Below are 143,495 nucleotides of genomic sequence, written 5' to 3'. Positions count from 1 at the left end.
TAAGAACACAAGAATAGCCTGCAGGATAAGGCCAGTGGCCTATCTAGTCCAGTATCCCATTCTCAAAGTGGTAAACCAGATGCCTGTGGGAAACCCACAAGGAGGACATGAGCACAAGAGCTTACTCCCCTCCTGCAGTTTCTAGCAACTTTTCTTTCCAATTGGCATGGCTTTCTTTTTTAAAAAATGCAAAGCACTAACTTAGACTATTTGCATTAATACAGACCAGTTGAACTAAGTTTAAATCATATTTACACCTTGACTTGAATCACTGATGGATCTTCAACTGTGATTTTCTGAAGTAATTTCAAGTTCTGGTATGTTACTGGAATATTAAACTTTTCCAAGCTAAAACATAAGGTTTTAAACTAAAACACTGGAGCCAGTGTAGTGTACTGGTTAGAGTGTTGGATTAGGACCTGGGAGACCAGAGTTCAAATCCCCACTTGGCCATGAAGCTCACTGGATGACTTTGGTTCTGTCACTGCCTTTCAGCCTAACCTACCTAATAGGGCTGTTGTGGGGACTGAATGAGGGAGGGGAGTGTAGTGAAATGTGTCTTTAAGTTAGATGCACAGCAAAGAAAGAGTTAACTTTCTCTACAGGGTATTACACACCCTAGGGGAAGCTAGACTGATTTAGTTACTGGCCTGAGTTAGTCAGTGTTGTGGTCCTGGGTGAGGCCTAGCCCACAACAAGCTCAGATGTTTTACTGTTTAAGAATTATTAAATAAAGAAGCTCTTACTTTATCCTCGGTCTCATCCTGATCAATATAACAGGGAGAACCATGTATGCCACTCGGAACTACTTGGAGAAAAGGTGGGATATAAATGCAATGAACAAAAACAACAACAACAATAATAATGGTGATAGTGGAGTGTGTATAGCTTTTCATCATAACATTATAAATTATGTTATGCTCTTAACCTACAGAGTATTTTTTATTCAGGAGATTTAGGATTGTATCCAATTAAGTCAAGCTCAGAGAAGACCCATTCAAATAGACTTGACTAACTTAAGACTGTTGATTTCAAGGGGTCTACTCTCAGCATCACTTCGGCTGCACATACGCCATACATTTAAAGCACATTTCTCCCCAAAGAATCATGGGAACTGTTGTTTGTTAAGGAGGCTGGAAATTGTAGTTCCGTGAAGGGTAAGCTACAGTTCCCATGATCCTTTTTTGGGAGAGAGGAAAGTGCTTTAAATGTATAGCATGTACACAGCCCTGGTTGGAAAGCACCCTTGCATTCTAACCTTTTTGAAAACAATTTCAAGGCAGGGTTGGTGTTTCCTTACAATGAAGGTCACTGGTGACTTTGTCGTAGATTGTTTTTATTTACCCTTATACACAGGCTGAACTTAAGATGGAGGGGCTCACTGCATTAATGCAGCAACAGGTTTCTAGAAGGATTGGCAGAGAGCAAAATAAGGCCTCTGTAGATCAGAAGGACATTCATCCTCAGCCAGGAGAGGAGGGGAGGAAGTTGATTCCCAAATAGGTGTCTCACTCTAGAATCATCCATCCATTGAGAGACATCTCCTTAACAAAGGAGGGTCATTGACTGTCTCAGGACTATCAAGGTTATCTCTAAGGAGTTCAATTAGCCATCTCCTGAACAAACCTCAGTCTCAGTGTCACAACCAAACCAAGCATCTGCCATTGTTAAAGGAATTGGAGTTCTGCCTGGAGAGGGGTGAGGAAGAGAAAGGTGGCAATTCTTCTTCTCCCAACATTTAACTCATGTCCTCCAACCTTGTCAGCCTGACATTCTCATCCAGCACATTAGGAATTATTTCCCTCCACCCCATAACTTTGCATTAAAAACCAACCTTCCCTGCCCTGCATACCTGAGCTGACAATTTGGGCATAAGTATAAGCATGGACATAAGTGAAGCAAAGCAACAGCAGAAAAACAAATCATACAGAACAGGATGCAGGGAAACAAAAAACACCACTCACTCAGAACTGAGGGGAATGGGAATGGGGAACACACACATCCCAAACACACACACAATAAAGGAGAGGAGGAATAGAGAGATAGAGATACTAAAAACAAGCAATATGGAGAAATAAAGCTCAGAAGGAAGATTCACTGGAGAACACAAAGATCCTGGGGTTTGGTAGGCAGGGCAACTCCTGGGGTTGAAGACCTCTGGTTTTAAGGCATCTGGTAAGGATAGAGGATCTGCTGCCTTGTAGATGTGTCTGCTGTTTGCTTCCACAAAGTTCTTATTGTATATATTTGTAAACAATCCACTACTAAAAATATTGCAGGAAATCTCCACTGCTCTCTCCTTCAGAGGAAACCAAACCTGAGTAACATTTGTCTTGGAACTTCTCATCACTTAGGGAAGAGCGTGCAACACTTTGAATACTTTGGTAGTCAGTGTATTTTTAGGATAGAAATGGTGCTAGCCTTGGCCTCTTGCAGGACCTAAGCGGCAGTATGAAGAGTAAGAAACTATTGCCACCTCATGGCAGGAGCTAGTTTTCACAGAGCAAACATGCTGTTTGCTTTTAAAGGTACTGTTTGCTTTTAAAGGTTGGGCCCTACCAAGCGCCAGCTCTCAGTACACCCAAAACTGTGAAAAATGTTAAGTTGTGCACAGCTATCAGTTGAGTGCTTTTAAATCCAGAATTCTCTTTCAGTTTTCAACTATTTTGTACTTAATTTTTGTTGTTTATATTCCACGGGGAGAGCTAGTGTGGTGTAGTGCTTAAGGTGCTGGATTACGACCTGGGAGACCAGGGATCAAATCCCCACACAGCCAAGAAGCTCACTGGGTGACCTTGGGCCAATCACTGCCTCTCAGCCTCAGAGGAAGGCAATGATAAACCACCTCTGAATACTGCTTACCATGAAAACCCTATTCATAGGGTTGCCATAAGTTGGAATTGACTTGAAGGCAGTCCATTTCCATTTCATATTCCATACCTTATATTTAAAGCACATCCAACTCATATTTAAAGCATGTGACCTCCCAAAGAATCAAGGGAACTGTAATTTGTTACGGGTGCTGAAAATTTGTAGCTCTGTGAGGATAAGACTGCAGTTCCCATGATTCTTTGGGAGAAGTCACGTGCTTTAAATGTGCATTGGATGTGCATTAAATGGAGTATTTGGGTATATATGTTCTATATGTTCTTAACAATTGTTAAGTTTTAAAATTTGTGTGATTATTAAAACAGGGTGTTGTTATTTTAAAACCCTGCCCATTAGTACAAACAACTTCCAAAGTGGCTTACAGTTAACAAAAATTAAAAACATAAGGTGTAACAAAGGCACTAACTAAACAATAGCAACAATACTAGAAGAAACCAGAAGGCACTGTACAGTTTACTGATCAGCTCTATGTAATGCTTCAGTGCAAGTAAAGAATATATCCTAATCAGAGAGCACTCAAAAACAATTTTGCCAGATACCTAGTTTTCTTTCAGGAGGTGTTGATCTTTATCTTCCCTATTTTGTTACAGAATTACATTTTATTGCCTGATAAGAAAGTTTGAAAGCATTGGGCTATTACACAGAAGCTGGACAATGTAAAAGGTAATTTATACCAGTGGCTTCAGATTTATTTCTTTAAAAAACATCCACACAAAAAGGCACCAAAATATATTGCGGAAGCCATCTACCAAGATGAACTAGAGCACACCAAGGATCTAGCTAAATAAGCATGCTGTAGCTAGGGTTATGTGCGGATACTCAAGTCACTGATATTTTGTCATTCTGTGACTTTTATTGCATAAAGTGAATGATAAATGAAATAAATAATTCATATCAAATAATTGTCAGTGGGGGCAATAGACTCCTGATCAGCTCTATCACTGAATGCACATAGCCTGGATCAGTGTGTATATACCCTTATCTAGTGTATGATGCAGCTCAGCAGCCTGTGCTTATTACTCCAACAAGATGCAGGTCTATCATCTGCTTCAGTAAGTCTGTCTTCTGCTTCAGTATGTTATCTTAGTCATGAAATTTATGTAATAATCGTATTTGAAGAATAAACTCAATCTTTATTGACCCAAAGAGTGCTTAGAATTTTATATTAATTATCTTTACTGAACATCCTCATAGGTCAGCAAGCTCCTTCTTCCTTGAGACTTAATCACTGTTGACATAAAAGCCTTATGCGGTTTATTTATTTATTTATTTATTTATTGCACTTGTATACCGCCCCATAGCTGAAGCTCTCTGGGCGGTTTACAGCAATCAAAAACATTAAAACAAATATACAATTTAAAACATATTTTAAAAACAATTTAAAACACAATTTTAAAATTTAAAACAATATAAAAACAATTTAAAACACATGCTAAAATGCCTGGGAGAAGAGGAAAGTCTTGACCTGGCGCCGAAAAAGATAACAGTGTTGGTGCCAGGCACACCTTGTCAGAAAGATCATTCCATAATATGGGGGCCACCACTGAGAAGGCCCTCTCCCTTGTTGCCACCCTCCGAGCTTTCCTTGGAGTAGGCACCCAGAGGAGGGCCTTTGATCTTGAACGTAGTGTACTGGTGGGTTCGTATTGGGAGAGGCGGTCCCAAGCCATGTAAGGCTTTATAGGTTAAAACCAGCACTTTGAATCGAGCTCGGAAACATACAGGCAGCCAATGCAAGCGGGCCAGAATCGGTTTTATATGTTCAGACCGTCTGGTCCCTGTTACCAATCTGGCTGCTGCATTTTGCACAAGCTGCAGTTTCCGAACCGTCTTCAAAGGCAGCCCCATGTAGAGTGCATTGCAGTAATCTAATTTAGAGGTTACCAGAGCATGGACAACTGAAGCCAGGTTATCCCTGTCCAGATAGGGACGTAGTTGGGCCACCAACCAAAGTTGGTAGAAGGCACTCCGTGCCACCGAGGCTACTTGAGCCTCAAGTGACAGAGATGGTTCTAGGAGAACCCCCAAGCTACAAACCTGCTCCTTCAGGGGGAGTGCAACCCCATCCAGTACAGGTTGGACATCCACCATCTGGTCAGAAGAACCACCCACTAGCAGCATCTCAGTCTTGTCTGGATTGAGCCTCAGTTTATTAGCCCTCATCCAGTCCATTGTCGCAGCCAGGCACCGGTTCAGCACATTGACATCCTCACCTGAAGAGGATGAAAAGGAGCAATAGAGCTGCGTGTCATCAGCATACTGATGGCAACGCACTCCAAAGCTCCGGATGACAGCACCCAACGATTTCATGTAGATGTTGAAGACCATGGGGGACAGAACTGACCGCTGCGGAACCCCATACTGGAGAGTCCAGGGTGCCAAGTAATGTTCCCCAAGCACCACCTTCTGGAGGTGACCTGCCAAGTAGGAGTGGAACCACCGCAATGCAGTACCTCCTACTCCCAACTCAGCCAGTCTCCCCAGAAGGATACCATGGTCGATGGTATCAAAAGCCGCTGAGACATCAAGGAGAATCAACAAAGTCCCACTCCACCTGTCTCTCTCCTGACAAAGGTCATCATACAGGGTGACCAAGGCTGTTTCTGTGCCAAAACCAGGCCTGAAACCCGACTGAAATGGATCCAGATAATCGGTCTCATCCAAGAGTGTCTAGAGTTTGGTCTCCGCACTTCAAGAAGGATGCAGACGAACTGGAACAGGTTCAGAGGAGGGCAACAAGGATGATCAGGGGACTGAAAACCAAGCCCTATGAGGAGAGACTGAAAGAACTGGGCATATTTAGCCTGGAGAAGAGAAGACTGAGGGGAGATATGATAGCACTATTCAAGTACATGAAAGATTGCCACACAGAGGAGGGCCAGCATCTCTTCTCAATCGTCCCAAAGTGCAGGACACGGAATAATGGGCTCAAGTTACAGGAAGCCAGATTTCAACTGGACATCAGGAAAGACGTCCTAACTGTTAGAGCCATATGACAATGGAACCAATTACCTAGAGAGGTAGTGGGCTGTCTGACACTGGAGACATTCAAGACGCAGCTGGACAGCCATCTGTCGGGAATTCTTTGATTTGGATTCCTGCATTGAGCAGGGGGTTGGACTTGATGGCCTTATAGGCCCCTTCCAACTCTACTATTCTATGATTCTATGAACAGGATGCTGGACTCGATGGGCCATTGGCCTGATCCAGTGGGTTCTTTTTATGTTCTTACGTTTTTATGCTTCAGGTGCCAAAGTGATTTGGGCAAGCTTATATCAGCAGCCAGTCCAATGCAATTAACAGAATGGCCAGGCATTCCACAGAACAAGAGCTTTAGGAATGTAGATATAAGGGAGTCTGTGGTATCAGGGTCAGAAAAGCAGAGCATACTATTCAGCACAGGCAGTGCTTTATTTCTAGAAAGAGGTCCAGGGAATCAGGCTGAATTAGAAGCCACACCCCACTATGTGAAATCTTCACTCCCTAATGAGGGATAATTCTCCCTAATCTCAGAGGTGTTGGTTACATCAGTGATGGCAGGCCAGCATCGGGGCACACACTCAATTCATTCCCACATTCTAGGCTTGAGTCCTGGCAAGCCCTGGCCATAGACTTGCACATGCCCTTTAATTCAACAGTGTCATACTGCCAGAATGCAACCCAGAGGTCTTGCATTTGCACGTCCTTTTAAATGTTCCAGGCCAGCAGCAGAAGAGTGTGCAGTCAATGGACCTCTCATCCTGTTACTCTACTTGATCCCTCTGCCCATCTTCTCTCCTAATTACTGTAAAGCATGGCTGGGGAACTTCCAGCCCAGGAGCTGAATATGGCCCTCGAGGCCTCTCTATGTAGTCCTTGGAACTCTTCCCGTGCCACATGCCCTCTTCCCATGCCATACCCCGCAATGGCCCTGCTGCACTCTGTCGACCTTTCACAATGCCTCTTCCTTGTCCAGATGGAGGATAGAGAGGGGTGCATGAATGTGTGTAGAAACTTAGCCTCCTGTACAAAGGTAAAATTGGCATTTGTTGCTCTGCCCACTTTAGTTTCTGACTCCACCCACCACTGGCATGTGGCGTCCAGAAGGAAGTGGCCCTTTGGGTAAACAAGGTTCTCCATCCCTGCTGTAAAGTATAATTTGAGTCCTGCTTTTCTTTAGCAAGACAGGGAAGCAGGGTGGATGAAAGAATCGGAGGTAGATCTTCTGCTCCGGAATATTTAAATCAGGTGTGGAAAACCTTTGGCCCTCTAGATGTTGCCAAACTCCCATCAGCCCCAGCAAGCATGGCCAATGGTCAGGGATGATGGAGTTGTAGTCCAGCAACATTTGGAAGGCCAAAAGTTCCCCACACCTGATCTAAAGGAAGAGGCAAGGATCTGGGCTGCAACCAGTAGTGTAGTAGCAAATTCAGAAGTGCAGGATCCCTTCTTGATAGTCACAGCCACACGCCCTCCCATCCTCTTTCTTTCTTTCTTTCTTTCTTTCTTTCTTTCTTTCTTTCTTTCTTTCTTTCTTTCTTTCTTTCTTTCTTTCTTTCTTTCTTTCTTCCTTCCTTCCTTCCTTCCTTCCTTCCTTCCTTCCTTCCTTCCTTCCTTCCTTCCTTCCTTCCTTCCTTCCTTCCTTCCTTTCTTTCTTTCTTTCTTTCTTTCTTTCTTTCTTTCTTTCTTTCTTTCTTTCTTTCTTTCTTTCTTTCTTGCTGCTGCTGCTGGGTTGGCAATGACATCCTTGTTAATGCCTTCTCCCACAACATCATATGTCCCTGGGTGCCAATAAGCATGAAAGGAGAGAGTGTTAGCTACTGAGAAGAGTCTTCTCAGTGACCGACTCATCTCCTTTCATGCTGATTGGCTGGATACCTAGGAACCCTGATGGTATCTTGCTCCTAAAAAAGTAAGACCCTCCAAGACCCCGAACAACGACACCCCTGGTTGCAACCTAGCAACAAGCACAGTGGTCTAGGCTCCACTTTTGAAATGGAGGAAGAATTATAGCACAGCAACAATTTAGCCCTATTGCATCAAAAGCATAATGAAACAGTGATTGAATGCACTTTCAGTGTATTGCTTTTGTTTTTAAGCCAGGATTTCAAAACTATCTGCAGAGGGACTTCATCTACTCTTTCCTGCTTCTTCTTAGCACTAGAAGCAGAAATAAAACCAACAGTACTCCTATTGGCAGGGGCAGCATTGCTAGAGAATCCCCCACTGAAGCAGGCATTGCCCTGCCTAGACAGATCCCAGGACTATCTTTGTCTGCAGTGCAGATGAATGAGGGGCCAGAATAAGTAGAAGATAGGCACAGGAACTGCAGGAGTCTGATGTGAGTCAGAGCACGTCTGACACAGATGATTCTAACCCGTGAAATAAGGTCTGTGCCATGTACACCTTATATAAACACCTAAATCAGCCTTGTGCTGGCTCGGGCCGATGGGAGTTGTAGTCCAAAACATCTGGAGGGCATCAGGTTGGTGAAGGCTGACCAAAATAGTAAACACACAACTCGGGAGCAACAGAGAAGAGCCCACAACATTCCGATTTCTCACATTACTTGTTGGGCCCCATGGAGCTAGACAGAGCACAAAAAGGCATCCCGTGTCCCCTTCTGTCGTCTTTCTGCTTCTCTCATAATACTAGAACCTGGGGGATGGGCAAAAGGGGGTAGTGCATAGTTGAACTATAGAACTTGCTACCACAAGGTGTTGTGATGGCTACCAATTTTGATGGCTTTCAAAGGGTATCAGGCAGATTCATGGAGGATAAGGCTATCAATGGCCACTAACCTGTGGCCGTTGGACAATAAATGTTGTCCAGTTTACCATGTTTAAAAATAAGGTTGATGTTTTTTAACTTTATCTTTATTAATTTTTTTATTGAGGCCTAGGGGATATTTTGTTCAGCCTATTGTGTCTGCTATTATTTTTCTTGTATTTTTCGTAGTTCATTTTTATATGCAATGTTTATACTGTACTAAATGTTGATAGTAAAGAGAATGTTCTGTTCAGTTATCAACTGTATTTTATAGATTGTGTAGTTTGTTGTTGTATTTGCTGTATAAGATGTTTAACTTATATTGTACACCGCTTAGTTTCATTTAAATATGGAAAATGGAAATGGACTGCCTTCAAGTCGATTCCAACTTATGGCGACCCTATGAATAGGGTTTTCATGGTAAGCAGTATTCAGAGGTGGTTTACCATTGCCTTCCTCTGACGCTGAGAGGCAGTGACTGGCCCAAGGTCACCCAGTGAGCTTTGTGGCTGTGTGAGGATTTGAACCCTAGTCTCCCAGGTTGTAGTCCAACACCTTGACCAGGATAAGTCTCTAGATTACCTCTGGACTTCTTGTACTCAAAACAATACTGACTGCTTTATTGCAAGCTGGTCTGCCCCCTTTTCCCTTTGGCTTATAGTTGTATGACATATATAGAATCATAGAATCGTAGAGTTCGAAGGGCCTATAAGGTCATCGGGTCCAACCTCCTGCTCAATGCAGGAATCCAAATTAATGCATACCTGACAGGTGGCTGTCCAGCTGCCTCCTGAATGCCTCCAGTGTTGGAGAGTCCACCATCTCCCAAGGTCATTGGTACCATTGTTGTACCGCTCTAACAGTTAGGACGTTTTCCCTGATGTTCAATTGAAATCTTACTTCCTGCAACTTGAGCCCATTATTCCGTGTTGTGCACTCTGGGACGATTGAGAAGAGATCTTGGCCCTCCTCTGTGAGGCAACCTTTCAAGTACTTGAAGAGTGCTATCATATCTCCCCTCAGTCTTGTCTTCTCCAGGCTAAACATGCCCAGTTCTTTCAGTCTCTCCTCATAGGGCTTTGCTTCTAGTCCTCTAATCATCCTTGTTGCCCTCCCCTGCACCTGTTCCAGTTTGCCTGCATCCTTCTTAAAGTGTGGTGTCCAGAACTGGATGTAGTACTCAAGTTGAGGCCTAACCATAGCTGAAAAGAGGGGAATTAATACCTCACACTATTTGGAAACTATACTTCTGTTAATGCAGCCTAAAATACAATTTGCCTTTTTTGCAGCCATATCACACTGTTTGCTCATATTCAGCTTGTGATCAACAACAATCCCAAGTTCCTTCTCGCATGTAGTATTGGTGAGCCAATATTTCTCATCTTATAACTGTGCATTTGGTTTATTTTTCCTAGGTGTAAAACTTTGCACTTATTCCTGTTAAATTTCATTCTGTTGTTTTCAGTCCAATGTTCCAACCTATCAAGATCACTTTGAATTTTGTTTCTGTCTTCCAGGGTATTAGATATCCCTGCCAATTTTGTATCATCGGCTAATTTGATAAGCATTTCCTACACCTCCTCATCCAAGTTGTCATGCCAGCTTGATCCCCTTAATTATTTTCCTGGGTCACTTGTAGCAAACAGTTAAACTTTTTGTATATTTTCCCATCTCGGTGACCTGGTGATTTTACAGCCCAGCTGTATCAGCTTGCAGCAATCTGGCACCTCTCTATCAGTAAGAGGGGCCTGGTTCCACCAAGGCTGTAAAACTCCTTCGGCTTGTTATGAGAAACCAAGAGGAACGGCGCCAGGTGCTGTGGGAACATCATTTCATCATTCCTTTGATGAAAATGTTAATTAGGTGATTGTCTTCGGCTGAGGCAGGGATTTTCTCCATAAGAGGAGGCCTCGGACTCTGGGCTGTGTTCCACTTGTGGGCACCACCTTGCTTATGGTGATGCTCTGTGGTGGCTCCATTATCCAACCTGACTGGCAGACCCTGAGGGGAAGAACGCTAACTTCAGAAAGATCGGAAGCTTTGTAAGTATAGCTGAGGCAGTTAGCTTTGTTATTTTTATTTTGTGCCCAGAACCTTTTGTAGACTGTTTTGTTATATACCTTGCCCCTTTGGGTGTATGGTCCTAGGATTTGATTTGCTGCTCAAAAATCATTTGTATGTACCTTTTTATCTTTTGTACCCTTTGTTAGGTCCAAACCCAACACGCAAGTCGTCCTGTCAACCCCAACTCGCTTATTACACCCGGGAAGAGTGCGGAGTTGAGTGCAAATGAACCCACTATCAGAGATCAAGTAACACGAGACAAAAATCTTTGCAAAGGGGACCCAATACTTACAAGCCGAAGCAGGCCAGCATGGGAACCTCGTTTATTGGTGTTCAAGGGTTTATATAGGTTTACCCCGAAGTTTACAATATTGGGTTCACGTCATAAAATACAAAGAAAACAATTGCCAACTATCATAGCTTTGGGGCATGTGTAAGGAGGTAAAGGGGTACAGGGGGAAGGACAAAGTGGAAACATTAAGACTATCTCTTAGACTCTATGTCTGCATATTTCGCATGTCCGTGAGATAAGCACTATGCAAGAGCAGACAAAGGCAACTATTGAGGGGAGGCCCAGCTGCAACCGGGCGCCCCCTAAACCAGAGACAGACATGACATTACTTTGCTCACATATCAAAAGGAGTAGTATAAGTCAAGGATATGAGGGGCATTGGGATAGCAATTGACATTTCTATGCAATGCATGTTTGTAACAATAAGCAAGGCCATAAACACAAATGTAATACAGAAAATGCATAGTAGGGAAGTTTCTAGCTTAAACCGGCTTTTATTATGCGAGCCACTGGAATGTAGGTAAGGGTCAGGTCACCAGGAAATAAACCGACATTTTATATCAAAAGTCAAATAAAGGCCACTTTGGTTCTATTTCCCATAAAGCCCAAGCTGGTTTGGATAGGGCAAGTGAACTATAGTTGTACAAGCACTGGGGATTTTAATTAATCCTTAACAATCCCCCCTTTCAGCCCTGAGAGACTGTACAGTCTCTCAGGTAGCTGTATTACTTTGTTTGGGTTGCCAAATCGGTCTCAACGCCATTTCCATGTAAGTTGGTTGTGGCTTTCGAGAAAAGGACAACGTGAGCTTGCTGAAACAAACCGAAGCCAACTGCATCAAATTGGGAATACATTGCAAACAACAACAAACAGAAATCAACAAAGCACATACCATAACAATGTAAAATATAATTTTGTGCCAGTCAGGCCATGCAGAAAACCAGTCAGAAAACCCAGAGAACAAAGAGAAGTTCCCAATGCGCTCTACCTCATGATAGATGTTTCCGATATCATTAATATGTTTAATGACATCAGCTTTACTGTCCGTAATATGGGTACAACATTCACTCCCTATTAACGAACAGACCCCCCCGTGAGAGCTTAATAAAAAGTCCAAGGCGAGCCTGTTTTGCAAAACTACAGTTCTAATTTGTCCTTGTTCATTCGTAAGATCTGAAAAGGAAATAGCCGAATTGTTCATAAAACGTTCAAAGGCTTGAGACAGTTCTATGAGTTCCTGATATGTTTTGGCTGCGCCATACATTGGAAAAAATCCTCTCAGTACTGCCTCCCCTGTGCCTCTCTTGTTACGGCGGCGCAAGGTGGGAAGGGTGGGGGAAACCCGAAGCCCTGGCACTACCCTTCCCAGAGTGCAGGTCCAAGAGCCTGATACCGGTAGTTTCCTTACCGCTGAGTGCCCACAAAGCCACCAGAGTCCAGCTGGGGTTTGATGGTCCACTAAGTCCGTGAGGAAAGGCACCAGATGATGGTCTGCAAAAGTTAGCCGCAACAAATGCTGCCAGATGGATAACCAAGTCAAGCTCTCTGCTTTGTGTGTTCCATTTAAAAATGTCCAATTACCCGGGTGTGTAGAGTAAATCAAGCCATCACACATCATCCCACCCGTTGGCTGGCTTCCGCTGCCTACACAGACTGATCTGGCGATGGGCCCGCTCAGAACCAGCCCCCCTTCTAGTTCCTGTGAGCTGGAATGTGAGGCAAAGGAAAGATATTCTTTCAACGGCAAAGGGGCCCCTGTCAAGGGGACTCCAGCCTGTCCATGTGGTGGTGTGTGTGCGCAGACATAACAAGTGCCCTTTTTAGGGGCTGTTTCTTCCATTAAGGCAACAAACGTATTCCCATCCCACCCATCGCCTATTTTAGTATTTCTGTGTTTAAACCCGCCTAATGTCTTTACGTTGTATGTAGCCTGTGTTACCTGCTTCTGTACGGGTTTCTGAGCGCTCAGTTTATCATTCAGCCATGCATAGCAGGATGGTATACCGATACCCACACAAAACTTCGGTCTTTCTGTCATTCTGGGCTGAATTCTATTATCTTGTATCTGAAAAGTAAGCATGTTATACTCTGATCTTATGGATTTTATATCCACATTAGGGGGGCAACCATAGTTAGGCATAGGGCGGTATTGTCTGCACCGGAGTGCAAGTCTGATGGACCATTCAATTTCCACTCGGATACAATGTGCTATCCAGCTGCCTGTATAGTTATGTTGCAATATAACAGCTGCTTTATGACACAAACGTCCTGCAATGTCAGCCTTCACCATTCCTTCCTTTATCTGGTCCACATCATACAGGAAGGGATCTGGACAGTCCTGTGTTTTCGGAATTGTTCGTCCAAAATCTTTCAGATAGTAATAGTCATCGTCACTGCATATTTTTACATTTGGGGGGCAACATAGGGGCCAGACATGACGAAACAAAGCACCCACAAGCCACAAGTAAGCAGACATCCTCCATCCCTGCCGGGGCATTTCTGCGTCGTTGTTCACTCGATGTCTGCGTCCTGGAAAGGGAGTTGGGCCGCCTGCCACTGGCCTGTTTCTTCGTTTCTCTGTAAACGTATTTTGGGGACCTGGGGGGGTGGAGGTGCCGCTACCACAGCAGGCTTTACGTGGGAATGATGTATCCACAACTTCCGTCCTTCCAAGAAGACAGCTGCTTGTGTGGTTAAAAGGACTTGATGTGGTCCTGTGTATCTTGGCTGCAAAGAATCGCCCCTCACGAATTTCCTTGCCCAGACAAAGTCCCCAGGACAATATGGATGCACCTGGTCCTCAAGGGGCACCGTCTTGGTGGATCCGGCAGCTTTCCACAGTTCACGGAGTCTATTCTGCAGAGAAAGATACTGGGATACAGTTATGTGATCCCCCCCCAATAGTGAAACATCCACATTTGGCAAGCTCCCCCCTTTAGTAGGAGGCCTGCCGTACATTAATTCAAAAGGAGAGAGCCCTAAAGCTTGAGTAGGGCGGGTGCACAAATGAAAAAGAACGAGAGGGAGTACCTGAGGCCACCTTAAACCCGTTTCCTGAGTATACTTAGCCAATGCCGTCTTAATTTCCGGGTTCTGTCTTTCAGTCGCCCCGGACGATTGTGGATGGTAAACAGTGTGAAATAGATGTTTGATTCCCAGACCTTCTTCGATCTTTGCCAAAACCTGTCCCGTAAAGTGCGTTCCTCGGTCTGAGTCTATTACCTCTGGAACTCCGAACCGCGGTATTATTTCTTTTAGCAACAGTTTGGCCACCGTTGTGGCGGTGGCATTTGTGGTTGGGAATGCCTCCACCCATGCAGTTAAAGGACACACCATGACCAAAAGATGTTTCTTTCCTTCTGCTTTTGGGAGATCAACAAAGTCAATTTGAATGTGTAAAAATGGTGCAGCCGGTACGGGTCTACCCCCTTGCGGGGCCCTGTTTAGTAAAGCCGGGCCGTTTGCTTGGCAAATGTGACATGCTTTCACTATTGCACCACATACTGGTTGAATTCCAGGAGCATACCAGAAGCGCGTGATCGAGTCCACCAGCGCGTGTGTACCATAATGGCCTCCATGGTCGTGGAACCATTTCGCTGCTGTGTGGTACAAAGCTCTGGGAAGGCATGCTCGACCGTCAGGCATAGTCCATAACTGTTGTTTCAGGGTCGCTCCTAGCTCCGTCCATCGCTTCAGTTCCTGTGGGGGTATTGAAACAGATACAGGCGGGACAAAAGCAGTGGTTGCCAGCGCCAAAGTCGGCATACTTATAGGAAGCAGTGCCGCTTGGCGCGCAGTATGATCTGCCAAGGCATTTCCTAGCGTCACAGGATCCTGCTCCTTGGTGTGTGCTTTGCAATGGACCACCGCGAGCTATAAAGGTTCAAGAATGGTTTGTAACAATTTTTGCACGAGTTCCAGATGTTGAATCGGTTTTCCCCCTGCAGTTGTAAACCCTCTATATTTCCACAAATGAATGTGACAATGTATAACCCCAAAAGCATACCTGCTATCTGTGAAGATAGTCACCTTTTTTCCTGATGACAACTGACATGCTCTGGCCAACGCGTAGATTTCTGCTGCTTGCGCTCCCCACCGTCCTGGGAGGGCTGCCGCCTCTACCACATCCCATTGTGTTGTTATTGCAAAACCTGTGTATCTTACCCCATTCTGGTAGTAGGAACTGCCGTCCGTGAAGAGAATGACATCTGATTCCGGTAGCGGTTCGTCAGACAGATCGGGCCTGATCTGCAAGGTGGATTGCAAAACTTCTACGCAGTCATGGTCTGGGAAGGGCGGAGGCAACTCGGGCAGGAGGGTAGCTGGGTTTAACGGTCCGCAACCCTCAAACCGCACATTAGGATCCTCTAACAGCTCTGCTTCCAGCTGTTGCTGCCTCTGCGCTGAAAACACTTGTGTAGTACCTTTTCGCAACAAAGCCGAAAGTGCATGCGAAGTCCAGACAGTAGTGGAATGACCGAGGGTCAATCCTTTCACCTTGGTTAAAAGCAAAGCCGCTGCCGTCAGCGTGCGTGTGCATGTGGGAGTCCCGCGAGCCACATTGTCAATTTGCTGTGAATAAAACGCCACTGGAAAGTGACTGGGACCATACAGCTGTGTTAGAACTCCGCTCGCTACCCCCGATCTTTCATGAACAAACAAATGAAAGGGTTTACCGTAATTCGGCGGTTTCAAAGACATTGACGTGGCTACGCTTTGTTTTAGTAAATCAAACGCCTTTTCATTGTCCCGGCTCCATTGTATCATGTCAGGAGCTTTACTTGCAGTAAGCGCGTGTAGTGGTTTGCTCAATTCTCCACAAGATGGCAGCCACTGTCTGCAAAAGCCAATTAGTCCCAGGAACCCTCTTAACTGTCTTTTTGTCTTTGGGAGCGGGCAATTCTGTATGGTGGAAACACGCCCGGGATCCATTTGCCGCCCCTCTGGCGTTAGAATGAACCACAAGTATTTAACTTTCTCTGATAGCCATTGAATTTTCTTCCGGTCGATTTTATGACCCCTTGAGTGTAAGTATAGCAGAAAAGCCTTACCGTCTTCCCGCAGCGCCCCCTGGTGTCCATTCGCCATTAAGATGTCATCAACGTACAAGACAAGAACTGAACCCCTTTTTGGGGTGAACCCCTCGAGATCGTCCCGTAGACACTGGCTAAACACCCCGGGACTATCGCAGTATCCCTGAGGAATTCGGGTCCACACGAAAGGGCGCTGGTCCCATTCGAACCCGAACAAATGCTGCGAGTCTGGGTGGAGAGGGATGCTAAAAAAGGCATTTTTTTAAATCGATGACGGTAAACCACTTCGCGTCCCATGGGATCTGGCTGATGATTGTCACTGGATCTGGAACAACAGTGTGTAAAGGGATCACATACCTGTTTACTGCTCTCAAGTCTTGGCAAAATCTCCACCGGACTGGATCTCCGGGTTTCTTTGGGGGTTTCTTTATCGGTAAAATAGGCGTGTTACAGGGGGTTCGCTGCGGCCGGATGACTCCTTTTGCAATAAAACCTTCGATGATGGGACGTATGCCTTCTCTTGCCTCTAATGACAGAGGATACTGGGCGACATTTGGCGGCGGAAGGAATGGCTTTACCTGAATTCTGACAGGGCTTACCGATCGCAGCAATCCCACATCCGTATCCTCTGTGCCCCATAAATCAGGTGGCAGGTCAGCGAGATCTTCCGGTACGCTGGGACCTATATGTTTGTGTTTAAGCATGTTCCCCACAGGCACCCCCAATACACTCATCAATAAGCCCACCCCGTCAGGGGTGCAGGTTAAGGTAGTCTCCAGTTTACATAACATATCACGGCCCATTAAAGAAATTGGGCATGAAGCAGAATAAAGAAAAACATGATTAAACATTTTGTCATTGTATTTTACTTGCAATGGTAACGTTATACACATGGGTGTGGGGTTTCCGTCTACCCCCATTGTCATTTTGACTTCTTTACTCAACCAATTATCAGGTGCAACATTTATCAGGGAATATGTGGCTCCCGTATCGACTAGAAAAGTCACCGGTTGTCCCTGCACGTTTAGGGACATTCTGGGTTCTTGGATTGGGAGAGAAAGAAAGAAACCTGCTAAAGACATAAGATGCATTAGCCCCGCTCCCAACCCCTCCCTATCCACGTTTAGTCATTGTTGGTTCACTGGGCGTCCGCCATACTGGTCCCATGAAGCCGGTGTCTGTTGCGCGACAGGCGGAGGTGGGGGTGAAAAATCTGCATTTGTACCTGTAAAATCTGGGTAAGAAGGGTTGTTAGGGGTGTACTGCGCATCCCCTGTCCTCCACGGACAGTCTTTCTTGAAATGAGTATATTCTCCACACTGGAAACAAGCCCTATCTCCTTGCCATGAATGTCTCATCTGTCCCCTTCCTCTCTGGTTTCCGGCTCTCAGCCCCTTGGAAAACCTCTACCCCTGCCTCGAAATCCTCTGTTTGGTGGCTGGCCTCTTATTGCAAGAGCCAGCATCTCAAAATCCTCCTTCTTCTCCTTCTTTCTACTTTTCTCCTTATCCTTGTCCCACACAAAATCTGCTACTTCTAAGATCACAGTCACAGCCTCCCCCCCCCATCCGGGTCTGAAATTCAGAAAGTAATCCGTCACCGCTGGCTGCGCTTGATGAACGAAATTGGCTATGAGGGTCGGATGGTCCAGCACGTTTTCTGGGTTCAAATTAGTATAACTACGTGCTCCCTCTAACAAGCGCGACCAGAATTTTCTGGGAGGTTCGCCGGCTTCTTGTTTGATCGCCATAAATTTAGCTTGGTTGGGGGGTTTCTGTGACATTCGCTCCAAGTGTGTCAAAATCCTATCCCTATCGGTCTGCAGCTGTGCGCGGCGAGGCTGCGTCCAGTCTCCCGCTACCCAAGCTGCAGCCGTTTGCGCTCGGTCCGACCAAGCTCTATTTGTTGCCGCTTCCGCAGCCCAAGCGGTCTCCAATGTCCACAACCTGCTACGTTCCTCACCTGTCAGTACTCTTCTCAACAAATGCTCCACATCCGAGTACGTCGGATTGTGGCTTTCAAACAACCTACCTAACAGTTCTCTAATTCTCCTTGGCTGTTCCCCAAAAGTTCCAGCCATTTTACTCCACTCTTTTAGATCCCACTCCAGCCAACTCTTTAGTTCGACCACCTCAGTACGCTGGATACCCCCGTGGCCATCCACATACGGCTGATCATGTACAAGCAAAGGCATCTCCAACGCTTCTGCCTCTTTTCTTTTCTTTTCCTTTTTTCGTTTGCGCGTGTCCATGCCCCCTGAGGCCCCCTTCTCTTTTCCCTTTTCGTCTGTCTCATCATCTGATACAAATGAAAAGGCCCCTTCCTCCGGATTGGGATCCCCGCTCCCGGGAGCTGGCAGCGGGTCTGGAGCAGAGGGTATTATGGAACGATTCAAGACCGCTCTTTTACTTGACGTATCGTCATTGAAATAATGAGGAGGGGGTTCCTCAATGGACAAAGTTCTCACTGCCATCAAAGTCAGACTATCCCATTTTTGCGACCCTATTTTCCATAGGAGCCAAAATTCCAATTGATCCGGGTGGGTATCCCCAATCCGTCTCCGCACTCCCAGTAGCGGAGCGGTTTCAAAGGATCCACCCCTCGGCCACCGTTCACCCGGTACCGACACTGCAGTCATCCGCGGCCACTCCTCCTCACAGAGCTCTATCATCTTTCTCTTTTTCAGGCCTCTCCTTCTCACTGGCAACTCCTCCTCTTGCCACAACATGCACATGATTCCCAAAGGGCTGTCCTTTACCGGCACACTCCCTTTATTCCCCATGACGTCTGATAACGGGTTTTTCCTCAACTGTGCTTTATCCCCAAAGTGTCAAAGCCGCCCGCTTTTATTGATAACCGAGAAAATGTTCTCGTGGCGCCTGTTATCAAGTTAAGGGGTGCAATGGCAAAAAGGGGGTCCGCACAAGGGATCCCGGACGAGCCCCCAATTGTTAGGTCCAAACCCAACACACAAGTCGTCCTGTCAACCCCAACTCGCTTATTACACCCGGGAAGAGTGCGGAGCTGAGTGCAAATGAAACCCACTATCAGAGATCAAGTAACACGAGACAAAAACCTTTGCAAAGGGGACCCAATACTTACAAGCCGAAGCAGGCCAGCATGGGAACCTCGTTTATTGGTGTTCAAGGGTTTATATAGGTTTACCCCGAAGTTTACAATATTGGGTTCACGTCATAAAATACAAAGAAAACAATTGCCAACTATCATAGCTTTGGGGCATGTGTAAGGAGGTAAAGGGGTACAGGGGGAAGGACAAAGTGGAAACATTAAGACTATCTCTTAGACTCTATGTCTGCATATTTCGCATGTCCTTGAGATAAGCACTATGCAAGAGCAGACAAAGGCAACTATTGAGGGGAGGCCCAGCTGCAACCGGGCGCCCCCTAAACCAGAGACAGACATGACATTACTTTGCTCACATATCAAAAGGAGTAGTATAAGTCAAGGATATGAGGGGCATTGGGATAGCAATTGACATTTCTATGCAATGCATGTTTGTAACAATAAGCAAGGCCATAAGCACAAATGTAATACAGAAAATGCATAGTAGGGAAGTTTCCAGCTTAAACCGGCTTTTATTATGCGAGCCACTGGAATGTAGGTAAGGGTCAGGTCACCAGGAAATAAACCGACATTTTATATCAAAAGTCAAATAAAGGCCACTTTGGTTCTATTTCCCATAAAGCCCAAGCTGGTTTGGATAGGGCAAGTGAACTATAGTTGTACAAGCACTGGGGATTTTAATTAATCCTTAACACCTTTTATCCCTTTTCTTATTTTTTTTCTTTTAATAAACTTTACTTATTTTAAAGCAACGTGTGTTTATTCCAGAGAAGGGGCTCAGTTCCTAATTTCAGTCCTGGCTACTTGACCAAACTACCGTGTACTAGAGGAACGTTTTCACCTAAGACTTCTGAAGGGGCCAGGAGGGTATCTAGCCTCTGGTCCTGAGAGGCTCAGGTGTTCAGTGGGCTCTGGGGGTCCCTTCACCCCAGAGTAGTTAACCAATAGAAGGGTGGTGGCAGTACTACCGTGCAGGGTTGGTGTAAGCATACACAACCTTAGCATACCAGGATTGCTAGGATCAATTGCCCGAGGCTGGGGATTGATTCCTGGGACAGTAAAAGTAGGAGGAGTGGAACTCCCTGCTTTCACTACATGGTGGTAGCGGTGGGATCGAAAAAGGACTGAACCTATCTCTGGTTAAACATATTTTTGAAAAAAGGTACAATTCGGAAGAATTAAAATTGTTTAAGGTTCTGGCACAAAGGTTTGTTGTTTTGGAAAGTCAGGATGGCTACAAGATCTAAACAAAAGAAGGCATTAGATCAGGTTGCTGCTGAAAGTAGTGATGAGGAACAAACAGATATGTTACCTCAAGGCAATTTTGAAGCAGCAGGAGGCAGCACAGAGGGGCCGCCAGTTCAAAGCTTTACTCCGGAGGGAGAACAAGCACCATCGCCTGTACAGGGTCGATGGAGTATGGATAGTCAAGCCAGCCAGAGTGGGGGTGTGCCACCCATGGATATGTGGGTAGAAATGCACAACTTCTTCTCGAAACAGATGGCTCTTATGACTACCCTTGTACAACAAAAACAAGCTTTTGCCCCACCAAGCCAAGGACTGAGGTCTGGCAGAGTGTGTTTGGGAGGAGCAGATCCAGCAGATTTTCCGTTTTATCAAGCGGGAGAGGATATTTCTGAGTTTTTCTTAATCTTTGAGCAAGCGTGTGTGGACCAGTCATTAGATAAAAAATACTGGATGAAAATTCTACGCACTCAAGGAAAGGGAGAGTTAAGAAGTCTAATGTGTAAACTCCCGAGAGAGCTAGCTGATGATTATGAAAATTTTGTAAAATTGGCAACAGCACAGTTTGCGCTATCCACTAGGGCGTGTTACCAAAAGTTTGAGACTTTGACGAAAAAATCAAAAGAGACGTTTTCAGCATTAAGCGCTCGTACTGCTCAAGCTATGGACTTGTGGATTGCAGCTGCAAAAGCTAATACTTTTCAGCAGTTAAGGACAGTGTATACTCTGGAGAAATTTTACAAAATGCTGCCAAAAGAGCTTGCCGCGGCTGTGCGAGGCAAAAAGCCAAAAAGCTTGCAGGAAGCAGGTCATTATGCTGATGAACTGGATTCCTTTCAGGACAAAGAGGAATTGCCTAAGGTATATGTTAAAAAGCCAGGCAATTTCAAAGGAAACCAACAAGCGGGAGTAGGAAGTGAATGGAAGAAAAAGACGTGGCCACCTATAGCCAAGCCTGAGGACAGAGGGGAGGGTTCTGTTCCTGCTGCTGTTCCTGTGCGCCCGCCCGTCTACCAACAGAGTAAAGCAGTTTTGGAGAATTTATGCTTTTTATGTAAGCAACCGGGGCACAGAAAGGACCAGTGTTCCCAATTGATTAAAAAGCAGAATATGGGCATCAACAAAGGAACTAAAGTAGCTGTGGTGAAGAGAGCCCATGATTATGAAGAACCAGGAGGGCGGTTATCTCCAGAAATTTCCCGTTGGTCGTCTTCTGCTTCTAATTCAGAAAATGACTGGGAATTTTTGGCTCCTAGCGCTGAGAATAGCCCTGTCACCCAAAGGAGAGGAGGCGAAAAGACTCCTGCGGTGAGTGTTATTCAACCGGGAGAAAAGAAGGGGGTGGAAAGAGGAAGCCAACCCAGGAACTACTCCAGAATGGGAAGGGAGAGAATGGACGACTCCCTGCAGACAACGCTAACTATTCCTGTTTGCCTGGCCAAGTTGCTTGGTCCAACAAAATGTTTAAAGAGACTATTTTTGTGAATTATGTTAACTGCATTCCGGGATTCGAGAAGTGAGGCTTCTAGCCTATCTCGCCATTTAATTCCGCCTGAGTTAATTTTACCAGGGGTTAAAGCATCAGTACATGTCTATGGGATGTCTAATAAACTTTGTGATGTGGCTGATGTCTGGATTTCATACAAAAACTGGTCGGGAAAACATAGAGTGTTAATTCATGATTATTCTGACCAATTTTTTGATTTCCTGTTGGGAAATGATATTGCCTACGCACATTACTTACATAATCAGAAGACTGGGGATGTGAATGTGAATGTTTTAACTCGAAGTGCAGTTAAGAAATTAGAACAAGAACCTGATATTGAAATTTTGCCACTAGATGGTGCTGTGACACAAGAAGTCTGTGATCTAAACCAGCCACTGTCAAACAGAGCTGGGAATAGGGCTGATATTGCATCTCCTGAGGAAAGTCTGGAAGAGTTGAAATTAGATTCTGTTCGTTCTAAGGCGTTCAGGGAAGCTCTCTTACAAGATGAGAGTTTGCAAAAATGTAGGGAGGCAGCAGTAAATGCTCCCTTGGAACTGTCTAAATCTGTGACAGTAAGATTCTATTGGAAAAATGGGTTGTTATACAGAGAGCATGTGCCGCAGGGTGCTTCTGTGGATTGGAAGCCTGTTAAACAACAGGTAGTACCATCAGCGCATAGGCTGGAAGTGTTGCAATTGGCTCATGATGCTATTAGTGGGGGCCATTTAGGAATAAAAAGGACTTTAGCACGAGTAACTCGTTGCTTTTATTGGCCCCAGATTGCAAAAGGGGTGCAAGATTTTTGTAAAAGCTGTTTGACATGTCAGTTAGTAGGACATGCTCGTGATCACCCCAAAATGCCTATGCAAGTTTCTGAGATCATAGCAGAACCATTTGCCAGAGTCGCAGTGGATATTCTTGGTCCACTGAATGTGACTTCCAGTGGGAAGAAATTTATTTTGACTTACATAGATTATGCAACACGATTTGCTGAAGCAGTAGCTTTAAGTAGCATTACTGCCACGGCTATTTCAAAGGCTCTATTAGATATTTTTTCTCGGTGGGGATGCCCGAAAGTTATTTTGTCGGATCAAGGCCCAGGTTTTGTAGCTAAACTAACTAAAAAGTTATGGGAGATTGCTGGGATAGAACATGAGACGTCTGTGCCTGGACATCATGAATCCAATGGGCTTTGTGAACGTCTGAATTTATGCTTGGGGAAAATGCTAAAGGCTCATGCTTTAAAACATTCAGGCAACTGGGATGTGGCATTGCCGTTTCTCATGTTTGCCTATAGAGATACTCCCCAAGCCAGTTTAAAATACTCTCCAAATCAGTTGGTATTTGGGAGAGATATTGCAGGTCCCCTGTCTTTATTAAAGGCAGATTGGGAGGGGAAGATGGAATTTTCTTCTGTACCAGTAACCACGTATTTGCAAAACCTGCATGAGACCCTAAAAAATGCATTAGAGACTGCTCATGAGAATTTAGCAGAAGCCCAGCAACAGCAAAAGGCTTATTATGATTCTCATACTAAGGCACGTCGTTTTGCAGTTGGCTCTAAGGTTCTGGTGTTAAAACCTCAACCAGGGTCTAAATTGTCAGTGGCCTGGACTGGGCCTATGCTTGTTAAGGCACAATTAAGTGATACCAATTACTTATTGGCATATCCTAATTCAAATAAGAAACCACGGGTTTACCATATTAACACCCTTAAGCAATTTTGGTCTAGGGCAAAGCTGGTCTTGGCCTGCACTAAGGTGAAAGAGCAGGAAGAAGGATTTGTGGACCTAGTGGCAGAAAGTCAACAAGAAGGGGGCATTGATGAGGCTTTTCTGCCTGACAACTTGGCGTACGAACAACGTATACAACTACGCCAGGTTTTGGTAGATTTTCAATCTCTGTTTTCTAGTAAGCCAGGAAAAACACATTTGGCAAAACATTCCATTCTGACAGGCGATCATCCACCAATGCAGTCCTACCCTTATAGGGTAACTGGACCACATGCCAAAGTGGTGGAAAAAGAAATTCAAACCATGTTAGACTTAGGGATTATTGAACCTTCTGTTAGCCCCTGGTCTTCCCCCATTGTGCTGGTAGCCAAGAAAGATGTTAATGAAATTCGTTTTTGTGTGGATTACCGGAAATTAAATTCAATAACCCAAGTGGATCCATACCCTTTACCCAGGATGGACCATCTGATTGAAAGGTTGGGGGCTGCTAAGTTCATCACCACCTTGGACTTAACTAAGGGTTACTGGCAAGTACCCTTAGATGAAGATGCTGTCTTGAAGTCTGCTTTTGTCACTCATATGGGCTTGTATCAATTTAAAATGATGTGTTTTGGACTTAGGAATGCTCCTGGTACGTTCATGAGATTAATAAATTCTGTCCTAAATGGTTTAGGAGATTATGCCTGTGCATATCTTGATGATATCGCAGTGTATAGTGTGGACTGGGAATCACATGTGAGTCATTTAAGAACTGTATTTCAAAGGCTGCAGGATGCAGGACTTACTATTAAAGCCCAGAAGTGCCAATTCGGGTTGGGAGAGGTTTCCTATTTAGGCCATAGGGTGGGTAGTGGCTGTTTGAAACCTTTGGATGCCAAAATTGAAGCAATCTCTAATTGGCCAATACCCCAGACCAAGAAACAAGTCCAGTCATTCCTGGGGCTTGCTGGTTACTATCGGCGGTTTACTCCTCACTTTAGTAGCCTTGCAACTCCTTTGACTAATTTGTGTAAGAAATGCAAACCAGCACGAGTGGTGTGGTCGTCGGATTGCCAACGGGCCTTTGAGGCTTTGAAAACCGCATTAATAAATTATCCTGTTTTAAAAGCCCCAGATTTTGCCGAACCTTTTGTGGTACAGACTGATGCTAGTAATTTTGGTCTGGGTGCTGTACTCTTACAGAAGGATACGGATGGAGAACTCCACCCTGTAGCCTAGCTGAGTAAAAAGCTAATAGAGCAAGAGCGCCATCTAGCGATGATTGAGAAGGAGTGTCTTGCCATAGTTTGGGCCCTGGAGAAATTAAGGCCGTACCTTTGGGGACGTCACTTCCATTTGCAAACGGATCACTCTCCCCTGTGCTGGTTGTCCAGAATGAAGAATTCGAACCAAAAACTATTGAGGTGGGCTTTGTTATTACAAGATTTTGATTATTTCATAGATTATGTAGCTGGGAAAAATAACAAAGCAGCTGATGCTCTATCTCGCATGTACCATTTAGATGACTGATGATGGTCCTGTTGACTTGTAACTGATCTTGATATGTTCATGCCTGAAATTTTTATAATAATTGTGTAACTTGGTTTTATGATTATATTGTGGTAGTTTTCTTTCTTGATGTCTTCTAGAAGCGATGATATCAAAGGTGTTCAACCTTTGATGTTATCTTCCTCGAAAAGGGGCGTGTCATGCCAGCTTGATCCCCTTAATTATTTTCCTGGGTCACTTGTAGCAAACAGTTAAACTTTTTGTATATTTTCCCATCTCAGTGACCTGGTGATTTTACAGCCCAGCTGTATCAGCTTGCAGCAATCTGGCACCTCTCTATCAGTAAGAGGGGCCTGGTTCCGCCAAGGCCGTAAAACTCCTTCGGCTTGTTATGAGAAACCAAGAGGAACGGCGCCAGGTGCTGTGGGAACATCATTTCATCATTCCTTTGATGAAAATGTTAATTAGGTGATTGTCTTCGGCTGAGGCAGGAATTTTCTCCATAAGAGGAGGCCTCGGACTCTGGGCTGTGTTCCACTTGTGGGCACCACCTTGCTTATGGTGATGCTCTGTGGTGGCTCCATTATCCAACCTGACTGGCAGACCCTGAGGGGAAGAACGCTAACTTCAGAAAGATCGGAAGCTTTGTAAGTATAGCTGAGGCAGTTAGCTTTGTTATTTTTATTTTGTGCCCAGAACCTTTTGTAGACTGTTTTGTTATATACCTTGTCCCTTTGGGTGTATGGTCCTAGGATTTGATTTGCTGCTCAAAAATCATTTGTATGTACCTTTTTATCTTTTGTACCCTTTTACCCCTTTTCTTATTTTTTTTCTTTTAATAAACTTTACTTATTTTAAAGCAACATGTGTTTATTCCAGAGAAGGGGCTCAGTTCCTAATTTCATTCCTGGCTACTTGACCAAATTACTGTGTACTAGAGGAACGTTTTCACCTAAGACTTCTGAAGTGGCCAGGAGGGTATCTAGCCTCTGGTCCTGAGAGGCTCAGGTGTTCAGTGGGCTCTGGGGGTCCCTTCACCCCAGAGTAGTTAACCAATAGAAGGGTGGTGGCAGTACTACCATGCAGGGTTGGTGTAAGCATACACAACCTTAGCATACCAGGATTGCTAGGATCAATTGCCCGAGGCTGGGGATTGATTCCTGGGACAGTAAAAGTAGGAGGAGTGGAACTCCCTGCTTTCACTACACAAGTCATTAATAAAAATGTTGAAGAGCACTGGGCCCAGGACCGAGCCCTGCGGTACCCCTCTCGTTACCTCCCTCCAGTTTGAGAAGGAACCATGTCAAAAGCTTTGCTGAAGTCAAGATATATTTTGTCCACAGCATTTCCACAATCTACCAGGGAGGTTACGATCAAAAAATGAGACAAGATTAGTCTGGAAGGATTTGTTCTTGATAATCTGTGTTGGCTTATTGTAATCACTGCATTGTTTTCAAAGTGCTTACAGACTGCCTGCTTTAAAATCTGCTCCAGAATTTTCCCAGGGATTGGTGTCAGGCTAACTGGTCTGTAGTTCCCAGGTTCCTCCTTTCTGAAGACAGAGACAACATTAGCCCTCCTCCAGTCATCCAGCACTTCACCCATCCTCCAAGATTTCACAAAGATAATAAACATTGGTTCTGCGTTCTTCAGCCAGTGTCTTCAATACTCTAGAATGCAGTTTGTCGGGCCCTGCAGATTTGTACTCATTCAAAGTAATTAGGTATTCCTTGACCATTTGTTGTATCAATTTCAAGCTGCAATCCTGCCCCTTCAACTTCATGTTGCCCAGGAGGGTCACAGACCCTCTTTTGAGAAAAGACTGAGCCAAAGTAGGAATTGAGCACTTCTGCTTTTTCTTTGTCATCTGTTATCATTTTGCCATACTTATTGAGTAGCTGAACCACCAATTCTTTTCTCTGTCTTTTACTATGGATGTACCTGGAGAGCTTTTTTGTTGCTTTTGGCATCTCTCGCTAACCTCAGCTCATTCTCAGCTTCAGCCTTCCTGACACCATTCCTGCAATTCTGTACTACCTGTCTGTAATCTTCTCTTGTGGTCTGGCCTTCCTTTCACTTACTGTATGTGTCCTTTTTTTGTTTTCAGGTCATCTCTACGCTGAGACGACGCGAGAAGCAGAACAGTCAGAAGGTGGTACTTCGGAGGAGTCAGAGATTACAAGCGAAGACCTTTCCTATTAAAGGCGGCACCCCCCTGATTGGGGTGCTGAGTCAACTTATTCCACACGCTGCACAGCATGCCTAGGTAGCTCAGGTAGAGACATTAGTGAGTTAGCATAGACAGGTCTATGAAGTGCACTGCTTTTGATGTAACTGTTACTCTAATAAAGCAAGAATTAATTCCAGCCACACCTCCTTCCCGTGATTTGCACTTTGGGCAGGACACTTGCACTTGTTGCACGTATACACCATGTTGTTCTCAGGCAAGAAACACCTTTCAGGTCACCACCACTGGAATGTCCTTCCCATTTATACTCTTTACTGCCTTTTGTTTCTTTATTTCTACATGTACTGGAATGACCTGTGCTTTGTCCTGTCAGCAGCTATCAGGCCATGCCCCTTCCAATCAAGCTGCTATGGAGCCCTTCAGAGCACACTTCAGAGCCCTCTTTGTCTCTTCCTCCCTACACCTCCTCTGCCAAACTCCTGTTAGCTTGCCCTGTTCGGTTGCTCTCTGAGAGCTGGCTCACTTGTATATCCTCTGGACCAGCTGACACAGCTCCCTCTGCTTTACTCAGTTAGGAGTCAGGAAACAGAATGGGGAAGCACCATAGCTCAGTGCCAAAGCACCTTCCTTGCATGTAGAAGGTCCCAGGTTCAATCCTCGGCCTCTCCCGGTAGGGCTAGGACTGAAATCCTAGAGAGCCACTGCCCATCAATATAGACAATACTGAGCTAGATGGACCACTGGACTGACTTGATATAAGGCAGCTTCCTATGTTCATAAGATACTCTTTGTCTTCCTCTGTACCCGAAGAATTGACCAAGCCTCTACAAAATTTGACATGGCAAAATAGTTCATTGGCCACAATTTGTGACTTACATGGCAATCCCACAGGGTTTGTTGTCTCAGACTGAATTAGAATACCCTGATCCAGGAGCAAAAACAGGTTTATTGAACGACAACGGTAGTGTCCTTTAGGCATTATATTTTGACAGAGTATGCCCCACATGGTGGTTGTGAGGATGCATGTGAGACTTGTTAATATTACTGTTAAAATGGAGTATAAATAAAAATTGCTTCCATTTTTGGTTTTTTTCCAGATCTACTTGTCCCAAAGCAAAACAGTGAGTTAAGCCCTGGAATTTTCCAGAAAAAATCCAAGGCAGTTAACAAGGGAAGAGTACCAATCAGGGTTAGATCTTTCATGTAACAAAGAGTTGAGGTGTTTCTATTCACACTATGGTGAACACCCAGCTATTGCCTGGTGAAGAACAGACAAAGTTGCCTTAAACTGAGCCAAGTGGTCTGTTTAGTCTAGGCCATTATTCTGTACTACTCTCCTAGTAGGCAGTGGTGGCTTCTTAACATAGGTGCTCTGTTTCTCTCCCAGACATAAACAAGTTTTATACTGACAATTCTTCTGTCTGGAGATTGGACGTCTGATTACATTTGACACCATTTTTTTCTCATTTGAAGGTTGTAGGCGACAGCTGCTTATAGAAACCAAGATTTTACGATAGTTATGATTTTGCAATAGCATGTGGTCTTATTGTGTTGTGAGAAATGCATTTTTGGTTTTAAAAACATTTCAAAACATTTCCACAGTCTTCCATCAGAGGGAGAGATGGGACTGCAGGGTGGCTCTACTGGCTCTGCTGAGAGATCAACAACTTTTGGCGCCTCTTCTCCAGAATGATCTGTTTCACATGATCAATACAAGAACAAGCAACGGGGCTTGCTTTTTTCCTCTCCCCTCCCAACTTTTCCTTTGTGCCACATCTTTTAGATTGTAAGTCTGAGGGCAAGGGCTATCTTATCACTGATATTTGTAACCCATGGTGCAAAGCAAGCCTTTTTTAGCTAGAGTGGGGTAAAAATGCTTTAAATGAATGAATACATTTTAAAATAGCCCTGCAAATGCTTCCTGAACTAGGAAACAAGATAAACTGTCAATTAATTTCCCCCTTATTGCTGATGGGGTGAGGAAGGCTGAAAGATATTATACCCATAATGTGGATTGGGCATAGTCCAGAGTTATTATTCCAAGATGAAAAATGGAAATGGAATGACTTCAAGTTGATACCGACTTACGGCGACCCTATGAATAGGGTTTTCATGGTAAGCGGTATTCAGAAGGGGTTTACCATTGCCTCCCTCTGAAGCTGAGAGGCAGTGACTGGCCCAAGGTCACCCAGTGAGCTTCGTGGCTATGTGGGGATTCAAATCCTGATCTCCCAGGTTGTAGTCCAGCACCTTAACCACTACACCACACTGGCTCTCATTTATTCCCAGATGAAGAAGGGGAATTGAGACTGAAAAAGAGGTGTACCTCTGCTATGCAGTCCAGAGTCCAGAGTTAACCCACATTGTAATAGTACCCAGCATGCCATTATCAAGGCACAGAAAATTACATGTAATCAGAGTTTAAGTGCTGTCTTCATTAATGTCTGATATTATCTGGCCTATATATTTTTTTAAAAAATTCCGAGTTCATAATTTTAAATGCATTGTTAAACGATGTAAACCACTTTGTGAGGGGCCAGCTGTGCCTTAAAACAGCCTAAAATTCTGTTTATAAACAAACAAACAAATCATTTCATTATCAATGTCTATTTGTTTGCTGTCCTATGCAGGAGGCCCTTTTTAAAATAGTGGGGTTTACTGACAAGTGGGGATACATAGGATTCCACACAGCCACGCTGAAACCAATGCGGCAAAAGATTTCCCCAGACACATTTCAGATTGCTGCAGAAACCTGACGTCAGCTCTCAAAGGAATGTAGCCGTGGTTGTGTCCCATTCACTTGTATGTCAATTAACATAAGAAATGTGTTAGGCTTTAGAGTGCTACAAGTCTTTGGTTTTCCTGCAACAGACTAATACGGTCACCCCTCACCACTGTGCAATGCATTCCCATACACACCTACTCAGAACTAAACTTCAGTGGGGCATACTCCCAGGTGAATATTATGGGAGTACATCCTCAACAGCGTGTAGTAGATACGCTTTAATGATCCTTGGAAAATGTCTCCTTCATCTGATGTAACCAGAAGCAATCCATAATCCCACCCAAAGTCAGTTTTCCTCCGATTTGTTGTAGAGCCTGGGGAGGCGGGGATTTTTGATGGGACTTCTCATTGGTCACAAGAACAACGACAACCTCTGGTTGGCTTATCATCCCCTTCAGCCCCACACTGATTGGATTGACCGGGTAGAGCCCTACGGCGGGCGGAAGTAGAGGCGACTGCAAGCAGCATGGCGGCTGAGGAACAAGACCCGGTGGAGCTTTTCGTTCGTATCGGTCTGAGCGAGAGCAAGGCTCGCGAGACCCTTCGGAACCAGGCGCTCACTGCGTTGCTCCGCGAGGCAGTCATACAGGTCACATCGGTTACCTTTTCCTATCGCGTAACAATTATTCATTTGTAACTCATTGGTTGCTGTTCTCAAGCTGCCACTTTTTCTCCTCCTACCCCCCCCGGAAGTGCTTCTATTTCTTTAAGTAGGAGCGACCTAACAGGCTGAAAACCCAACAGATTTAGCTTTCCGTGTCGTATCACTACCTTTCCAGATCGAAAAAAAAGCTGCAGGTGTTGAATTTCTGCTTGTCATGCTGCTGTTTTATGAAAAGTGGTAACCCTCCTTCACTCGCATTCATTCCTGTGTTAGTGGAATTTTTCTGAATTGTTATCTCTCTTATGCAAAGAATACTTCAGTGGGTCTTGCATAAACCAATAACGTATTGCAAAATCAAATGAGAGCCAGTGTGGTGTAGTGGTTAAGAGTGTTGGACTGGGGCGTGGGTGACCGGGGTTCAAATCCCTGCTCGGCCATGAAGCTCACTAGGTGACGTTGGGCTAGTCGCTGTCTTTCAGCCTAACCTACCTCACAGGGTTGTTGTAGAGATAAGATTGGGAGGGGGAGAACCATGTTTGTACACCACCTTGAGTTCCTTGGAGGAAAGGTGGGATATAAATGTAATGGATAAATAATAAATATAAACTGTAAAAAGATATTAGAAGTCATAATCTTTTTCAAATGTCATAGGGCAGAGGACATGACCATAAGAAAGCAAATTCAGTCTCTGTCCTATGATATTTGACAAAGATTGATAAGATCTTTTAATTTTAAAAGGTTTTGTCAAATTTGAACTTGCTACATATCTTTATCTCTCACAGTCTGTTCCTAGCTACTCTAAAGTGCAGACCTAAACACACTTACTGTGAAGTAAAACCCAATGAGCTGAATTGTACTCACTTCTCAGTAAAGATGCTTACAGCACAATCCTAACCATGTCTTACTCAGAAGTAAGTCTTATTGAATTCAATGTGCCTTCCAGGTAAGCAGGAATAGGATTACACTGCGTAGCTGCAATTCTATGCATACTTACGTGTGAGTAAGGCCAGCTGAATACAGTAAAACCTGAGTAAACATGCACAGGATCATGCTGTAAGTTTTAAAACTGAACTTGGAAGAGCATCCTGACAGTGATTCCTAGCGCAGGAAAAAGACTCACTAGCCTGTAGTAAATGATCTGATTTGGTTGCTATTATAGGGTGGACTCAAATTTTACTTGTGGCTCTGCTTCTGTCCCATTTCAGGAACTGTCTTACTTTTATTTGACGTACGTAAGCCACTTTTTTGTCTGGCGACTGGGGAGCTGAGTAAAAATGCTTCAGATAAACAAATTTCAGGGGTTCTTTTGCCAGCTGTTATGAGAGGGATACATTGATTTGCTTGTAGCATATCTATAATTTGTGATAATGTATGGGAAGGAGTGGCAAGGGGAACAAATGCAGCTATGGATACTTGGGCTTAGTTCAGACTGGGGATGAGGAGCAAGTGTGTGTTGAGATGTTAGCTAGTGTTAAGATCAGTATGCTTCCAAGTTCCAGCACTGTTGTGATAAAAGTAAGGCCAGTCAGTGGAAATGCTTCCAACTTATTGAAAAGCTTATCATGGTGCAAACAGTTACTTTTCAAACAATATCAGCCCTGTTATTCTGCACTGGAATTTCCTTCCTTAAAAGACTGTGAGAATCTGAAAGTGAAAGTACTGCTGGAGCTGAGAGAGGCTCCTTGAGAACCCGCAGAGAGTGAGAAGGCAGCTAATTTTTCTACTTGTTTCCTGTTTTGCTTGAGCTGTTTAAATTATTGTTCCCAAAATGCATATAATTAGACCACGTTACGGCAGAGAGATGTAAAAGCTTCATTGAAACGTCATGGGGCTTAAACAGTTGCACCCTCATCCATTGGGGCTGTTGTAGTGCTATGGTACACAGGTAATTGCATGTTGTGGTAAAAAGAATGGGAAGTATGGGGTGTGTGTGGAGATGGCTGGTTAGACAACCCAGTGCTCAGACATTTAGCCACATAAGTGCCCTTAGAAGCCAGTTAAATGGTCGCTCTGTCAGGTTCCAAAGGACCAGTACATAATTCAATGGAACAGTAACATCTGTAAATCTGAGAGAGGTATCCAAAACCATATTTATGCGGCTGGTGACTTCTGACCAAAAGACTGTGACTTTATGACAGGACCAAATCATGTGACAGAGCATAGCATATGGAGCATTACAACACGAACACCTGTCAATGCTAGATAATTTTTTATTAAAAAGGTGTTGGGGAGTCCAGTAAACTCTGAAAATAATGGTTTGTTTCAGACACAATCTAATATGTGTGGAAATCAGCCTGACAGAGGCCAAACATTTTTTCTATTGCTGAATGTGAACCGGATGATTAAGCTCACCACTCCATTCTGCTCCGAGTCCCTCCAAGGCTAGCTTAAACTTGTCCCATAGGGTTTTCTTGTCACTTCTTGACATCTTCAGACTACATTGTAACATCAGCTGTTATTTCAAACCAGGCTTTAACTCTCCTGTTGACCCCTCTCTACTTTTAGGCTCAAGGGATCCTTGGCTCAGCTGCTGACAAGACAATTGGCACTCTTTTATATAATGTTGCCTCCCGGCTTAAGGACCCAAAGCATCTTGGCTTCCTTGTGCAGTATATTGCCACCAAGAAGATTGTTACGGATCTACAGCTCAACGGTACATGCTTGGGATTTAGGCTGGCTGCAGCAAAGATGCTCCCTGCACTCCTCTATCATCCTTTTATTCACACAATTCTGTCTTAAGTCATCAAACCACACGCTGAATGCACAACCAGGCATTAGAGCAAGGGTAGCCGGTGTGGTGCCTTCCAGATGTTGCAGACTGCAGCTCCCATAATCCCTGACCGTTGACAATGCTGACTGGGGCTGATGGAATTGTATTCCAAAACGTAGGGAGGGCATCATGTTGGCTACTTGTGCATTACTGTTTGTGTCTCCTTTGAGTTTTGTGAGCAGTGTGGTTTTCTGGATGCATAATCCATAGTCCGTTTGTGCTTTCTTTTTATCTTCTTGTTGTAACTGCCTTACCAAGCTTGGCTTTTGGTCATGTGAGGAGGCAGCCACATGCAGGTCTGCAAGTGATGTGTGGCATACCTTCAAGTTTAGGCCTGGCTATTATGAACTCTCCTGTGATATGTGGAACCCATCCATTTAAAATGTCATCTCACCCCTTTCATATACCCAACCAATTACTGCACTGTACAGGAGGGTCTCCTGTGGATGCCATCTTATCGGGAGGTCTTTTCTGTATCATGTAGGAGTCAGGCCTTTAGTGTGGTAGCACCTGCCCTTTGGCATTCCCTCCCATTACACACAGGCACCATCTCTATTGTCTTTTTGGCACCTTTTGAAGATCTTCTGTTTCTAGCACCTCTTTTAAGTGAAGGTTTTTTTTATCCCACTCTGCATCTGTACTCGACTGGAAAATTATTTTTTGTTGTTGATGTTTTGTTGTTAAACCAGATTGGGATGTTTTATGGGAATGAATGAAAGATGAAAGGAGAAAAATTAATAGGCCAAGGAAATGACACGATAGCGGAAGGTCCTTTGTTGAGCAATCAAGCTCCCATCTGTGGCTTGCAGGAAGTGGAAAGGGACTGTTCTTACAGGGACTGTTCTTACAAGGACTGTAGAATGAAGTGAGGGGAGAATAGTGGTGACTGCAGAGACATTGGGGGGGGCATTTAAGGCAGTGAGATGAATGAGAAAGGGACCTGTCCTTGTGGGTTTGGCTGGAAAATGGTGTCAACATGATAATTGGCCCAGCACATCTAAGGAGTTCCATCCTGGAGGATCTAGGAACATGACATGCTATGGATTTGCTAGATAATGTATCTTCCACGAGCTGCTACAACTGCTGGGAAGTACTCCCAGGTCATCTTTTCACCTTTCCCCACCGTAGCCCATGGTATGGATTCTAATATTGTTGCTTAATTTGGCATGTATGTCAGCAGGACTGAAGTAATAATATATCAGATGAACAAAGCTGATTGGAAGAGAAGAAAATGAAAAGCCAATCAAATTCAGGCTGTCACTGAGACCTAGCTTGCTCAATAGCCTCTTGAAATAGTTAACATTGCCTTTTCCAGGGTGTTCTAGAGTGGCCTCAAACCTTACTTTGCACCCATCTTTTTTAAGATGAAGGGAGAAGGAAAGGGAGTGGTGGTGTATTTGTTTGCATAACGCTAAGGTGCAAGTTTGATGTACGGATCTAGGGAGCCAGATTCGAGAGAGATGTCTGAAGCAGCCCTGAACTCTATTGAGAAAGTCTGTTGTTTGATTGACTTATAGAAGCTAGCGGTAAGAAAGCTTGAGAACTTATTTCCCTGACCTCCGGTGGGATCCTCTATACATAAACTTGCATGACGTACCACACACTTAACCCTCTTGCAGGTTAATCCAAGGATAGTCAACATGGTACCCTCCAAATGTTTTGGATTACAGCTCCCATCAGCCCCAGTCAACATCTCCAATCATCAGGGATGATGGAAAGGAGTCTAAATCATTTGGAGGGCATGACATTGACTACCTCAGTGTTAACCCAACAACCTCTTATCCTAGTGAGCTGCAAGCCAAGTTCCCGCCTCAACCCCCCCCCCCAATCCTGGAGGCTACTGAAAGTGGCTTAGTAAAAAAATCTAGATGGCTCAAGCAAGTAAGCAAAGCTGTGTGCCATAGGGGAAGGCAAGAACCTGCCAAGGTTGCTAGCCAGTCTCACCTGTGGAAAAATCCTTCCTTGAGCCCAAGTTGTGTAATTGAATCCTGTGCATAAAGCAAAGCTTGGCCACCAATCTTGCCTACGGAGGCTTGCCTTATAGGCCTAGGCATGCTGCTTTCCCCTCCAATGTCCTTTATTTCCTTATATTTTACTTACTTATTAATTTATTTTGCTGTAATCTCACCCTCCAAGGAGCTGGGGATGGTGTAGTTTGGCAGTTTCTCCTGCCGCCCCTCCTGCTCATTTTATCCTCATAACAACCCTGTGAAGTAGATTAGGCTGAGAGATAGTAACCGGCCCAGGATCACCCACTGACTTTATAGCTGAGAGGTGATTTGAACCCAGGCCTCTCCAGTCTATTTTTAACTGGAGAAGGGCCGTAGCTCAGTGGTAAAGCACGTGCTTTACATGCAAAAGGTCCCGAGTTCAATCCCTGACATCTCCAGATAGGGCTAGGAATGTCCCCTGCCTGAAACCCTGCCATTCAGTGTAAACAGTACTGAGCTAGATGGACTGGACCAATGGTATGACTGAGTATAAGGCAGCTTCGAGGTTTTAACCACCCTACCACACTGGCTTTTCCTTCTCTAATTTGCCTATGTACTTTGTGCCTGCAGCTGCTCTGGACTACGTTAAAAGCCACCCTGTGGACCCCATTGATGCAGCAGACTTTGACAGAGAATGTGGCGTTGGTGTGACGGTGACACCAGAGCAGATCGAAGAGGCGGTGAGTGTGAGCTTTCTCCTTGCCGGAGAATGGACCATCCTCTCTGAACGTGTTAAGTTGTATTTTGAAACTGGATCATCCTACTGGCTCCCATGATTCTCGAATTCAGCACTGCAAAATGAAACTCTTGTTTTGTGAGAAGCATTCCCTTTTCGTTTGCATTATACTGTTTGCATTCTTATATGCTGCTGTCACCTTTATCAAAGATTCCTTAGTCACATACAGTACAACCTTTATACATGTAGCATACTTTCTGTGTACCTTTTAACTGTACGTTGTGGTCAGGACCTGTGTCATATTTAATTCTTATACAGTACCTAGCAATTCTAGCTGCTTTATTTAAAATAAAGATAAGGGATAGGGTTCTCCCTTGTTGATTTCCTAAACAGCCTTCATTGTGCTGCATTGCAAACCGTGTTTTCAACTGAGGGAAATTTATGCTTGCTATGCAGCAGGTGAGATTTGGCAGGGAGAAGTCCCTGTTCTTCAGCAAAAGAAGAAAAACAAAAGCTATATATGTAGATCTCCCTGCCCCTTCTTGTCATCTTGTATTTAGCCTTGTCCGGAAGCCAGTTGAAACTCCTCTACTTTCTCTCTCGGTTTCTCTTTTCTTTTTAAATCAGAATTTTTCTCCGCCTCTCTCTGTCTTTAGGTAGAAGCTGCCGTTAGCAAACACAGAGCCCAGCTCCTTTCAGAGCGTTACCGCTTTAACATGGGGCTTCTGATGGGTAAGTTACAGGCTGAGCAGGGGAGTGTACAAGTGTGTTCCCATTGTGGGATGTCTTATTGTTTGTGTGCTGCTGTACTTGTTCTGCAGTGTGGTCTTGGGCACTTTTTCAGACTCCAGATGATTCTTCCTGTGCCCCGCTCCCTTGCGAACTTCGCTAACTCATTTAGCGTAGGACTACATGTGAGCACCGGAACATATGGGAAGGGCTATAGCTCAGTGGTGAAGCATGGGCCTTGCTTGCAGAAGATCCCTGACATCTTCCAGTTGGGCTGGGAATGTTGCCCTGCCTGAAACCCTGGAGAGCTGCAGCCAGTCAGTCTAGACAATACTCAGCTAGATGGACCAATGGCCTGACTTGGTATAAGGCAGCTTCCTGTGCTCTAACATATGAAGAGCCCTGCTGGAGCAGGCCAAAGGCCCATCTAGTCCAGCATCCTGTTCTTGCAGTGAGCAACCAGGTAACTGGAAAGCCTGCAAGCAGGACCTCGGTGGCTATTTTCTGCCTTCACTGCTGTAGGCAGTATTCCTCGGAATACCAGTTGCTGGGAATCACAAGTGGGGAGAGTGCTATTGCATCCATAGACATCTGGTTGGCCACTGTGAGAACAGGATGCTGGACTAGATGGACCTTTGGCCTGATCCAGCAGGGCTCTTATGTTCCTGTGTTTTAGACCCTGGTCCTAATGAGCCCCCCTTTTTAGATAGTAATACGTTTTACTTCATTTACTTCAACATGTCTTACACCAGCCCTGCCGTGTTTGTGGGCTGAGTTGGCCCTGGACTCCTGCTTCAAAGGCCTGCCCTGACAGTACCGGTGCGTTGGTGATTGCCACTGTATTTTTTCTTTTCTCTTTTTTTTGCAGGGGAGGCACGGAGCAAGTTGAAATGGGCAGATGGCAAAATCATTAAGAACGAGGTAGATCTGCAGGTATGTTAAGGGGGGCCTGCAGATCTGGACAGAGAGCTTGTAGAAGGCTGATGGGGCTTGGCTGGATCATTGTGACAGAATTAACAGGGCCTGCCCCTTAAAGGTCATCTGTGTTTGGTGCCCCGTAGAGCTAATGTGATGAAGAGACTAAGACTGGGATTGGGGAGACCCAGGCTGAAATCCCTGTTTGGCTGTGAAGCTCCCTGGGCCAGTTACTCTCTCTTAGCATACCCTACATCACAGGGTGGTTGTGCGGATGAGATGTGGAGTGGAGAGAACTGTGTATGCCACTAAGCTCCTTGGAGGAAGAGCAGGATTAAAAAAGTAATTTAAATAAAATCTTTTTACATTACAGTTTCCTACCCTTAATGTAAGAGGAGCCCCAAGGAGGTGAGGTTGAGTGTAGGAACTGTGGCCAATTTGGATAAAGGAGTCATTTTAGACAGCTAGGTCAAACCCAGTGTGCCCGTTTTGTTGTTGTTGCTTTAATTTATTACCCACCCTTCACCCTGAGGTCCAAGGGCAAGTTGCAACAGTTTAAAATACACCATTTAAAAGAATTAAAAGCAACTTAAAATCGCAAACATCACAAAAAATATGAGGTGTGAGATGATCTTTCCGGTATCCTGGTCCCAAGCTGCATGTGGATTTATACACCATATCCAGAACCTTGAACTTGGCTGGGTATCTACTGGGTGGGTCCATAAGATAGATAGACAGATAGATAGATAGATACCTACCTACCCACCTACATACATACAAAATAGGGTGGGTCCTAACATATACATCTCAGCCGTCAAAGGCATTCGCTGAAAATTGTATAGTGAAGTTGCTAGATCCATCTCTGTGGGGAAGGAGTTTCTGTTAGGGGCTACAACAGAAATATGCCTTCTCCCAGGCCCCTACCCCTGAGCTTCTGAGGGCAGCAGAACTGCTAAGAAGGCCCCTTCTTCTGATCTCAGCACCTGAGAAGGTCTGTAGGGAAGGAGATGGTCTTTCAGATATTTGGGACCTACGTCATTCAGTTCCTTCCATCTGTGCTCATGCAATCTTCCTTCGTCTCCTGCAGGTGCTCCACTTGCTGGGCCCAAAGACAGAAGCTGATCTGGAAAAGAAGCCAAAGGTAGCCTATAGTTTTTCTGTCTTCTCAGCCTTCTTCTTTTTCTTGGAGCACATTGCTGGGCCTAGTTTACATTCCAGGTGTACAGAAGGATTTATCTGAAATCCACAATCCTTAGACCAGGGATGGGGAACCTTCAGCCCTCTTGGATGTTTTTGGACTACAGCTCCCATCATCTCTGACCATTGGCCATGCTGGTTGAGGCTGATGGGAATTGGAGCCCAGGAACACCACAACTTCCCCATCGCTGCCTTATATACTCATTTCTAAGGAGGCAGTAGCCATTAATGGGGGGAGGTGTGAGCCTTTCTCTGAACCCTCCACAGCCTTGGGGTGTGTGAGTCCATGTGCTTAGAACAGGAAATGGGGTTAACAATGCCCTTGTGAAGAACATAAGCAGAGCCCTCCTGGATCAGGCCTGTGGCCCATTAGTCCAGCAGCCTATTCTCACAGTGGCCAACCAGATGCCTGTGCTTGTTGTTATAGCATTGGCTGATAGTTCTGAGGGGCCAGTGAGACAACTCTGCAACTCACCCCCAGCCCCAGTCTTTTAGAGCACGTTTTATTGCTTCTTGTTAATCTGCCTGTGCCTGGATCTAAGAATGTGGCCGCATTGCAAGCTGTGATTTCTGTTGTATGCGTTAAGCCTGAGAGGCAAAGAATTGTAACTTGTAAGGAATTGTAACTTGATTTAGTTGACTTGGTTCTCTAGGACAAAGGTGGCTGAGAATCTATACTTTAAATCACTTTGGCCTGCTGGTCTTTTTTCTTCTTCTTTCCAATTTTCTACTCTTTTGTTTGTTTTATATATTTTTACAATTATTATGTATGTTGCAATATTCTTCCTAATTAAAAAATGAATAATTCTGATGTGCATAACAGCAGTGGCAAACCCTCCCCAGGCAGGAAAGAGACTGCTTCTCAATATTAAAAAATAAAATTTCCAAAATGACGTTCTGATTAAACTGTACATTCTGATCCAGTAAAAAGAACTTTTGGATTTCATTATAAGTCTTAATTGGTGTTTGCTTTGCTTTCCTGAAACCATCCCTTGTATTTCTGATGTTCAGGCTGTGAGTGCCGCTGTATTTGTAGCCAAAATAGCACCACCCATGTGCAAGAAGGAGGTACCAGTAGGGGAAGGGGAAACCCACGGTCTGCAGGAGTACAAAAAAGTTAGAAAATACCCTAAGAGGGTGGGTGAAAACCCCAAAACAGCCCAATGAACACTGAGTGTGCTCAGTAACCACAGAAGGCTGACTGTGTATTGGAGGGCAAATGAGAAAGCTGGAGGTGGGGAAGGAAGAGGATCATAAAGGAAGGGCATGGCTTATTGACACGAAGAGTGAACAGGAGCATGCCACACTGCAACAGTCTGTTGCAGGTCCTGGTAGTTTACACGAAATAGTCACCTTTCTGCTCTGCTGTTTTCTTTTGCAGTCCATTTCTGCTTAACATAGGCTGACCAGAAGGGGATCAGTTAAGGGAGGCCAAAGACTCAGAGCAGCAGAATAATTTCTGGAAAAGCAGGAAGGTTTTAAAATGGCAGAGAATCTGTCACCCTTCCTCTGTGTGTGTGTGTGTTCACTTGGTGAATGCTGGGTAGCAGCCTGTGCTGGGACAGGTCTGTATTAGAGTGCTGTGGCCATGTGGGCTGGAAAGTGCTCCCAAAGGAATCACTCCCCAGAGCATCCCATACTTGAGGCTGCTGAGAGAAAACCACCATGATGTTACCTCTATTTGTAGAAGGTGTGGGGAATCTTTGGCCCTCTAGATGTTGCTGAACTACAAGGCCCGTCATCCCTGGCCATTGGGCGTGCTTACTAGGGTTGCTGGGAGTTGTAGTTTGGATTGACTCCTCTTCACCATTGAGGCCTGAAGCCAGATCCAGTTAAACTCAGTGGCTCTTCATGTTGCTTTGTCAGGCCCCGAAGGCCCATGCCCCTGAGCTGAATAAGAAGGGAAAGGCAGCTGCGGTGGAAAATGGTAAGACCTTTCTTGTGTTTGCTCCCATGTGCATGCGTGTATGTGTGTTTTAAGTGCAGGAAACTCCATAACTGTTCTGGATGTGTGTCTGGCCCTAGCACCCTTCTCTCTTAGGCAAGGATACACAGAGCTGCTAGGGTAGAATGTTGTCAGCAATCCATTCTCACAGTCTTTGCTATGTCACTTTTTTTTTTAATTTGTTGCCCTGGAAAATTCCTCTCATCTGCTGGAACCTTCATGTAATGAGCTTTGACTGAGGTTGATGGTGCCCTCTTCTGTTCTTATGAACAGTAGTTATTGTGGAATCATAGAACAGTAGAGTTGGAAGGGGCCTATAAACCCATTGAGTCCAAGCACCTGCTCCATGCAGGAGTCCAACTGAAAGCATACCCGACAGGTGGTTGTCCAGCTGCCTCTTGAAGGCCTCCAGTACTGGAGTAGTTAATCATGGTAACAGTCCCAGGCTGGGTGTACTTGTGGATAGCAATATGTTTCGGGATTTTCCCCTTGTCTTTTATTGCCTGCTTTTCTGTGAAGCTAAAGGTGGCATATGCTGAGTCAGACTATTGGTCCATCTAACTTAGTATGGTCTACATGGACAGCTTTCCAGGTTTTCAGGCAAGAGGTTCTCCTAGCCTCACATCACGATGCCAGAAACTGAACCTGGGACTTTCTGCATGCAAAGCAGATGCTCTACCAGTGAGCTATGGCCCTTCCCCCTTAGACCAAGGTAAAAAGATAGCAAGGGAAGGAGGTAAACCATGTTGTTGCCACAAAAGGGGATGCTCTGGCAGGTCTGCATCTTGAGCCTCTGACTTCTGTGTTGGTAGAACCCTGACCTGCGCTGCTTCCCTCCAGGTGATACGTGCCAAGAAACAAAATCCCTCATGGAGCAGCTGAGAGGCGAAGCACTTAAATTCCATAAGCCAGGTAAGCTGCCTTGAAGGTCCTGGCTCTTGCCAGTGGCTGGGTGTCGGCTGGGTACTCTGCCACTCATTTCTCTGGCTTCACTGATGAGCTCCCTAAAATTCCAGGACCCACAAAAAGTGCAGGTACTGACTTTTGCAGACGAAGGGGTTGAGGTGTGCTAGGAGGGGAAATAGCCAATCATTCTGTGCTGAGCAGTGGGTTGTACAAAATGGCAACACGCTACTGTAGGAGCTTTCAGCACCTCTCGAAAGTTTGGACTAAAACCTGGAGCAGATTCACTGCCCCACTGAGATCGGGGCCACTGCTCTCCACTGTGTTTTGGGCTTGGAAGCGCATCATAACACTGTGCATTTGGGCTAAATCGCTGGGGGCATGGCGTTCAGCTAAATTGCTTGTTTTGCGTTTTGGAGCCCTCCAATTCATTCTACTGAGTGAGGTCCTTCACTTCTGTCCCCAAGTCCTGCCCTGATGCTTGCATTTATCCCTTGATGACCTTTTTCTCTTACTGTTGAGCACTTTACTGTAGGTGGAGTTTGCTCTTGTTGCCACCAAGTGGCACCCAGCAGCACATGACTCTGCCAAAAAGAAGGTTGGGGGGGGGGAGAGAAGCCACAGTTTCACTTTAAACCCACAAACTTGGGCCAATGATCAAGAAAGAATTACAATGTATTAAACATGAAGCAATTTTAATGTAAAATTCTCCCAGTTCTGTGCTCATTCACCTTCCACTTGTTCTGGGCACAGTAATTTGATTTTAATGCAGAAATATTCTACAGTCACTACCTGTACTTCACTAATTCTGATACTGTGTGCTGACATGTTCCTTACCTTTCCAGGTGAGAACTTCAAAACAGAAGGCTACATTGTTACACCCAACACTATGAGCTTACTGAAGCAGCATCTGGAGATCACAGGTGGACAGGTGCTCAGAGGATGGAGATCTTCCAATCTTCTTCATTTGGGAGGCTGGGTTTAGAGAGTAGTTGCCCTATAAAGCTTATATTTCTCTAGCCCTGCGTAACTTTATACACCTCTGGGACAGCAAAGTTGTTCTTCTGACAGGACTGTTGGCAAAACTGAGATCTGGTAAAGTAGTGAGACGCCACACATGCACATGGCACTAGCGAGCATTGGGACTGAAGAGTATCTGTGTGTGGAAGCACATACATAAAATTTTCCAGCTGCCAGATTTAATCTCTTCTGTCCAGCAATACCTTTCTACCAGCAGAAAAAATCTGATGCCAGTCATTTGAAGATTGAAAGGGTTAGCCTGTACAAAGATTTCTGGGAAATTTGAGTCTAGAGAGAAGCCATAGTCTTCCCCAATTAGGGATGAAAGGATCTGTCAATTTCGATTCTCTCAGTTTCACATTTTTCCAATCTTAAATTCACTCTTCCACATTTCTGTAGTAATTTGCGATTTAAAAAAAATGCTCATTAAAATTCTTAAGCATTTTAGTGCGAATTTCTCCTAATGAAGACATTTTTGTATGCAGTTTCATTAATGTACACATTTTTGCTAGCAATGTCTCCTAATGTAGTGCATTTTTATATGTTATTTTCACGAATATATTCATTTTTAGGCATGCCTTTCCCTAATATATGCATTTTTGCAAACATTCTTTGGTTGGAGAACTGCATTGCAAAATTTGGATGTGTGAATTCTGAGAGAAGGCTGTGTTTCAGTTCTCATATTGTTTCAGATGGATTTGGCTTTAAATGTGAACTGAATCAACTTTTTCCCTTATCCCCAGCCCAGCCTTTGTAGTGATCAGGGATTTTGAACTCTGGTTTTCCATGCCCAAAATTCCTCAGGGTGCACAATGTGTAATTTCTTCAGTGAGAGGTATGAGAAGCACATCCCTGTAGTGCTTTGCAAGTGAGGCCAGAAGTTGCTTCAGACTCTTGCGGCACAGCAGTAACCTCCTGCTGTCATAGTGTAGGATTAAGTCTAATGCGGTGAAGAGCTGACACTAGCATGTAGGTGGGCTTGGCATGCCTTTGAGTTATTGGGGTAGGTTGCCTCCAAGCAGATCTCGGTTAACATTGTGGAAAATGTTTTCTGTCCTAGGTGCGCACACGATTCCCTCCTGAGCCCAATGGCATCCTGCACATTGGTCATGCCAAAGCCATCAATTTCAACTTTGGCTACGCCAAGGTGAGAGATTGGGCGTCTTTCCATTCTGCCCTGAGGTGTACTCAGATTCTTGTTGAATTGCAGGAGGTGGGGTAGAAGGGAATAGCTGGAGGAAGGGCCATAGCTTAGTGGAAGAGCCCCCTCTTTGCAGGCAGAAGGTCCCAGGTTCAATACTGACATCTCAGGTAGTGCTGGGAGAAACCCTAGTCTGAAACCCTGGAGAGATGCTGCCAGTCAGTGTAGACAATACTGAGTGAGATGGCCTGACTCAGTATAAGGCAGCTTCCTGTGTTCCTATGGTAAAGACAATTCCCTCTTCATCATCTGTTTATATGTGTGCCACTTTCCCACAAGAAAAAAGTGGCTCATGGTGTATCAGATGAACAAAAGTAACGATTTGAAAACATGAAAAATTACAAATAATCAGTGTCAATGATTCATAATTAAAAAGGAAACCAGTCCATTTAACACTGTAAAAATAAATAAAAAACTAACCTAATGTGGCAGCTTAAAAAAACACCCTAACCTAATCAGGAGAGAGAAGAAAACTTAACAAAGAAACAAAATAGTAGTGCCTAGTATACAAGGCCCCAAACTATCTCCATTTTGCAAAGATTTTATTCTGCAATAAAAAACTACAAGGAATGGTGTTGCTAACAAACCAGCTCTCCAGAGTTCCCTTGACAAGCATGGGTGGACCCTTAGCTCAGCAGGTAGGGTCTATGCTATGCTTATGTATGGTCTTGGAGTCAATCTCTGGCATCTCCAGTTAAAAGACAAATGGGGAACCTCTGGCCCATGGACCCAATTTGGCCCATGAAGCTATTTTTTCTCAAGTCCTGTTCACCTGCCACATACCTGACATAATATGTTAATAGTCATGGAGCAGATACAGTCACAGCTGCAGAGGAACAATTAATAATGCTGCAGTGTGCTCCTGATGATTCCTGTGCAAGCAGGATTTGGCAGATATCACCTTTTAAACTGGCAGCAAATTCAATCCCCACTGAGATTGGTTCCACCTGAGAACTCCCGAGTGCAGTTGATCCTTGCCACAGCAGTAGGCTTTATTTGACACCTATAACACAATCTCAGATATTTGTATTCCAAGACTATTTAAATCTTGTATTAATCTGCTTTTTATGACTGATTTATCTGCCTGACTTTGCCATTATTTTAACTTTTTTTTAAATAGTGATATTCTTTTAATTCTATAATACAACCTTTGATAACAGTGAAACAGTCAGTACTGTGGAATTGTGAGCCACTTTTATTATGTTTTATAGGAAAGTGGGGTAGAAATAAATAAAAAATTTCTAAAATGACAGACTCTTGGCTAAAACTGATTTATTCTTTTATTGTGTTACAAAAAAAGCATGGTAGGGGTCCCTGGACTGTGGACCACCAATGGTCCATGAGCTTATTCAAGTGGTCTGCGGTGTGTCTGTAAAAATACAATTAAAATCATTACAGCATCTAGCACGGCACATTACACTTGTTACATCAGGCATTAAGTGGTCCACCAAAACCCTCAGTGATTTTCAAGTGGTCTGTGGAGAAAGACGTTTGGGAACCACTGATGTATGGTAATGCACCATTGCTGTTAGATGAAGAGCTCAAAACACATAATAGTTGGAATTGATGTCCCTCCTCTGAAAGCAGGCATTTATTAATTTGTAATTCCCTCCCCTTAAATATTAGACAGGTGCCATCTCTGTTATCTTTTTGGCACTTACCGAAGACCTTCCTCTTTCAACAAGCTTTTAAAGTAGAGACCTTATCCCAGTCTGTGTCTGTGTTGGAATTGCTTTCTAATATATTTAACCTTTTAAAAAAATGTTTTTAAAGATGTTTTGTTTTAATATGATGTTAATGGTTGTTTTAATGTATTTTAAAGTCTGTTTTTCTGATGTTTTAAAGTGTTTTTAATTCTTTTGTTTGCAGCCCTGGGCTCCTGCTGGGAGGAAGGGCGGGATATATATCGGATAAATAAATAAATAAATTTGCTTCAGCATTTTGTATTTGTTTTGCCATCTAGATTTTATGTATGCTAATATGCTGTGTACTCCCTGCACATTAAACGTTTTAATTGACATATGTCAGGCAACTTATGTGGTCACTAAATAATTATTTTTGGGTACTTGGTTGATGTCTTGCTGAACTCGTGGGTGGCTTAACTATGTTGCTTAATTTCTCTCCCCCCGCCAGGCAAATGGTGGAATTTGTTTCCTGCGCTATGATGACACGAATCCAGAAAAAGAGGAGGAGAAATACTTTACAGCCATCCGGGACATAGTGGAATGGTTAGGTATGCTTACATAGTGTGCTAGGAAGGTGGAGATGATGGGTGGGCAAAAGAGGGCTTTGTTTCTGGATGGGGGTGGAGGGGAAGGCTGCTGGCTTTCTGGACACCATGCCAGGTTAGTGCAATTCACATCATGGCCTGAAGTTTCGAGCGCAAAGACAAGGGACTACTGTACAGGCTGATGGCTTGTTCACATGAACCATTTGGGAGTGATGAGAGCTTGTTTATGGGAGCTTGGGGGGTAGGTATGAGGGAGTCACTACCCTGAGATAGGTGGACTTTGGGAAACTGGTGGAGCCTGACCCAAGTATCGCATGAAAGGGGCACCCTTTTTTATGATCTGGCCTTGTTTCCTTCCTCCCCAGGGTACACCCCCCATGCGGTGACGCACGCCTCTGACTACTTCGATCAGCTGTACACCTGGGCAGTGGATCTCATCCGGAGGTGAGGAGGGTGTGGTTTGCATCAGGGATGCCGGAAAGACCCTTGTCCTATTTCTCTTTTTGCGCTTTCCCAGAGGATCAATCAGCTCCAGTGCACATGCGCTTTTTAGGGGAGGGGATTGCAACAGCAGTTGACCACCAGCACATCTGCATTCCTTTCTGCTTAGGAAGCAGGCCTCTTCTGCTTGTGGCTGATTGTCTTTTTTCCCTCCCCCAGGGGCTATGCTTACGTTTGTCACCAGAAGGTGGAAGAAATCAAAGGACATAACCCGCCTCCTTCTCCTTGGCGGGACCGACCGGTTGAGGAGTCGCTTCTGCTTTTTGAGGTACTGCCATTTCGTGTGAGCAATCTAGTGTGGCTCCTCCTGCAGAAAGAAGCTGGAACTGGAACATCTGGGGGTTCTTCCCAAAATGTGCCCATGCATTGCTCACTGTAGTTACGGCTTTGTAATTACGGCCCTGTGTGCATAAAATTCAGCATTCTCATCCTTGTGTGTTTGCTTTTAAAAACCAAGTTTCTAGCCCTCATGGCTATATCTGTAATCATTAATGACAGCTCAGAAATTATAAGGGCGTGTTTTCATCAGTCAAGGTCATTATTTTATACACCTTTCTCCCACCAGATTCCCACCCCCTGCCTTTCATGGCTATTGTCCCTTATGCTAATTTGGGGGTAGCCAACATGGTGCCAACCAGATGTTGTTGGACTACAGCTTCCACAGCAAAAGGTGGCAAGCATCCAAAAGCAAAAAGATAGAAAAAAGGGGGGGGGAACCCAAAATGCTTGAAAAAATATATTTATTATGACAAAAACCCAACGTGTTTCGGCCAGTCTGTGGTTTGGCCTTCATCAGGGGCAGTAAACAAAATCACGGGAACACACCATATTATTGTATAGGAATTTCATACAGCATAAAACAATATATCTGTGGGGGAAAAAATTTTTTACTTACATAAATGGGTCTAAAATATTCTCCAGCAAAACTACTCACACTGATAATGACCACGAAGAACCATTCACTGAGCGTGCTCATATATATATGCACAAACCCAGGTGCCTGATTGCAGGTATAACAGAGAATTACATACAACTGGGGCAAAGGAGTACAAAAGAGATCATCAGTATTTGGTGAGATTCACAAGAGAGGAAGAAACTCTCTAACCCCTAATTGAGACCACTAGGGGTCAGCGTTTTCAGTTCGAAAATCCAAGCTATTTCTCTCCTTAATAAAACTTGGCTTTTGTTCACACTTATTTTTTCTAACATCATAAATTTAACGTCAATAAAGGAATGATGACATCTTGTAAAATGCTCCACCGAGGTCCGCTTCCTATATTGTGTGAAGCGGACATCCTGATAAGATGGTATCTGCAGGAGGGCCTCACTTGCAGAGTGCAGTGATCAACTGGATATATAAGGGGTAAGACGAGCTTTCAGGTATCCTGGTCCCAAGCTGTGTAGGGATTTGTACACCAGAACTAGAACCTGGAGGGTGCCAGGTTGCAGGAGGCTGCTCCTACAGGTTCTTGCTGGGGAAGGAACTGAGGCAGCCCCACAACAAGCTTTCCCACCTGGCTGGTTCAAAGTTCCAGCGTGTGCTCTCTCTCCGCAGGACATGCGCAAAGGCAAGTTTGGGGAAGGGGAGGCCACACTGCGCATGAAGCTAGTGATGGAGGATGGAAAGATGGACCCTGTTGCTTATCGCATCAAATACACGCCCCATCACCGCACTGGGGATAAATGGTATGTAGGATGGGATGTCTGGTGCAGTTCCTAGAATGTCAGGTGGGATTGGGAGGGGACATAAGAACATAAGAAGAGCCTGCTGGATCAGGCCAGTGGCCCATCTAGTCCAGCATCCTGTTCTCACAGTGGCCAACCAGGTGCCTGGGGGACACCATGGATGGGATGGGATTGATGGCCATGGGGGCTTGGAAAAAAAAGATGAGCTGTCATGAGGTGGCAGCTGCTTATATATTGAGGATGTTGATGGTTCTAGAGATCTGAGCTCTCAGCTGTCTCTGTCTTGTCTTGTAGGTGTATCTACCCCACCTATGACTACACGCACTGTCTCTGTGACTCCATAGAGAATATCACTCACTCGCTCTGCACCAAGGAATTCCAGGCCAGGTAAGACAAAGAACTCTTGCTCAATTGGCAAATGCCCAAGTCTTTCCTGTTGGGGAGAGAAAGGAGATAAAACTCCTGATCTGTATGGACAAATCCCTTATCCCAAGGGCTCCCAGATTTAGGAGGTTTGGACTTTATGGATGTAGATGCTTCATCTGTGCTGGTGCGGGATCTGCTATCTCAGTATCTTGAGAATTCTGCCCTTCGCCTCTAATGAAAGGCAGGTTTCTAGCCCTCATGGTTAGAGTAAACACAGTAGACAAGATCTAATGGGCTTAATTTAAAGCAGGGAAGACTTTAATTAGGCAATAGGAAAAACTTCCAGATGATAAGAGGAGTTTGACAATGGAACTAATTACTATTCCTTTGCTGGAGACTTCAGGCAGAGTCTGGGTAGCCATCGGTCAGGTGTACGCTAGATCTGGATTTCCTGCATTGAACAGGACTAGATGACCTATAAGGTCCCCTGTGACTCTGTGGTTCTATACAAAGTCTCTGCCCTTTCCTCATTAATTTCTGCAGTCCTGATCCTGGCCATAAAATATTTTGCTGAAAAACAAGAGTCCTGAAAGTGAAACAAATTCTACAGAGCTAAAGAGGGGCAAACACATAGCCGATATCAACCCGTGCCAGGAAACAATTGTGCTGTGATGCGGAGGGGGGGGGGAATTGTAGATCGGGGAGGGCAAATGTGGCCCTCAGGACTGTCTCCAGGCCACCCCCCTCCTGGCCCTGCTCTGCATCTCCCTCAAGTGTTTTTGCCTAGCTGGAATGTGTCCTTGAGCCTCTTGGTTGCCTGGATGGAGGATAAAGGGGGGGGTCAGGAGAAGGGCCTTGGCACAATGGAAGAGCATCTGCCTTGCATGCAGAAGTTCCCAGGTTCAGTCCCTGGCATCTCCAGGCAGGGCTGGGAGAGATTCCCTGCCTGACAACCTTGAGAGCCGCTGCCAGTCAGTGTAGATGATACTGGACTAGATGGACTCATGGTCTGACTCGGTATAAAGCAGATTCCTGTGTTCCCATGTTCTCTTGACTGCTTTTGCCTCTGGCCACCCCACCACTGACTTGTGGCACCCAGATTGAAAAACATTTTCCACCAATGCTGACAGATGCTGTTCTTCTCTCTCTTGGCAGACGCTCCTCCTATTTCTGGCTGTGCAATGCGCTGGACGCCTACTGCCCTGTGCAGTGGGAGTATGGGCGCCTCAATCTCCTCTACACGGTGGTCTCCAAACGCAAGATCATCCGCTTGGTAGATGCAGGGGCTGTCAGGTGAGCGGACAGAGTGATGGATTATTTATTTATTTAAAATACTTGTATGTTCCCATTCAGGCCAAAGCACTCTCAAAGTAGAGTAAAAAAGATCATTGGCTTCAAATGCATAGTGGAGCTATTAGACTTCCAAATAATTTCACAGAACAATCTACTTGCAATGCTTCTGGTCCAGGCTCTCAAAGATCTTCTTGCGCATCTGGTGATCCATCGCTGCTGTGCCTCTCCTCCAAAGTTGCTCTCAGCCCTTAATATCTTTCCCCACCAGGCTCCACCCCCCTTCTTTGATGGCCTGTTACCTTGGTCTGTGAAACTTTGTTGGCAAGATTTTTGTTTGAACAGGGGCTCCCTTTCAGGCATGGTTTAGACTGACTTGACTTTCTGAACTTGGCGTCTGCATAACAACAGGCGGTAATTTGGTGTGATGTAAATATGCTGGAGGGCACTTGATTCTCCCTCTGAGGGTAGCTGGAGGGAGCAGGGGGCTCTCAGCTGGAGCTGTATCCCAGGGGCAATGGAGGGGTGCCTCACTGCTCCTTACTCACCCTCTGGTGGCGTCAGCAATTTTAGAAGATTTATATCCCGCTATTTGATTGAATGATCCCCAAAGTGGCTTACAACAGATACAACACATACTGTACTCCAAACCTACACAATGCTAGTGGCCCTTATTAGTTCTCTGGCTAATCAATGAGGCCATCAGCTCTGCAATCACAAGTTTGGGGTGGTGTGCACATTCATGCATGCTGGAAGGGGACTGGGCAGGAATGTTTTGGAGCAAGGCTCTACACCTGGCTACTCACTGCCAGCATTACCATTCCAGGGACTGGGATGACCCACGACTCTTTACGCTGACGGCTCTGCGGCGCCGAGGTTTTCCGTCAGAGGCAATCAACAATTTCTGTGCTAGGGTAAGGATGCCTCTTTTGAGTTTGGCATGACTCTCTGCCAAATGCAGTGGGTAGCGATGCCTAAATGCGGTGGGGTAGGAGGCTGGATACAGTGTTTAGGCCCTATTCCAGATGTTGTTGTGAGTCATGGAGCTTCCATGCTACTTTTTCCTTTGGGTATGGTGTGAGCAGCAAGACATGCCACAGGTGTCCCTGCTGTGGGGCTGCTGCTCTGCACAAGTGTACATGACTGGGGAGCCTATTGGACAAGTGTACATGACTGGGGAGCCTATTGGACAACAGCTAGGCAGTTGCAGGGTGCATTCTCTCTTTCTGCTCCTCCAGAAACTGTGGGCCAAGTTGCCACTCTGGGGCCACATTGGTAGGGATTGTGGCCCCTGAAAAATCTACTGGGTGACTGCCTCAATTGACCAGGGGATGGCAAAGGAACATGAGAAGCTTCCTTATTCTGAATCTGACCGTTGGTCCCCGACTAGCTCAGTATTGTCTACATCAGTGTTCTTCAACCTTGGGTCCCCAGATGTTGTCACACTACAACTCCCATCAGCCCCAGCCAGCTTAGCCAATGGCCAAGGATGATGGGAACTGTAATCCAACAAATATGGGGACCAAAGGTGGTCTACACTGATTGGCTGTGGCTCTCCAGGGTTCCAGGCAAGGGATTCTTTCCCAGCCCTTCCGGGGAGATGCTGGGGATTGAACCTGGGACCTTCTGCCTGCAAAGGAGATGCTCTGCCACTGGACTATAGGAAAGGCATCTTCCCCTTAGAGCAGGGATGGGGAACCTGTGTCCCATGAGCCTAATCCAGTTTGTCAGACCTCTTAGTCCAGCTCCCAGCACACTCCCTGAGCCACACCTCCTACCCTCTCACCTGTCCCATTCCTCAGCAAGCTGGCCATGCAGGAAGAGCTTTATTCCTTTGTTTTCTCACTGTGTTGAGAACCTGTCTGTGTACAGCATGGAAGCCAGGCAGAGAAAAGTTTTGTAAGTGAATGGTATGTGTATATTTTTTTGGCCCGTCCCACTACAGGTGTGTAGCAGCCCCAGACCACTTTCCTTAAAGTAAGTTCAGTTCCCAGGGAGAGATAAATGTTCCCTGTCTCTTGCTTAGAGAGCTAGTAGGCTAACTCTGTCCTATTTATTGGCTGACTTCACAGGTGGGCGTGACAGTTGCCCAGTGCACAATGGAGCCTCACATGCTGGAGGCTTGCGTGCGGGAGGTGCTGAATGAACAGGCGCCTCGTGCCATGGCTATCCTGGAGCCACTGCGGGTGACCATCACCAATTTCCCTGCACCACACAAAGTAAGCCTGTGATCTTTTTTTGGGGGGGGGTGATTGTGGAAGACATGGGCTTGCTATCATGCTCACCACTTAGAATCTAAACCTCTCCTAGCACAACTGTAGATCAGGATGCATCAATGCTGCTTCCTTCTTTCCAGACCTTAGAAGTCGCTGTACCCAATTTCCCTGCTGATGAGACCAAAGGTTTCCACAAAGTCCCCTTCCAGCCGACTGTCTATATTGAGCGGAGCGACTTCCGGGAGGTGAGCCTAGCGGTGTGGAACTAGGAGTGGGGGGACTCTTGCAAAACTGTGGGCACCTGAGTGGATTGTCAACTGGACGTGCCTCATCTAGGTGCAGGACATGGAAGCAGATGAGACATCACCTCTTTCCTTGCTAGAAAGTGCAGTTTGTAACATGGGCTCCAGTGTAGACAAAGACCCTCTTTTATTTAAAATGTACTTTGTTGTACTACTAATCCCTGTATGGGAGGTTGTTTCAAGGTACAGGTCCTCAGTTTGCCCATAGTTCTTGGTGATCTTGATGGTCCTCAGTGTAGTTTGTAGTCCCATCTTTACTTCCTCTCCTTTTTTTTTTTTGGCCATTGTATATAGATTTTGCATTTTCTGGACAATGGTCATCCCTGCATTGCACTGCAGATTAATTCACTCCCCTTTGAAGTGCTAGCTCCTGTGACTTGGAATATATATTTTCAATCTGGCATTGCCTCTTTCCAGAGTCAGAAGTGCACCCTGTGGCCACATCTATTGACTTGTGCCAGTTCTGCAATATATATGAATGAATTTAATGAGAACTGTACATACAAGAAAAAGTCTTGTGGTGCTCAAAGGAGCCTTGCCCATATAGGCTTCCTTTTGGTTTTCCTGCCAAAACCAAGCCTGGCTGTAAATGAGGTAAATCCCAGATCCATGTGCTATGTTCCATACTTAAGACAAATCAACAAACTGTTGCCTGTTTTCATAGAATAGCAGAGTTGGAAGGGGCCTGTAAGGCCATCAAGTCCAACTCCCTGCTCAATGCAGGAATCCAAACCAAAGCACATGTTTTGGCACATCCCTTAGTTGTGAAGTGTGAATGATGATCCTCATTCGTCCAATAATACTACATGTGAGATACAAAAATGTCACTGTTCTGCCCAATATAAATGTTGTGTGTGTGGAAATATATACACATATAAGATTTTTTTTTGTTATCCTGACACACTGTAAAGAGGTTTACCTCTTCCCCCCCCCTTAAAGGTTTTACCTTAAGGGACACCTTTTCCCACTCCTCTTTTCTGTCTACGTCACAAGCAAATTGTATGCCTGTATCATTTGGGAATATTCACATCGTACTGGGGGCTGTTCACGCCAGGCTATATTCTTCAGGCATTATAACCAGGCCATCATCTTGTCCAAATTTTAGTAGGAGCCTTTCTTGTGATGGGTGAATCCCAAGCTGGGGCAGGATTGATTGCTTCAGAGTGCTGGACCTTATTCCTTGCGTAGATGAAGCGTTCAGGCAATCAGCCGACAGCTGTGCTGTTCTGGCTGACCTAGCAGTGCACTGTGGGGATGTCCTCCTGGCCCAGGGGTCTTTGAGAATATCTACAGAGAGGTACCTTTCAGATCCCTGTTGTGTGGAGGTGTCTGATCCTATTAAGAGCTAGCTGGTGATTTAATATATAATGTTTTTACGTCCTTGTGCTTGCGGATTAAATAATTTGATTTCCCCTGTTTGGCCTCCACTGACGTGAGCATCTCTTCTGTGTCAGGTACCAGATAAAAGTTACAAGCGCCTGGCACCTGGCCAGCCAGTGGGTTTGAGGCATACAGGCTACATCATTGCTGTCCAAAACATCAATAAGGTGAGTCTCTGCAGCATCTTCTTACAGCTCTGTTCACTCTGGTGCTGTCCCTGTAGACCAGGGCCTAAGACCTGTCCGTCAAAGAAAGCATCAACTACAATGCTTGACTTGGATGAACCTCATGGACTTTTCCAGCAGCTGAGCTTGCAGCTGTCTGGGAACACTGCCTGAGCCAGCCGTGGCTCCTTTAGGTCTTTCTCCTAATTCTCAACCTACTTAGTGGTTTTTGTCTGTCTGGACAAGCAAGCAATGAAATCTAATTTGTTGTAAAATCTTTTTTTATCTGCCTTTCAATCAACTCATCCTTGAGATTGCATGAAATAGAAAACAAAATAAGGCACATGGCACAGTCATTAACCAAAATGGAGACAATAGTCAAGTAATCAGAAGGCTAGGACTGGGGAGGGCAGCTATGAGAGAACTAGAAAAGGTCCTCAAATGCAAAGATGTATCACTGAACACCAAAGTCAGGATCATTCAGACCATGGTATTTCCAATTTCTATGTATGGATGTGAAAGTTAGACAGTGAAAAAAGCAGATAAGAGAAAAATCAACTCATTTGAAATGTGGTGTTGGAGGAGAGCTTTGCACATACCATGGATTGCAAAAAAGACAAATAAATTGGTGTTAGAACAAATTAAACCAGAACTATCACTAGAAGCTAAAATGATGAAACTGAGGTTATCATACTTTGGACACATAATGAGGAGACCTGATACACTAGAAAAGGTAATAATGCTGGGAAAAACAGGAGGGAGTAGAAAAAGAGGAAGGCCAAACAAGAGATAAGAACATAAGAAGAGCCTGCTGGATCAGGCCAGTGGCCCATCTAGTCCAGCATCCTGTTCTCACAGTGGCCAACCAGGTGCCTGGGGGAAGCCCGCAAGCAGGACCCGAGTGCAAGAACACTCTCCCCTCCTGAGGCTTCCGGCAACTGGTTTTCAGAAGCATGCTGCCTCTGACTAGGGTGGCAGAGCACAGCCATCATGGCTAGTAGCCATTGATAGCCCTGTCCTCCATGAATTTGTCTAATCTTCTTTTAAAGCCGTCCAAGCTGGTGGCCATTACTGCATCTTGTGGGAGCAAATTCCATAGTTTAACTATGCGCTGAGTAAAGAAGTCCTTCCTTTTGTCTGTCCTGAATCTTCCAACATTCAGCTTCTTTGAATGTCCACGAGTTCTAGTATTATGAGAGATGGAGAAGAACTTTTCTCTATCCACTTTCTCAATGCCATGCATAATTTTATACACTTCTATCATGTCTCCTCTGACCCGCCTTTTCTCTAAACTAAAAAGCCCCAAATGCTGCAACCTTTCCTCGTAAGGGAGTCGCTCCATCCCCTTGATCATTCTGGTTGCCCTCTTCTGAACCTTTTCCAACTCTATAATATCCTTTTTGAGATGAGGCGACCAGAACTGTACACAGTATTCCAAATGCGGCCGCACCATAGATTTATACAACGGCATTATGATATCGGCTGTTTTATTTTCAATACCTTTCCTAATTATCGCTAGCATGGAATTTGCCTTTTTCACAGCTGCCGCACACTGGGTCGACATTTTCATCGTGCTGTCCACTACAACCCCGAGGTCTCTCTCCTGGTCGGTCACCGCCAGTTCAGACCCCATGAGCGTATATGTGAAATTCAGATTTTTTGCTCCAATATGCATAATTTTACACTTGTTTATATTGAATTGCATTTGCCATTTTTCTGCCCATTCACTCAGTTTGGAGAGGTCTTTTTGGAGCTCTTCGCAATCCCTTTTTGTTTTAACAACCCTGAACAATTTAGTGTCATCAGCAAACTTGGCCACTTCACTGCTCACTCCTAATTCTAGGTCATTAATGAACAAGTTGAAAAGTACAGGTCCCAATACCGATCCTTGAGGGACTCCACTTTCTACAGCCCTCCATTGGGAGAACTGTCCGTTTATTCCTACTCTCTGCTTTCTGCTTCTTAACCAATTTCTTATCCACAAGAGGACCTCTCCTCTTATTCCATGACTGCTAAGCTTCCTCAGAAGCCTTTGGTGAGGTACCTTGTCAAACGCTTTTTGAAAGTCTAAGTACACTATGTCCACTGGATCACCTCTATCTATATGCTTGTTGACACTCTCAAAGAATTCTAATAGGTTACTGAGACAGGACTTTCCCTTGCAGAAGCCATGCTGGCTCTGCTTCAGCAAGGCTTGTTCTTCTATGTGCTTAGTTAATCTAGCTTTAATAATACTTTCTACCAGTTTTCCAGGGACAGAAGTTAAGCTAACTGGCCTGTAATTTCCGGGATCCCCTCTGGATCCCTTTTTGAAGATTGGCGTTACATTTGCCACTTTCCAGTCCTCAGGCACGGAGGAGGACCCAAGGGACAAGTTACATATTTTAGTTAGCAGATCAGCAATTTCACCTTTGAGTTCTTTGAGAACTCTCGGGTGGATGCCATCCGGGCCCGGTGATTTGTCAGTTTTTATATTGTCCATTAAGCTTAGAACTTCCTCTCTCGTTACCACTATTTGTCTCAGTTCCTCAGAATCCCTTCCTGCAAATGTTAGTTCAGGTTCAGGGATCTGCCCTATATCTTCCACTGTGAAGACAGATGCAAAGAATTCATTTAGCTTCTCTGCAATCTCCTTATCGTTCTTTAGTACACCTTTGACTCCCTTATCATCCAAGGGTCCAATTGTCTCCCTAGATGGTCTCCTGCTTTGAATGTATTTATAGAATTTTTTGTTGTTGGTTTTTATGTTCTTAGCAATGTGCTCCTCAAATTCTTTTTTAGCATCCCTTATTGTCTTCTTGCATTTCTTTTGCCAGAGTTTGTGTTTTTTTTTATTTTCTTCATTTGGACAAGACTTCCATTTTTTGAAGGAAGACTTTTTGCCTCTAAGAGCTTCCTTGACTTTGCTCGTTAACCATGCTGGCATCTTCTTGGCCCTGGCGGTACCTTTTCTGGTCTGCGGTATGCACTCCAGTTGAGCTTCTAATATAGTGTTTTTAAACAACTTCCAAGCATTTTCGAGTGATGTGACCCTCTGGACTTTGTTTTTCAGCTTTCTTTTTACCAATCCCCTCATTTTTGTGAAGTTTCCTCTTTTGAAGTCAAATGTGACCGTGTTGGAGTTTCTTGGCAATTGGCCAGTTACATGTATGTTTAATTTAATAGCACTGTGGTCACTGCTCCCAATCGGTTCAACAATACTTACATCTCGCACCAGGTCCCGGTCCCCACTGAGGATTAAGTCCAGGGTTGCCGTCCCTCTGGTCGGTTCCATGACCAACTGGTCTAGGGAATAGTCATTTAGAATATCTAGAAACTTTGCTTCTTTGTCATGACTGGAACACATATGCAGCCAGTCTATGTCCGGGTAGTTGAAGTCACCCATTACTACCACATTTCCTAGTTTGGATGCTTCCTCAATTTCATATCTCATGTCGAGGTCTCCCTGAGCATTTTGATCAGGGGGACGATAGATCGTTCCCAGTATTAAGTCCCTCCTGGGGCATGGTATCACCACCCCCAACGATTCTGTGGAGGAGTCTGCCTCTTTTGGGGTTTCGAGCTTGCTGGATTCAATGCCTTCTTTCACGTATAGAGCGACTCCGCCACCAATACGTCCTTCCCTGTCCTTCCGATATAGTTTATATCCAGGGATAACCGTATCCCACTGGTTTTCTCCATTCCACCAGGTCTCCGTTATGCTCACTATATCAATGCTCTCCTCTAAGACCAAGCACTCCAGTTCTCCCATCTTGGTTCGCAGGCTCCTAGCATTAGCGTACAGGCACTTGTAAGCAGTGTCTCTCTTCAAGTGTCTTTGGCACTTGTGGTTAGGCCTGTGGTAATTTTGCTCTTCTGAATTTATATCCTGTGCCCCTGCTCTCACAATGCCTACTTCTAGGCCTACCCCTTTTAAAATTTCATCATTTCTTTGGTTTTTATCCCAGGGGGGAGGTTTATTCCGAACCGGACCTTTCTCAGCTCCTGTCGGGTTTCCCCCCTCAGTCAGTTTAAAAGCTGCTCTGCCACCTTTTTAATTTTAAGTGCCAGCAGTCTGGTTCCATTCTGGATCAAGTGGAGCCCGTCCCTTTTGTACAGGCCCGGCTTGTCCCAAAAAGTTCCCCAGTGCCTAACAAATCCAAACCCTTCCACCCGACACCATCGTCTCATCCACGCATTGAGACTGCGAAGCTGGGCCTGTCTGGCTGGTCCTGTGTGTGGAAGATGGATTGATTCCATAAAGGAAGCCACAGAGCTGAACTTACAAGATTTGAACAGGGTGGTTCATGACAGATGCTCTTGGAGGTCGCTGATTCATATGGTCGCCATAAGTCGTAATTGACTTGAAGGCACATAACAACAACAACAAACGCACACACCAGTTCTCTAGCTCTCCTCCACAGATTTCTGAAGCTAAGTTTATTTTTCTTGCAAAGGTCAGAACTCAGTAAAGAGGACACTTGCACCAGGCACTGTGTGATTAAGCCGTTTGACATCTTCCCCAATATCCTGTTCCACTGTTACATTCTCCAGTTGAATATCTTATTCCTGAGATTAAGATAAAAAAGGGGAAAGGATTTCGCTGCTGCCTTTGCAGTTGCATAAACAGATACTATTGCTATAACACATTGCCTCTAAGAGTACAGCAGGACTTTGCAGTGGTGGCCTCTACATTTTTCTGAATGAAATTCAGCTGAACTCAAGTCTATAATTTATTGCAGCCCCCCCCTTTCTATTACAGGAAAGCATTGTAAAATGTTGCTCTAACATTTTCTGGTGTTTGGTATGTTTGTGGCCTGCTTATTGTGCTTTTTGCTCCAATTGGATTGTGATGTTCACATCGCAAGATAATCTTGAAGTGTTTCATGTTTGAAATTTACTAGTTTATTCTGTGTTGCAAGGTGTCCTGCTGCTTGAGCTGAACACAAATGAAATAATAGCTTTCATGCATGCCAGATCAGCTCAGAAGTTGTTTGAGTGTCACCTTGCATTAAGTCACCATAGAGTCCTTTTTTTATTCCTTGATCCAAAGAACAACCAACATTTCTAGATTTTGTGAAGGAGCATACAACAGGAAGGTAATTTTGACTTCTCTGGAACTGGCAAATAAGCTTGCCAGTAAATTAAATGCAACTGCAAGGAACTTGTAGGGAGATACAGGTATCAATTTGAGGTCTGTGCATATGGCCTCCGAGCAAGAGCGAGTGAGCTGAGTGTGAGAACTTCATTCTGGAGAACAAGTGCTCATCTTCTCCTCCTTTGCTTTGAGCAGAAGAAATAAAGAAGGGACCGTTGCAAGGGGATTGTATTGAAATGGGATGGCGAAGAGGTTTGGTGTCCCTATGGAGCTGACCTTCACTTCTATGCCTAGGACACCAATGGACGTGTACGAGAGTTAGAGGTGACCTGCACAAAGTCGGAGGCAGCAGAGAAACCGAAAGCCTTTATCCATTGGGTCTCGAATCCTCTTGTGTGCGAAGTTCGACAGTATGAGCGACTGTGAGTATCGGGATAGCAATTGCTCCATTCTCTTTGCAAATTTGTGGTTTGAGAAGTCTTCCCATGTGTTCTTTGCCCTTGAGTCTTATTCCTAATAAGAGGAATGGGCAACAAGGGGCACAACCAATTCCTTCTCTTTCTCTGCCTCCCTCCTCTCCTCAACCCTGGCTTAGCCCACAAATGTTATGTATTTTGGTATTGCATAGTGGTGATATGTATTCAAAGAGGGTTGGACAGAGCTAGGTTCCCACGCCTTTTGAGTTTACACAGAAGCTAGACTTACAACTATATCGGGGGGGCGGGGCAGCTGGGAAAATGGATTATACCTTCTCTATTTATTTATTTAGGGAATTTGTATGCTGCTCTTAGAGCATTCTCTCAGAGCAGCTCGAACTGTGAAATCATCCTAAATCACATAAAAACAGGAACTGCAGAGAAGCAGGCCATGTTCAGATGATCAACTCTCAGCTTTCTAAATCAAGATACACACAAGCTTCAGGCCCCTGTACACAGCTGCTTTGCACTTCCGTTTTGTAGGAGTGGCAAAATAACTCAGGAAGCCATGGTTAACCTTAATTTTCTGTTATTTCCAAACTGAGAAACTATGGTTAAAGACTTCTGAACAAAGCCAGGAACTGGAAGCCAAATTTGAACCTCGGCTTCGAATTCTGTTTTATTTGGAAGCCAGTTTCACAGCTCGAACATAATAGAAAGCTACAGTACTTGTGAAAGTGTTTTTTTTTAATTAATGGAATTTGTATATGCCTAATTGTAAAATTGTCTAAGCAGTAGCGAAGTAGACTTACTAAGCCAAGATGTCACCATCTGTACGTGGCCTAAGAACCCTCCTTGGAAGGAGTGTTTCAGATGCTGTGGCTGAAAAGGGCCTGTCACTAGACTGTGCCTGTCTCACTTTCACAGGATGGGGGACCCTGTGTAGGTCCTCCAGAGATGACTGTAATGTTTTCTCCTTGCTGTTCAGACAGATTCATGTGGAAGCATAGACGTTGTTGAGGTAGCTGCTGTCCCAAACCATTTAGTGTTTTAAAGGTTAACACCAGTACCTGGTAATGGACTGGAAGCCAAGCGCAGCTCTTCAAAGACTGGCAACGTGTGTTTCTGGCACCAATCTTGGCAGAACAAACCAGAGTAATGAGATTAAACAATTAACAGTGATATTAAACAGTGTAATACATTAAAGTCAAACTATAAATAATAAATATGCTACACAGACAAGACTTCTGATGGCTATAATGGCGATGAATGCATTTGCAATATTTATGACAAACAATACATAAGAAAAAAGTTGAACCTGTTTAATTTTGGTGATGTAGACCTCATGCACAGGGAACTGCTGTACAAGAACACATGCCACTGAGGAAGACTTACCAAGCCAGAATGCATCTGGCATTCCTGGTGTTCATAGAACTTCCACTGAAATATATTAAGAACATTTACTGTGCTAAGTTTTTCCATCTTAGTAATTACTGCATGTTTCTTATACATGCAGTGGATGTATTATCATGTTCTTCTCTATCTTTTTGTTTTTGCTTTTCACATTCATGACAACATCCAACAAGTCTTGGCAGAGCAGAGCCAACACGTGTCACATGCAGAGGTAGTTGCTTCCCAGTCTAAAGTGAGGTGTTTTCACTCCATCCCTATAGCACCTAACTGGGAAATATGCATTAACTGCATCAGATGCTCCACTGCAAAAGAGAATCTTTTCCCTGAGATGATAATTGTTGTTGGTTTTGTTGCTTCCTGCCAAGCCAGTGTTGAAAAGAGCTCATTGAACATGTACAGGACCCTTTGTGAGGCTGAGATCTGTGTTGTCTGCCCAGCTTGCTCCATTCAGTGAAATGACTCAGGCCTGATGTGTCTGTGTGATGCCATGGTAGAAGGAACATCATGCCTTGGCCATTCCCCAGGGGGCTAGGAAAGGCCTCTGGAAAACCCAAACGTAGGATAAAGGCATGCCATAAGCCAGTCTGTCCAACAGAACCCTCTCATCTTCTGTTCCAGCAGCCCAATCCTAAATGTGTCCAAAAACCTTTTGGCTTGCAGGTTCCTGCACAAGAATCCTGAAGACCCCACAGAGGTGCCAGGGGGCTTCCTGACTGATGTCAATCCTGTGAGTCCTGGGCCCAGAAGAGGTTTTATGGCTTGGACTGGGGAGGACAGAACAGGGGGAGGGGGGTGTTGTGAGGATGGGTGTAACGTGTGAGAATTGAGGAAGGGCACTCAAACTTTTTTTTTATTGGAAAAGGAGAAAATTCAAGAACACAAAGACAAATAATTCCATTATACCATATGACAAGATTAAAGTGGAGGAATGAGAGGACAAAACATACTAAGAATTAATAGATATTAAAAACAAGATTAATAATGCACAAGGAAATTGCCAAGGAAGCATCTCATGGTGCTATCAAAGTACACCTAAGCAAAACCTTTTGTTAGGTGCCTCCTCTATGCTAGTGTGCGCGTGTGCGTGTACAATTTGGTAGGAAGTAGGAGTGAACTAGAGTGTGTGGATTGGGGTATGCATAATCAACTAATGTCTGGGCCAACTTAAAAGTGCATCTCTTCCGACAAGCCATACAAATACTGGTGAAGGCAGGTTACTGCAAGAGTGTGTGTGCTTCAGGAGTTCACGAGGAGGAAAACTGCAGTTGCGTATTTTAATCAGTGGGGATGAAGAGCCTTTGACATGCCTTTCTGAGAGATGTTCCATTGCCTTGTTTTAGTCTTCTCTCTCTCTCATTCTCTCTCTCTCTCCCTCTCTCTCCCTCTCTCCCCTCCCCCTGCAGAATTCCCTCTCTGTGATTGAGGAGGCTCTGGTGGACAGATCCGTGTGGGAGGCCAAGCCATTTACCAAATTTCAGTTTGAGCGGCTTGGTTATTTCTCAGTAGATCCTGACAGCACAGATGCAAAGGTCAGTCCCAAAAAGATGAGAAAACCTAGAAGGGATTTGTTGAATTCAACTGTAAGTAAGGGCATTTCACCTGCATATTAGGAAGAACTACTACCTTGGAAAGTGCTGGACTCTCCTATTAGAGGTTTTCCTGTAGAGACTGGATAGCCTTCTGTCAAGGATGCTGTGGTAGTAGATGACCTGCCATAGGCATGGGGTTGGACTAGATGACCTTTGATGTTCCTTCCAACTCTTATGATTCCTGTAAGGCCTTGAGGTCAGGTGGGGGGATAGGTCGCTCCCCAAAAAGGGAGATGATGGGGAGGAAGAAATGGGTGGCAAAGGAGTCAATCTCTTGTAATTTGCTTCTTCTGCAGCTTGTATTCAACCAGACGGTGACTCTGAAGGAGGATCCTGGGAAGGTGTGATGAAGCTTCCATGGCGGTTTCTCATCTTGTGCAAGGTGGCTCAGGAATCACATTTCCTGCCCCCCCTTCCCCTGCTTGGCTGGGAGTGATGGTGGCATGCAGCACCAGCACAGTTGCCTGTCCTAATGCCACAGTTGCCTTAACATGCATCCTGGATAGAGATCCACCACATCAATAAAAGGGAGCCGCTTCAAGTTTGGCTGTGGTGTTGGCAATGGTGTGCAAGTGTGTATATGTGTGAGAGTGTGTGGCAGTGGGGAAACTACTTTAGCTGTAGGCCCCTCTTTTGAGGGTGGGTATCAAAAGTTACTATGTACAAAGGTCTGTTGATAAAAGTTAAATGGGCAGCCTACATATTTTTTTTAAATTGTAACCTGCAGATTCAAAGAATATTTATTGCCCTTCTGAAATGCAACTGGGAACTAGAATTAGGATTCTCTCCCCCCCCCCACTTTTCATTTCTTGGTGTTTGTAATGTACCTGCCTGTTGCTGTGGAACTGCTTGGGCTGGGGAACCGAAACCCCTAATACGCACAAAGGAGAGAACATATTGGTTCCTTCTGTTGAAGGTTAAAGGATGTATCTTACTTAATACAAAACTACGAATCCCAATTGCAGCAATATATCTTGATATATTACATCAGGAACAGAGGTGTTGCAGAGATGTCCACAGAGAAACCTAACACCAGCTGTAACCTCCAAACCAAACTTAAAGCCCATTTAGAGCTCATTGCAGTAGTGCACTGGTATTGTAGGCCCAGTTTTGCGGAACTCCCTCCTAGCTGAACATCGGGCACTTGACAAAGATTTTCCTATCTCAGCAGGCATTTTAAGGCAGTCTTCTGTTTCTAGGATGAATTTTAATTGTTCTCATTCTTTGTATGGTCTTTTAATTTTATGTGCACCACTTAGAAATTTGGACTATTAAGTGGTATATAAATACTTGAATTTTCCAATCCCAGATATCTCTAGGTGGGACTGGGGAAGACTTTTGTCTGAAATCCTGCAGAGCTGTTGCCAGTCAGCGAAGGCAATAAACTTCCACTCTTGGCTTCATTCTCTCTCTCTTTACCTAGTCTCCTCTGTCTCTTTAAGAACTTATGTTTAAAAATTACCTTTATTGCATTTTTCTCTTTTGCTTCTTTCCTACTTCTGTGTAACCAATTGTATTCTTTAACACTTTCCCCTCCTTTTTACTTTCTCCCAACTAGTGCAAAGTAACCCCACTAAATGCAATGGGACTTACGCCCACGTACCTACAGCATTCCAGCCTTTGTATGAACCTATGGCATACATTTAAAGCACATAACTTCCCCCAAAGAATCCTGGGCACTGTATGTAGTTTGTCAAGGGTGCTGGGAATTGTAACTTTGTGAGGGGTGAACTACAGTTAGGGTGCTTTTTTTGGGGGGGGGGGACTGTTAGCAAGACTCCTCTGTAAACACGTTTCACATTCACCCATTCTACAAGTCTTGGTAATTAGGATCTTTTGACACCGGCAATAGTGCTTCTTGGCAGATTTACCCAGTAACAGATCTTAAACATGGGGATATTTATTGAGCATAGACACAAAGAATCAAAATATATACACTTAACACTTCAATGGGGAGTAGCTCAGTAACAGTACATATCTATTGACATCAATGAGGCTAGGTCAGTAATATGCATGAGGGGATTAGACAAATAAACCTAATCATAATTAAACCCACATACATGCTCAATATATATATACACACACAGACACACATGAAGGAGCAAGCACATAAGGCAGAAGAGAAGGGAGGGAAGTTGAGTTCATCACAACTGAGGAAGGCACACTAGCCTGCCCTTTCTCTCTCTCTGGGCTCACTTTGCAGACTATGCCTCAGTAATGTGCAGCTGGGCAGGGAGGACCAGAGCATGGCTTCTGAAAACACGCATGAGTCAAAGACAGGTAGAGAGGACAGATGTGGAGGCTACAATTTGTAGGAAAAGGACCTCCAGAAGACAGGATAAAGAGCAAGATACACCTTTCCCAGCCCTGATGGGCAATCTAGAAATCAAACTGGGGTGCGTTGAGACTCCTGGGTCATGCAGGGAAACAGCAGATGCAGCAGGCCGGGGTCCGGAAATGCCTTCTTAGATCTCTGCTTTGCCTAGCAAAGGTCCAGAGCAAAACAGGAAAAGTAGTGGATCCCTGAAAAGAGCTTTTGAAGCAGCTTCAGCAAGCAGGGACCTGTTTCAGCAGACAGGGGTCCAGAGACAGTGAAGGAAGAGCAGGAGAGTCAGATCTCTGGGTTCTGGCTGGCTAAGTGATTCAGCAGGCAATTTCAGGTATAGTGATATTCAGCAGTGTGGGTGACCAAGACTCAGAGACCAGAACAGTGATTCAGCAGGTGATTTCATAGTGGAACTGGGCAACCAGAACCCCCAAAATGGCTCTAGGAGCCCAGTTTTTATACCTTTTTGGACAAAAGCATCAAAGGGAAATACAGAATTGATTGGGTCAGGCAGGTATCCTTCCTTAATTTCCATACCTATTATGATTTGTATGGTCAGGGTGATGGGCTTTTCTTTTGTGAAGACAGATGGTGGAATTCACCTTTTAGCTAGCTTGATGAGATTTCAACAATGGGCTCCTCTCTTGAGGGCCAAACTTGTACAATTACTTTCAGGATTGCATTGATTGGATTGCCAAAGGTCATGTCCTGTGCATATGACTGGCATCCTCTCAGTTGAAATGACAAACTTACCTCTTTCAGCTGCTTTTTTTCTTTCAGGTCTCAAGCAGCATCTTTTTGCAAAATGAACCAAACTGAAGCCATTTAAAAAATCATAGAGGCCATGTTGGGGTAGAGTGTCTCTGAGGTTTATAGGCTCGTAGCCAGCCTGCCAACAGGACTTTTTGAAATAATAAATGTTCATGATGTCATTGTAAAATAGCATCCACCATCTGATGTAGTTGCCTCTGCACTGTGAAAGTTTGTGCCAGAGCAAGTCTGTTTAATCTTCTAGGTGTCACAAAATCTCTTTCAGCTTTGCAGTATAAACTGATGCATCCAGCTGTTCCTATCAAATTTGACCATAAGAATACATCAGGAAAAGAGGCAGATGTTGGGAAGCAATGCAGATGTTTGCACTGCTAAAAACTGTTGAGTTTCAACCTCTTCATCTGTTACATCTTTTATACTGTGATAATATCCCATGTGGGTGAAACATAGCGGCTGTGATGTAGCCCTGAAGGGTAAAGAAATGTTCATGAAACTCCTGGGATAAATCCTGGGGCTGCCAACATGATGGCTATAGAAGCACCCTTGAGGACTTTCTTTGGTGCATGTGAAGTCTCTGCACTTCCCCCTGATCCATGAGCCTGCAAGGATGGTTACATTGCCACTCACCCCCTTTGAAAAGTTTCATACAGCTGAAGGTGGAAGTTGGACGAATAATGCACTTTTCAACTCATGTGTTTTTCAAGGCTCAGATTGTCACCTGGGCAGCTGAACAGAAAGTGGAATGATCAAAGGTATAGGAGGGTAAAGGGAGCAATCTGGAGACTGAGGGGGAGGTACTGAGAGTGAAGTGGGGAGAAAATATGCCATAGGAGTTAGGAGGGAAAGACTCAGTAAAATGCATCCTCTTGAATGGATCTTCATACTTCCTCCCCCCTTGAAAAAACACCCCACCATTACATCACAAGTGCAACTGTCTCCACTGATTAAACTGTTAAACCCCCCCCCACACACACACAGATGATACTTTCCAGGGCTGCCATGGTGCAGAAACATGGATTTAAGGCAAAGGCTCCCAAAACGATGGTCTGTGGACTTCATTCAGGTCATCCATAGTCTGCAAAAATACACTTAAATCACATATTATCTAGCACAGTGCATTGCAATTGTTACAACAGGCAGAAAAATCATTAAGTGGTCTGCCAAGACCCTCTTATTTTCAAGTGGTCTGGGGGGGAGTTTGGGAACCACTGATCTAAGGCATGGATCTTTATGGATCCTCATAATTTTTTTGCAAGGGATTCAAAACCACTATATATGTTCTGTGAGTTGGAGATGGTTTTGCTGTTATCCTATGCTTGATCTCATGAACTTCCGTGCCTTGGATCAGGTTTTTTTTTTTTTTTTTTTTGGTGCTGGGAAGTACCTGATCTGTGATTTTTACAGTGGGGTCTGCTAATATAAACTTCAGTGTAACAGTTTTAGGCAGTAGGGGGGAAATGGATATAGAGCTTTGCACAAAGAGGGCCAGAGTGTTGGACTAGGACCTGAGAAACCAGGGTACAGATCCTCACTCAGCCATGAATCTCACTGGGTGACCTTGGGCCAGTCACTGCCTCTCATTCTAACTCACAGGGTTGTTGGGGTTAAATAAGGAGTGGGAGAACCATATATGCCATCTTGAGCTCATCGGGAAAAAAGGTAGCTTATAAATGCAACAAATAATGTCAGCTCTGGTATTTCATAGTTTTATGTATTTATTACCCCATCCTTCCTTCAGTTAGGGTACAACACTCTTTTCCCATTTTCCTTGTATTCTCGCAACAACTCTGAGGTAAATTAGGCTACGAGACAGCCTTATGTGCCCAGTGAAGATTTGAACACAGGGTTGTGGATTACACCCCTCTTCCGTCCCTGCCAAGCACTGATAGGATCGCACAGCGCAATTTCCGTTAAAGGCAAAAACCAGTCCTCATGTGTAGGTACCAAAGCAGGCGATGGGCTTTGTCTGAACTGTGACGATTTTAAAAACGTGTGGATGTTCCATTATGTTAAACCAGGATCCCCAGCCCTACTCTCAAGGACAAAGGAAGAGTGCTCCCCCCTTTCAGATTCTGCAAAAGCCAATCAATACATGCCCAGCTAGAATAAGGCGTGCAGGCGTGTCCTATTTGTACGGACCCTTTCAGCTGCAGAATTCTGGATTCCCCCAGCCCCACTCCCGTCCCATCCTCCTACATCCAGGCCTGGCCGGCAATAGTATCTAGTACGCTGCTCGCGTCTGGGAAATGCTAACTGATTTCCCCTCTGTTCGGAGCAAGCAGAGAGGCGGGTGGTTGGAGCAGCCAAAACGCAACTCGTCATCAGTCTCTCGCCGCTCCGCCTGCCTGCGTGAGTCGAGCGGCTGCTGCACAAGCCTGGATCGCCGGTCACATGGATGCCTGTTTTTCCTCCCTTCGCTAACCTTTGCCCTTTAGAAGCGGCCTGATCCGGGCCTAGCGCCTGATTCCGATCCTCGCTCGCCCCCTTACCCCTCTTCTTCAAGGAAGGCTGAATTCGGGGTCACTGCACCTTTAAAGTCCTGCACATTTTCTGCTGTGTACAAACACCAAGGTCTAGTCTCAAAGTTAGTAACTTTAGGTCCCTTTTAAGGTGGACTGGAGAAGGGTTGCTAGAAAGCAGCGTGGGTAGCTCTGTGCCCGCTTGTCTATCGGGTGCTGGCTGAGCAAGATCACCAATACAAAGCTAGAAAAAACCCAAACCCCTCCGTGAGGCGAAGCCAAAGAAACTGGTTTGAGAAAGAGGAGCAGCGGCGTTTTGCTTGCTTGAACGATGGCAGATGAAGTTGTCACCTGCAGATGGTGGGCCGCGCGCCACCTTAAGAACCGGTTGTTGGTGCTGTAGGGTGGGAGGTTGTCAGCAAGCACATGGGGATATTAAAGCAGCCAGCGCCTTTCTTTTACAAGTTGGAATAGCTAGCCTTGTCCCTTGTGGTGTAGGAGATGGAGGTAGGCTGGGTCCTCTCCTTCGACACTGCTCCTGAGTGAAACACCTACTGGAAGGCCCATTGCTCATCCCTGGGCACGTGCAACAGCCATTTGGGCCCAAGGTGTGTGTGTGGGCAGTGCAAAGAAGTCTCCTGCAGCCTTTGTATTATAGCAGCCAGGTAGGTTAGGATGGTCAAGCCAAGAGGACCTCTGCCGGAAATGTATGAACCCTGCTGGTTTCTTGTTATGAACTATATCAGCAGTGGTATTAATGGCACAATTTTAACATGTTCTCACAACAGTCCTATGAGGCAGGCTACAATTATTCCCCCTTTATAGATGGAGAACAGTAACTGAGGGATAAAGGCCATTAGTAATAGAAATATGTCCTCAGGCATATGTATGTCTTCTAGGCTAGATCATCATACAGCTGCTGCCGAAGCTAGTATTACTCCTCTTCTAGCTGGTAGAAGATGGCTGTGACAAAGCACCTGGAAAGAGGTGCCAACTGTTTCCATTTGCCATAAATATGGCTCAGCTGCCGTGAATGCTCTGTTTCAGAGGGCTTGGAGGAAGGAGCTCTTAATTCCAGCCAAGCAGTGTAAAGAGTTAAGTTATTCTGCTGCTAAATCATTTCCCTTTTTAAACCAAAAAAGCCAAGACTTGGTCATGTTTATTAATCCATCTCAAGTGACTTGTGGTCTCCTGTCTGTGGTCAATGAGCCAGATGGGTTTGGTTTCTGAATTGTGTGATACTCTTCAGAAGAGAAAGCTGTGATGCAGGTTTTGGGGAGAACTTTGTTGCTTTCCTGTGGTTGATTGCTAGAATCCTTCTACAGTTTTCACTGATTTGATGTTTCTGTAGAGCATCAGTGAAATTAAAACTGCTTAGAGGACTTTAAATTCAAGCTGTATATAAATTTTGTTAAATAAAATAATAAAATCTCCAGCCCTTGGCAGAACTGGTTCTGTTGCAAGTTCAAATGAGTTCAGATTGGTGTGCTGAGCTCACAATAGCTTCTAAAGTCCTTTCAGATAAGAGAAACTGTTTCAGTCGGGCACTTGCAGAAAGAAACAATATCACTTAACAGCAGGAAAACAGTCATTATGCCCTTTTGAGCGATACCTTTTGGTGAATTTGCGTTATTATCTAGGAACAATAAAGAATTGCTTTCTCTGCAAGAAAGAAAGGAGAGGAAATGCCCTTCTTATAAAAGAATGTACTTTCTAATTTCCCCAAAGCTGTGGGATTTTGTTGATCAATTCTTATTTATTAGCTTGCAGGCCTTCCCTCCACTTCTCTTTGCACTGAATAAGACTATTGGGAACAAAAGGAAATAAAGGCTGCAGTCCTGTATCCAAGTGGCTGTCCCATTGAAGGCAACCAGACTTCTGCACAGAGGTTTTACAATTTACATTATTTAATATAAATTATCTTTGTGCATATGAATGTCACTGGCATACTTCTTAAATGAGCAAACTATTATTAATTATTTCATTGAAAATTGTCTGTATTGCTAACAAGTAATGGGGAAGGTCAGAGTTCTACATCAACCAAACTGAGGATATTACCTACCTCTGAATTTCTTAATAGAAAAATTGCTAAAGCCTAGGAAAATGTTATGAGATATTGGGTGGTACAGACTACTTGAGATGGAGTTCAAGATTTCATAACTGTGGGCTTACTTGAGAGAAGCAGAGTAGTAGGTTGACCATTCCCTAAATTCTTTATTTCCAGAACAGACTATCTATCTGCAAAAGTGTTTTATTTTATTTTGTTCAGCACTGCTGCATGGAGCAGGAATTATCTCCTTTATTACCTGGTCTGATCTCTCATCATCTGTAAAATAGTTTGTCATTCTGAAAGCCGTTCCACTAAGAGGGGATCTTCAGTTGTTCCATCAAGGGTGTTCTTCTGAGATTTGTCTTAGCTGAAAATTAGGGGCTTGTTCTTCCCCAAATGAAAGTCATGTTTCTGCAGTTTCAGATTGTGCCTTTTCCTTCCATGACTGTAGCTAGGTAGCTCTTAATCTGTGCTAGCAGGATTTTCCCTCTTTTAATTCCTGTGGAACATATTTTCGCCTTTCATTGCTACCACAAGCCTTTACCAATAGCTATAAAGTCTCAAAAGGGGTGCAGCTCTATGCAAGCTGCTGATTGGATATTAATTTGTTCAGGCTTATAGCTGCTTGGTTTTTCCTTCACTCCAAACTGGAGTTCATATTACCTGAAGCAGGAGACCAGTCTGCTCTGTAAGATTTGCAATGCAATTGTTATAATGTGCATATAGCCTGCTGCAAATGGAGACAGTGTGTGGATGTTGGAGACTTTCTCTGATCCAGCATGTTATGGTAAATCTAGGTTCTCTTATGATATGATACATAATGAGAGATTTATTAAGCGAGGGTGTTTCCCACAAGGTCAGTTTACTCTGTTCTTCCTGAATAAAAATATTGGAAATAATTCTTCCTGGCCTTATTAATGTGATTGTTTCTCTTATTAATATGTTCTAATGAGGGAAACTGCTGTTTGGCTAGCAGCTCTGCTAGCCTTGGTTAGAAATGTGTGGCCTGCTTACCAAAATATACTGTAGAAATATGTTGGAAGGGGAAATATGTTGGAAGGGGGTGGGTGGAGAGAATACTTTTTTACAAGAAAAAAAGGTAATACATAATTATATCATGCATTGTACAGTCACAGAAGGGTGGGGAGATCTTATTCTTGCTAAGATACCTGCTTGAGTAAATTCATTAGTACAAGACTATTCTTATTATGAATAGCTATATGACAATGGAACACTGGTGGTGGTGGGCTCTCCAACACTGGAGCCATTCCAGAGGCAGCTGGACAGCCACCTCTCAGGTATGCTTTAACTTGGATTCCTGCACTGAGCAGGGGGCTGGGCTCGATGGCCTTATACGCCCCTTCAAACTCTACAATTCTATGAAATTGCATATTGTCCTCAGAATACATAAGGGCTGGGTCATTATTCCTCTAACACCCTAGTCCTATGAGAGGGGTGATAAACCTAAGTGTTGCTATAAGGCAGGGCTAGGGAACCTTGGAGCTTCCAGAAGTTGGACTCCAACTCTTACAGTCCCTGAAAACTGGCAGTACTGATTTGGGATGATGGGAAGTGGTCCAACCACATCTCCCCTAGGTGTAAGTGTCATACGATTAAGACCCACGAGTCCTCCTAGGCGTGTCATACGATTAAGACTCACGAGTCCTCCTAGGGTCCTTTAAATTTTATGGTGCCATCAGCTTGCTTGGACTAAAGTAATAGGGAGCAATAGGGGAAGAGGGTCGAAGCGGAGTTAATGGAAACACACGGGGGGGCATAGTACGGCAGGTTAGGGAACCTGTGGCTCCCCAACTGTTCCTGGTCAACAACTCCTTTTATCCCAGACCGTTGGCCATGAGGGTGATAAGAGTCCAACAACATTTGGAGGGCGCCAGGTTGATAAAATCTGTGGCATAGGATGAATGTTTGCGAGGCTTGAGGCGGAGAGGGCAAAAGGGGCCCATGTATAAGCACCGCTTTGCTAATGATGGACTGCGGAGAGGGACAGCATGTGCCTAAAGGTAAGACGAACTGGAGTATCTGCCTCATCCTTTTCCTCCGCCGCTCCGCTCCTTTTCCCTTCTGGTCCCTCCCTCCTTTTCTCCTTCCACCGAAGGCGCTCGTTCACTTTAAGGCAAGGGGCGTCGCTCGACGTGTAGCTCTCGCGCGGTTTAGACCCGGAGCTGTCGCGAGCTTGAGCCTGGGCACCGATTGGTTGCGGCGGGTTGAATGTAAGATGGCGCCGAGGGACCTGTGAGGGGAAAAAAGACGCGGGGCCTGAGGTGGCGACGGCGCGAGAGAGGCCGGGGTGAGGAAGCGCTGGGCTAGGACGCCGAGAGTCAAGCGGCGCTTACCGGGGGGGGGATGAGTCCCAATCAGACCTGGTGGGGGAAAAGAGGTGGTGGTGGAGGAGGAGGCGGCGGTGGGGGGGAGGGGGAGGGGTAGCGGGGCCCAAAGCGCGCTCCCGCGAGCCCGGCCCCGGCTGTTGTGTCGCGCTGCCGCCGCTGGGAGTGCGTGCGCGCGGGGAGTTGACGATTAGTAAGGGCGGGATCGGGCCGCTGCTCGCTGATTTGAGGCCTGCACCGTTCCACTTGTGCCCGACCCCGCCTTGCGTTCCCAACTCTTTCTCCGCGGCCCTGCTCACTGGTTCTAGGAACGGGAGGGAGGAGGGTGCGCGTTCCCGGCCTGCGTGTGTATCGCGCGATAAAAAGAAACCAGGACCCTGGAATTAGGCGCGCGCCTTGTGTACTACAGACGCGTGCGCGCACCCGCGCTATTTCTCTGAAAGGCGCCGACTCGGGTGCAGCAGCAGCAACGACAGGCGAAGTTCCAGGATGAGGCCGGCGGGCCCTAGTACTGCAGAGTCCCTGGGGAGGCGGGGTGAGCCGGCTGCGGCTCTTTTTTGCGCTTCTAGCCGTTTGCGCTAGCTTTGTACGAACAGGATGCTCATCCCCACCTTTAGCCAAAAGGCTATAATAAATGAAGGTGAGGCACATCAAGGTGGGGCCCATGGTACGCGGGCCTTGTCTTAAGAACCTATAATACTTATATGTAAAGCGCTTGATGTTGTATATAGTGAATAATGAAATGAACCGGTTGTATTGTGGAATTCCTCGGACAGGCCAGTTAGGTTGACTGAGTGATTTCCCCCCAACCTGAGTAACTTTCCCCCTTCAGCTGATTGCAGTTGTATAGTAGTTGTTTCTGGATTTATTTTTTCTAAAACAAGCCTCTATAAATACTTTTTAAACATTAATGTTTCCACATAATACCTAATGTTGGAATTTTTCATCCTGTTAATTATTCTTACTGATAAGAGATGGATGAAATAATCTACTGAGGTCCCTTTCCTGGCTTTCAGTTCTGTGAGCCTGCCATGTGAACTATACCTTTAGCAATCCTCAAAGAGTTTTGTGGTACCTTAAAGACCAATAGAATTATTAGACCTCATTTCGTTCCTGTACATTTTCTTAGGGCCCTTTCAGGTTTTCAGACCCTTGGCTGGAGCTCATGCAAAGCACAGCACGCTATTAGTATGGAAAAGTACCAGTCCACTTGTGAGCCTTGCATGTATTTAGTGTTACAAAAGTGTGTTGATCAGTGGGATGGGCAAGACATTTGCACAGATGGAGCTGAGGCTTGGGTGGCTAACTTCAGTACCTGTAGTAGTACTAGTAGTAGACAACAGCAGTAGATAGGATGCATGTGTACAAAGTGTCCCAGGTTCAACTCCCAGCATCTCTAGATAGAGCTGGATATGTCCTTAGTCTGAAACCCTGTAGAGCCACTGCTCATCAGTGTAGACCAGGGGTGGAGAATCTGTGGTTTTTCAGATGTTGCTGAACTACAACTCCCTTCATCCTAGACCATTGGCCATGCTACCTGGGTTTGATAGGAGTTGACAGCCTAACATCATCCACAGGACCAGAGGTTCCCCTTGCCTCTTACAGAAAATACAGACTGTTGGTCTGACTATGTATAAGGTAGCTTCCTATGTTCAAATGTTTCTATAGCAATACCTATATGCTGTCAGTTGCAGCTTCATTCAAAGTACCTGAAACCATATCCAGCTTGCAAACTCTTTTATGCTAACACATTTTTTAGTTCATTTATACCTTGCCTTTCATCTATCATGAAAGCATGGAGGGATTCTCAAGTAGTTTCCCATTTGGGTACTGATGTGTCCTACTTAACTTCAGTATGTCCTCTCAGATCATGCCCAGCTTATATATAGTTCATTTCCAGCATAATCCTGCACTGGATGCTATATAGTGCTTGTTCAGAAAAATTTGAGGGTTTTTTTAAAACAACAACAACATAGGAATTAGAAAAGCTCCAAAACTGCCTTTTTAAAATAACGTAGCAGCTAGAAATGTGAAGACTTGGAGGAAACGGTGGGAGGAGGACAGGACTTCTTTGTGTTCTGTTTTTTCCCCACCTAGGCCTTCACATTTCTACCAGCTTTGTGTCATATAACATTGTCTTCTGTGTGTATATTTCTTAAATACTATTTAAATGGGGATGGAAAGGGTTTCTTTGTTCTGTCTTCTCCAGAATGTCACGAGTCTAAGCGTTCAGGACACGAATATCAGAAATACATACAACATGGTGCCTGGTGAGTTTAGATTGTCCACATACTGCAAATGTGTGTGCCTTCAATAATGTTTAAGTTCTCTGAACTAACTGCTTGCTAATCAATCAACTTGACCTGACCTTCCATACTTAAAATTTTCATGAAAATGCAGATAAGGAAAGATTTATTTTCTTAGCCAGGGGACGTTGTTTTGGATACCATTTATTTCAATTTTTTGATGAAAGATGAGGCAAAGCACATTATGCCAAGGTCATATAAGAATGAAAGCTCAGTAAATAATCAACTGATCTTTGATTCATATATAATTTCGCAGCAGTGGTATCAACATCAAAAATATATTTCTATATGAGTGGATGTTGGCTAAAGCAATAACCTACAAGACGATAGGTGCATTACTTTTTTCTGGATGGTATCTTGACACTGTGGTACTAGATTCAAGAATATCTCCTCCTGCAGTTCACTGGTGGTGATGGTGGTGGTAACCAATAAAATAGAAGGTGATTTCTTCAAGGCTGGAAGATTCCAAGGAGGTAAAATAGCTTATGATGGATCATCTTGGGGTAGGCAAGCTTCTGAAGAACAGTCATTGTGGAATTTTTGTCAGCTTTTGTTCCACACCAACCTAACCTTCCCTCAGTATTTATGTTGCTACCACTGTAAAGTATTTGGTAAAGGGAAGGTACAAATGTTTAACTTTTAATCTGCCACAGCTGAGGTGCAGCAATGGTAATTGCAATGGCATACACGAAAAGGAACTTTGTTTCCTCCCAGCAGGTTACATGAGGTTACTGAGGTGTGAGTGAGAGGGAAACTAAAGGTGAATTTCATCTGTCAGCCAGTATTTACTTGGAAAAAAGGATCTTGGAAGCAATGGCAAAGTATTCCGTGATGTGGTCTAATATTCTGAGGGGGAGGGTTGCTGACGGATGATCATAGCATTAAGTTTTAGGTAACTTCTGTCAACTAGACAACTAGTATAGCACAGTGGGGAGGAGAGCCTGGCTGGGAGTCCAGTCTGTGAGTTCAGTTCCCCGCTTGTGTCTCCTGGGTGTAAAGGGCCAGCTAAAGATCACCCCCATAGTGAGTGGCTCAGAGGTTACGTGCCCTGTCATCTGTGCAGCCGTGGGGCTAGCTGCATAGTCCCAAGGAGCCCAGTTGCCCCCCAGCTGGCAGTTGCAGACAAGGAAGGGGCTGGCTTGTGCAGCTGTGGCGAGCTGAGCAGGCCCTGGCGAGCTGAGCAGGCCCTAGCGAGCTGGGGAGGACTAGCCTCAGAGGCAGGCAATGGTAAACCCCCTCTGAATACCACTTACCATGAAAACCCTATTCATAGCGTCGCCATAAGTCGGGATCGACTTGAAGGCAGTCCATTTCCATTTTTCTGTCAACTAATTTAAACTTGCAGTTGGTCCTTTTAAAGTGGTGGCAGAAAATGGCAACAGGATGTTCAGATTTTTATTTAAATCCAGTTATCTGCCCTTGGTTCTCAAAAGTTTGAGATGTGCTTCCCCTGGGCCCTGGTTGTGGGAAGAGCTTTAGTTGGGTGTGTATCCAGCTATCATGAGACTTTTCAGAATCGGCCTGAATAGGTGGTCATGAAGCCCTAATTATATTGATTTTCCGGGGAGGGGGGGAATAGGGTAGCCCAGTCCTGTACTTCCCTGTACTATTTTCCCCCAATGTTTACCCTTTGTCTTCCCTCATTCTTATTTGTATATTGTTGCGTCCGGGGAAGAAATGAGGGGTTGAAATACTGAGAAAGTTTTCAGACTATTATAAAGAGCCTGCCTGTATCAATGATGCTAAGGTATATCCCCCCCTTTTTTACATTTTGTACGTGTGTTAGGCATTTCTTTCATGTATACAATACTCTCACATTTCCCTTTTGAAAGGGAAGGTGCTTAGTATGCCAACTTACCGTAACTTTTGAATGTTACTTGTCCAGTGTTATCTGGCCATTGGTAGTCTTTGCAATTACTCCTACTTCCCCAAAATTTGTTTAATCTAATTAATTACTTTTCACTTTAATTAATTAATTAAAATTATTTACTGATTTTATTACATTTATATCCCACGTTTCCTTCACATAGCTCAAGGTGGCATACACAGCTCCCCCACTTCCCATTTTATTCTTATAATATCCCTGTTAGGTCAGGTTGAGAGGCAGTGACTCATCCTTGGTCACCCAGTGAGCTTCATGGTCCTAGTCTGAAGTCTAACCATTACCCCACACTGGTAAGAATGTGTTCTTCACTCTTTTAAGCTACTGGTATTGATGATACTGAACACTGATGGATCCAAGGACAGACCATTCACCTCTACCTCCTTCTCAGTTCAACAATGCATGGGTTATTCCCACTACCTGGGTGTAATATTGTAAGCTGCCTTGAAAAATTGTTTATGTATAGGGTAGAAATCCCCATATTAAATCTAAATAAGTTTATTTTCCTCCTTATAAGTAGTACCTTGTAATCTGTTACTCTAAACTATTGTTAAGACTGATGCATGGAAAATGTCTGGAAACTCACTGAATTTTAAGTATAAAAGTAAATTAAAGTTCTTCTCTTTTCCAGATCTGATATTCTGTCAGATAAGATGAGATTGATTTTCTGTTTAATGATTTTGGCACTTGCTAATTCTAGGAAGTTAGTAGAAGAAGTTGCGGAAGTAGAAATTAGACTCTCAATTCTTAATTGTATGTGAAGGTACTTAAAAAGGCAGAAGACTCTTGAATATTTTGTGACATCCTTTAGCTAGTATATCTGTAGAAATCTACATACTTATCCCTTGACAACTGCACTGTGCTCATGACCACTTTCCATCATAATAGCAGTACTTTACAAAGTAACTACACAAATTGTAATTCAGATTTATCTGTGTACATAAGATTGAAGAAAACCAAAGGAATCTGCATTTCCAAAAAGCACTGATTTGAAAACAATTAAGGCTCTACCATCATCTTCAGACAGCCACAATATTCCAAAATCCGTAGTAAGGCATAATATCACAAAATGATGTGCAAGCTTTTTAGTTCTCCAGAACTCTTCCTCGTGCTAAATAGTAAAGGAGGTGGTGGAAAGAGGAAAATTGACTAGGAAAGCAATAATGTCTACATCTGGACAGTGTGTTGAATGTGGGAAGAGGTAGCAGCCATTCCAATGAATGTCTTTTAAGTGCTGTGCAGGTTTCAGATTGCACTTAGGGCTGCTGGGAAAAAAGGGACATACAATGGTTGATTCCTCATATTTGAAAATATCAAATCTGTCTGTTACCCAGGTCTCTCTCCATAGTTAGCCACTCCCAAAAATTGTAGCAAAATGTGAAGACCAAAAATTTATTAAACTTGAGATACTTAAGACATATCCATGATTTATGGAAACATGGTAAAATTGGGGGGGAGGGAAATAAACTCTTCTTGTAACTATTCCAGAATCAGGCTATATCCATAGCAACTTGATTAGATATAAATCATAGACTTGGAAGGGGCCAATAAGGCCATCGAGTCTAACCCCCTGTTCAATGCAGGAATCCAAATTAAAGCATACCCAACAGTGGTTGTCAAGCTGCCTCTTGAATGCCTCCAGTGTGAGAGACCCCACCACCTCTTTAAGTAATTGGTTACATTGTTGTAGTGCTCTACAGTTAGGAAGTTTTTCCTGATATTCAGTTGAAATCTGGTTTCTTGCACTCTGGGACAACCGAGAAGAGATCCTAGCCCTTCTCTGTGTGGCAACCTTTAACGTACTTGAAGAGTGCTATTTTATCTCCCCTCAGTTTTGTCTTCTCAGGGCTAAACATGCCCAGTTCTTTCAGTCTGTCCTCATAGGGCTTTGTTTCCAATCCCGTGATCATCCTTGCTGCCCTCCTCTGAACCCGTTCCAGTTTGCTCCACCCTTCTTAAGTGTGGTGTCCAGAACCAGATGCAGGACTCAAGATTAGGCCTAACCAGTGCTGGATAGAGGGGAACTAGTACTTTATGAGATTTGGAAACTATATTTCAGTTAATGCAGCCTAAACTAGCATTTGCCTTTTTTGCAGTCACATCATGCTGTTCGCTCATATTCAGCTTGTGATCAACAACAATCCCAAGATCCTTCCTGCAAGTAATATTGCTGAGCCAAGTATCTCTCATCTTATAACTGTGCATTTGGTTTATTTTTCCTAGGTGTAGAACTTTGCACGTATCCATGTTAAATTTCATTCTGTTGTTTTCAGCCCAGTGCTCCAACCTATCAAGATCACTTTGAATTTTGTTTCTGTCTTCCAGGATATTAGCTATCCCTCCCAATTTTTTATCATCTGCTAATTTGATAAGCATTCCCTGCATCTCCTCATCCAAGTTATTAATAAAAATGTTGAAGAGCACTGGGCCCAAGACTGAGGCCTGCAGTACCCCGCTTGTTACCTCCCCCCAGTTTCAGAAAGAACCATTGATAAGCACTCTTTGAGTATGATTCTATAGCTAACTGTGGATCCCACCTCATCAGGGGCACTTTGTCAAAAGCTTTGCTGAAGTCAAGATATGTTATGTCCACAGCATTCCCGCAGTCTGCCAGGGAGTTACCCGATCAGAAAATGAGATAAGATTAGCCTGGCAGGATTTGTTCTTGATAAATCCATGTTGGCTCCTAGTAATCACTGAATTGTTTTCAAGGTGCTTACAGACTGACTATAATTTGCTCCAGTATTTTCCCAGGGGTTGATGTCAGGCTGACTGGTCTGTAGTTCCCAGGTTCCTCCCTTTTGCCTTTTTTGAAGATAGGGACAACATTAGCCCTCCTCCAGTCATCTGGCACTTCACCCATCCTCCATGATTTCACAAAGATAATAGACAGTTGTTCTGAGAGTTCTTCAGCCAGTGCCTTCAGTACTCTAGGATGTAGTTCATCAGGTCATGGAGATTTGAACTCGTTCAAAGTGATTATTCCTTGATCATTTGCCTATCCATTTCAAGCTGCAATCCTGCCCCTTCAACGTAACATTTGCCAAGATAGTCATAGACCCCCTTTTGGGAGGAGACTCGGCCAAAGTAGGAATTGAGCACATCTGCCTTTTCTTTGTCATCTGTTGTCATTTTGCCATCCTCATTGAGTAGCTGTGCCACCATTTCTTTTCTCTGTCTTTTACTATGGATGTACCTGAAGAAAGCCTTTTTGTTGCTTTTGGCATCTCTCGCTAACCTCAGCTCATTCTCAGCTTCAGCCTTCCTGACGCCATCCCTGCAATTCTGTGCTACCTGTCTGTACTCTTATTTTGTGGCCTGACCTTCCACTTCCTGTATGTGTCCTTTTTGTTTTCAGGTCATCTTTAAACTTTTTGTGAAGCCACACTGGCTTCTTCTGCTGTCTTCCCCCTTTTTTCCTTGATGGGATTTGCTTTTCAAAAGTTTCATCCTTGTCTACTCCTTGGTTGGGTGGTTGGTAGTAGACTCCAACTACCGAGTTTCTTTTATTCCTTGCCACGTGTATTTTAATCCAGATACTCTGTGGAGCTACCAAGCTCCAACCTCCATTGAATAAGTGGGTCTTAGTAGTATGTTTGGAATTGGAGGGTAATTTTATTCCAGTGAGGTCTGACACTCATCTGAGAATTATTATCCCACTCTGTGACAGAAGTAAATTTGAAAAGGATATCTCTTTAATAAGAATTGGCTGATTGTAGTCAAGGTTGCCAAATTCTTTGCTTTTACTTCTGATGGAAAAAGCAGCATGTCAAAGATGTTGGATTTAATCTCCCTTGTTCTTTGGGAATTGTGTTTACTGGGTCAGCAGCAAAGGGAATAACATCATTAGTTCTGCCTTGCGGAGCCACCACATTTTTGCCAACTGGAACCTTGATTGGAAAGGTGAGGATCTCTTTTTATTTAAGCATTTTAATTTGAAAACTAAGTGGCTACAAATATGAAGCAATGTTTCTAGAAAAAAAGAGATTTACTAGCTAGATACAACATAGACTTCCCTTGATAATGTGTAGATTCTATCTCTCCAAACTTTAACTCCCAAATAATCCTAATTTGATAAATGATCAATGGCTGTACTAGTCAAGTTGTGTCTCTCTTTAAAACATAAATAAATGTTTGGTTTGGGTACCTTACGTTTTAGAGCCATATACATCTGATGATATCTCTGGCATGGCATGTGTGCAACAATTCCTGTAGCAATTTGGCCTCATGCACATTAATTATAATTGTATGATTCTTTTGGAGTTGTTTGGCGTGATATTGAGGCCCAGTGATGTGTGGTAGAAAAGTTTCCAATTTTCATTTCATAAGTTCATTAGTAACAATAAATGGATGCCAATTACAAACACAATATTAGACAAGCTTGGCAATTCCATTTTTTTAATTTTTAAAACTAAATGCAAGTAAAATAAGCATGCTAAGATAGATCTCACTCTAATTTGCATAGGAAAACTTTCCCAGTCAAAAGTTTCCACAATATCCACATTACTGGTGAGCCCCCATTTATACATGGTGTAGTGCTTGGTTAGAATGAACCTTCCAGTTAATACCATGATGGCAATTCTTAACCCAATTTAGATAGGCATTACTAGCATGGTGTGTGATCCATCCTCATAATGTGGATGTAAGTTGCAGATGATACCTGGAGTAGAGTTTTTAGAGTTTTGTTTGCCGCCCTGGGCTCCTTCTGGAAGGAAGGGTGGGATATAAATTTAATTAATACATAAAATAGTGCAGGAGCAACATGAGGCAACATCAGTCATATTGCTGCAGATAATGTGTAGCCTGTGCTGGAGACATCTGCTTGACTTTTCAAAAACAAGAAATCAGTTAGAGGGCCAAGTTAATATATTGTCTTACTTGTAAGCAGCATTAGAGATGACACATGACTGCATGTTAAATTGCCTGTGAACAAATAAATGCCTCGATGCTGGTTGGCTTCACTGCATTGTCTATCAACGTGATGACTTCTCTCACCTCAGGCTTTCTCACTGTGTAATACATGTGGTGGTATCTCTTGAGGTTTTGTTCTTCTTTAACCATGCATGTTCTCTGGTGGTAGCAGCTACAATGCTTTGTGAGTGAGAAACTGTAGTTTCTATGTTGCTACTGCATATAACTATAACACTCTTAAGTGTTTAGAATTATTGGTGATCCTTCTCTTACTACAAAAAAAACTGCTTCTCAGGGTTTGAGGATATTGACCAGGATTGTGTGTGTTCTGTGAATAGCTTTCACATTTTGCATGCAGAAAGACAAATTCTGTTGTCAAAATATTGTTTATATTAGCCAACCTAACGTGCATATAAGAATCTGGAAGTTCTTAACTGACTTGCACATACCTGGGGGTCACTTGGAGGCTTGACAACAAATATAGCAACATTTGCCAAAACAATTAATTTTGCTTATTGAAATCTTTATTATTAATATATTCGGCATGCCCATCAATAAAATTCTCTAGGTGGCTTAAGAAAATAGGAACAAATACCATATTAAAAATATAATAATTAAAACAACAAAAATCAATAAAATAACAGAGGTCTACTTGGCACAGTGAATCTATTAATTTGCAGAATATACATAGCCTGATTTTAGCAAACCAGTATTCTTTAATCAAAAGATTAGATTTTGCATGTGAATAGAATTACCAACTTCTTAACTGCTCCTGTGCCTTTCAACCATCTGACATGCAGAAATTTAGCAGATGAAGTTTTTCTTTACTTGGAGACAAGCAATTGAAACTTGTCTCACAATTTGTATGTATTGGGCTGCTGTTTAAAGGTACAGGAGCGGAGCCAATATAATGAAAAAAAATTAGATGTGAATCCAGATGCCCATCCAAAATCGATACAGTGTACTACATTAATCTCAACTTAAAAAAGGAAGCTAGAACTTCAAAAGCAGAAATGCTGAGATAATATACTGTTCTTAGCTAATTTTGCTAGTGGCTTTGTTCTGTTTTGTGAATCCGTGCTGTATTTGTAAATTGGGGTGCTTTAGATTTTCCACTTTTTCATGTCCACTCCTGTATACTAACATTAGTAGATATTGATCTCTTGGACTCTTATTACCTTAGGTTGAATAAGCAAGGAAATCTTCCTTTAATTATAGCCTCCCATTTTGTCTGAATCAGGAAACTATGGTTAACGTCTTCAGAAGAAGCCAACTCTAAAACATGAGTTATTATCTTGGATTGTTCTGAAGAAGTTAACCATAGTTTCCTGATTCTGCCAAAATGGGAAACTATACTTAATGCAAGGTTTCCTGGCTCATTTGTTTGCTTATCCAAAGGGAAGAATGAAGAAACTGTGGGTGCAGCTAAAAAGCTCTTTTATTTTGCAGTACATTAAGACTAGATATGATCATCTGAATGTGGCCATTTTGTTAAGAGACAACTGTAAAAATTCAAATCTATCAGGATTTTGCCTTGGTAGGTAGAGGCCTTGCAGCTTGCAGTTTTAGTGAATCTGTGCAAAACTGGGTGGCTATTCTCCACACTAAAGAATATTCTGCAGTCTCTGGGGGCTATGCAGGTTGATTAATTTGCTTTGCATAATTCTTCTCATAATTGGGAGGAGCAAGAAGCAGAGCAATGAGGTCCTACTCATCTCTCTCTGCTTCTGAAACTTCACTGGGTGCTACTCCTTTTGCACTTTCAATAGCAACGGTGTGCATGTTTCATGGAAGCTGAGATCATTAGGAATTCCTCACTTGCGCAAGATTCCCATGGCCTTGGTGTATCCTTTCTACTGTGGTTAATGTTGGAGCAAAGATACAACTCTCTAGAACTTCCACAAAAAAGAGAAAATCCTTTTATATGGAGCAATGATCCACTTGTTCTTTGAATCAGTATTACCCATGCAGAACTTGAATGTTTCCTTTCTGAAATTAGGAGTAATTGAATTAATGGGAGAAATCTGGAAACTCCTAGTCTGCAGGAATCATGATTCCCTCATCTTTCCTCTCCCTGCTTCCCTTTTCAGACTTTTCTGTTGTCTTCCCTCCACCCCTTCCTTTCATACTTTTCCTTCCCTTTCACCATTGAGTCCTGGCTTGGGGTGCTGAAGTGTGTTACATTATAATGCTAAGAATCATTACCTTTTTTGCATGTATAGGGAGATGTGCATTTCATTTCATAGAGTAGTATTGCCTAATGGGGTTGTGGAAACTTTTTTGTAATACTTTTGATCTCATGTCTAGCAGAAACTCCAGCTATTACAGAGGGTGCCATATATTAGTTGGGACTTTTAATAATTTGATTCGGCTTACTTGAGCTTGACTCTGCCTTCGATAGAGGTTCCTATTGAAAGACAGTGGGTTTGTAGTTCAGGGAAGCTTAATAGATAGCTGCATGTGTCTGTTATGCATGATGTTTCAATGAGTTAACGTGATGAGTAGCTGTGTAGGATCACCTGAAGAATTGTTCCACTTGATTTATAAAGACATCAGAAATGTAAAGCCAGTGGCTTAGAGTGTAACTGCTCAGTTAATAAAGGCTTACTTTGTCTCTTTTAAGGAATCCTGAGGACCTTGCAATATGAATAATTCCTTGGAGAACACCATTTCCTTTGAAGAATACATCCGTGTGAAAGCACGAACAATTCCACAACATAGGATGAAGGAATTTCTGGACTCCCTTGCCTCCAAGGGTCCTGAAGCCTTGCAGGAGTTTCAACAGACAGCTGCTACCACCACCATGGTATACCAGCAAGGTGGCAACTGTATTTATACAGATAGCACAGAAGTGGCTGGATCTTTGCTTGAGCTTGCGTGTCCTGTTACAACAAGTGTCCAGCAGCAAACCCAGCAAGAGCAGCAAATACAAGTGCAGCAACCCCAGCAAGTTCAGGTAATCTTTAAAGCATGCAGAAATTTGAGCTCTGGGTAGCTGAATTTTAAGTCATATTCTTCTGCAGAAGTGACACTGAGAGTGAGTGCATTTGCACAGAACTTCTTGGTTGCTTTTAGCGCTTTATTTAAACCAACCCCCCCATCATTCTGATGAATACACACACTTAGGGGTAAACAGATAGTTTACTGTAACTTCTAGAATATGTGATTTAGTGTTCTTTCTTGAGTTGTGTGTTCCTTAAGTACTCTAAACCCACCTGTTGTGTTAATGCGTAAAACAGACAAGTATGTGGAAGAGAAAAGGGTGTGTGAACCTGAATTTAGAATTCCCCTAGGTTTCCTGGGTGTATGAAAAAAATGGTTTCTAGGCATATTTCAGTTCACATTTTGTTGTTGCTGTGTATGAGCGCGACTGATCTCTCTCTCTCTCTCTCTCTCTCTCTCTCTCTCTCTCTCTCACGTCTGCCATCAGGGTGCCAGGGTTTTCCATCATTCCCAGTGGAACAATCTTCCCTCTCCTCCCCCCATGCCCTGTTCTGGACCATTGTGGCCATATTGTTGCCATTTAAGTTGAAGTATAGGACAGTAGCAAACAAGTAGGAAAAAGTAACTCAGCGAATTGCTGAGATGCCAGTTCCACTTCTTGATGTTGCACACATTAGTAGGCTAATCCTGTACTTCTCTGTATTGTGAAACAGAATTTGATTCAAAAATATGTGGCTCTTTGCTGGTGTCTAAACAGTTATTGGCTAGTGTTTTCATTTGACTTGCTTCAAAGAGTTTTATTTACATTAGAAAAACAAAACCTGACCAGCAAACCTAGGTGCCCTTGACATTTATTTAAGCACAGCAATACCTAGACATGAACTCTTACTTGTAGGCCTCCTCTGGGGACTTTGGTTCCAACTGTGCTGCCTTGTCTGGATGCTACTTTCACTTCTGACTAGTGTAATAGTGAACTTAGTATATGACATATGTGGCACTGATATATAGATATAATCAGTTGTGCTACACTGAGAAGATCTTTGCGCAAATCCCGCAATAACAAATTAGAGATGAGCTTGCAGTATCCCCTAATTTGGATGAAGTCAGTAAAGCCATTAATCAAATGAAGAATAACAAAGCTAGTGGACCTGATGGGATTCCTGCTGAAGTCTTTAAACAAGGTGGGCCTGAACTTACACAACAACTTCATAAGCTCATCGAAAAAATCTGGATGAGGGAGGAGATCCCAGAAGAATTTAGGGATGCTATAATTATCACTCTTTTCAAGAAGGGTGATAGAACAGATTGTGGGAACTACCAAGGCATTTTTCTCCTAGCTACCGCAGGTAAAATCCTTGCAAGGATCCTCGCAAATCACCTCCTACCTATCTTAGAAGACATCCTCCCTGAATCCCAAAATGGTTTCTACCCTTCCAGGGGGACAGTGGACATGATCTTCACTGCACGGCAGCTTCAAGAAAAATGCCAGGAGCAAAACCGGCCTCTGTATATGGAGTTTATTGATCTGACTAAGGCCTTTGATACTGCAAATCGAATTGCTCTCTGGACCATCCTTCTGAAAATTGGATGCCCTGATAAATTTGTGAATATTTTGTGACTCCTCCATGACAACATGACGGCAACAATTTTGAATAACAATGGCTCTCAAAGTGATCCATTCAAAGTGGGATCAGGCGTCAAACAGGGATGTGTCATTGCTCCGACCTTATTTGCTACTTTCATTGCCATGATTCTACACCTTGTTGAGGGGAAATTTCCCACTGGTGTGGAAATCACATATCGAACAGATGGAAAGCTTTTTAATCTCAGCAGGCTGAAAGCAAAAAGCAAGGTAATTACAACCTCTGTCATAGAACTTCAATATGCCGATGAAAATGTAGACTCTGCACATTCAGAGGAAGATCTTCAAACTATCCTAAATGTCTTTGCAGAAGCATATGAAAAGCTTGGCCTCTCACTTAACGTCAAAAAACCCAAAGTGCTTCATCAGCAAGTGTGAACCAATCCCTCTGTAGCACCATCAATCCAGCTTAATGGTGCAACGCTGGAGAATGTCGATCACTTTTCTTATCTTGGCAGCCATCTCTCGGTAAAAGCTGACAAATAGAAGCTGACATCGACGCTGAAATTCAGCATCGTCTGAGCTCTGCGAGTGCCGCATTCTCCCGAATGAAGCGTAGAGTGTTCAAGGATTGGGATATTCGCAGGGAGACCAAAATGCTTATTTACAAAGTCATTGTACTACCGACATGGACCATCTATAAACGCCACTCCCAACTTCTTGAAAGATTCCACCAACGCTGCCTTCGGAAAATTCTGCAAATTACTTCGGAAGATAGGCAGACTGATGTTAGCTTATTGGAAGAAGCAAGGACCACCACTGTTGAAACAATGATCCTCCAACATCAGCTTCGCTGGACCGGCCACGTTGTTCGAATGCCTGATCACCGTCTTCCAAAGCGGCTACTTTACTCCCAACTTAAGGATGGAGAACTGAATATTGGTGGACAGCAAAAGAGGTTTAAAGATGTTCTCAAAGCTAATGTAAAAAAAGGTAAGATGAGCATCGAGAACTGGGAAGCCTTGGCCCATGAGCGTCCCAATTGGAGGTCGGCCATTATCAAAGGTGCTATGGACTTTGAAGAAGCACAAGTACAGGGTGAAAGGGACAAACGAGCTAAGCAGAAGGCACGTCAAGCAAATCCTCATCGTGACCATCTTCCATCTGGAAACCTGTGTCCTCACTGTGGGAGGCTGTGTGGATCCAGAATTGGCCTCCACAGTCACCTACGGACCCACTGTTAAAGACCTTACCCTGGAAGACAATCTTACTCGGCCACAAGTGATCACCAATGAATGAAAATGATGCTACACTGAATGCTTACGTTTAGGGTTAGGCCAGTCTTTTTTTGGACCCTTCGGATGTAACAGATCATGTTCTGAAGGTGTTGAACAACACTGTAATTATACAACCCTTTTCCATCTGGCCTTGTGTAGCTTGAAATAATCTCAAAAGTTATTGGTCTAACCCCCTGTAGACTGTTAAATGTTTAATTTTAATGAAACGGTACAACCTAGTTAAAAAACAGCAGCAGCAACACTGAAGTATAATGCAATATAAAGTAGAAAGCATTGGAGATTTCATTCATTGTGAGGAACTTATAGAAATGTATTGGCTATTCTACATATCTACTTTGCATTAGCTGGTTGCATATTACTTGCACTTCCTCTTCGTAAATACAAGAGATAGAAAACTACAGTAGCTGAATATATTAACCCTAATTGTGTGCTACAATGTTCTTATTGTGTCCTCAAATATAAAAAACAAAAATTGATTCAACTATCTGTGTGTGATGGTTTGCATGTGGCAAGAAGTTTCTGTGTACAGATTGTTGCCATCACTATGATGTGAGAGATTGATACAAGAATGTGCATTTGGAAAAATTGACACACACCCCTCCACACAATCCAGACAAAGATGATCAGTGCTGTTTCTGTTAAGAGTTGGGTTGCCTTTTAATGACTAAGAATTGGACTGCTTTTTAAAATAGGTGCATGCTTGCTAACCGAGCTAAATGTGACCGAGAAGATGCTCCATGTCTGTCAAATAGCACATCTGATTTGGCACTTTAGCTTGCCTTGGGGTAAAAAGAAACTTGTGTTGAAAAAGGGGGAAAAAGCATCTGGAGATCTTCAACACACCTGTGGGCTACTGAATTAGTTCTTGGGTGGAGGGCTTGCATATTGACAATAAGCCGCAGTAGAATTGAGGAATAACAATGCCAAAGAATTTTATAAACTGGAGATAAAATTTTAACATATAAGCATGAATCATGTATCATATAGAGAATTAAAGCAAACAATCCTTCCTTTTTTTCTCTGATGGTACTAGACTCGTTTTCCCTGCACAAGTAAGGCTTTGCTTGTCAGGCACCTGAAAGGAAATTTTCACAGATGAGCACTAAAGCTTTTGTATGCCATCTGTATTTATAGGTAAGGTCCCCTCCCCTCCCCACCCCCTTAAAAAAAGCCTGCAGTGTGATATTTGCTGGTAGTCCTTGTAGGCTTCAGAAGAAACCAGTTTCACTACCTTGTTGACTTGCATTTGTGTGTAACTTATAAGTAGCTGCCAGCAGTTGAACAGGAAGCTTAGGCCCCAGTGCCAAGAAAATGAACAATGTAAAGCCTTGTCTTGAGAAGCGGTAAGAAGGCACCTCTTTAAATCTTTATTAAACTAACAAAGGAAGATGTCTAGTTTTAAGCACAAGATAAGCAGTTCACACCAAAGAGAATAAAGCATAGGAAGTTTTTAACTTGTTGGCTTTCATAGGCTCCTAGAAAACAGGCATATACATAGCTTGGTTTCTCATTGCTTGATTACTCAAACTTGATGGTTTTCAACTGAATTGATATTTTCTTCACTAGGGGCTTTGCCCCTGTGTGCTTCGTGCACCACGGCACTCCCAAACCATCACTCCAACATCCTACTCACCAGCCTCCACTCGCAATACCCGCCAGTGCCTCCAAGAGTTGGCATACACCAGCTTCCATGGGCCTACACATGCTCCCCTCCTGTTCCTGTGTCACTGTCTCCACCACTGCCCCACACCATTGCCCTCCCTTGACAAATGCTGCCACACAGCGTGCATAGGCCACTGCCCCACCTAGGCTGGTTACCAGCCTCCTGGTTACATGTCCAGGCTGCTGTTGCTGCCACTCAACATGCCTAGGCTGCTTACCAGTCTCCCTCCTGCCCTCACAGCCTAGAGCGAACAAAGGCCTTGCGGTAGCAACCCTGAGGGCTCCCATGAAGTGAGTCCGTGGGTCAGACAGGCTGCTGCTTCTCATGCGTTCTCACTGTCTCTGAGTCTCTCCTCCTTGAGTCCAGCACAGCTTGGTCATGCTGTAGTTTGCAGCACCACCTATCTCTGGTGAAGCGAACTGCAGTGTGACAAGGTAGGGGCTTAGATTTGTGTGTAAGAGCATCATTTGAGATAACATGTTTGATTTGCGGTGGATGGCTCGTTCACATTCAAGTTCTAATTTGATTTATTTACTTACTTATTTATTATTTTATTTATACCCCGCCCTTCTATCCAGCAGTTTTGAGCAATGAGCATGCATGTGCGCATCACCTCCAAGTTGTTCTGCCACTGCCACCCCTGAATCTAACAGAACTAACGTGCTTCTGTTTTGATGTTTATCAGTAGACATGAGAGAAGTTGGTCTCCTTTGGTTTCATCAGCAGGATTATCACAGAAGTATTTGTTTGTACTGCCTGTGCATAGTTTGGGTGGGATTAGTTCAAATTATACATACAGATTGTTTTAATCTTCATGGAAAGTTACTTCATTTTAAGTGAATGAGGGGCAACTTTAAATTTTTTTGGGTTGTATCCAATTAAGTCCTACTCAGAGTAGATCAGTTGAAATTAATGAGTCTGTTAGTCATGTCTACTAACTTCAGTGGGTCTACCTGAATAGGACTAGCATTGAATACCATCCTTTGTATGTGATACAAAGGATGGTGTTTAATGATAGTCCTATGCAGGTACAAATATAAACTCATGTTTGGCTTCTTTTATAATAATCACTGAAGTTTAAAGTAGGCAACATGTACTGGGCAAAAAATATAAACCATTTAGCCAGGGCTGTGGAGTCAGAGTCGGAAGCAATTTTGGGTGGACTTGGAGTTGGAGTCGGTAGAAATGTTCCGACTCTGGCTTCAAAATAAAAACTTTCATAGGAATTTAGGAAAGTTTTCTTTTTCAAAAATTTTAATCAAATAAATATATTTTATGTTCTATCAATCTAGCATGATGATTCATGTGGTGGTGATGAAATGCCTTGTGTTACCATTTTACTACAGTAAATTTGTTGTTACTAGATAATATACATTTGCCATTTATGAAGGAGTCGGAGAGTAGAAAAATAGAGGAGTCAGAGTCGAAGGTTTGGCGTACTGACTCCACAGCCCTGCATTTAGCATATGTGGCACTGAGAGGTTACTGCTTATACCAAGGAATTCCTGAATTCTGTACTGATAATCCCAAAATTTGCATTTGGTGTAAACCTACATGTTAAGCAAGCTTGATCAAATGTGACAATACTGAATGTACTGGGCAAAGTTCTGCTTGCAAATATGCTGTAGTCCAGTGGTTCTTAACCTGGGGGCCACAAAGTAATCCAAAGCGGGGTGCGAACAGTAAAGAAATGAATTATTTATTAATTTTTTAAAAAAGGTCTTCACTACGTGGATACTGTCTGCTCCCCACTACCACTGCAAATGACACCTCCCCCTTGGTCCAAATGAGAGGGGAGGACTTTGCTGAAACGCCAAAGCGTCTTTCAGGCATGCCAAGGGCAGGCATCTGCCTATACCATATGGCAGATGCCAAAGGAGGCTGAGGGTGGAGCTGCCAGGAAGAAGAGAGGATTACTATCCCAGCTCCTGGCTCCTCGCACTGCCGCTGCTGCTGATGCCCTTACTCAGAATGAGAGGAGAGGGGTTTTTGTGAAGCAGAGAATCAAGGCTGCAAGGAAAGGCTGCTTTCCCCCTTCTTTCCTGGCAGCTGGCCTGACTGCCCTTCGTGACTCCTGCTTCGCTGCCACCTCCTTTAAAATTTTTATTTGCGAGGCCACCCAGATCTCGCCTTCAGCCCAGATGGAGCCATGGAGAAAACTCAAGACTTGTTTGCCCCCAGTCTCTCAGGTTAAGTCTGTGTGCCAGTGACTCCCTTTCTTCTACCTACATTCCGTCCCTCCAACCTCTCCAAGATGCTGCAACAGTTGAGGGCTTCCTCCCTTCCACATGCCCAAATGCCTGCATGCCTGCAGATGCTTGCAAGAGGGGCAGGTGTGTTTGCGTGTGTGCATGCACTCATCTGTCTTCTGCTCCACTCTCATTCCCCAAGTGCTTGCTAACCAAGTCATCAGTTCTGATGATCATCCCCAGGCCTAAAAGCGCTACCCTCCCTCCTCAACCTATCTACCCTTTTTTCTTCACAATCTAGTATCCTCACCGCTACCATATTGCTGGTTCTTGATGATTATGATTTTTAAAAATCTCAGCAGCTTGGCTGAGACTGAGGTCCCCATACTGCTGCTGAAATGTATTTATTTAATTAATTAATTGCATTTATACCCCACCTTTCCTCCAAGTTGCTCAAGGTGGTACACATGGTTTCCCCGCCCCTTCCATTTTATCCTTACACCAACCCTGTGAGATAGGTCATCCTGAGAAACTGTCTGGCCCAAGGTCACCTAGTGGGCTTAATGGCTGGGTGGGATTTGAACCTGGATCTTAGCCCAACACTGTAACCCACTGGTGTGGGGAGACAGGACTACATATTCAGACTTGAAGGGGGAGGGGGATCCCAATTTGATTGGGCCTTTGCATTTTAAGAAAAGAAAGCAACACCTCCCTGTCTGTGGTAAAGCTTTTGATGGAAAGGGATATTTGCAGATGTGATTTTGCCACGTACCATTTTTTCAATTAACAGAGCTAAAATTACAATTGGCGGGGGGGGAGGGTCACACAATTTGTTGAGCTTACAAAGGGGGTCCCATTCTCATAGAAGTTGGGAACCACTGCTGTAGTCAGTATTTCTAAGCAGTTCAGCGCTTGCCTCTCATTCTGGAATTTGGGACCCATGGGATTAAGTCAAGAGTTGTTGCCTTCTCGTCGGTTTCATGACTGACAGTTCTAAAGCACAATTATTTATCGTATCTAGAAATGTATTTTTGTTAAGACAAATTTACATTAACTTAGGGAGTGTGATCCATTATGTTTCCTACTTTTGACTGTTTCGGCTTTCTGCATGTCAAGATTACCATCAGAGTTTTGTATGTCCTCAGTACTATTACTTTTTTAGTTCGAGTATTTCTACCCATTAACTCTGTAGGTTGTATCTGCATATTTGAAGGACTTGCCGTACATGCAGAAAACATAGTAGTTTGTAAATTAAAAGTTTGTAAATTTTCTAAGAAACTCAGTTTCACATGGGGAGGATTTTTTCTGCAATTTCACTACATAGCAGTTCTCACCTCAGATTTGTGACTTCAGACAAATATACATGTGAAACTGAGGCATGTGACTAGCACTGGAGGATTATATTGTGCAAAGATTTTGTTCAGTTTTATTAGAACTTCATCTGCGATCACTGAAAAAAGTAAGATTTTGTTCGGTTAATTTATGCTTTCAGCTATTGCTTATAATTTCTTACTGCAGTTTTCTTGAACCACGCTTGCATCATACTGCTTCAAAAAAAAACTTCCAGTAAAACAAGATGCCTCTAAAGGAAATCTTTTCCTTCCATCTTCTTGCAATTCCACTGTTAAGCTCAAGCCTTTTTGAAATGTTCTAACATAATTATATATACACACTTGTAAGAGAATAGCCCAGTTTACAGGATCCTGGGAAGGTGTTATTCAGAGCTCTAGCTAGCCCGGAACAGAAGAGCTGTGGTGCTGTTCAGGGCCCTTGGGGTTGGTGGCTGGTTGGAGAGGTTGGAAAAAATAGTCTCCATCATCATTCTGAAACCATCCTTTGCTGTTCTGTGTAATGCTAAAAGTCTGGCTGCCTGTGCTTTGTTGTTAGGAGGACATTGCTGGAGAGTGTAAAATGCAAAAAGTATTGTTTCTCTCCCCTCTTCCCTCCTGAAACATATACATGTAGTGCAGGGAAGATGATTTCTTTAACATAGGGTGTGCATTCCCCTGACCTTAATTTCTGCTGCCACCAAACCCTCTCCAGTATACTGTAAGTGAACTTTTTAAGGGCTTAATTCCTTTCTTACCCCTGAACTGATGCTTGGCTGTGTTCAACATTCTGTGGCTGTTGAAGGCCACTGAAATATGCTCAGTCTTCATTGGGATGCTGAGGGTTTTTACTTTTAATTTACAAACTAATGTTTTCTGCATGCTTGGATGGTCCCCTGAGTGCAGAAATGACTACTCTGTCTGTGTGAACTCTTTTTGCTTCCCAACTGATAGTTCATTTTATATTACTCTTTCTGCTTGGCCTAATCACGAAACCATACAGAGATTTTGAAGTTAAAGAATGCTAACTATTGAATCCTTCTTTTGCAGGTGCAAGTCCAGGTTCAACAGTCTCCTCAGCAAGTCTCCACCCAGCAGCTTTCTCCCCAGCTCACTGTTCACCAAGCCTCAGAGCAGCCAATACAGGTCCAAGTGCAGATTCAAGGTCAGGCACAACAGCAGGCATCCCAGACGATACAGGGTCAAGCACTTCAGAGTCCTAGTCCTTCTCAGCTGCAGGCAGCTCAGATCCAAGTGCAGCATGTGCAGACTGCTCAGCAAATCCAGGCTGCAGAAATCCAGGAGGAACACATACAGCATCAGCAAATACAGGCACAGCTTGTGGCAGGACAGGCTATTGCTGGGGGCCAGCAGATTCAGATCCAAACAGTTGGGGCACTTTCCCCTCCTCCATCTCAGCAGGGCTCCCCACGGGAAGGTGAGCGAAGGATCAGCACTGCCAGTGTTCTCCAGCCAGTAAAGAAGCGCAAAGTGGATATGCCTATTACTGTGTCATATGCTATTTCAGGGCAGCCGGTTGCCACAGTCCTGGCCATCCCCCAGGGCCAGCAGCAGAGTTATGTATCCTTAAGGCCGGACTTACTGACAGTGGATAGTGCCCACCTGTATAGTGCCACTGGGACCATAACCAGCCCTACTGGAGAGACTTGGACCATCCCTGTTTACTCTGCACAACCACGTGGTGACCTGCAGCAGCAAAATATCACCCATATTGCCATCCCCCAGGAGGCCTACAATGCTGTCCATGTCAGTGGCTCCCCAACAGCTCTAGCCACTGTGAAGCTGGAAGATGACAAGGATAAGATGGTGGGAGGTGCATCAATAGTGAAAAACTCTCATGAGGAAGTGGTGCAAACCCTTGCTAACTCACTTTTTCCAGCACAGTTTATGAATGGCAATATCCACATTCCAGTGGCAGTACAAGCAGTGGCAGGGACATACCAGAATACAGCCCAGACGGTTCATATATGGGACCCACAGCAGCAGCAGTCCACACCACAAGAGCAGGGGCAGCAGCAGCAGCAGCAGCTGCAAGTTACTTGCTCTGTAAGTAAACTACTTTAACGAACAACATGTCTGCACTGTTGAGGATTCCAAATGTAGGAAGGGATTTTTGCCATTTTTGTGAAAGCGACACTGTAAAATCGAGGGCAAGACTGTCAGAAACACCTAAACTCTGTGCTTAGAATAATATGTAAATTGTTTTTATATAAAGTTACTCAGCTTGCATGTGCTTTGATGTTCTTGCAGAATTTAGTTTCTTTGTATGAGAAGTGGGCAATATAATGAAGACTTTGAGGGCAGGAGATCAGATAGCAACATGGGGCATAGATATCCTGCCCTTTTCTGCAGTGGACAACTCTGCAGACACTGTCTGAACATTTTGAAACATACTATGTGGACACACCGCTCCCTGCTTTTGAGGGCTATGCAATCAGTTTATGTTTCTGTAAATATTACAGCTGAGCGGCTTTTTAGGAACCAAGTCTGTTTAAAGCTGAATAATTGCAGAAGGTGAATAGCTTGGGTGATACCTTTCAGAAAAGTTGAATTGATATACATTTCCTATTTTTCATCAATTCCCAAATTTGAAACTGAAAACTGGGACTAGAAATCTACTGTCCCAAGAGCTTCATAATTTTGTTCTTTTCTTGAGATGGTGTAAGGGAGTCAGTAGAGGATAACGCTACAGTAGGAGACAGAATGACAATGTTGTGCTTCCTATCTACCCTGAAACTGAGTGCTCCATAAATCAAATAGTGTACATAGGGAAAGCATTCTAGCCTTTCTACTTTCTAAATGCTATGTTAAATGTTCAGCTGGACTAATGGCCTTCATCAGTGAGCTTTTTTAGCTGTCAGTATAAAGAGGTGTGTTAAGACTCAGTCAAATCAATATTTGGAAAACAGTAATTCAGTAGCAGTACTGAGAAAGACCCTTGTCTGAAATCAGTCATGGATTGGACCTGGGACCATATACAAAGCACACCCTTGTTGGAGCTGTATTTTCTCCCTTGCACGTTAGTGAGGTTCTCGTGTGTAAAACTGCATGGTTAGATGTTTTGGCTGGCATATGAGCACAAATACATGGTGTGGTGGTCTTTGAAAATGTATCTCACCCTATGTATGGAATGACATATGCTGAAGCACTCTATACTCATACTACACAGTTCAGCTGTTCCTACAGCAGTGTGGATTTTGTGTTAAAAATGGGTGTGGTTATGGTGGCCATTGTAACTAAATAAACCGTGTCAGAAATATTCAACTATGAGTTGCTGTTAGTAGGAATGATTATCACTGGTTGCAAATTTTCAAATGCATCTACCAAATATGGTGTAGATATGTTTTCTGCTGCAAGTTTTTAAGCACTATATGTGAAATATAAACTTGTATCTCTCCATTCTCTGTTCGGTCATTAACATTGTGCCAACTTTTTGTTAGAAATCAAAATGTAATATGTTTGTGGTTCTCTGACATACCTTGCAGCCTGACTTTCCTGCCCCCTCTTGAGAGTGTTGGCCCAGAGCTACTATCTTATTAACCCATGGGTTATAGGAGGGTTTCTTGTTCTAGACTTATTGAAGCCTGTGCTTATTTACTTCAGTAGTATTGCCAAGTTTTCTTGGCTGCTTTATTGTTTCTTACATTTCTTTTAGCCTTTAGCAAGACTGCTTCCTGCATGCCATTTGGCCTCTTTCACATCATTATACAACAGTACTTTTATTAAAACTCAACGTTATTACCCTTCCTTTAAATCCAACATAGCTTGGTAAAGTATCGCAATGGATCTTGAGACTAATAGAATAATGAAGAAGAAGAAAGGCAGGAAGCATAATGAGGCAAGGTGAAGGAAAGAGGAGAATTTTTAAAAATGATTGTTTTTAGAGCTGCGAGTGTATCTTTGAAGGGAGATTACTCTGATCACAGCTTTTAGAGCTGGGTCTTTGAGTTATTAATTAAAAACAGAATTCAGGGAGTTACTGGTGCTGGCATCAGTCCAACAAAACATGCTGTGGTACTGCTAGGGAGTGGATTTGGAGAGTGAGGAGGCACTGAATGGGCTGAAAAAGTGGACTAAGGCCCACTCCTCTGGTGGTCCCCAGCCCACAATTTGAGAAATACTGAAAAAGGCACTAGATCGTGTGGAAATAAGCCAACTTGTCGGCTTCTATGTAATGTGTAAAATAAATAGAGGGAACAGGTGGTCCTTTCCAGTGTCTGCTATTACATGGTTTTCCTCTAGTCAAAACACTGGCAGCAGGCAACCCCATCATACCATCAAAATTATTTCATCAGCATCTTTTTGAAATGTATTCCTATTAGATTAGACGTTTAACTCATTATGAACACTCACGTTTAATAAAATCATTTAGAAATAGCTATCCAGTCTGTTGGTGGTGGTGTCAAACAGCCTGATTGCAAACTTTTTTGTTTGTGACACAGGATTTATCCTGTTGCTTTGAGCAAAAGATCTACAAAGTATTGCTCTCTGGGCCTTGTATCTAATCTGTGTATAAATCTCAAGTTATAGAAGGGACCCCACCAGGCTTTTGAAGCGTGAAAGCTTTTTACAACCTTTGTTAAGGCAAAATAATAATAAAAATAATTACTATTTAATCTCCTTCTACACAAGTATTTCAAGGATATGTACAATAAAAATATAAAAAAATAAGTTAACACACAAGAAAGCAGATACATTTAAAGCAAAGTGGCAACAGTTCTTTTGGTTTCCTGCATTGAAACTGGCTTCTCTGCATCATACTGAAGGATTTTCTCAACCTTGAGAATAATGATGAGGTAATTGCAAGAAGGTAGCCAATATTCTCTTCTGTTTAGACAAAGCAGCAATAAAAGACCAGGGCAAACCTCTGTAGATGTGATGTATTTCTTACCTATGATACCTTGCGTCTTTAAGGCAGTAGGTTTGCAAATATACGTTACCCCCACTAGCTTGATATAACATGCAAAGACTTTTCAATTTAAAGACTGAGTTTCTGTGTAGCAGAAGCCAATTTTCCTGTAATGCAGTTTCTGCTGTGTGAAGAGCACCTGCTAGTGGTTATTGTGATGTATTGATGTTACTGGACATCAGTGAACTGTTCTTGAATTCTTTTGTGCTTAAGCTTCTCCTGGATGTATAGGTTGGCTTTGAAGTCTTATTTAGCTCTTGTTGAAATCGTGCCCCTTTTAAAAGATTGTACTTTTTTAACAAGAAAAATCAGACTTGCAATACATCTGCAACAGTAAGTAGCTCACCTGTGCCCCCCACTTTATGTACTTTTGGTGCATAAGCCTGCAAGGAAAAAGGAACACTACTTGCCAAGTTACAAAAGCTTCCTTATCTGCCACAGATCAGTGGCTTTTTGCCAACCTGATGAAATTTTTGGGGAGGAGGGGGGAGAGAATATGGAGCTGATATTGTTGTTGCTTTGTCAATGTTTATATATTTTAAGCAAACTTTTTCTTACTAGCCTTTGTAGATAGTGCCAGATGGTGTAAGTTTGAAATACTGTTTGTAATTTGAAGTGATAGTTTGTGGCTGCAGACAGAAATAGTTCTTGTGCATTGTTTTCAATTTGTCAGCCAGATCTTTGGTCAGTCATGAGCACTTATCAAAATGCCTGCATGCTATTTTAACATGTTGTTATCCAGCCTGGTAAGGAATCTCCTTACTATACTAAGGCTGCAATCCTATACCCACTTACCTAGCAGTAAGCCCCACTGAGCTTGATGGACTTACATCTGAGATGGGTATGTAAAAGATTGCACTGTAATTTTTTTTTAAATTCTACTTTAGGAAGATGCTAAGAAACATGTACTGTTCATTTTGAAACACTGGACAAACTCATTGATATTTGGTTTGATACATGTCTCTGTGTGTGTTCTTATAATAAGACCTCTTATTTTGATCATATTTTAGAGCAGGGGTAGCTAACCTGTGGCTCTCCAGATATGGGATTGGGACTATAACTCCTAGCAGCCCCAGTCAGCATGGTGAATGGTCAGGAATGCTGGAAGTTGTAGTCCCAGCAATATCAGGAAGGCCCACAGGTCTTGCACATTCCAAGGACACATTCAAGTCTGACATAATTTCAAAATACTAGTTAACACATTCCTGTTGAACTGAAAAAAGCACTATTTAAAATGAACATACAGCATGTTAAAACCAGGATATGAAAAGGGGATAAAGTGGAACAGAAGGATCCTAGGAAATTGGAAATGGTGCACTGCTATCCATTTCAACTGAAAAGCTTCAAACTTCCAGGTTTTTGTGTTTTCTGAACGTTCACTGTTAGGCATATCAAATATGGTTAGTAAAGGGATGAGATGCCATATATTAAAGCTGGTAAGCTACTAGCCTTATTTGCTGCTGTTTTGGTTAGGTAAGGCTTTAGGAAGTCAGTAACCTGCTGATAATCAAAGATAAGAAGGTAAGAAGCGCCTGCTGGATTAGGCCTGTGGCCCATCTAGTCCAGCAACCTGTTCACACAGTTGCCAACCAGTTGCCTGTAGGAAGCCCACAAGCAGGACCTGGGTGCAAAGAGCACTCTCCCCTCTTGTGGTTTCCAGCAACTGCTATTCAAAAGCATACTGGCTCCGTCTATGGAGGGAGAGCATAGCCATTATGGCTAGTAGCCACTGATAGCCTTATCCTCTCTGAATTTGTCTAATCCTCTTTTAAAGTCATCCAGGTTGGTGGACAACACTACCTCTTGAGGAACTAATAATTTTGGTTGCTCTTTTCTGAACCTTTTCCAGCTCTACAATATCCATTTTGAGGTAAAGCAACCAGAACCGTACACAGTATTCCAAATGTGGCCAGGCCATAGATTTTTATAACGGCATTGTGATATCGGAAGTTTTATTTTCAGTATCTTTCCTAATGATCTCTAGCATGGAATTTGCTTTTTCACAGCTGCCTCACACTGGTTCGACATCTTCATTGACCTATCCACCATGACTCCAAGGTCTCATTCCTGGTCAGTCACCACCAGTTCAGACCCCATGAGTGTATATGTGAAATTAAGATATTTTGCTCCAATATGCATAACTTTTTGCTTGTTTACATTGAATTGCACTTGCCATTTTATCGCCCATTCAATTAGTTTGGAGAGATCCTTTAGAGGTTCTTGCAATCCCTTTTTGGTTTAACAAACCTGGACAATTTAGTATCAGCAAACTTGGCCACCTGACTGTTTACACCTAACTCTAGATCATTTATGAACAAGTTAAAAAGCAGAGGTCCCAATACCGATCTGTGGGGGGACTCCACTTTCTACATCCCTCCATTGGGAGAACAGTTCATTTATTCCTGCTCTGTGCTTCCTGTTTCCTAGCTGTTTTCTGATCCACAAGAGGACCTTTCCAGTTATTCCATGACTGCTAAGTTTACTTGGGAGTCTTTCGATGAGGCACCTTGTTGAAAGCATTTTGAAACAAGTACCCTATGGCCATTGGGTCACCTCTTTATCAATATGCTTGTTGACACTCTCAAAGAACTCTTAATAGGTTCGTGAGACAGGACTTACCCTTGCAGAAGCCATGCTGGTTCTGCTTCTACAAGGCTTGTTCTTCTATATGTTTATTTTATCTTTAACAATAATTTCTGCCAGTTTTTCCAGGACATATGTTAACTGGCCTGTAATTTCTGGGATCCCCCCAGATCTCTTTTTAAAGGCTGGCGTTACGTTGGCCACTTTCCAGTCCTCAGGTGTGGAGGAGGAGCTGAGGGACAGGTTACATATTCTTGTTGGAAGATCAGCAGTCTCACATTTCAGTTCTTTGAGAACTCTTGGGTGGATGCCATCCAGATCCAGCAATTTGTCAGTTTTTATTTTGTCTGTTAAGCCTAGAACTCTCATCACCGCTATTTGCCTCAGTTCCTCACACTCCCTTCCTGTTCAGGCACAGGGATCTGCCCTACATACTTTGCTGTGAAGACAGATGCAAAGAATTAATTTAGCTTCTCCGCAATCTCCTTATCCTGCTTTAGCTCACCTTTGACTCCCTTGTCATCCAAGGGTCCAGCCACCTCCCTAGACAGTCTCTTGCTTTGAATATATTTAAAGAATTTTTCTGCTGGTTTTCATGTTTTTAGCATTTAGCAATGTGATCCTCAAACTCTTTTTTTAGCATCTCTTACTGTCTTCTTGCATTTCTTTTGCCAGGGTTTGTGTTCCTTTTTATTCTCCTCATTCAGAGAAGACTTCCATTTTTTTAAAGGAAGCTTTCTTGCCTCTGATAGCATCTTTGACTCTGTTTATCAACCACATGGACATTCTCTTGGCCCTGGTGGTACCTTTCATGATCTGAAATATACACTCTTCTAATACTGTGATTTTAAACAACTCCCAAGGATTTTGGAGTGATTGATCTTCTGGACTTTGCCTTTCAACTTTCTTTTTACAAATCCCCGAATTTTAGGGAAGTTTCCTTGTTTGAAGTCAAATGTGACCATGTCGGATTTTCTTGGCAATTGGCCATTTACATGTATATTTAATAGCAGTACGGTCAATACTCCCAGTTGGTTCAACAACACTTAGATCTCACACCAGGTTCTGGGTGCCACTTAAGATTATGTCCAGGGTTGCTGCCCCTCTGGTGGACTTCATGACCAAATGTTCAAGGGCATAGTCATTTAGGATAACTAGAAATTTTACCTCTTTGTCTTGATTAGAACACATATATAGTCAGTCTATGTCACAATAGTTGAAGTCAGCCATTACTGCAACATTTCCTAGTTTGGATGCTTCATTGATTTCATTTTTCATAAGATCTCCCTCAGCATTTTGATCAGGGGGACGATAGAATGTCCCCAGTACTAAATTACTCTTGGGGTGCGGTATCATCACCCACAACAATTCTGTGGAGGAGTCTGCCTCTTTGGGGTTTCTAGCTTGTTGGATTCAATGCCCTCTTTCACATATAGAACAACAATGCCTCCAGTATATCCTTCCCTGTCCTTCTAATATGGTTTATATTCAAGGATAACCATGTTTTCTCTGTTCCACTAGGTTGCAGTTATGCTCATTGTATCAATGCTGTCCTGTAAGACCAAGTACTCCAGTTCTCTCATCTTGGCTGAGAGGCTTCTTGCATTAGTATATAAGCACTTACATACAGTGTCTCTCTTCAAGTTTGCTTGGCACTTTTGGTATGGCCTGTGGTACTTTGGCCTCTGTGAATTGTTATCCGGTGTCCCTGCACTCACAGTGCTAATTTTAGGCCTACCCTCATTTAAAGAAACATTCTTGCAGTCTGCTGTCATACTGTTTCGTTCTAATAGTAGGATTACATCTAGGTAGGTAGGTACCTGTATTCTTGGTCGTCTTATTTTCCTTGTTCTGGATATTATAAAAATGGTTGCGACTATAAACTGGATAATTGTCTGACTTCTGTAAGAAACAATCATTGATTGGCAGGGCACTTTTATAGCATGCTACACTTAGGTGCAAGGGTTTTTCATATGGATTCCTTTTAATGGAAAGGTTGCACTTTGAACTCCTGGCAAACTAATGACACAGTGACCTTACGAATCAGTGTTTGCGAAACAGTTGTATTTTCCAAAATTATTAGCATTCAGCTTTTCCCCAGTAAAGGGCAATCTTTTCACTCCTCAGCTCAATTATTCGGGAGAGGTTCCTTGGCCTCTCAACAGGCGTGAAGTTTTAGCACATCTTCCCTTTCATGCACTCAGTGGCAAATATGTTTTCTTAGATGATGTCCAAATTAGTAAACTGGTTTAAAAGCTACCTACAAACCAGAATTGAGGAAATGTAATGGGAAACTATGGTTTAAGAAACTAGCAGTCTCCTCTGCAGCAGAGTGCACGAAAGGAGGAAGGCATGCTTGAACTTGTTGCCCATTCACATGCCAGCAAACAATGGCTTTTTGGGGGTTGGGTTGGAGCAGTTTGTCATGTTTGAACTGGAGTTCTGTATGTTGTTGCAATGGACTAACAAATGTATTGTAGAATAGAGAGGTAGTGGGCTCTCCGACACTGGAGGCATTCAAGAGGCAGCTGGACAGCCATCTGTCGGGAATGCTTTGATTTGGATTCCTGCTTTGAGCAGGGAGTTGGACTTGATGGCCTTATAGGCCCCTTCCAACTCTACTATTCTGATTCTATGATTTTAGACGTATGAGGAGGTAACCACTATGCTGCATTTTAAAGTATCCTTTGTTCATCTTGTAATAGAGTAGCTATTTTCTCTTACCTACTTGGCTAACTGGATACAAAGCAAGTAAGACGTCTATTAATTAAGTTGTAGAAAGAGGAAAATGTTTTGAGGGGATTGTATGCAGTTTTGCCAAAGGGATTTTGTACTTTGCCAAATTGTTTCTGTTCTCCCCTATGCACATCAACCCAAACTGTGTGTAAGTGAAAGGCACCTAAACGGTCCCCCTACCCCCTGCCCTTTGCAGTTTGGCTTTGTAAGACTTGTTCACAATGGATATGAGATAGCAAGCTAAATTCATGGACCTGAGGATTATCAGTATTTGGAGTGAAAATATTAGTGGCTTTTGAGCATTAGAATTATATTAAGAGCAAAGAGCTATGACTGAGCCTGAATGTTGCGGCTACCTTACATGAAGATAATTCCTTTTATTTACAATACTTCTCTTTCTTGAAATCTTTTATAAGCTACATGGAGACCATTCATTCAAAATTGCAGGGTATAGAATATAGTATGGTCCTTCTAATTAACTGAAGTGCGGTGTGTGGTTCTGGAAGAAGATACTATTATATTGGTAAAGTAAGTTTCTTCTACTTGTGTAATCAGAATTTATTTTCTTCCACAGGCTCAAACTGTTCAGGTTGCTGAAGTTGAGCAGCAACCACAGCCTCAGCCTTCACCTGAACTTCTCCTTCCACACTCTCTGAAGCCAGAAGATGGGCTGGAAGTGTGGAAGAGCTGGGCACAGACAAAAAATGCAGAGCTGGAGAAGGAGTCTCAGAACAGGCTTGCACCTATTGGCAGTAAGTGTTGTAGAAAAATTCCCTTTTTCAAACAATAGGAATCTTTTGGTTTAAAGTGCTTGACTTTTATAGGCTACTGAATTCCAAGGGCTTGGTGTGGACCATCATATGTAGAGGGAGAGGAGGGGGAGGGAGAGAGGGTGTGAGGGGGAGAGAGAGAGAGAGAGAGAGTGAGGGGGGAGAGGGGGGAGAGAGTGAGTGAGGGGGGAGAGGGAGGGAGAGAGTGTAGGCCAATATAATGGACAGGTCAGCTCATGCTGTAAAGAACTTTTCTGCTGAGTGTTGGAGCTCTGCCTTTTTTGCTGTTTTAATTCTTAGTTGCCTTGAATACATTTTGATGTGTTTGCCATTTTTTCTTTATATAGAGCTAGGCAAATTTCCATTATATATTCATTTTAAGATAAAAATGTGACAGTGTTATTAACTTTTAAAAAATAAGCATATATGCAATGTTTGCATATGTTCCCAGTTTTCTGGCCTCTGGGTTTTTTCATTAATTGACATAACAATATGGATTTTAAAAGATGCTAAAGTCAGTCATGCACTATATTATCTATTGGTGCTCTATCCTCGGACTTCTTCCCATTATTGGTGAGAGATAATCCACCATTTGTGAATCACCAATTTGCTTTCTGAGTGGGTAGCTGTGTGTTTGTAGTCCATTCAATAGTCCATAATAATAATAATAATAATTTGGTTTCCCCCTCAAGCAGATTTGGGGATACCTTTGGATATGCCTGGGACAATGAGAAATATTTAGAAATGACAGTGTAGGCTTATTGGGAAGATAGTTGGGGGAAAGCATGATCGAGTCTAGAAAAAAAAAATCCCAGTTGAGAAATGTCAGTTAGTAATGTTCTGTGTCATGGTTTGCAGGACGCCAACTGTTGAGATTCCAGGAAGATCTCATATCCTCTGCTGTAGCAGAGTTGAATTATGGGCTGTGCTTAATGACTCGTGAAGCTCGCAACAGTGAAGGTGAACCCTACGATCCAGATGTTCTGTACTATATCTTCCTGTGTATTCAAAAGGTATGGTATTGTGCCTTCCTGCAAATAAAATTTAAAATGGAGTGCTGGGCATTTGTTGTCCTTGAGAAGATTCTGGTATGAGTCTGGAGTGAGAGAGGTAGACAATTGCTTTCATTCTTGAGATGTTTAGCTTTCCTCTTTTGCTTGAGAATTCTGACTTGATACTGTTCCGATTTTTAGAACAGCATATTGCTAAATGAAATCAGCTATTAATAAATGTGAATGAAATTCTGGAAACTAGTCCACTGTCACTTGAATGCTCTGTAAATAGTAGTCCCATTAATCTGAGCTTCAGATTCATAATGGCTTAGCCTCCCAGGCTCTTGGAGTAAATGTGACTGTAGTGTACTATGAGATCTACATGGGAAGGCTTAGTAGATAAAATTGTAAAGCTAGAAGTTAACATAAGAACATAAGAAGAGCCTGCTGGATCAGGCCAGTGGCCCATCTAGTCCAGCATCCTGTTCTCACAGTGGCCAAACAGGTGCCTGGGGGAAGCCGGCAAGCAGGACCCCAGTGCAAGAACACTCTCCCCTCCTGAGGCTTCCGGCAACTGGTTTTCAGAAGCATGCTGCCTCTGACTAGGGTGGCAGAGCACAGCCATCATGGCTAGTAGCCATTGATAGCCCTGTCCTCCATGAATTTGTCTAATCTTCTTTTGTTTTATTGTTATATTGTATTTTATGATGTATTTTATTATGATGTAATGTATTGTTGTTAAATTGTACGTCGCCTAGAGTGGCCACCGGCCAGATAGGCGACCCACAAATTAAATTATTATTATTATTATTTTAAAGCCATCCAAGCTGGTGGCCATTACTGCATCTTGTGGGAGCAAATTCCATAGTTTAACTATGGAAGTTAATGTTGACTTTTTTAGGTGATTCCTAATCTCTTGTTAACAGGAATTGAAGCATTTCTAACACTCATGTTTCACACGCTGACTTCAAACACATAGACAACCTGACTGACTGCTTGTTTTTCACTTTTATGACTATTATGCCGAGCAATTTACCTTACTTCTATGTAACTTTATTTCTTGCAGTATCTGTTTGAAAATGGGCGAGTTGATGATATTTTTTCTGATCTGTATTACATACGGTTCACTGAGTGGTTACATGAAGTTCTCAAGGATGTGCAGCCTCGGGTCACTCCTCTTGGTAAGAGATTTTCCAGTCCACAGACAGGCTTGGTATCTATGGTCTCAAAACAAAAGTCCTCACAGAACATTTGAAAAGTTCTCTTAATTGATCTAGGAAGAACCTACAATAAATGCTAATAATTGTTTTTTGTATTAGACTTGAAGGACTCCGATTGTCCTTGCTCTTCTGCAAAGAAGCATGGCTATCAAACCATGGCTGAACTCATATTGTCCCTTTCCAGTATATTGTCTATAGTACAAAGTGTAGGCTTTCGTTATTCAATATGGAGGGAGCCACATCTGGTTACACATTGTGCAGCCTTTGCTGCAGTTTATACTGGGTCCTTCCCACCCGTCTAGTTTTCTTTTTACAACTGCACAAACTCCTATTGATCTGATGCCACATGGTGGATTTTTATACAGATCTTTACACAATGAAAACATAGTAGGGCTAATTTTTAGAAGCAGAATAGAACAACGTTTAACTGCTTCCAGAATGTAATACAAGGGAGCACAAACAGGTCTTGGAAGAATTGTAGTTCTCTCTCTTAATAGGAGGTGGTTGGTTGGCAATGCTGCTTGGTTTCCCAAAACTTGGTTTCAGTTTTTGTTGAAACTGTCCTTTGGTCTTCACAGGCTTTGTTCTTCCCAGCCATGTGACAGAAGAGATGTTGTGGGAGTGCAAACAGCTGGGCGCTCACTCTCCTGCCACCTTGCTGACAACTCTCATGTTTTTTAACACAAAGTACGTACTAATAGAGATGTTTTCCTCGTGCAAACTGTTGCCATTACTTAAAGATAAGTGGAATCATATGCTTTTGTGAACCCTGAGTTAGTGTGCACATGTGTAACACAAACTGCCAATCAAGAATTACCTTGATGGATCAGACCAAAATGCATCTAAGGTAGTGTGGCATAGTGAACCAAAAAGTCCCCAGGTCAGTCTTCTCTGTCCTGTGAACTTAGTAGGTGGCCATAGGCAAATTGATCTCCTCAGTGTGCAATATGGGCATAATACTGACCTGCTTTAGACTGATCATGTATATAGTTCACAAGAGTGTATGTGCATCTCTAACTGACCTGTGCTGTCTCTCCCCCCCCCCCATTGATGTTCAGATACTTCCTTCTGAAAACGGTAGACCAGCATATGAAGCTGGCCTTTTCAAAGGTCTTGAGGCAGACCAAGAAGAACCCTTCCAATCCCAAGGATAAGAGTACGAGCATCCGGTATCTGAAGGCACTTGGCATACACCAAGCAGGCCAGAAAGGTAAAATGTTTGGGGAAAAATGGGTTTCATAATAAAATTTGCAGGTGATAAGTGTGTGTGGGGGGGCTTGATGCTGAGCCCAGCTGCAAGCAGCCTGTTTTAGAACAGATTGAGTATGTGCCCGGGTTTGTGGAGTTTCTGATACAATTTCCGGTGCTGGAGGTGGTCAACTACAAAACCCGTAAGGCTTGAGCTCACTATATATCATGAAATCCTCTTCCATATGAGCCATCTCAAGTATTTTGATCTGCAGATGCAGATCCTGTTACAGATGCCATTAGGCCTGAAGATCAGCTGTGGCACGCTGTGGGGATTTTTTGTAATGATGCTGTCTAATTATATTACTGCAGCGTCTAGCTTTTTAAATTGTGGGTTTGTTTCTGTTGTACTGAAGTTAACTTCATATTACAAAGTCTCTGATGTTCTGTATTGTTGGGATTGACTTGCAGTTACAGATGACATGTATGCAGAGCAGACAGAGAACCCCGAGAACCCCTTGAGGTGTCCTATAAAGCTCTATGACTTCTACCTCTTCAAATGGTGAGTGTTCCTGTTACCCAGAGCCACAGGAGCATAACTGTCTGGGTATCCGGGGTGTGTGCGCATTTTGTACTGTTTTAATCATAAGCTTTATCCATCTGTTTCTTGGGAGTTAGAATAGAAAGGTATAGAGCCAATCTCCTTACTTGAATCCTTTGGCTTACTACACAAGACTTGCTGTCACTGAAACTCTGTTGTCCCTGTCAGAGATGTATAAAGTAGATGCAGGTATATTGGCATGGCACAGTAGAAAATGGTGCCCAAATCTGCCCAGCATATTGGAAGAGTGAGCGAGAGTTGAGTTGAAAACCGCTTTTGGACTTCCACTTCATTTTCAAAGCCCAGTGAAATCACTGGCAGTGCTGTGAGTGCTTAACCTGCATTTCTGTGGTACAGCATATACAGAATAAAGTATGCAAACTGGGCATTTCAGAGATAATCTGAATTCCCCTGTACCCACAATTCACCCTTTTCAAATACCTTAAAATGTATTGCTGAAATCTAGGGTTGCGGAATTAAATTAGGGGAATGGACATACAGTTAGGCGAGACTGGTGTGCTGAGTGCTAAAACAGAACTCATGGAAAGCCCTGTCCATCTCTATCTAATTTTAGTCTTCAGTAAGCACAGCCAGCTTAAATTGTTGTAAATTGAAAGTTGAAACAATTGGGACAATTTTGTACCATATTACATGTGATAATGGAGGTGCTGAGAAAACATACCCATTGTTTACAAGTGTTGATAGTAGTTCCAAGTGTATACTATCAAAAGTTATTACTCAATGATTTTCTCTCTCTCTTCCCAGCCCCCAGAGTGTGAAAGGCCGGAACGATACATTCTATTTGACTCCTGAACCAGTGGTGGCTCCTAACAGCCCTATCTGGTATTCCATCCAGCCAATCAGTCGAGAGCAAATGGAGCAGATGCTTACCCGGATTCTGGTGATACGAGAAATTCAGGAAGCTATTGCTGTGGCAAATGTCAGCACCATGCACTAAGGCATCCCTCTCAACTCAGAAAGGGTGAGGGTAGGACAGGGTGGGAGGGGAGGCCACAAGGCCAGGATCAGTTGTACAGCCTTTTACATTAAAGGAGATGCCTAAGGTTTTTTTTTGTTTTGTTTTTTAAATTGGTGTAGTTATGAAGCCCTTTTAGGCTTCTTCTGTTTAAAAGAGACCCTCCCCATTGTGTATCTGACCCAGTTGCATCAGCCTTCTGGACGCATTAGGGGCTGCATTCTTTCTCTGGGAGCTTTGAGGTTCCGTAGATTGACTTTGGGGTTTTTTATGATGTGAAGAAAAAAAATGAAATCTAATTGAGGGACTTTGGCCTGGTTGGGCCACTTCTTTGGAGCTCATGCACTTGGAAAGAACAGAAAATGGTGCATATCGGCCTGACCTAGAGAGGCAGTTTGCAGTTTCCTTGTGCTTAGACACTGACATGTCCTGGAGGGGAGAGGAGAGTGACCTGCAATTATGATTTATAAGGAAGAAGAAAATCAATTTCTATTAAGACCTTAAAAGTGACATTTTAGATGTTAAGTACAACCTACCACACTTCTCTCTCTCTCTCTCTCTCTCTCTCTCTCTCTCTCTCTCTCTCTCTCTCTCTCTCTCTCTCTCTCTCTCTCTCTCTTTTTTTTTTTGGCCTGATGTTGAGGCCTTAAAACCTTGAGGCTCCTGTGCCTGATGGAATTCTTGTAACATACACTTGTGTATCATATAAAGATACCACCCAGTTTCTCTTATGTATTCTTACGCTAGTTGTTTATTAAGAATGACGAGCACGTCTTTTCAACATGCTTTTGAACAATGTGTCTTTATTTGGGGGGAGCAAATGAAGAGATGTTCACAAGAAATTAGTAACTGACCTGCAATTGTAAGAAGAGCCATGCTGGATCAGACCAAAGGCCCAGCATCCAACATCCTATTCCCCCAGTGGCCAACAAGATATACCTATGGGAAGTCTGCAAGTGGACATGAGCATATCAGCACCATCTCCACATATTCCCCCAGCAAATGGCATTCAGAGGCAAACTCCCTCTAACACTGAAGGCAGTAGTACACAACCATCATGTGACTAGTAGCTATGCATAGCCTTACCCAAGAATTTCTCAAACTTCTTTTAGAGCCATCCAAGCTGGTGGTCATCACTACATCTTTTGGGAACTAATTCCATAGTTTTACTATGTCCTGTGTGAAGAAGTACTTTCTTTTGTCTGTCCTGAATCTTCCAACATTGAGCTTCACTGGATGTCCCCAACTTCTAGAATCATGAGAGAGCGAAGGGAAAAAATCCTATCATGATCTTGTATACCTCTGTCGTGACACCTCTTATTCACATTTTCTCTAAACTAAAAAGCTCCAAATGTTGTAACTTTTCCTTCATCCCTTGATCATTTTAGTTGCCCTTTTCAGAACCTTTTCCAGCTCTACAATATGAGAACTGTACACACTATTCCAAGTGTGGTCACACCACATATTTGAATAATGCCATTACGATATTGGCAGTTTTATTTTCGGTTCGTTCCCTAATGATCCCGAGCATGGGATTTGCCTTTTTCACAACTGCTGTACACTCGGTCAACATTTTCATTCAGCTATCCATTACAAGCCTAAGGTCTCATTCCTGGTTGGTCACTATCAGTTCAGACCCTCATGAATGTTGGAGTGAAATTTTCTGGCTCAGTGTGCATCACTTTATATTTGTTTACGTTGATTACATTTGCCATTTTACTGCCCAGTTCTGTAGTCCATTCCTGTCCTATCCCTTTCTATCTGGATTTGGCGTTATGTATGACTAGTGCAAACAGACTTTAATCCTGGGTTAACAAAACTGCATTTAGGAGCATCTCCATTTCATTATCTCCATTGACAGCAGTTGCATGTAATGCTGAATTTAGGAAGAGTGGAGAAGCAGGGAGCATGTGATCCTGTGATTTACTCCCTAGTTGTATTTTACATCTGCACATAGTCACTGGAGATAGATTTGTCTGTACCTTTCAGTAATATGCTGATTTTTCAATTGAGCAGCTGCACCTATATGTATTTATCATGTTATCACCCGAATAAAATTTTCTGCTGGGGCTGGAGCCAGCAACTGTGACCAGGAATATTGGGCACAACCTAGATTTGTTCCTCCAAGTTAGTATTAAATCTTGCCAGTTGCCTGCTAACTCTCTTGGTATTTTGACAATTTACACTGGTACTATTTTCCTGGGTCAATATTGCTACTCCCCCTCCTTTTCTAGGAGAAGGTGATAAAGTGTGAGAGTCTGCTTGTGATTAAGGTCTCTGCAATTCTGTATCTGCTCCACATTTTCTGAATGAATGTGAGTAAGAAGGCTGCAGATGCAGATGGATTGCACCAGACAGCAGCTACAGTCTAGCTGTTAAAGGTGTCATAGCCACCTTTTCTTCTCATGCAAAACTTGGCATGAGCGAGAAGAATTTTCCAAATCCTGATAGAAGTGGCAGCCAGTACATGAAGGAAACATATTTCCTATTCAACCTGAAGAACAACTATGGGGCAGCCCTATTTGGAGGCAGAAGAGTCAGCTCTCGGGTTTGCTCTCTTACTTGGATGGAAAACAGACCTCCCCCACTTCTAAACAGATGCATTTTCCCAGGAAAATACCATTCTCATGGGGTTGTCTTCAGTCAAATTAGCTGCCTAGCATCCTTGTGCCTTTATATAAAAATACTTGCATTCTTTTTGTCACGTGCTGTTCCAATCGCAGCTCTAGTTCCTGAAAGTAAAAAAGGGAGCTAATTTCTAAGCGCTGCCCAAACTCATTCCTCCCCGAACTTTTTGTAACATAATTTATGAGGGTAATCTTGTGTATAATTAAATCCCATGATTTAATTAGTACATAAAACAGATTATTTAAATGCAAACAAATGAGAGTAGTTTTGGCAGATTTTGCAGCACAAATTTGTAGATTTGTACTACCGCTGCACATTCTCATCAACTGTTAAAATGATACTGAGGACCCATTTCATATTGTACACAGGTACATCCTGCTAGAAGAGTTGTAGGGGAAGGAGAGGATACCCACTTAGGCTGAAAAGTCATGAGCTTCATAGCTGTCACACAATGTGGTTGATGAAAGGAAACATGTACAGTAGGGCCCTGCTTTCTGGCGTTCCGCTTTTCAGCGTCCCGCTGATGCAGCAGCTTTCAGTTAGGGGAAATTCCCGTTTTAAAACCAATTTTGGGGTTTTTTGGCATTTTGCAGCATTTTTGTGCGATGCGACCCATTATAGTCAATGGGTTCCGTATTACTGCGGGGGCTGGTCCCTAACCCGCCGTATAAACGGGGCCCTACTGTATGCTACCCTGAGCTATTTGAGAAAACACATGAAAAAAATAATGAATTTTTTTGTTACTGCCTCAGTACGATTGATTGGCGCTGAGACCCTTTTCTGGACCAGAAGCATAAGGTGTGTTAGTACGTTGCAAGAACATGGGAGAGTGAATCCTGTGGCATTTTAAATACTTTAATTAAAGATTTACTGTGGTATATGCTTTTGTGGGCTGGAGCAGGACTTGTGAACTCTTAAGCTTGTGCCATCTACTTTTTCTAGAATGCTTAGGGGATCCAACTGGTGCCAAGTACAAAATAATTACATAGAGGATTGGACATGTGCTGACATACTTTGTTCCTTAATGCTGAGTTCATCTCAGCCCAGTAAGTTATATTCAATACCAGAACTGAGAACCAGTCTGGTGTAATGTTTAGAAGAGTGTTGGACTAGGGCTTTAGGAGCTCAGAGTTCATTCAGTTCCCTGCTCAGCCAAGAAGCTCATTGGGTGACCTTGAACCAGGCTATTCTCAGCCTAGCCTACCTCAAAGGGTTGTGAGGATAAAATGGGGAGAAAGTCATGTAGGCTACCTTGAGCTCCTTAAGTAAAGGTGAGATACAAATGTAAGTAAAAATCCGTTCATGGTTCCTCCTCCCCACCCCTTTCCAGTGTTCTTTTCAGCAGCCTAAAAACCCTTGGTGATACACTGCACAAAGGTTTGCCACTGACTTAGACCCTCATCTGTAGCCCATCAGAGGTGGTTCATAGGTAACTATTGGTCTCAGATGCTACAGGACTGCTAGGAGTTGCCTCCAGACTCCCGATTTGAAGGGAAGGCAGCTAGTTGCTGAGGTCAGGCACCCACCCTCTACTGCCCACATAAGCTCGCAGCCTGATGCAGTGTGTGTGCATGCCCTTTAAGTCCCTAATGGTTTTGGGATGGTCTTGCGTGGGGTTGGGGTGATTTTAAAAGGATTTCCCTACATACCTCAGAATTTCCCTCTTGAGGCACCCAGTCCGGGTTTATCCCTCTCGGATCTGCACACAGGACAACCCTTTTGCTAATAAGTTTTTTTTATACTAAATAAAATATCCTCATGAAGAAGAAGAGTGGGAGAACGAATGTCACCAGTTCTCTCAACTCATTTTATTGCGACTAAATGGAAAATTGACTGCCTTCAAGTCGATCCCCACTTAAGACGACCCTATGAATAGGGTTTTCATGGTAAGTGGTATTCAGAGGGGGTTTACCATCGCTTCCCTCTGAGGCTAGTCCTCCCCAGCTGGCGAAGGCCTGCTCAGCTTGCCACAGCTGTACAAGCCAGCCCCTTCCTTGTCTGCAACTGCCAGCTGGGGGGGCAATTGGGCTCCTTGGGACTATGCAGCTTGCCCACGGCTGCACAGGTGGCAGGGCATGTAACCCCTGAGCCACTCCCTGTGGGGGTGATCTTTAGCTGGCCCTTGACACCCAGGAGACACGAGCGGGGATTTGAACTCACAGACTCTGGACTCCCCGCCAGGGTCTCCTCCCCACTGTGTTATACCAGCCTCTGGGAACATTAAAAAGGGGAGGGAGAAGGGTGAAGCGCAGCGAGTTTTCTCTTAAACTTGTGAGCCCTCTCGGCTACCATAGAACGGGAGTAAGGGGGTCAGAGGCGTCGGGCTTGCCCACTAGCCCATAAAAGGGGGAAGCTCAAGGAGCGAGCTACGTCACGCAAGGAGGGCGGGTTTATCTCGCGCCAGGCGCTCTAGTCTCTTGCGGCGCCTACGCTTGATTCTTTCTCAGCGAGAGCGCGTGGACGGCGCGCGAGCTTAGCTCGGCAGGCGAGTGTGTGGTTGGTTGGGGAGGCGGCAGAAGAAAGGAAACCTCGCGCCCGCGCTCTTTCTGCTCTGTGGGGGTACCGGACGAGACGCACGCACGCAGAGCTATGGCCGATTATCTGATCAGCGGCGGCACCGGCTACGTGCCTGACGACGGACTCACGGCGCAGCAGATGCTCAACTGTGGAGATGGGCTCACCTACAAGTGAGGAGAAAACCTGGGCAGGCCGGGTGCAAGAAAGAGGGCGAGGTTGGGCGGGGGGACAGGCGGGTAGTTGGTGGTATCGATAGCGGTTGGAGCTCCCGTAAGAGGTGCCTGGCTGTGGGCGAAGGTGGAAGAACCGTTCCAAATGAGGCTTTTTGCAATAAAATAAAAAAGCGATGTGTTACTAACCTTGAGGTATCAGATAACTCTGTCTCGCTCTAGTGCCGTGTTCCTTCCAGGCAGGAATTCTTCCCAAGTCTCAAAACTATCCCCCCTCCACACGCACTTAAAAAAAATAACGCATGGAAGAAAACGGTGGGGCACTTGCCCCTTTGGACCTCGCAAGTGGGAGGGGGTTGCATCCGCAATGGCAAAAACAGTATGCTGCAAAGAGAAGAATAAGTACAATGGCTTTGGCGCAGGATGAAGGAAAGTGAGGTGAGGAGTGTGCTCAAATTAACACTCCACCCCAACGGCCTGTCTGGATCTTAAGAAAGGTTTCCAAGGCTCTCGGATATTTTCCCCCTTTTTGAGATGACGGGGTGATGCTTGTTCCACAGTGGGGCAAATACCCTCCTGCTTAAAATTGCCTTTGGAGAAGCAGTGACTTTCAGCCTACATCTTCAGCTACCTTTGTGAACCAGACAGACCCCTTGGCCCAAAGTACAGGAAACCCTCGTACTTGGAAGCACGTAAAAGTATAGAGCTCCAGAGGGCCTCATAAAGCAAATATCGTGCCTGAACGCATACACCTTGTTTTCCCCTTCTGGAGATCCGTAGAACCCTGTGGGGTAGACCTTTTCCCACAGTTTAGGACAGATCCCCTTTCTCAGTTTTGCATTGGGTGAGTGAAGCTGCTCCAAAAGATAATGGGGTGAAGTTTGCTGGTTGATGCAGGCAGAACCACTGTTGCCAAGTGTCCCTCCTCCTGTGCAAGTTGCCCCCTAAAAGCTTGTGGTTGAGAACACTTTTTGCTTAGTAAAAGTCTTCTCTTTCTCCTCCCCCCCTGCATTTCTGACATTTTACCTTTGACATAGTTCCACCAAATAATCACCCTCCTAGGAGTCTGTTAAATCCCACACCCAGCAGGACCTTTTGTGTCTTTGAGTTTTGTTCTAGCAAGCCTCCTAGTTGATCCCAACCACTGCTACATATATCAGACCTAGAGTATCATCTAACATTGTCTCTTATTACACTTTTACATGCAGAGCTCAGGCCAGTGTGTATTCCTGAGCCACCTGCTGGTCCATGTGACTTGTTTGAGCATGTTTAATCATAATTCTCTTTTAAGAAGAAAGCTGTGAGCAACAGAGAATGTACCCCTGATCCATCCTCTTAATAGCTTGTACTGGTGATTCATGCTGTGTCCTGTTAGAGCCATATGTCTTGAGTTCTGACTGAAAAGTCAACTAATAGTTTTTTCTCTCCTTTTTTCCCCTGGCCCCTCTTCCACCCCTTAGTCTCTTAACCTCCAGGTGAAGGTTCATGTGATCCCAGATGATCTTAGGGGTGTATAATGTGTGGTGGTACACATGCTTCATAGGGTCCTCCCTAACTAGATATGCGATATGAGCCATTTCAGAAACTGCTCTGGAAATAATCCTTGCATCAGACATATGTATCTCTTTTTTTTTTTAACCAGCAACAACCCCACTCCCCCTTTAGAGAACAGCAATCTATAAATAAATTATTTCTGTTTGAAAACAAACTTTGCAGTTGGGGAAACAGCTTCTTTTGAAAGGACACGAGTTGTTACCTTCTGCTTAATGACATATGTAATAAAGTACAAACTGGTGGGAGGTTTTTCAGATTTTGTTAATAATGAACATAAAACTTTCTCAATCCTTGACAGAATTGATTCCTGTCTTGGATTTTGATGTGGAGGATGAACTTCTGAATATTGCCATTTTTAATGTCAGGACAAATGGGTCAGTCTCTAAACAAAACAAAATAAATTGACATAAATCTGATACAAGCATGGCAACCTTCAGATAAAGCTTGCCTAGTTTCTAAGCAAAAATACGTGGGGGTAAATTAGGAAGGCAGATTTATTACCACTATGCTCAGGCTTTGGAGGAAGGTTGAGGTACACTGGATTGGATTGTTAATGCTGCTTCTGTTTTGTTTGCATGGGGTTTATATTGGCCAGTTTAATGTTATTGTTTAAACTTTTGTGTTAATTTTATGTATTTCCATCCTGGGACCTTCAGATGAAGGACAGACTGTAAATATGGGGTTGTATACAACACTGTGCAAGTGGCACAACAGAATTTCCATTTCTTCTCCTCTCCCTGTGCTGCCCCCGCCCTCAAATCTGCTCTGGAGGGTCCCACAACCTTCCAGAGCTGATTATGAAGGCACATAGGGGACTGGAGGGGCAAGAAGAGGAAGTTCTGTTATGTGCTTGCAGTGTTGGATGCAGCCCATGGTAAATAATTAACTAAGTTTGGTATTTAACACTTAGTTTGAAACTTAGGTAGAAAGTAGTGCTTGCAATACTACTTAGGAACATAGGAAGCTGCCTTTTACTGAGTCAGACTGTTGAACTATCTAGCCCAGCAATGCCAACTATGACCAGCAGTGGCTGTTGCTGGTTTCAGACAGGAGTCTTTCCTAGTCTTACCTGAAGATACCAGGGGTTGAACCTGGGGCTTTCTGTGTTGCAAGGCAAATTCTCTACCCCTAAGCTATAGGCCTACCCTCAAAGCTCCCTATGAAACTGCCTTATACTGAGTCAGACTATTGGTCCATCTAGCTCAGTATTGTCTACACTGACTGGCAGCAACTCTCCAGGGTTTCAGCCTAGGGTTTCTCCCAGCCCTTCCTGGAGATGCCACAGCTTGAATCGGGGACCTTCTGCATGCAAAGCAGATGCTCTGCCACTGAGCTGTGACCCTTCCCATTTCCTGAAAGGTAATTACTTCCTAAAAAGATAAAGTAGTGTAGGATAACACACACCTATACTTTTTTTTTCAATTAATTTTTATTCAAATTTTCAAAACCAAAACAATACAAAAAGAAAAAAACACAAATCAATAACTAATACAATAAAAAAAGAAAAATATATATAAAAATATTGACTTCCGATTTGTCATAGTTCAGCTATAAATCTATAATATATAACAAACCTATCTCTTAATAGATTATAAAATCACCTTCCTCCAGCGGTTATCTTAGTTGGTTTCAAATCTCATTAACATCATATCATTTTAATCTTCCACAAAAAGTCAAAGAGAAGTTTCCAATCCTTGAGATATATGTCAATCAATTTTTTTTTCTAAATAAACATGTCAAATAATCCAACTCATCAAGTCTACTAAGTCCAGTAATTTCAAATCGCTCTTCTGTCATTATCCTTATTGGGTCCATCTTCCATCTTCCATCTTTACGCACCCAAAAATCTTGCTGTCATAGTCATATAATAAAAGTCTGATAGGAATTTCCTCCATCACAGATATTTTCTTGCCATCAATTCCGAACGTATCACTGAAGTATTGTTGCAAAGCTGCATCTCTGTTCCTCTTTTCCACATGATACACTAGTACATCTCTTGAAGATTTTTCCATTGACACAAAACAGGGATTAATTCTGTTAACTTTCTCCATTTCAAGTTCCATCAAATCCTTCCAGTCCAGGAATTTTTTTGAACCGATAATATCTTTATCTCCAATCTCTTCAATTCCTTCAGGGACAGCGCTGAGTTCCAAACTGTAATATTTGTCTCCAGGATCCGTCACAGCCAGGAAATCCAAATCTTTTTTCATATCCATATTTAATCCAATCTCCATAATTTGAACCTTGCCTTTAATTTCTCTTTCATCCTTTTTTTGTTTTCCAGATCTATCTTTATTCTCCTTTCTCATAGAATCCTGAATTTCTTTCAGCTCCTGTCTCATTTCGTGAAATTCAATTCTCCACGCTTGTCTATTATTTCTCAGTTCTTGTTTTATTGAGTTAATCCCATTCATTATTTTCTGAAACATGTCAAAAGATAAAGTCCCTTCTTGTACATCCATGATCTTCTTAATTGTCATTCTTAAAGCCAAAGGAACAAAACTCCTTCAATTTTCAATGTCCCAAGCAAAGAGCAGTTTATTTCTTTATCCAGTTACAAAGGAGTTAATCTTTCCAACCAACTGGCATCACACGCTAGACAGCCCTTATCTCTTATATGCCCAGAAGTGCAAAAACAGCTTTAGTTCACAGCGTCCAAATAACTAGTAGCAGAGAGAATGAGCAGATTCGTCAAAAAAAAAAAGTAGATCCGGAAAAATAGTCCTAGACATATATTACACAAAAGTCCTATAAATCAAAAAGATTTTTCTTTTCTCTTCCAATCAGAAATCCCTCATCTGTGTAATCTTTAAAATGCTATTTTCCATGTCAGCTTTTTGCAATAAAAGAAAGATAGGCTATTTTTATTTTCTTCCCTCTTAGTTCCGTGAGTAAAAAAGGAAAGTCTTAACTCACCTAGGTTATCTTAATTGCTGTTACTTTGACAAATCTCTTTAGCTGTATAGATAAGAAAGTTATAAGCGTAGACAGGAGGATGCTTGCCTGTTAATCCGTTATTCTTTAAAGAAAAAAAAAGGGTCACTTATTCAACTGAGCTAGCATAGAAATCCTCGCTCCGTCTGAGCTGCTGGAAGACTGTCTTTCACAGACAATTCTGACGAATTCCAGACTCCAACAATCACAACAAAGCTGTGTGGGAAATCTCACGTTTCTTCCTTATCCGGAAGAAATTATCCCCAGTCAGAAAAGACCCTTCTGACTGAATTTAAAACTGAAAAAGTTTCATCCAAGACGGGAGCCCGTCTCAGAGCTGCACAGGCGGAGGGATCCTCCTGGGAAGTCCAACACACACCTATACTGATGCCTTTAACCTGTGTCTCAGGCCCATCAACATAGAACGTAATAATCATGTTTCAGCATCAGAACAAGAGTCCATCTCATCCAGCATTCTGTTTCCAACAGCAGTCATCCTCAAGCAAGGCTTGAAGTCAGCAGAGCTGTCCCTTTTAGTTGTTTCCAGCATCTGATGTAAGCAACATTTCCATATAGTGCCTCTGTATGTGGAAATTCCATTTAGCTTTCATGGCTAATAGCTGCTGGTAAAGGGATAGTCAGAGCTATGGAAAGGTCTTTGCAGGTCTCCTGGCAGGTGGCCAAGTTGGGGACAGGATTTTAGTTAAACATCAGCTAATTTTTCCTCTGCAGTATTTTGTTTGGGAATTTCACAACTTGCTTCCTTGGAGGCTTTCCGGGGTAAATAAAATAAAACTGGGCAGGTATGTGGTGGGGATGTTCAAATTTCTAAGAGTGGCCAGAGGTTCAAGCCTAAGTGGAAGACTTCCTCTGAGACTTGGGAACCCTTGTACACAGGAAACTACCATACATTGTTAGACCTTGTGTCTGTCTAGTTCAGTGGTGTTCACTCTTAGCAGCACTAGCTCTCTAGGGTCTCAATCAGATGTTTTGCCCAGTTCTGCCACCCAAGATTCTGATCATGGAGGATACCAAGGATTGAATCTGGTACCTTTTCATGAGCTACAAACACGCTTTTTAAAAAAAAAATATTGAGGCCTGGTTGGGAGAGTCAAAGTCAGTACAAACAGACGGGAATTGGTGCAATCAAACTACTGCACCCCAACAGACTTTTCGCCAGCCGAGAGATGTGTATTATGTACTATGACTAGAACTTCCAACATAGTTTTCTTCTTCAAAGCATAGCCAGTGAGGTAGGGGATGCAAAAGCAAGACGAGTTTAATGTCTTCCCTCTGTACCAAAGCCCTGATTCAAATCCCTTCACCTCCAAAGCTACTATTAGATGTAGAAGGGAAACCGTATGAGCACTAAAACTGTGACCATATGTTTCTCCCTACACCTTTAAAAGCTGCTTGGGAAAGATTTAAGTTGAGGAATTGCCGTAGGGGTAAAGGTTTCAACCTTCTCCCTCCCTGCACCATCTAAATCCTCCATTTTTCTTTCTTGTTATTCAGTGACTTCCTTATACTCCCTGGCTATATAGATTTTACTGCAGACCAGGTGGTGAGTATGATGCTAATGTTTGTATAATATATAAACTTCAGGAGATTCTTTTCTGTCTGTCTATTTTTACAGTACTAATTGAGCACTTTGCAACCTTCATTGTAACTTGTTTTGCACAGTTCATATGGTTACAAAGCGCATGAAACTCTTTGATGGCAGAAAGCTCAGAAATAAAGTAACATGCTGTTTCAGCCAAGCTGTCTTTATTTTAAGGATCTAACTTCTGCTCTGACCAAGAAGATAACCTTGAAGACTCCCTTGGTATCCTCCCCTATGGACACTGTAACAGAGGCCAGCATGGCCATTGCAGTGGCGGTAAGAACCTAGGGCAGAAGAGAGGGAGGGCTTCTCTTGTTTTATAGGGGGTGGAGGAAGGAAATGCAGTGTCTGCCATCACAGGAAAGCAGTGATGACACAGGCGATCTCTGGGGCCACTTAAGCTACAGTGCCCCACTCTGAGGAAGGAGTGCTGTGATAGGCTCAAAGAGGCCGGCTGGGGCATCGCTGGCTGTGTAGCTGCACCACTCCAGGGTGGACTAATGTGCATCACCACTGTCACAGCAGTAGGTAGCCTTAGCTGATTGTGATTGTGGGTGGCCACCATATGGTGGCAAGAGGCAGCCCCTGGGCCGGGGATTAGGGGTGCATTCCCCCACCTGTCCTGATCAGATGCTTCAGTCACTTCATAAGGTCAGCTGCTCCTAAAGACCCAGTTGTTCAGCATTGCTGTTCTTGAGCAACCTATGCTTTACCTTTATTCTCACCTTTACTGCATCACAATCATGCATTTGTCCATCTCTGAACTTCCTCTCTGGTCTTGGCTTGGCCATCTTTTAGAAAATATGAGCCCTCTATACAGGGACTATTTTATTTATAATAACTTCTCTCCTGGGTTTTTAGGGGAACCATTCTAAGGCAATCCAAAATTAAAGGCAAAAGTGCTAGAGAAAAAGGTGGCAACTGAATTCAAGATAGTAAATAAAATTAAGAACGAGATGGATTGATTCCGTAAAGGAAGCCACAGACCTAAACTTACAAGATCTGAACAGGGTGGTTCACGACAGATGCTATTGGGGGTCGCTGATTCATAGGGTCGCCACAAGTCTGATCGACTTGAAGGCATATAACAACAACAAAATCTTCTAGATGCAGCTATAAATTTATCCCCACTTCACCCCCACCCCTGATTTGTTCATGAACAGAACTGAATGACTCCTGTTGGGAAACTACCAGCTGTATTCTGAGCTTTGGCATTTTCTTAAAAGATATTTGACCACATTGTTGCCAGCTCACCTCATTTATGTCCAATGCAAAGCTTAGTGTGCTGTTGTTAATAAATGAATGTGAGCTGTAGCAGCAATAGCCCCTTACAATTCTGCTTTTGTTGTGTCATTTTTGCCATTTTTAAAATTGTGTCCTATCAGTTCTTAGCTGCATCTTTTTTTAATACAGAGCCTTCTCCGACTTAAAGACCACCACCACGACTATTCAGCCTGGGAGCCATTCCTACTAACCTTCTCTCTGTCCCATGGTTGATGGCAGCAAAGAATGGTTACAGTAGGGCCCCGCTTATACGGCGGGTTCCGTTCCGGACCCCTGCCGTAAAGCGGAACCCCATTGACTTTAATGGGCCGCGTTGCGTGAAAATGGCGCAAAACGTCGCAAAAGGGAAAAAAAACCTTTAAAATTGAAAAAGGAAAGGCGCCGCATCAGCAGAACGCCTTAAAGCAGAACGCCGTAAAGCGGGGCCCTACTGTATTTATCTTGCCACTTATGCTTCCTTCTATATATTCTCAGCTCACAGGTGGAATTGGATTCATTCATCATAATTGTACCCCAGAATTCCAGGCCAACGAAGTACGGAAAGTTAAGGTAAACCAACATTTCAACCAATGTTGTCTGCATATACAAATGTCATTGGGGCAAAGGATGTGATAATAAGTTTGGATATTGACCAGCAATGTTTTGGGGTGCTCAAGCCAGTGTAGACAAAACTTATTTGCCTACCTCCTTCCCACAGTTAAAAGGATTGGGAACAGACTGTATCGTTGCATGTCCTCTCCCCTCTTGTGCACAAGTCCCCCCATAGTTCTGATTATACTTAATAGTTTCATTTGCATCAAGATAAGCTATAGTTACTGCTAAACAGGGTTCACTTCTAACCAGAGTTTGAAGCATGTGCTGTTTATTCACTAAGAATTTGTTGGTCACCTCACCTCTAAAGATAGTTGCATTTTAGGTATGTTGAGAGTTCTGATTGGTATTTTAGCATTATCTAGAATACCTGTGGTGTCTCCAGTACATTCAGGTGCTTCTGGATGCTTTAGTCTGTCGTGGCTCCCTGTAATACTGATGGTGTGTGCTTAGCAGGATACCTGTCTTTTTCTAGATTTATTTCTGTACTTGCTGCTGTCTGGATGAGCCCTTAATCACTGCTGCAGTTATTGATGGCCATTGCCTGGGAGAGTCGTATTTGGCTGCACAGGCATCTGCTCCCCACTGCCTAGCTTTGTGTCACCATTCTGTTCATTGCTCAAAATTCTCCTTCTGGATGTGTGTTGCTCCAGAAATACGAACAAGGATTTATCACAGACCCAGTAGTGCTGAGCCCCAAAGATCGTGTCCGAGATGTTTTTGAAGCAAAAGCCCGTCATGGATTCTGCGGCATCCCTATAACAGACAATGGGAAGATGGGCAGCCGACTCATGGGGATTATCTCTTCCCGAGACATTGACTTCTTGAAAGAGGAAGAGCACGACTTGCCTCTCAGTGAGGTCAGTAGTAATTTTTATGTTCTGGAATAGGTAAGTTGGAGTAGAACTTGTGCTGGGACAGTTTGAGGACCTCTAGCAGTTTTTGCACTGGCTAAAGGAATTGCTATTAATGTCTTGGGGTGCTCTTGCTTAGCATTGGTTTTTGCAAGTTAACTTTTTCCTTTTCACTTGGCTGATTTTTCTTCTTCATTGCATAATGGAAGCCTTCTGGCCTTGGCATTAATGTAACCACTGTAGCTGGGCATCACATTTCAGCACTGCAACATTCTGCAATGCTTAGAACTAGCCTGTTCTCCTGTGCTATCTTTAGGCTGTGCTGATGAAACCTGGTGTTATGCACGCTTCCCAAGAGTGGTCTTAAATCATCTCTGATTACCCTCAAATGGGAGTCGTGTGTGACACCTTGCAAGAGAGCCCTGATAAGATGTGAAGTCCATAGGGAGGGAGAGATACTGAGAAAGGCTGGAATCTCTGTTTTCTTTTGTTCTTATCTAAGTTCACCGCAGAAGAGACACCCTAAGGCTGTGCTTCTCTGTTTTCTTATTCTGGAACAGTCACCTGCGGAGGTTGATGGGACTCTTCTAGAAGTAGTTTGAGGACTGAACTTGCCATGGGATCCTGAATATAATTAAGCCAAGACAATAATCCTTGAACCATCCCCAAAAATAAATACATATAAAGTAAAGTCAGACATCTCAACCACTCATCTTTTAAAAGTAGGTTGTAAACCTACATCTGGGCTGTACCATTTTCAGACTACACATGGAGGCTTGTGTGATTTACTGTAATTCATTTAACTGCACTTTCATAGAAAATATAACAAGGTGGTATACAACATAAAAATATAATGCTATAATAACATCTATCACTAGAAGCCAAAATGATGAAAGTGAGGTTATCATACTTTGGATACATCATGAGACGACATGATTCACTGTTGTTATGTGCCTTCAAGTCGACTTATGGCGACCCTATCAATCAGCGACCTCCAAGAGCATCTGTCATGAACCACCCTGTTCAGATCTTGTAAGTTCAGTCTGTGGCTTACTTTATGGAATCAATCCATCTCTTGTTCGGTCTTTCTTTTTCTACTCCCTTCTGTTTTTCCCGGCATTATTGTCTTTTCTAGTGAATCATGTCTTCTCATTATGTGACCAAAGTATGATAACCTCCGTTTCATCATTTTAGCTTCTAGTGACAGTTCTGGTTTAATATGTTCTAACACCCAATTATTTGTCTTTTTTGCAGTCCGTGGTATGCGCAAAGCTCTCCTCCAGAACCACATTTCAAATGAGTTGATTTTTCTCTTATCTGCCTTTTTCACTGTCCAACTTTCACATCCATACATAGAAATCGGGAATACCATGGTCTGAATGATCCTGACTTTAGTGTTCAGTGATACATCTTTGCATTTCAGGACCTTTCCTAGTTCTTTCCTAGCTGTTCTCCCCAGTCCTAGCGTTCTTCTGATTTCTTGACTGTTGTCTCCATTTTGGTTAATGACTGTGCCAAGGTATTGATAATCCTTGACAAGTTCAATGTCCTCATTGTCAACTGTAAAGTTACATAAATCTTCTGTTATTACTTTAGTCTTTTTGACATTCAGCTGTAGTCCTGCTTTTGTGCTTTCCTCTTTAACTTTCATCTCAAATCGTTACTGGTTTCTGCTAGTAGTATGGTATCGTCGGCATATCTTAAATTATGGATATTTCTCCCTCCAATTTTCACACCTCCTTTATCTTGGTCCAATCCTGCTTTCCGTGTGATACATTCTCCATATAGATTAAATAAATAGGGTGATAAAATACACCCCTGTCTCACACCCTTTCCAATTGGGAACCAGTAGGTTTCTCCATATTCTGTCCTTACAGTAGCCTCTTGTGCAGAGTATAGGTTGCGCATCAGGACAATCAGATGCTGTGGCATCCCTATTTCTCTCAAAGCATTCCATAGTTTTTCATGATCTACACAGTCAAAGACTTTGCTGTAATCTATAAAGCACAGGGTGATTTTCTTCTGAAATTCCTTTGTCTGTTCCATTATTCAACGTATGTTTGTGATATGATCTCTTGTACCTCTTCCCTTTCTAAATCCAGCTTGGACATCTGGCACTTCTTGCTCCATATATGGTAAATGTTGTAGAATCTTGAGCATTATTTTACTTGCATGGGATATTAAGGCAATAGTTCGATAATTACTGCATTCCCTGGGATCCCCTTTCTTTGGAATTGGGATGTATATTGAATGCTTCCAGTCTGTGGGGCATTGTTTAATTTTCCATCTGGACAGATTCAGCCTCAGTAGCTTGTACCAACTCTATTGGTATGCCATCTGTTCCTGGTGATTTGTTTCTTCCAAGTATTAAGACAATAATGCTAGGAAAAACAGAAGGGAGTAGAAAAAGAGGAAGACCAAACGAGATGGGTTGATTCCATAAAGTAAGCCACAGCCCTGAACTTACAAGATCTGAACAGGGTGGTTCACAACAGATGCTATTGGAGGTTGCTGATTCATAGGGCCGCCATAAGTCGTGATTGACTTGAAGGCACATAACAACAACAAATAATAACATCAGTAAAAATATCAATAACATATTGATAAAAACTGGTTAGTAAAAAAATTTTTTTTTATTTGCTGCTACTGACTTTATGTTGCTTTTTGATCACTGATTGATACTGTATTTTAAGGGTTTGTTGCCAGCTGCCTAGAGATCACTGTTATTGGATGGCATACAAATTCTGTAAATAATAATAAATAAGATTGCTGACTTTTGGACTATGATGGTGTCAAATACCACTGCCCTCCTCCCATAGCAATTTGTACAGTTTGATCAAGTCACCTTCAACTCTTCCATAATACTAAGTAAAATAAAATGGTGGTGATGTTGAGACTCTTGCAGCTACCTTCACTGTTGGAGACCCCAGTCTGACATTTGGTCATCTGTTACTGAGAACTGCTTAACTTGGCCCAAGTACAATGGATCTCCTTTTTGCTTTGTTCTTTGATTTTTTCCTAGATCATGACCAAGCGGGAAGACCTTGTTGTAGCACCCGCAGGAGTTACATTAAAAGAAGCCAATGAAATCTTGCAGAGGAGTAAAAAAGGTCAGTAAGTATAGCTGTGTGGCATTCTGTATGTACCACACTAAGGCAGTGCAGATATGGCTCATCCCATGTTTTAATGTCATAGCTTGATGTGGCCATAGTGATGGCACACTACTTTCCACTCCTAGGACATGAATTTGAGTAAAAGTTAACAATGTCAACATGATCCAAAAGTGTCTCCAGGTTTGTTGAGCTAAGCTTTTTCGTTTAAAGTGGGAAAGACCACAAGTTTAAAAAATCCCATTCCCTCTTGAGGGGAGAAATCTAAATGTCAGCATAGTTAGTTGTACCAAGCTTGAGCATCTGGGCTCAAACCCTTATGCAGCCATGGACTTGTTCAGAAGCCCTTCCAAAGTCATGATCTTTCTCAGCCTGCTTTCATACAGCATGTAATATTTTCCCTTTTCTTTCTCTGTATTTTGGTCTATTTGAATTTTTTGTGAATAACTTTGCCTGGTGATGTGGACCGATGACTGCGTTGCTGAACTCAGTTTGCAATTGTTGATTGATGTTCATATGTATTTCTGCTGAAAATGTCCAAGTTATAGCAAAAACATATGTAAAGCCTTGGATTAGAACAAAAACAGAGATAAACGTTTGGCATTCCTGTTTCTTTCAAGGGAAATTGCCAATCGTTAATGAAAATGGGGAGTTGGTGGCCATAATTGCTCGCACAGATCTGAAGAAGAACCGGGACTACCCACTCGCATCCAAAGATACCAAGAAGCAGCTGCTCTGTGGAGCTGCCATTGGGACCCACGAAGATGACAAATACCGCCTTGACTTGCTGGTGCAGGCTGGTGTGGATGTTGTTGTGCTGGTGAGTGCTCGCGATGATGCAAGTGTCATAGAGTCCGGGTGGTAATGGTGGTGGTGGCAATACCTAGTGAGCTGAACGTGGACTTTGCAGCGTTTGATACTGTTGATCATGGTACTTCTGAGCTGACTTAGTGAGATGGGTATCGCAGGCACTGTTTTACAGTGGTTCCGATCCTACCTCCAGAGCCTTTTTCAGATAACAGCGTTGGGTCTTTCAGCCCCTGACAGTTGTGCTGTGTGGTGCTGCAGGGTACCATCTTGTCCCCAGTGCTGTTTAACATCTATATGAAGCACTTGGGAGTGGTCATCAGGAGCCCTGCCTCAATCCACAAAGGGGGTGCGTGGTTGCAGAGCGGAAGTAAGACAATCGACTGTGAGGCGGCTGGCGCTCCGCAGTTGGTGTGTCTTTTTCTGGCCAGCCTAGCCCGGCTACTTGGGCGCCTTTCCCTCCCTTCTCCCCAACTGGGTCCTCTTCTTTCCTTTCTTCCTCCTCCTCCACCCCGCTTCCAGCCCTGCTTGCCTGCCATGTCGGCCCGGGGGCGGGTTCAGCAACCTGCTGTGCAAGTTTAAGTTGGTTTTCCTTGGAGAGCAGAGCGGTGAGCACAGGGCTGGGGCTGGGGCGGGCTGCAGGTGAGGGCATGAAGAGTGGGAGGTCTTTGGAGCAATAGGCAGGATTACGTCCGGGGTGGTGGTAGTGTTATGCTCTCAAATGTATATGGTGCCTCACAGAATTAGATAAGCAAAATCAGATATGATACCTCCCCCCCAAGGCAACACCTGTGTAAAATCTCATGCCCACAAATAGGCTTTGTGGGTAGCTGATGAGGCTCTGTGTGTGCGTGTGCGATGTCATGCTAGGGAATTTTGTGAGAAATCCTTAAAACAAGTTCAAACTAAAGGCGCTGTAACTGCACATTTGTTAGGTGTGCTAAACGCTTCTCTTCCCCAGTCCAAGACATAACGCTGCTGCACCACCACTTACTAGCCGCCCTCCTCCTGAACTAGATGGTTTGGGCTGAACAGGAAGGTGTGCACTACAAGCCCTCTTTAATAGGAGTGATTCAGCTTGCATGCATAGTGGCTGCACAACTTAAAACTACTCAACATGCATTCTATAATCTGGTAATTTTCTGCCAGGCAACCACTACACATGCAATCTAGATCACTCCCATTCTAGAGTGCCTGCATTGCACACCTTCCCGCCAAATAACGGCATGCAGGAGGAAGCCAGCCCAGATTGAAAACCTGCAGTAAAGGGACAAGGGAGTGGAGGCAGGAGAGGCTTTTACTGAGGTTTACCTCCTCTCTGATGGAGGGGGAGCAGCATTAGGCTGAAAAAGTCAGAAGGGATGTTTTCTTCTTCCCTCCTGGCATGGTAGCTTCTTGAAAAGTAAGAGGAATCCTTTTTCTTGGGGGGGAGAAGAAGAAGTCAATGCACTTGTTGCATTGAAATCAAAATATCGAAACAAATTAGACGTGGAACCAGATTTAAGGTTGAAACGTACATCTCTTCAACCAGACGTCCAATCTCTGACAGCTGCAAAACAGCACCAGCCTTCTTATTAACTCAGTTATGCCATGGATGTACGAGCCTGATTTTAAGAACTTGTCAACAGTTAATAATTTGGTCATCTGGACACTCTTGGGCTGCATTCATTGTACATTTATTCCACTATTATTTCTCTTGAAACAGTCATGGCTTCCCCCAAAGTATGCTGGGAAGTGTAGTTAAGGGTGCTGAGAGTTGTTACAAGACCCTTGTTCCCCCCACAGATCTACAGTTCCCAGAGTTTCCTGGGAAGAGTGTTGGAACGTTAACCACTCATAGAACTCTCTGAGGAGAACAGGAACCTCCTAACAACTCTCAGCACCCTTCACAAATTACACTTCCCGGGCTTCTTTGGGGGAAGCCATTAGTATTTAAAGTGGAATAATAGCAGAATAAATGCATGGTATGAATATGGCCTGGTTTCACTCTTCTTCACATTGTGGATTCCAGAAGTAATTATCTGAGCAGATTCACTTGGGGAGGGACCTGTTCTGGAGTCCCTGTGCGCGCGCGCATGTTCACACACGCATGGGGGTGGGAGTCCCTGGGTGTGGGTGGTGGGTGTGGATGTGTGTGTTTTGGGAGCTCTGGGGGTGTGTGTGCATGTTTTTTGGGGGGTGTACACATATGCGTATGGGGTTGGCACGTGAAGCTCCTAGTTACCTAGTAAGTTGACTATCCTTCAAAATTTGCTAGAAGTTGTTTATATTATGTAAGCTGCCCTGGAACTTCCTGGTGAAGAGCAGATAATAAATATCATCATCATATTTGTTGTTGAGATGAATTAAAAAATGACTTTACTTAACACTTCACTATGTATTTTTTTCAATTAACAGAGACTATAATTACAACAATTAGCATGTGGGGGTCATGAAATGTTTACGAAGGGGGTCCCGTGCTCATAAAGGTTGGGAACCACTGGCCTACATGTCACCCCACTGCTGAAAGAATTGTACTGGTTGGCCCATATGCTACCAGGCCAAGTTCAAGTCCTGGTTTTGGCATACAAAGCCCTATACAGCTTGGGACCAGGATACCTGAAACATCACCTTACCCCTTAAATACCCAGTCAATCACTGCGCTCTGCAGGTGAGGGCCACTTGCAGATACAGTAGGGCCCCGCTTTACGGCGTTCCGCTTTAAGGCGTTCCGCTGATGCGGCGCCTTTCATTTTCAATTTTGAAGGGTTTTTCCCCCCTTTTGCAACGTTTTACGCCATTTTCGTGTCATTTTTGTGTGACGCGGCCCATTAAAGTCAATGGGGTTCCGCTTTATGGCGTTTTCCGCTTTACGGCGGAGGTCCGGAACAGAACCCACCGTATAAGCGGGGCCCTACTGTACCATTTTATCAGGAGGTCCTTTCCGCACAACATAGGAATCGGACCTTTAGTGTTGTGGCACCTACCCTTTGGAATTCCCTCCCCTTAAATATTAAATAAACAAGCCTTTTAAGTAGAGACTATTGCAGTCTGCATGTTGAAATTGCTTTTAAAGCCTTTTTTAAAGATGTTTTGTTATGTTTTTACAGATGTTTTATTTTAATATATTTTAAAGTCTGTTTTGAAGATGTTTTAGAGTGTTTTTGGTTAGGGTTAGGGTTGTTGGCTGCCCTGGGCTCCTTCTGGGAGGAAAGGCAGGATATAAATTTAATAAATAAATAAATAAAACATGCACTGCTTAGCTGTTATGAGTGATTATTAACTGTTGAATAGAGTTGATATTTATTGGCTTTTTAATGATTTTGTATGCTGCAATTGTGTGATTTCATATATTACTTTAAAAGCATTTTTATCTTTTCAAAGCAAGGTGAGGTAGAGGGAATAGCATTAAATCAGATTAGCACATGCCTAGGTGTTGAGGTGGAAGTACTAAGTGCAGGTCTGGCCCAAGACTTCTTGCAGTCTGAGATGAAGAACAACATGGTGCCCCTTCCTATCCATGTACGGAAGCCGACTAGACTGGCAGTTGTATCTCATTTCAACATTGGTGACAGGGCAGCAGCCTCTTCTGAATCTGAGCGCAGCAGTCTGGCTTAGTAGAGGGAGAGGGCAAGCTCCATGGCACACAGCTGTCCTCCAGTATCTTGCTTGCCACAACCTGCTCCCACAGCATCATCTGCTTGAGGAGGCTGCCTTGGTCTAATGATGAAGCCAGGCCTGTCTGTGTGTTTGTTTTATTTATTTATTTATTTAGTATCCTGCCCTTCCTCCCAGCAGGAGCCCAGGGAGGCAAACAAGGCACTAAAAACACTTTAAAACATCATAAAAACAAATCTTAAAATACATTAAGACAAAACAGCATTAAAAACATTTTAAAAACTTTTTAAAAAGGGTTAAAACATTATTAAAAAACATATTAAGCAATTCTGACACAGACACAGACTGGGATAGCTCTCAACTTAAAAGGCTTGTTGTATGCTCAGGGACCTTGTCTTGAAATCTTGATAGCTGTCACTGTCTCTTTAGAATTAGTAAATTGAAATAAATATCTTTATTTTAATGAAGAGCAAATGTCTAGACCTCATTGTTGTTGTTTTTGAATTCCTAGGATTCTTCTCAGGGAAATTCCATTTTCCAAATCAGCATGATCAGATATATCAAGGAGAAATACTCTGAGCTGCAGGTCATTGGAGGAAACGGTAACATTTGTTGCTGATACAATTATTAAAATGTGGTTGTGTTCCTCAGGTTGTAGAACAGTCTTGTAAATAAGACTACAGAAGTTACTAGCCTGCCAAAAAAATATTACTTTCTGGGGGTTGGCAGAGAAGGGTTGGAGAGCTTTGTCTGTGCTGGGAATGGAGGAAGGGACTTTCTGTCTCTGGCAGCCTGCTTGGTTTCCCTATTGGGCACAGAGGAGAGAGAGAGTACTCTGTCCCTCCTCTGCCAGCCTAGTCACTCACCTGCATAGAATTTCTGTGCACTCACCTGAGTGCAGTTCTCTCTCTCCTGTGAGTACCAGGCAAGTGCTTAAATACAAGACTGTTGTAGAAGTTGACAATTTCTTTTTGGTGAGCATTTTGTTGTGCTGTGAGACTGAGTTTGCAAATGTGCATTAGGTGGTGAAGGCATCACAGACCTTTGTATCACCATGAGCCTAACAATCAAATGTGGGCTACCAAGGACTTTGTTCAGTGGTGAGCTCCTGTGATGCTCAAAGTCTTATTAGATATTTAGATACTGCTTCGTGCACTAACATCTTCAGCTGAAGGCCCAGAGGAGGAAACCCTTTGGTGGAACCTTGAGTTCTGTCATTGCAACCAAACATATAGTGTAGAATTGGCCCTTGGAGGCCCTGGGTTCAAAAACCAGCTCAGCCACAAACTTGCTGGGTTGCCTTTAATAAGTTAACAGTCCCCCATTTCCATTTCCACATTTGTTAAATGGAAATGAAGGGATGTGCAACCTGTGACCCTCTGCCTAATTTCATGTGGGTGGAAGGAGAGAGAATACAGAGGAAACGGGGATGGCAATGATAGAGAGAAAAGGGGGTGCCCCATTCACCTTTGGCTCTGCCACCCACACCATTGGCATGTGGCCCCTCTGCGACTCTTGACAGAAGAAAAGATTCCCTGCCCTTGTCTAAAGTAAAGCTTGCAACCACTGACGGCTCCAAATAACGACTCCAAATAACAAAAAATGGGAGTCAGCATTTTCACACCAGACAACCTTATGGTGTAACAGAGGTCAAACATCTGACATGTCCCAACAATTTATCCTCCTCCTTTGTTTCCCTGTCCCATTTATTGTCACTTTCACATTGGTGAATTGACCAAGGTTTTCCAGCAGCAACTGGAATTTGAGCTTATGTTTCCAGCTGAGATTCTGGTGGCCGCTTTTGCTATAAAAAAACAGGACTTGTACAAAGTTCTTCCCATCCTTTTGAAAGGAAAAAGTTCATGTTGAAAGCTCAGGGTGGTGCAGTAGCTTTTAAGTGACTGGAGGTCAATTTCCTATCTCTTCCACACTCCCCTATTTTAAAATATTTTCCGTCTTTTCCTAGTGGTGACGGCAGCTCAGGCAAAGAACTTGATCGACGCTGGGGCTGATGCCCTGAGAGTTGGCATGGGCAGTGGCTCCATTTGCATCACGCAAGAAGGTAAAGGAAAACCATTGCTGATCAGCAACCCATTCTCTTTCCCAGTGTCTTGTTTAGAGAACCTCATCTTAACCCTGCAGAGGTACTAGTCCAGAATGTGTATGGTGTCTGGAGAGAGAGGAATCGCATCCTGCCCATTGTGTCATTTTGATACTGAGGTGGATTTTTGCCCTTTTGCCATGCCAATAGTACAGTGATTGAGAAGCTGCTGCCCCTATGAGCAACCAGGACAGAGGAATTGCAACTCTGAGCATGAAGCAGGTTAATTGTGTATAGTGGAACAAAGAGGAGAGAGAGAGATGTTGGGTTGCCAGGCCAGGTAGGGCCATTTTGTACTTGGAGAGGTTCATCAGGTTTGTTCCCTTTTGCAGTGAATGGAGTGCAGCCTGGCTGCACGATGCCAAGTTGCATGCTGGCATTGCGTCATTGCTCAGAGTGCCCTCTGGTTCTTGCTGCTCTCCTCTTATCTCTAAACTGTATGTTTTTTGTCTTGTTTAGCTGCTCCAAAGATCCCTCCAGACCTAAAGTCCCACAGCCCCAAATGCCCTTCCACAGTCACTGGCACCTATAGTAAGTCATTGCCCCCCTTCCCCACCCCTTAATTTTGTGTCTTGGAGCAAGGCTCTGATTGGCTGCCCATTGCCCCTCTCCTGCCCCCCTGCTTGTTTTCAGAATAATCTAGTTGTAGATGCACTTGGGGTTTTGTGGCTTTGGATACTGTTATGAAAGCTGATAAATTTCTTGATTCGGAGTCTTTCCTAAAGCAGGGTTCTAAAGTTGTCCTTTTTGGTACTAATTGGAGTTCTTTCTCTCTTCTTAAATCCAGAACTGGTATTTAAAAAGATTACCTTGCCCACTTCCTTTCTCTTTGTGGGTTAAGGTTCCATATTTAACTATATGTGAGACAGCAACTGTAAATTCCAGAAGCTAAATTAGCTAATTCCATCCTGATATGAAATACAAAATAGGTAAATTGTCTTTTGCAGATGTCTAATTAGATTGACTTGTGTTGGTGAAAATGTGCAATTTTGCAGTGACTAGGAACTGTCATTACTGGGCACATTAGCAGGTTTTGTTTGTTTTTTATCATGCAGCCCCCAGTTCCATGCCTGATCCTGCCTGGGTATTTTCCTTTATAAAGCCGCAAGGGTGGTATCTTGCACCAGCCATAGGGGTTTTGCTGTACTGCTAACGGATGGGAAGCCTATTTAATGCTTAATTTAAATCTACTTTTATGTAAACTTAAGGCTTTGTCATGAGTAAATTAGGTAGTCCCTTTTAGGCGACTGCTTAAATATTTGAAAACCATGGTCTCTGTTATGTTCCCCATTGCTAAACCGTGGTTGTTTCCTACTTAGGGGCTTGTCCACACAGCTGTAAAATATCCCCACAGTTACTCATATGGAAATCCTGCTCTGCTCTGCCACTGTTCCACATAGGTGAATGGGATCCTCCTCTTTGAGCACGGGGATTCTCCATGGCTAGAGGTAATAGCCTCTTCCCTGGAACATTTGCTGCCCCTGTTTGCATACAATGCAGGTAGAGGTTTGCTAGACATTCCTTAGGGTAGATGTACACATTTTCCCTTGTGATTGGCTGTCTTAAGAGAACTAGACCAGTCTCCTGTTTTGTTCCAAATAGGACTAGCTAATTCTCTTATACAGAGCCATATCAGTTACAAATTCAAAGTTCATTTTAAAGAAAAATTAGTAATTTCAGGTGGTGGCTTGATCTGGAATTTTTTTTTTTTATTACTACATGTATACCCCACTTTTCCTCCAAAGAGCTCAAGGTAGCATACATAGTTCTCCCCTTCTTCGTGTTATCCTCACAACAACCCTGTGATGTAGGTTAGGCTGAGAGTCAGTGACTGGCCCAAGGTCATCAAGTGGGAGTAATGGCTGAGTGGGATTTGAACCCAGGTCTCGTAGGTCCAAGTCCTCAGCCCAAGAACTCAGATCTCTATTCACTTGGGTCAGGATTCAAAGAGAACCCAAAAACAGCAAGCACAGCTTCAGTTCCTTCCCAGGTGCTACATGTCCTTTCTTTGGATCCCAGCAACGTTTGTCAACATGATTATGGATTTTATATCCCTGGTATGTCTTTTAGAAGTTTTTTACAGAGTTGTAATCAGGGCATTGGGCAGGTTTGCCTACTCTGTATTCTCATTCTCTAAGGTCAAAGTGGCAACATATTTCTGACATGTGCATGGTATAATATTAACCAGGTTAGAACAAGCTTGACCCCAAATAGGAGACTATGACAGAATTAACAACAGAGACTTGTGGGACCTTAAAAGGCTAACAAATTTTTATCATGTTTAAACTTTGGGGGAATAGACTGCACTTCATCAATTGCATGAAGTGTAAAGCTGGCAAATATATACATACACATGGGGAATGGAGAGGAGCGAGGTCAGAGGGAAATGAAATGTCTAATGCACAGAAAGTGATAATTACATAGTTGCTTTACATAATTATTGTCTGTGCTTTATGCATTTCATTTCTGTCTAACCTCACTCTTCTGCATTCCTCCCTCCCTCTGCTTTGGGATATACCTGTCCACCAATTTAGGACTACACTTCATGCTTCTGATGAAGTGGACTCTGGTCCATGAAAGCTGATGCCATAATAAATTTGTTAGTCTTTAAGGTACCACAACACGCACTTCTTGTTTTTGGTGCAACAGAGTAACATGGCATCCCTGCTGGAAAACAAGACCTAGTGGACACTTTTGTCTACATTTTCATCCTTGCTACTTCCCCTCCTTACAGATTGGGTAAGGCTTCCCTTCCAGTTCCCTCATGCAACCCAGCCTTCCTCAGCCCCCTATGTTGGAAAATACACTTTGGGGATGGGGTAGGATTAGAAAATTGAGTAAGCTACTGATGAATCTGGCAAAACTGAGGATATAACCCAGAAGAAATGCAGACTCAAATGTCAGCTATTTCTCTTCTTCCTGTTGTGCTTGGCGTTCACTCTCTCCACTTATATCTTCCTATCCCTCCAATGCTGCAGATTCTCAAAGGATAGGTAATGTTATGATTTCTTTTTTTAGTAGCCCAATAAGGTCTATTTCGGTTTGAGTTAATATATCAAATGCATATTAAACCCTTAGCTAAAAACTTTAGTCGTTTAGGCCTGCCTGAAATGGGTAAAACAAATATTTGCCTTGTATTTTTACCACTGTGTGTTCTCATATGGCTGAGAACCATCCATCTTTCTATTCTCTCAGCGTGAAAGCTCTGTGAAACCCCAAAGCCTGCAAAGTCATCTGGTGGTCTAATCCCTAAATGTGTTTTAGGGTTAGATCCATAGTTCACTATTTCTTAGCCGCCTTTCACCATAAGACCCCAGAGGAGGTCACAAAAATACAGTATACAGAAAAAGAGATAAAACTATTCCAGATGGATCAGAGCAGTATAAATTCAGCAAAAGAGGTGGCCACACAAAAAATACATATGATGATAGTTGTAAAATGAAGATTCCAGGGGCATAGAACCTTTATGTTAAAGGATCTTGAGAAGCTGGACCAGGAAAAACTTTTTCTTGAGATCCTGAGAGAACTTCTGCCAATCAGCATAGACAACAAGATAGCTGCCTAAAACAGTGGTCTGCTAAATGTAAGGCAGTTCTTTGTATTCGTAGATATTATTTTTTTACTATAAAGCAGAGATATTTTCAAAAGAAAAGAGATGGTCCCGCCTACTTGAGCCTGCTCGCCACGAGCATGTGGCCCCTGAACTCTTCCCCTGTGGGAATGCGACCCTTGATTTTGAAAAGGTTACACACCCCTGCTTTAGCACAACAGTGAGTTTGTCTAATAAAAGACTTGACACCTGTTTGTGTCTCTTATTCTCTGGAAATCAGAATGGCAATGATGTTATTGTACCAAATTATTATGGCAAATTTCAAACCCTGCTTTGGAAGCCAACACCTTCTGTGCAAGTCGTGATGCTGGGAACTGGGGTGGTATGACTTGTGTCTCACTCTCTGGTACCAACATGCTAATTCATAAAGGGTTGGTCTCAACGTAGTTTTATATGCCATGTCAGAAAGCTCAGTTACCCACATGACCGGGTTTCTACTCTAGAGCGTAAGGTGTATGTGTATGTACGGCTGTATTGCTCTATAGGCTTGGAGCTCTTTAACATGGAAAAGCTGCTGTCAATGTTTGGCCACCTTGATGTTAACTCAGAAAAAGTGAGACCATCTCTTTAACACTGGTACTAACATTTCATCTTTATGGCAGCCCATTTCATGATTGATTTGAGTTCCAGTTCAATGCAGTTGATTTCAGTGAAAATTGAAACTAACTTTGCCAAGAATGAACAAGATTCCCTCTCTGGGCTGCCTATACTGATCCCTAGAAAGTGAAGGGGTATAAAATGACAGCTGAGGTGGTGCAAAAAGTGGTTTGTGTCAGGCTTGGTTTCTTGGTGAAGCACTGAGTGAGCTTTGGCAGTGCAGACAGGAACCCTGAAATCCTGCATTCAACAGGAAATTTGCATTCTGACTAATCTTGCATGGTCACAATCTCATCTGATATACTTTTCTGAGAAAAGGCTACCAATTATTTCTGAAACGGGGAGAGTCCTCTTTGGAGGAAAAGATGGGATACTTCTGACAGTTTTTATACATCCTTGGGTGTAAAGCATGCATCACTTCCAGACTGTACATCAAAGTGCTATGTGGGTAGAAACAGCAAATAACCACTCTAGGGCTAATTATTGGAATTAAGCACAAAAGAGCCCCTGATGAGGCATGGGTGTGTTCCGAAGGATTCCTTCTGCTAAGAAGCTTCTGCTTCCTGTGTCTGTTTCCTGAATCATCTTATGCTTTAAATGGAAATGGTTGAGGCCTAAACAGAGTCACCCTGTGTGTCAGGAGATAGTTGGCTTGGTAAGCTCCCATGTGTCCTAACCACCAAACCACAAGCAGGGTTTTTGTGTTTTACTCAGGGTGTCTCTGGTATTCTGGTTGGATGCCACACACAGCAGGATCAGTGAAACCCAAGATGGATCAATGTACTTGCATGAACTTTTATCTGCTCTGTGGGCTATTGCCCTCTGAGCTGTTCCAGAAGTCTTCTTTAGTCATTGGAACAGCATGTGAAGGATCAGGTGGAGGGGAAAAAGGCCCCCATCAGTCCCCCCCCCATGCCTTCCATCTTTAGCGTTGTTGGATTCAGGGAGGAAGATCTGCAACATGCTTCCTGTACAGGGAGACTTGCTTTTCTCTGTCTCATACTAAATAGGGTAGCTGAAACATACTATGTACTTTCTAAAGCCTAACATGCTAAAGATGGGGACGGATTGTCTTGTTTAAGAGGGCTACATTGGGCCAGACATTGATTGCTGCTTCTTAAACATAAGAACATAAGAAGAGCCTGCTGGATCAGGCCAGTGGCCCATCTAGTCCAGCATCCTGTTCTCACAGTGGCCAACCAGGTGCCTGGGGGAAGCCCACAAGCAGGACCCGAGTGCAAGAACACTCTCCCCTCCTGAGGCTTCCGGCAACTGGTTTTCAGAAGCATGCTGCCTCTGACTAGGGTGGCAGAGCACAGCCATCATGGCTAGTAGCCATTGATAGCTTCTTCTTCTTTTTCTGTCTCTGTGGAATTTAGTCTTAGCATGCGGAAGGCCTCAGGCCACAGCTGTCTACAAAGTGTCTGAGTATGCCCGGAGGTTTGGTGTGCCGGTGATTGCGGATGGCGGTATCCAGACTGTTGGACACATTGCCAAGGCTCTCGCACTTGGTGCTTCCACAGGTGAAATAGGGATTACAGATAAATTGCTTTTGGCTTTCATGGGTAATGATGATAATAATAACTTTCAGCGTTTTGGTGTGTACCTGGTATCTTCAAAAGCGCTGTGCCATTTTACTGCTAAGACATATCCTGCATGGGGCAGGTAATTACTGGAAAGGGACTGGAGCAAGTCTCGGCAAATTGCGATAGGCTGCACTGCATGTTCCACTGTGGAGAAACAGTGGTGTTACACACCTATACATACCTCTGGGAAACCAGACTGGCCAAGGTTTCCCATGTTTGGAATAACACATCCACTGTGGGAAGCTCTTACGTAACACTTATTGCCCTCCAGATGTTGCTGGACTACAACTCCCATCATCCCTGACTATTGGCCATACTTGCTGGAGATGATGGGAATAGGAGTCACAACAACATTTGGAGAAACACATTCCCCAACTCTGCTTTAAGGAGTACATCTGATAAAGCTGTGAAAGGGCTCAAAACTGATTGCCAATACTCCTCTCTGTAGTTTAGGCTGCTGCCGTGCAATTCACACAAGCAACTTTCTAAGAGTTGTGGGAAGTTAACTTATTTGGTAAAGGAACTCCTGTTAGGGACTTTCTATGATTCTAGTTTAGCGGTTTAGTACTAAATAGCACAGATAGCTACCATACATAAGTGTCCTAGGAAACAGTGTTTCAAACTTGGTCAGGGTGGGCTTTCGTAAATGAAGGGAGCCCCATTCAAGTAAGGGTGACTGGTGGCACACTAACCTTGGGGAGCCAGCAGGAGGCTGGATTGGGGCTAGGTATGGTTGTGGTATATGTAGCGTCCCCATTAAGTATATAATAGGAACACAGATTCTTTCATTGAATCCCTGCTCTGTCAAAAAGCAAAAAAATTGTAAAGAGGAGGCAGGGCTGGCCCCAGGCATGCCGGGGCCCCTGGGCATCAGCTTCCCCTGGCCCCTGGTGTGTGTGTGTGTGGGCCCCCACGCCCCCTCACCTGTCACCTGTCTTTTACCATTGCCATTAACCAAGATGGCGGCCACATTTTCCCTAAGGTGCTGAAGCCTCTGCTGCCATCTTGGTTGATGGCACGCGTGAGGGAAACCTCAGCTGCCATCTTCATTAAGGGCAATGCTAAAAGGCAGGAGACAGGTAAGTGGGGCAAGGGAATGGCGGGCAGGCGGAAGCTCCTGCCCTGCAATCTGTGGCTGCTGCTGTGGATTGTGGAAGGGGAGCTCAGGGGCCCCTCAGGAGCCCCTGTAGCTCCAGGAGCCCTCGGGCCAGTGCCCCACCTGGCCACCCTTTAGGACTGGTCCTGAGAGGAGGGACTGGTTCACATGAATATAGCTGGCTATATTTTACCTAGCCAGTTTCAAAGTTTATCCCCGTACCCCAGGTACTTGTGCTAGAACAGGCTGGAGGTCAAAACCAGTTCCCCTTCTCTTTACTTTCCATAGCATCTCAGACTATTGCTTTTGTTTTCTTTGTTGGCTCTAGTGATGATGGGCTCCCTTCTGGCTGCCACAACTGAAGCCCCTGGGGAGTATTTCTTTTCTGATGGGATCAGGCTGAAAAAATACCGGGGCATGGGGTCGCTTGATGCCATGGACAAGAACCTGGGCAGCCAGAACAGATACTTCAGGTAGGAGGTACTTGTACAGGGGCTGCTTGAAGGAGGGTACCAAGCTGAACTATATAAGCAAAATAATGCATGCAGACTGAGGAAGATGTAAAGCTGACATTCAGAGCTGCTGCTTCACCTTCACAATATTTTCTTCCACTGGAGGCTGATCAGACCCTAGCTTGAATACACTTCAGAAGCAATCAATCACAGACTTTTCTATCTAGGGCAGGTATTTGATAGCTTAGGTGGAGTAGGACCTACAGTGGATACTTTTTTGCTTTTTATTTTAACCACAAAAGTTGATTTCTTCATCTCTGAAGAAAGCTATCCGATTGGTTAAACAAGCCCAATTCTCCATTTCTCACAAGCCTTTCTTTTTCTTTGTGATTCTCAGTGAGACAGATAAAATTAAAGTGGCACAGGGGGTCTCCGGTGCTGTGCAAGACAAGGGCTCCATCCACAAGTTTGTGCCATACCTGATTGCTGGCATCCAGCACTCCTGCCAAGATATTGGTGCAAAGAGCCTAACGCAAGTAAGGTAAGAGCTTTCTCCCCACCCACCCCTTCTTTGTACCTTGGGGATTATGCTGTATGCAGAAGTCACATGAGTATGATGGAATAAATCCACTAGGCAGGACACACACAAAAATGTACACACACATGCATTCACTCCCATAAAAAACCCACACGTTGGTCAGCCCCCACCGTCATTCCTGTCCAGTGTTCCAAATATGTAGCTTTTTGTGGTGGATCAGAAAAAAAACCTCTCAGTCTTCTGCTGACTTTCATTGCCAGGGCCATGATGTATTCTGGAGAGCTGAAATTTGAAAAGAGGACATCATCTGCGCAAGTGGAAGGAGGGATACATGGCCTCCACTCGTAAGTTTTTATGTTTAGCATACCCATCTTGGGTAACCAGAGCACCTGCAAGCAGACACATGCAAAATGTTGCTTCCTTTTTAAAAAATAGAGCATTGGTTTACAGTTGTACTGAGTGTTTCCTGTCTGCAAGCATGTTGTGGCTGAAAAGCAGCACATACCTAGAACTAATTAAGATCCTGAATGCTTCTCTCCTGAATGTAGGGAAGCAACTAAGCTTTAGACAGTTTCAGCAAGGGCAGCCCATCCAATCACTTTCAGTTTTGGTGCTTCTGAAGTAGGACTAAAACATGATTTGTGTTTGCATCTGGTAACAAACACCAAAGTTGAAAAGATGGCAGTCAAGTGGCTGTGTTTGTTAGAAATATCCTAACCTGCTCAGAGAGGGCCAAATAGTGGTTCTTGCTGAGGGTCTGCCCTTGTTAGGTTTGGATTTTTAAAAAAATGTTCAGTACTCTTTTAACTGTCTTGAGAGTTTCTTCTCATACCCATTACTCGTATGTGTTTGAGGGCGGGGGTGGCTCATCACCCTCAAACAAGCCCATAGTCGCAAGGTAATCATACAAATGTTTGGGAGCAAACACCGTGGGATTAGTTGTTCTTTTGAAGAAACAGTAACTACAGGGCCTCAATCTGGACTATGATTCTGGCCTAGATTGGGGCCCGTAGCAGGATTAGTTCTGAGTAATATGTATGTATATGAGTTGCCCACAGCTTTTTCTCCTTTAAAATGGCTCCTGGGGTTGTAAGCAGGGGAGTGGAATTAAAAGTGGCCACCGATTTCTTTAAGGGTTTGCTTATTCGGTAAATGTTAGTCCTCATTGTTACTTCCAATGAATCTCAAGTAACTTGAATTTTCCTTCTCTTCCCTAGATATGAAAAACGCCTTTTCTGATGACGGTCCCTTGCATCTTTCCAGAGCCTCGTTTTTGCCCTATGGTCCCTGGCCTACGCTGCCAAGATCATGCACTGCTCCCTTCACAGAAGTGCCATTTTGCTGGAGGGGTGGAGCGTATTGCAGCATCCACTGCATTATCAGCTGCTTTGACCAAGGGCTGAAGATAACGCATCAGCCTATTCCAGAAGTAGCGTCAGCAGAATGAGGCTCTTGAGAGGGGCCGTGTATATATGTTTTTTACAATAAAACAGAGGAGAGAGGGCCTCTTCAAACTTTCTCCTTGTGTAATTACAGCTATTTGACAGATTCAGCCTGTCTTTTCCTTTGGTAGTGAATAATTGGAGCAGGCATTTTCAAACTGTACTGCTGAGCTTCTACATAGGAGCACCCAGACATACATTTTTGTTTTTAGAACTCCATTGTGTGGTTTTTTTCTCACCCCCACACAATTATTTCACAGCCTCTGCTGTGCCACACACACGTCATTACTCACTGCTGAAGTCATGTTCCATCTGCTTCTTCCATCCACCAGATGCTGGAGCATGTCTTTTTGCACACTCAAGAGGCATGTTTTACTAAGGAACTGGTTAATAGTGAATTCTTATAAGAGTGTAAGAGGTGCGTCTCTTGGTTGTTCATGATCCTGCCTTTCATTCTTTTAAGATAAGGGTGGGGAACCCTTGGCTCCCCAGGCAGTTTTGGGAAAGTCATGGCCACCTGCGGGGCGGGGCTTTAAAGAACGATCAGGAACTTAAAGTGGTCTCCTGATTGTTGGTGGAGGGAGGCATGCTCCCAACTGCCCATTAGCTGATAGGCTGTAGGAGTGCCCTTTGCTCAAGAAGGAGGAAGCAGTTTCTGTTCAATGGAAACTGCTTCTCCCACCCTGCGCTGCTCTTTGAAGCTGCCCCATGCAGCTCCTTTCCACCTCCAATGTTGGTAGGAGTGGGGGCTTGTGGTGGAATCTTTTTGGTACTGGTCAAGCAGTTAGTCTACTCTAAGCATTATAAGAGCACTATAAAATATATATATAGTTCTCCCAAAGGAAGGATTTAGAAGTGGAGTCCCTCACGGATCAGTACTGGGACCTGTATTTTTTAATTTGTTCATAAATTATCTAGAGTTAGGAGTGAGCAGCAAGATGGCCAGGTTTACTGATGATACTAAATTGCTTAGGTTTGTTAAAACAAAAAGGGATTGCGAAAAGCTCCAAAAGGATCTCTCCAAACTGAGTGAATGGGCAGTAAAATGGCAAATCCAATTCAATGTAAACAAGTGTAAAGTTATGCATATTGGAGCAAAAAAATCTTAATTTCACATATTTGCTCTTGGGGTTTGAACTGGTGGTGACTTACAGGGAACAAGACCTTGGGGTTGTAGGGGATAACTTGATGAAGGTGTTGACCCAGTGTGAGGCAGCTGTGAAAAAGGCAAAATTCCTTGTTAGGGATCATTAGGAAAGGTATTGAAAATAGAACTGCTGATATCATAATGCTGTTATATAAATCTATGGTTTGGCCACATTTGGAAAACTACTGTTTTGGTAGCCTCACCCCAAAATGGATATTGTGGAGCTGGAAAGGTTCAGAAAAGGACAACCACAATGATCAGGGGGATGGATCAGCTCCCTCTATGAGGAAAGGCTGCAACCTTTAGGATTTTTTAGTTAAAAAAAAAGGCAAATAAGAGGTGACATGGTAGAAGTGTATAAAATTATGCATGGCATGGAGAAGTGGATAGAGAAACTTTTCTCCTGTCGTAACACTAGAACTCGTGGGCATCTAATGAAGCTGAATATTGGAAGATTCAGGACAGACAAAATAAAGTACTTCTTCACACAGCTCATAGGTAAACTATGGAATTCACTTCCACAAGTGGTAGTGTTGGCCACCAACTTGAATAGCTTTGAAAGAGGGTTAGACAAATTCATGCAGGATAAGGCTATTGGTGGCTACTAGC

At 43.6% G+C, this 143,495-nt stretch overlaps 3 protein-coding genes across 15 annotated transcripts; all 3 read left to right on the top strand.

Annotated features, from left to right (window-relative positions):
* The first annotated feature begins 30,424 nt into the window (after nucleotides 1-30,424).
* On the top strand, nucleotides 30,425-63,160 carry QARS1 (glutaminyl-tRNA synthetase 1). The gene is made up of 24 exons (XM_061618835.1): nucleotides 30,425-30,627; nucleotides 33,148-33,295; nucleotides 35,974-36,083; nucleotides 36,736-36,811; nucleotides 37,677-37,741; nucleotides 38,811-38,864; nucleotides 40,787-40,847; nucleotides 41,706-41,777; nucleotides 42,614-42,699; nucleotides 43,849-43,935; nucleotides 46,123-46,222; nucleotides 46,585-46,663; nucleotides 46,880-46,988; nucleotides 48,276-48,406; nucleotides 48,701-48,793; nucleotides 49,928-50,065; nucleotides 50,889-50,976; nucleotides 52,135-52,281; nucleotides 52,419-52,523; nucleotides 54,035-54,127; nucleotides 59,496-59,623; nucleotides 61,691-61,757; nucleotides 62,434-62,559; nucleotides 62,916-63,160. Exons 1-24 carry the CDS (start codon nucleotides 30,505-30,507, stop codon nucleotides 62,964-62,966), a joined length of 2,337 nt encoding a protein of 778 aa, XP_061474819.1. The 5' UTR covers nucleotides 30,425-30,504; the 3' UTR covers nucleotides 62,967-63,160.
* A 5,506-nt stretch (nucleotides 63,161-68,666) lies between these two features.
* QRICH1 (glutamine rich 1) lies at nucleotides 68,667-109,453 on the top strand. Of its 12 annotated transcripts, none has more exons than XM_061618829.1 (12): nucleotides 72,389-72,533; nucleotides 74,780-74,840; nucleotides 80,588-80,661; nucleotides 84,293-84,625; nucleotides 93,723-94,739; nucleotides 103,496-103,673; nucleotides 104,550-104,704; nucleotides 105,750-105,864; nucleotides 106,482-106,590; nucleotides 106,962-107,113; nucleotides 107,563-107,653; nucleotides 108,458-109,453. In XM_061618829.1, exons 4-12 carry the CDS (start codon nucleotides 84,314-84,316, stop codon nucleotides 108,648-108,650), a joined length of 2,322 nt encoding a protein of 773 aa, XP_061474813.1. In that variant the 5' UTR covers nucleotides 72,389-72,533; nucleotides 74,780-74,840; nucleotides 80,588-80,661; nucleotides 84,293-84,313; the 3' UTR covers nucleotides 108,651-109,453. The 12 variants fall into 12 exon arrangements, with proteins under 12 accessions (XP_061474815.1, XP_061474818.1, XP_061474813.1 ...); XM_061618830.1 differs by lacking the exon at nucleotides 72,389-72,533 and adding an exon at nucleotides 72,773-73,210; XM_061618833.1 differs by lacking the exon at nucleotides 72,389-72,533 and adding an exon at nucleotides 74,091-74,208.
* A 4,200-nt stretch (nucleotides 109,454-113,653) lies between these two features.
* On the top strand, nucleotides 113,654-141,815 carry IMPDH2 (inosine monophosphate dehydrogenase 2). 2 transcript variants are annotated; one of them, XM_061618819.1, is made up of 15 exons: nucleotides 113,654-113,983; nucleotides 119,987-120,035; nucleotides 120,249-120,350; nucleotides 121,833-121,907; nucleotides 122,603-122,809; nucleotides 125,826-125,913; nucleotides 126,534-126,733; nucleotides 130,829-130,919; nucleotides 132,284-132,379; nucleotides 132,878-132,949; nucleotides 138,005-138,148; nucleotides 139,636-139,780; nucleotides 140,157-140,300; nucleotides 140,558-140,641; nucleotides 141,515-141,815. In XM_061618819.1, the coding sequence occupies exons 1-15, from the start codon at nucleotides 113,886-113,888 to the stop codon at nucleotides 141,534-141,536; spliced, it is 1,617 nt and encodes a 538-aa protein (XP_061474803.1). In that variant the 5' UTR covers nucleotides 113,654-113,885; the 3' UTR covers nucleotides 141,537-141,815. The 2 variants fall into 2 exon arrangements, with proteins under 2 accessions (XP_061474803.1, XP_061474804.1); XM_061618820.1 differs by lacking the exon at nucleotides 132,878-132,949.
* Nucleotides 141,816-143,495: the final 1,680 nt, after the last annotated feature.

The sequence above is a fragment of the Rhineura floridana genome, chromosome 3 (assembly GCF_030035675.1).
Source record: "Rhineura floridana isolate rRhiFlo1 chromosome 3, rRhiFlo1.hap2, whole genome shotgun sequence".
Classification (NCBI taxonomy): Eukaryota; Metazoa; Chordata; class Lepidosauria; order Squamata; family Rhineuridae; genus Rhineura; species Rhineura floridana.
Note: the sequence above shows the minus strand (reverse complement) of the source record. Positions and strands in the feature narration are given on the sequence as shown.

Coding starts and splice junctions, on each gene's coding strand:
- IMPDH2 (XM_061618819.1), top strand. CDS start 113,886: ATGGCCGATTATCTGATCAGCGGCGGCACCGGCTACGTGCCTGACGAC. Junction 121,908..122,602: donor ACGAAGTACGGAAAGTTAAG/GTAAACCAACAT, acceptor GTGTTGCTCCAG/AAATACGAACAAGGATTTAT. Junction 125,914..126,533: donor CTTGCAGAGGAGTAAAAAAG/GTCAGTAAGTAT, acceptor GTTTCTTTCAAG/GGAAATTGCCAATCGTTAAT.
- QRICH1 (XM_061618831.1), top strand. CDS start 84,314: ATGAATAATTCCTTGGAGAACACCATTTCCTTTGAAGAATACATCCGT. Junction 103,674..104,549: donor CAGGCTTGCACCTATTGGCA/GTAAGTGTTGTA, acceptor CATGGTTTGCAG/GACGCCAACTGTTGAGATTC. Junction 106,591..106,961: donor CTCATGTTTTTTAACACAAA/GTACGTACTAAT, acceptor ATTGATGTTCAG/ATACTTCCTTCTGAAAACGG.
- QARS1 (XM_061618835.1), top strand. CDS start 30,505: ATGGCGGCTGAGGAACAAGACCCGGTGGAGCTTTTCGTTCGTATCGGT. Junction 36,084..36,735: donor CAGAGCAGATCGAAGAGGCG/GTGAGTGTGAGC, acceptor CTCTGTCTTTAG/GTAGAAGCTGCCGTTAGCAA. Junction 62,560..62,915: donor CTGACAGCACAGATGCAAAG/GTCAGTCCCAAA, acceptor CTTCTTCTGCAG/CTTGTATTCAACCAGACGGT.